At 37.6% G+C, this 138,094-nt stretch overlaps 7 protein-coding genes and 1 long non-coding RNA gene across 13 annotated transcripts; 1 reads left to right on the forward strand and 7 right to left on the reverse strand.

The window, feature by feature from the left end:
- Positions 1-11,481: 11,481 nt before the first annotated feature.
- LOC104440701 (2-succinylbenzoate--CoA ligase, chloroplastic/peroxisomal) lies at positions 11,482-16,027 on the reverse strand. Of its 4 annotated transcripts, XM_010053629.3 has the most exons (10): positions 15,755-16,027; positions 15,277-15,349; positions 14,514-14,682; positions 14,279-14,389; positions 13,477-13,574; positions 13,106-13,299; positions 12,841-12,968; positions 12,324-12,706; positions 11,887-12,101; positions 11,482-11,706 (listed from the first exon to the last, which is right to left on the reverse strand). In XM_010053629.3, exons 1-10 carry the CDS (start codon positions 15,952-15,954, stop codon positions 11,577-11,579), a joined length of 1,701 nt encoding a protein of 566 aa, XP_010051931.2. In that variant the 5' UTR covers positions 15,955-16,027; the 3' UTR covers positions 11,482-11,576. The 4 variants fall into 4 exon arrangements, with proteins under 4 accessions (XP_010051931.2, XP_010051934.2, XP_018728361.2 ...); XM_010053632.3 differs by lacking the exon at positions 15,277-15,349 and having other exon boundaries at positions 15,755-15,889; XM_018872816.2 differs by lacking the exons at positions 15,277-15,349; positions 15,755-16,027 and adding an exon at positions 14,777-15,261.
- A 2,936-nt stretch (positions 16,028-18,963) lies between these two features.
- LOC120292732 lies at positions 18,964-23,971 on the reverse strand. The gene is made up of 6 exons (XR_005550331.1): positions 23,918-23,971; positions 23,134-23,206; positions 22,799-22,872; positions 20,256-20,367; positions 20,104-20,156; positions 18,964-19,135 (listed from the first exon to the last, which is right to left on the reverse strand). It is a non-coding gene; the product is annotated as an uncharacterized LOC120292732 (long non-coding RNA).
- A 315-nt stretch (positions 23,972-24,286) lies between these two features.
- LOC120292727 (pentatricopeptide repeat-containing protein At5g64320, mitochondrial-like) lies at positions 24,287-27,812 on the reverse strand. Its single transcript, XM_039311084.1, is given in 3 exon segments — positions 24,287-24,344; positions 25,337-26,056; positions 26,059-27,812. Coding segments are annotated over 2 exon segments (2,148 nt in total). The 5' UTR covers positions 27,500-27,812; the 3' UTR covers positions 24,287-24,344; positions 25,337-25,349.
- Positions 27,813-34,384: 6,572 nt separating this feature from the next.
- On the reverse strand, positions 34,385-41,477 carry LOC120286361 (probable ADP-ribosylation factor GTPase-activating protein AGD13). Of its 2 annotated transcripts, none has more exons than XM_039311036.1 (8): positions 41,404-41,477; positions 39,320-39,401; positions 38,536-38,611; positions 36,696-36,859; positions 36,347-36,485; positions 35,917-36,033; positions 35,536-35,631; positions 34,385-34,937 (listed from the first exon to the last, which is right to left on the reverse strand). In XM_039311036.1, the coding sequence occupies exons 1-8, from the start codon at positions 41,441-41,443 to the stop codon at positions 34,656-34,658; spliced, it is 996 nt and encodes a 331-aa protein (XP_039166970.1). In that variant the 5' UTR covers positions 41,444-41,477; the 3' UTR covers positions 34,385-34,655. The 2 variants fall into 2 exon arrangements, with proteins under 2 accessions (XP_039166970.1, XP_039166969.1); XM_039311035.1 differs by having other exon boundaries at positions 41,395-41,475.
- A 10,222-nt stretch (positions 41,478-51,699) lies between these two features.
- Positions 51,700-56,806, reverse strand: LOC120286011 (ferredoxin--NADP reductase, root isozyme, chloroplastic). The gene is given in 6 exon segments (XM_039310607.1): positions 51,700-51,999; positions 52,001-52,431; positions 53,522-53,741; positions 53,907-54,239; positions 56,133-56,189; positions 56,575-56,806. Coding segments are annotated over 6 exon segments (1,134 nt in total). The 5' UTR covers positions 56,599-56,806; the 3' UTR covers positions 51,700-51,930.
- Positions 56,807-64,874: 8,068 nt separating this feature from the next.
- LOC120286023 lies at positions 64,875-70,119 on the forward strand. Of its 2 annotated transcripts, none has more exons than XM_039311258.1 (11): positions 64,875-65,016; positions 65,301-65,371; positions 66,177-66,282; positions 66,492-66,590; positions 66,699-66,764; positions 66,893-67,009; positions 67,664-67,738; positions 68,146-68,248; positions 68,580-68,627; positions 69,513-69,634; positions 69,746-70,119. In XM_039311258.1, the coding sequence occupies exons 1-11, from the start codon at positions 64,945-64,947 to the stop codon at positions 69,845-69,847; spliced, it is 981 nt and encodes a 326-aa protein (XP_039167192.1). In that variant the 5' UTR covers positions 64,875-64,944; the 3' UTR covers positions 69,848-70,119. The 2 variants fall into 2 exon arrangements, with proteins under 2 accessions (XP_039167192.1, XP_039167193.1); XM_039311259.1 differs by having other exon boundaries at positions 64,884-65,016; positions 66,197-66,282.
- Positions 70,120-76,420: 6,301 nt separating this feature from the next.
- On the reverse strand, positions 76,421-80,079 carry LOC104440707. Its single transcript, XM_010053654.3, has 2 exons — positions 79,532-80,079; positions 76,421-76,741 (listed from the first exon to the last, which is right to left on the reverse strand). The coding sequence occupies exons 1-2, from the start codon at positions 80,077-80,079 to the stop codon at positions 76,723-76,725; spliced, it is 567 nt and encodes a 188-aa protein (XP_010051956.2). The 3' UTR covers positions 76,421-76,722.
- Positions 80,080-117,406: 37,327 nt separating this feature from the next.
- Positions 117,407-118,804, reverse strand: LOC104442500 (pentatricopeptide repeat-containing protein At4g16835, mitochondrial). Its single transcript, XM_039311518.1, has 3 exons — positions 118,406-118,804; positions 118,230-118,308; positions 117,407-118,173 (listed from the first exon to the last, which is right to left on the reverse strand). Exons 1-3 carry the CDS (start codon positions 118,802-118,804, stop codon positions 117,407-117,409), a joined length of 1,245 nt encoding a protein of 414 aa, XP_039167452.1.
- Positions 118,805-138,094: the final 19,290 nt, after the last annotated feature.

Genomic DNA, 138,094 nt, shown 5'->3' on the forward strand with positions numbered 1-138,094 from the left:
TCTTAAAAGGGAAGGTCATCCTTTCATTGCCAAATCCCTGGCTTGTTTCTTGGGATTTTAGGGAGTCTCTTAAGATAAATCCATACCCAGTGGTTAACCCCGCATGGGCTTGGGGGAGCCTTTTAAGGTCTTGTTCAGAACAATTTTTTTTTTTTTTTTTAATATTGCAAAGGCCGGAGTGTTTCTAACAAAGATCAAAATAGTGCTAATAATTTTATGTCGTGGCTAAATTACCCCGATGAATTGTAACTTTCCTTTGGCCCATATAATCGTCCTCACGAGAGTAATTTACATTTTACATGTAAATCATATGTTCTTAGCTTTTCTTCAGAGGGTGTACTATTGTAAAATTCCTAGTTTCCATGGTTCGTAATATTTTGATAAAAATAGTAATATCATTGGTCCCGAGCAGGACCTTAAAAGGCTCCCCCAAGCCCATGCGGGGTTAACTATTGAGTATGGAGTTATCTTAGGAGACTCTCTAAAACTCTAAGGAACAAGCTAGGGATCTAGCAACTGGGATAACTCAATACCCAGTGGTTAACCTCGCATGGGCTTGGGGGAGCCTTTTAAGGTCCTGCTCAGGACCATCTTGGGCCAAGGATTCCAGCTCGGCTGATCTTCCCTACCTTAGGGAATGTCCCTTCATTGCCAGATCCCTGACTTGTTCCTTAGAATTTTAGGGAGTCCCATAGGATAACTACATACCTAATGGTTAACCCCGCATGGGCTTGGGGGAACCTTTTAAGGTCTTGTTCAGGACCACACTTGGGCCAGGGATTCCAGCTCAGCTAACCTTCCCCACTTTAGGGAAAGTCCCTTCATTGCCAGATCACTGGCTTGTTCCTTGGAGTTTTAAGGAGTCTCCTAGGATAACTCCATAACCAGTGGTTAACCCTGCATGGGCTTGGGAGAGCCTTTTAAGATCCTGCTTGGGACCAACTTGGACCAGGGATTCCAGCTCAGCTGACCTTCCCAACCTTAGGGAAAGTCCCTTCATTGCCAGATCATTGGTTTGTTCCTTGGAGTTTTAAGGAGTCTCCTAAGATAACTCAATACCCAGTGGTTAACCCCGCATGGGCTTGGGAGAGCCTTTTAAGGTCTTGCTTGGGACCAACTTGGGTCAAAAATTCCAGCTCGGCTGACCTTCCCCACCTTAGGAAAAATCCCTTCATTGCCAGATCCCTAGCTTGTTCCTTGGAGTTTTAAGGAGTCTCCTAGGATAACTCCATACCCAGTGATTAACCTCGTATGGGCTTGGGGGAGCCTTTTAAGGTCCCGCTCGGGACCAAGGAATATTACTATTTTTATCAAAATATTACGAACCATGGAAACTAGGAATTTTACAATAGTACGCCCTCTGAAGAAAAGCTAAGAACAGATGATTTACATGTAAAATGTAAATTACTCTCATGAGGACGATTATATGGGCCAAAGGAAAGTTACAATTCATCAGGGTAGTTTAGCCATGACATAAAAATAAATTTAGTGGAGGGTTTTGCGGGGACCCTCACCGACTAAAGAAAAAGGGAAAATAAAAACCAAAACAAAATACAAATTCAAAAAATCCAGGTCAAATGATTTGTCAAAAATGATATTCAAATGATTGATTTTACTCAAACGTAACACTTAAGTAAGCAAAAGAAGAGCTATGACAGTCAAGTGAACGTCATACGAAAGTTACGTCACTTATGTTGCTCCTCTCATTCTTGGTATCAATCCAAGCCTAGAAATTATATTTACTCATTGCAGAATTTATACTATTGGATAAATAAGTAAACAATAATGCTTCCCCCAACTCTCTCAAACATTAAATTCATTAGAATGTTTAAATAGTAAACCTAGCATTTATTCAAAGACTTAAATTTTCAAAATAATTAGTAGTGATCTCATAAAATTATACAATTCTTATTTCAATTGATACACTAGAGTTTGCTCTAAGTGAAAATCATATAAGAATCATCTAATAGCGCGGTTGATTGGATCATTAAGACCCAAATTCGAAATTCCCGTACAAACCCTTGGGGTCTTTTGTGTTTTGAAGTCCATCTCACGTACTCCTTCATTAGGTCTATAATGAGGGATATAATTGAGGGGTATCACCGTATTTGAGAAAGAGCGAGAGAGAGTTTTTTTTTTCTTTTTTTTAATTAAATGAGAAAAGAGCACATACTCACATAACATGTGTCCCATAAGCCATTGCATGCCTATCGATTTGTTTCCACTAGTTTATTGTATGTATTGTTCAAACTTAATTTAGGGATTGTTTTAACATTTATTATCCGCTCAATTACGCTTATCATTTACGTATTCTCTTATTGCACAGCATAAAAATACACATGAATGTGGTGCAACTCAATTTTTCGTACAGTGAAAAAACTCAATTTTTCGTACAGTGAAATTATAAAATGCTCACCTCACCACGTAATACCTTATAGCACCCTTTATATACTTTATCACTGAGAACTTAGATGTATGTCTAATTTTTTTCTTTCATGTATTTCATGTAATGTTGAAAAAGTTCATTGACACTATATGATTTTATTTTTTTTAGAAAAAGGAAAAATTTGTTAAAAATCCTAATTATGCCCACCGTGACACATTTACCTCAAACATTTTTTTATGATATCATAAAATCCAAATTTCACATGTGTGATACATTTACTTAAAAATATTTTATGACATAAAAAACTCCAAACTTATTTTTACGTCAAATTATTTTGGATACAAAAAACCATTAACTTATATTTGTGTAGTACATTTATCTTAAATTTTGGGGTAAATGTGTCATGTGAGTATAATTTTAGGATTTTTTTGTGTCATAAGAAGAAAGCTTAGGACAAACATATTATATGAGTTTGAGTTTTTTGTATCATCAAAAAATATTTGAAATAAATATATTTCAATAGGCAAAGTTTAAGGTTCTCAGTAGTTTTTTTTTCCAAATAAAAAATAAAAAAAGAAAACTAATCTACCTGGAAGGACATTTCGGTTAGCTTCTATACATAAAGAAACAAGTGGACTATGTCATATTACAACTTCCAATTCGCCTTGACAAAGCTAAAAACAAAAAACAAAAAAAACAAAAACAAAAAACAGCTAGGAAGGAAAACAATCCGACTCCACATAGGCTAGGGCACCCTTTTGAAATGAAGGTGAAAACATTTCTGCTGTAGAGAGCATTGTCTCACGGAGTTACTCTCTCTATGATCTAGGTGAGTGAAGTGATCAATCCTGAGAAAGGCTTAGCATAGGCACACTCCATCAATCTCGAGAAAGGCTTAGCTTAGGCACTCCATTGTAATTAAAAACAAATGCGGATTATGATTCTAACCCTTTCTCGTCCTATTGAAGGGGAAAACAATTTACCAAATACTTGAATCTATGTATATATTCAAAGAAGGAAAAACAATATGGCTACTCGTCTCTGCGAGTTTTCTCTCTACCTCATGGTAGCGCCTCCCCCCTTTTACAAACCCTAAATCACTGATGTTCTTCCGTAATCTCTCACCTTTCCCTCTTGTTTTTTCTTTCCAATTTCCAAAATCGAAAATTAAACAAAGAAATGTTACTTCTAAGTAATATGGCTTGTATACTCCTCAGCGACTCTCTGGGTGCTCTCAGGACTTCATCGGCTGTGATGATCTTGCAAGGAAGCATCGTACAGGTGGAGTTTTGATATGTCCTGTCGCCGATCTAGGTTCTGGATTTGAGTAGATTATTAGTCAAATCTTCGTTGTCTTTGTTCATCTTCATTTGAGTAGTTGGTCTATTAATGAGATTGGAGAGGCCGATGTCAGGATCTGGAAATAGATGAAGCTGGGTTTTCTCGAGGAAGGTCGGTTGGTAGTCATACTCTGATTTTGCCTAGAAAAGAGATAGACAGTTAGTAAAAATGGAAAGCAAAGAAGAAAATGAGATGAGAGTGGCTACCTTATGCAAAAGCCTTGGGCACCTTTGGTCTGAGGAAGATGTAGTTGAAGTGTCTGCTGAAATAACCCCACAAAAAAGGGAGGAATGTCGACGTACTCTCTATGGCAAACTGTACTCTACAATGAAGAAAGCATGGAAAACTGAAGCTGTTACATGTTCTCAAAAGGAACCAAGTCACTTCACATTTGTTTTTCAATCGGAGGAGGAAAAACAGCGAATCATGAAGACCTCACCTTGGTCATATTCCAACAATTTGCTCGTTCTGCAATAGTGTCAGCCTGAAGTTCCTGAGCACTACTATGAGTTCACTAGGGCAGCATTCTGGGTGCGCATTGGAGGAATTCCCCCTGGCTGGAGAGTAGAAAAAGTGTTAACTGATCTAGGCAAAAGGCATGGAAATGTTATAGAAGTTCAATTCGACTCAACTAGCAATGTTCATAATAGAGGAGGTAGAGTAAGAGTTGAAATTGATTTGACCTTACCTCTGAAATTGGGGGCTATTCTGGATATCAGTAACAAATTGCTATGGGTGGAATTTAAGTACGAGCGTCTCCTACATTATTGTTACTTTTGTGGCAGAATCGGACACTATGCAACTAACTGTACTAAAGTCCCATACGTAACATCACCCTGGGCAATGAACAAAATAGGGACATATGGATCCTGGTTGAAGGCAGAGACCAGTGACCATAGCCCTTACTGGGATGCTTTCTATGGGAAAATTGATGAAGAGTTTGTAGTGGAAGAGATGATACCTATATCACCCACTCAACCCGGTGGAATGGACCTCATAGCTTGAGAGGCAGCATTTGATATGCAAATTGTAGCTTGCAGCAAAAAAAGATCAAAAAGCAGTCCAGAACAGGAGGCAAGCCCAACAGAAGTACCCAGTGAAGTAGTAGGCCAAGACCATGGCAAATAGGTATTATGTCTTGAATCCCAAAAACCAATGTTATCAAAAGTTGGGAAATGCAGCAAAAAGAATATGAAAGTACAAAAGGCAAAAAACAGAAATGCATACCAGAAACATCTCGTCTCCTTATAGATGATGCAAACCTTCCGGAGACCCCGGTGAAGTTGATCAAAGATGGATACGAATGGGCTTTGATGGCTAGCCCTAATAAGCCACCACTGAAGCCATGCAAATCATTAGTTGGAATTGTCAGGGGCTTGGCAACCCCCCTAACATTCCAGGAACTGAGAGCTTTAATTGCTCTCGAAAGGCCCAGTTTACTTTTTCTCATGTAGACAAAAAATAAAGCAACTATGGTGGAAAATGTCTGCAAAAAGTTACAATTCCAGAAACTCTACTTAGTTAATCCAACAGGAATAGCGGGGGACTAGCTATAATGTGGCAAGAGGAAATTGCTTTAAAGGTGCAAGCAAGTTCAAAGCAGTTCATAGACGTGGTGTGTACTGATCCTACAAGCAGACAAATTATGCAGATTACCTTTGTCCATGCCTCAACTGACTTTGAGGAGCGTAAGACCTTATGGCAATTATTGGGGACTCTTAAACCTCCAACTCCTATCCCATGGATTTGTATGGGAGATTTTAACAAGATACTATATGTATGGGAGAAAGTGGGGAAAAAAGAAGCAGACAACAAAAGAATCGCAACATTTAGAAATATGCTTAATGATCTATCCCTAATAGATGTAGATAGCCATGGATGTGCATACACATGGGCTAATAATAGGGAAGGGGAAGATTTGGTCAAAAAGCGAGTTGATAGAGTGCTTTGTACTTTAAAGTGGAGAGTTACCTTTCATGAAGCAGAAGTCCAGGCTCTTCCAGCCATCGGCTCCAACCACAGTCCTCTAGTCCTTCGACTATACCCTGAAGCAAAGAAGAGGAAGAAACAGTACAAATTGGAAGCGATCTGGACAAAACATGCAGAATACCAGAAAAATTATCCAACAAATATGGGCAAACCAATCCAGATTTCCTCTTTCTCAAAGAAATTATGGGAGACATCACAAGTATTATCAAAGTGGAGTAAAGAGAAGTTTGCTAATGCTTCTTTGCAGATAAAAGAGTTTAATCAAGCCTTGACAAAAATTACGAATCAAACAGTTCAACATACAAGTAAGAAGCAAGTGCAGAACATCATCAATCAAATAGAAACACTGAGAAAACAGGAAGAACAGTTCTGAGGAATGAGATCACGTATCAAGTGATTACATTGGGGAGACAAAAACACCGGATTTTTCCATGTTACAACAATCCAAAGAAGGCAGAAAAATCGTATTACTATGCTGCAACTAGAAGATCATAGCTGGTGCCGAGATCCAATGATTCTACATAAACATATCCAATCTTTCTACGAGAATTTATATAGGACTGAGGGTCCAAGAAATTACCAACCTATCCTAAATCAATGCCCATCTCCAATATAGAGAATATAAACAAAGAACTGATGGCAGTACCTTTAGTGGAGGAAATTCATGCAGCTGTTTTTCTGTTGGGAGCTTTCAAAGCCCCTGGTCCTAACGGCTTCAAGTGTATCTTTTACCAACAATCACAGGAAACTATAAAAACTGACCTGATGCAGCTCTTCCAGGATTTCTTTCAGAAGAACCTTTCTTGATCCCCGACTCAACCAAACACACATAGCTTTGATTCCTAAAGTTAAAAGTCCTGAAAACATCAGCCAATACAGACCAATTAGTCTTTGCAACTTCAGTTATAAAGTAATATCAAAAATCTTGCAAACAAACTAAAGAAGTGGTTGCCACTTATCATTGAACCAGAGCAAAGTGCTTTTGTTCAGGGGAGGCAAATTCAGGATAGCATCTTCATAGTACAAGAAGTTCTGCACCAGCTGTGTATTACAGAAAAGAAGAAAAAACATAAGGCTATCTTGAAGCTTGATATGTAGAAAGCATATGACAGGATTGAATGGGACTTTGTGAGGGATAGTATGATGCACATGGGTTTTGTGCTAAATGAGCTTCATTAATTATGCAGTGTATATCTATTGTTACTTTCAGCATGAAATTCAATGGAGAACCTACCTATTTCTTCCAACCTTCGCGAGGACTCAGACAAGGTGATCCACTCTCACCCTATATATTCATCATGATTTCCAATGTATTGACCTGGCTGATGAAAAAAGCATTAGCAAATGGTAGTATCAAAGGCATACAGATAAATAGGTCTTGTCCTAAGCTATCACATCTTCTGTTTGCTGATGATGTCATATTTTTTATGGATGGAACTCTTACAGAATGCCAAAATCTAGCACTAATACTTAACCAATACTGCTATGCTATGGGTCAAGCAATTAATTTAAACAAATCGAGGATCTACTTTAGTGTTAATTGCCCTGAATTATTAAAAAGCAACATGGCCACGGAATTGAGAGTCCCTGTACTAGAGAAAACAGGAAAATATTTGGGCATACCTACAGAGTGGGGTCAATCCAAGAAAGATCTGTTTGCATGGATTCTGGCCAGAGTAAATTCAAAGTTAGAAGGCTAGAAAGAAACATTACTCACCAAGGTAAGAAAGGAAGTATTAATAAAAAGTGTAGTGCAATCCCTACCTACCTATGCAATGTCCATATTCAAGCTAGCCGGTGTCTATCTGCAGATCCATAGAAAAACGAATTGCGTCATTTTGGTGGTAGAAAGGTGATGCTAAACGCGAGATGCACTGGAAAAGTTGGGAAATATTGAAAACCCGAAAGGATACAGGTGGACTTGGTTTTAAAGATCTTATTACCTTTAGTCGAGCCATGCTCGGCAAGCAAAACTGGAGATTAGTTAATTCCCCTTTCGGCTTTATGGAGTAGAGTGCTGAGAGGGATCTACTTTCCCAATGGTGATGTCTGGACAGCTGCTAAGGGACACCGGCCATCATGAGGCTGGCAAAGTTTAATGCTTGGCAGAGACACAATAAAGAGCAACATTAAATGGTCAATAGGGGACGGGAATTCTATTCATATTCAAGAAGACAGATGGCTCTCACAAGGAATTATAGGCGGTCAAGCAAACCAAACAGAGCCTTTTTCTATTGTCTGAACTGATCAATGCATAAACTAGAGAATGGAAACAACAGACAATCCAACAGTTCTACGATGCAAATATTGCTAACGAAATATTAGCAATCCTCTAAGCCAACAATCCAAGCCGATTCGCTCATATGGACAGCAATGAACAAGGCGGTACTCTGTCAAAAGTGGATACAACAAAGCCATTTTAACAACAAGCAGCACATATCATAACCGACCCTCTTGTTCATTTCAGCCACCACGCACCTTATGGACTCAAATCTAGAGTCTTGATGCGCCACCAAAGGTTCGAACTTTTCTCTAGAGTCTCTGTCAAAACGCCCTCCCTACGAGAGAGAACCTACATAAAAGGAAAATTATTCAAGATCCATTATGCCCGTTCTTACACTCTAGTATCGAAACTACAGAGCACCTTTTTTCTTGTGTAAATGGACAAGGAAAATGTGGGATGACTCAAGATTTGATGGGATCAAACCCAGAAACAGCATAAAGCGAACAAATCAGTGGATCTTCGAAGCTTTTAGAGGAGATCAGCTCTTACCTGCACGAGAGCTCACTGGTATGCTTCTGTGGAATATCCGGAAGGCGAGAAATAGCTGGATTTTTCAAGCAAAATACCCTAGACCATCAGATCTACTGATTTCGGCACAAGAACAACAGATCTCTTTAAGTCGAGGAAAGTCGAAACAAAAATTATGACAACTCACACGAGACAAATCTAATCAGTGGAGACCTCCGGAAGGACAGGATCTGAAGCTAAACGTTGATGCGGCATGGTGTTCAGGCGAGTTTTTGTGTTCTGTGGCCGGAGTAGTGCATGATTCGTCTAGAAGAGCTGTCGAAGGCTTCGCTTCCACGGCTAGGGTTTCTTCGTCGCGTGAAGCGGAAGCTGAGGCGATTTTACACGAGATCTTATATACCTAGGAACTTCAGTTGCGACACGTGGGAGACTTCGGAAGTCGAAGAATTAAGTGGACAATTGAAAGCGATTGTTCAGCGGTGGTAGAATGGTAGTGGGCCGGGCCAACCCTTCGTGGAACCTAAATGTAATTTGTGCAGCGTTGCAGGAGTGCGCTAATTCAAAGCAACAACATCACGGTGATCCATTGCCCACGCAAAGCAACTGCAACAGCATATTGGCTTGCACGGAATCATCAAGTACATAATCTCCCTCTTACTTGGTTGAATTCACCCCCGCTTCCTCTATGGAATATTTTATGTGCAAATCTTTATCCATATGTGTTATGTAAGACTTTTCCTTAACCGTTAATAGCATGTACTATTTTGACCAAAAAAAAAAGAAGGAAAAAGAATTAAAGGGATCCCAATTGGATACTTGAAATCGCAAGGAAAGGAGGAATTTGGCAGGAAAAAAGTGCCGTTGGTCACATAATTAGGCACACGAGGTGTTCAAGTTTCCAACTGAGGCTCTACATCTTGCTATCAATCTTTTCTAAGCATATTTGCACGTTCATCTAGTGAAAAAGAAGAAAGCGAATTTGGTTGGAGTAACCACCCTACGATTGACTCTTAAGTATGTTGGAATAAGACGATCCATCCCTTGTGTCGATTTATTTTCCAACTTGGTGCTTACATCGTGCCTTATGGAGGAGATTTCGTGCTCTGTACAGGAGATTCTAGATATGATAGGCTTTGGAGAGAAGCAAACTACCCATTCGTCATTTTGCTTCTGTTTCTCTATTAACTTTTCTTTTCTTACATTACTCTCTGTCATTTGACATTATGCAGGAGGAATTGATCTTGAACACTATAGAATATGACTTGTCAATTGCGACTTTCGTCCACATTTATGTGGAAGTTCCTTAAGGGAACTAAATATGATGAGAAGGTATTTGGTTTATGTTAATGTCATTGTTATGAATTGTTTTTTTTTTTGTTAGAATGAATTGATCTTATGAAAATTTCCAAATAAGAGTATGAAATTGATATTATTTCAAATAAGGACTTAAAGTCTCATTTTTTTTCAAATATGGACATTGTTTCAAATAAAGACTCGAAGTAACCATATCGGTCTCAAATAAAGGCCTAAATTCACCAACTGTAAAAGGTAATTTCGTCTTTTTAATTTTTTTCCTTTTTCTTTTTTTTTTTTTGTAAAAAACAAACTAAATAAAACTAAAACTCAAAAAATAAAAAGGGAAAACACAGGTGGGAAGGCTCCTCTCACCTATGGCCGTTGCCCACTCACCCGTGGGGCTGCTACGATGGTCGGCAAGCCCCCGTGACCAAGGCGAGGCCTAATGGCCCTTGCCAAAGACGAGAGAGGCCCTCGGACCTTGCCACACAAGTCGATGGCGCTAGGTGAGGGCCGGCGACCTCACCTAATCTGGGAGAGGGTCACCACCCTCTCCATGTTGGTTGTCGCCTTTGGTCGGGCGGGGTTGTAGGCCCTTACCTAGGCATTAACAACCCCACCAATCATTGCTTTGCCGCCGATGCCCCATGGGCGATGGGTTGACAACCGTGTTTTTCCCTTTTTCTTTTTTTATTTTTTATTTTTTAAGTTTTAATATAATGTAATTTAAATTTAAGTTGTGTGGACAAAAATACCCCTAATAAGTGGATTTTTTACTAACCAGCAAGCCGGCAAAACTAGGCCCTTATTGGTTACTCGCAGATAATTTTACCAAAAAAAAAAAAAAAAAAATAGGCCCTTATTTGAAACAATTATAACCACTTCATGTCCTTATATGAAATAAAGTCCAATTAAGCTCTTTTATTTAGAATTTTTCTTTGATCTTATTTCATTAGTATAGAACACGATTTGATTTGGGTTTCTATTTGTACCTTCAACTAGATCAAGCACTTGTCCTTTTTCTTGATCGATCTTTGTCTAAGGACGCTCACATTTTGACCTTCAGTATAACCTGCCGCTGCAAGTTACACCGCCTATACCACTATTTAAGGGTGTAAACGCTGCAGTATAATTTATAGCAGTTAACCGATTGTAGTGCCTGACAGATCTTGTAAGTAGCGAGTGACTTCAATTTATTGTTTATTGCATCTTTCATCTCTCTGTTTATATCCTCTAGGGACTTAGGAATCTCATGGGTCATTTCCTTTTGGCTAATTTTCCTTTGTACAGGGAATGCTCGAGACTGATGGTGACTTTCCATCAAAAAGCAAGGAGTGTCAAGAGTGTGTATAATAAGTATTGCACGAGGAGATATGACTGCGTAGCTAAAGCTACAACGGCTCGTTTTCTCTTGAAGACCAAGTTTAGCATGTCCTGTGTCTTCAAGCTTACCTGTTTGTTGAAGCTTTTTTGTGTCTTGAGAGAACTAAGAAACCCTTAACAGATCTTGTTTTGGTGTCTGATGAGGTATTTGTGTTAAGCGGCTCTTTGGTTTTAGAGGGTTCTGGTAATAGTCGAGTCTTGTTACTGTACAGGTGATTTCGAGCTTATCGGCTCTTTCAAAGCCCTTGAACAGAAAGCCTAAATTCCCCACCATCTTTCTTCCTAAATATCACGGCTGATGCAAAATCCTATTCCAAAAAATTGATGCAGAATCTGTCTGGGAGGAAGTTTTGCATTCAGGGACAATAAGAAACAGACCGGTGTCATTTCATTTTTCATCATTCAATTGGGAAGTCACAATGTCAGCAGTCATAAATTGCTTTGGATAAACCGAACATGAGAAACAACTTCCTGGCGAACAGCATCCCTTCGTATCTTCCCTGTAGTAGTGGTCGGGAAAGGCTTCTTCCAAGGAATGAAAGTTTTTGGTATCTTAAACCTTCAAAGAAAGTAATGATATAATATTTTGGTCGAGAAGATCAATTATGATGAATAAACATTAAACAATCAACATATGCCTAGAAGTTCACGTGGCTGTGTGCATGGGTTGTGTGATTATGAGAGAGAGAGAGAGAGAGATTTTAGGATCAAAATAGCTGGAGATTTAAAGGAGCAATACCCTGTTAAGTTCCTGTCTCTGCAGTACTGTCGAAGAATTTCATCAGACAACAAACGTTCTTCTTTTTCAGCTCCAAGTTCATGGCTTTTATCAGACCAAAGCCAGTTGTCTTTCACACGAATACACCCAACAACCATCTCAGTCAGGCGAGCTTCAGGGATTCCTATAATGACGATACCAGCTACTCCTGGATGTTGGAGTAGTATTGCCTCTACCTATGTTGTGAAACAAGAACATGTCCCAGGAAAATGAGCCAAGAGTACATCTCTCCATGGTAGCTAACCATGATTTTGAGAAACTAAACATGTTCATCATTGAAAACATAGAAAAATAAAACAGGTTCAGTATTTGCCTCTACCTATCACAAATCTATGCTTAGTTGAAGAGAAAAAAAAAATTCATTTCTAAGCCAATTCGTACATGATAAATTGTATTACCTCTTCAGGGTAAACATTTTCTCCCCCGGTCTTGATCCGACCACTTTCTCGACCAATGAGCCACACCTGACCATGCTCATCAATGAAACCAACATCACCCGTGTCAAACCAGGAATGACTGCTAGAGACTGATGATCGAACTTGATCCCAGTATCCAATCATCAAATGTGGACCTCTGGTTAGAATTTTCCCACTGCCAATTGAATCATCACCATCCATCCTCAATTCAACATGTGGGGCAGGTTTGCCAACACAAATGCCTCGTGGTCTTTGAACTGAACTGAGATCTGCTCTGACATGAAATTGATGGGGCTGGTAGGAAAATGAGAAATGTGGATCATAGAGAGTCATGAACGTTAGTGAAGAACAAGTCTCTGTCATTCCTGCATATTGAGAAAACAAAGGAGAAAAAAATAGTATAATGAGGAGAGAAGTTCAATGCACTTTGCTAGCAGTTTCCACTCAATTAGCATCGAAGTAGTAAAATTAACAGCATTATGGTTTAGAGGTTGCATACCATAGGCTGAGAGAATCTTAGCTCTTGGGAAGAAGTTGACAGTTTCTTTGATAAGATCGATTGACAAACTTCCTCCACCATTTAATATCTTTTTCACAGAGTCTCTTCCTTTCCGCAGTCCCTTCTCCCTGAGGAAACTAGGAATTAAGCAAAAGTCCCCACAAAGAGCATTACTTGGAACTTAGATAATGTAAGTGGCCGATGCTCTCTACACTTTATGTTTAGTATTTACATTGCTTGTGAAATATCACTCCTTGTAGATAACCTGAGAAAGGATATTAGATCAGCAACCATGGCCGGAACAGTGATCAAAGCGGTGACATCCTGTTTCTCTATAACCTCAATGGCTGTTTTAGATTCGAACTTGGGCATTAAGACATGGCAAGCTCCAGCCATTAACATGGCCACGGCCGATGAGAGACCCCCAATGTGGCACAAAGGAGCAGTATGCAAATAAACCTGCAAAAATTGAATAAAAAGAAATTCACTTGTCATATTACTCTGACTCTAATTGCCTGTGGACCTTCCAAATATGGAACCAGTCAGTTGAGACTTATCTTGACAATGATTATAGAATGTCCGATTGCCAAACAGGCATGAAGACAATAAAAGAGAAGAAACTTGGAAAGGGCATACATCATTCTCACTGTAATCACATATGGCTATTTTTGCCATAGATTGTATGAACAAAGCTGAATGGCTTATGGCAACTCCTTTTGGCTTCCCAGTAGTCCCTGAAGCCAATAAGCCCAGTAAATCTAGACATCTAGAAATGAAAACTTGGCAAGTGCCACGCATAACTACAAACTACCAATGCTACATTTTTCCAAACTTAGGCATCAAAGTGGGCATATGATTGACATACTGACCGCACCTGTGAAAATCACAGAGAGGAAAGTAAATCTATAGCCAGAACCTACGCCCAAAGAAATCTATTAAGTAATGGAATGCAAGACAGCATCTGAACATAGAAAGCAATAACGTAATCCTTTAATTTGAAAAACCCTCAAAAAAATTGTGAAGAAATATGGACAAAGGAGCTTTATCTAGGGAGTCTTGTTCAGAAGTAAGGTCAGTAAAGTATCTTAAGCAACAGGTGATCAACCCAAAAGAAAGCCGTATATATTTACAATATCTGATATCATTTACTCTATGGCAAATCTGATATGGATAAAACATTTTGAGCAGGTAATCAAACCAAAAAAAAGCCATTTAGTATCATTTTGTATGACTGAAACTTTGAAGTAGGTAATAAGATGGACTAAAGCGCCATTTTTATATCTCTGTGGGTGTATGTGTGTGCCTGCACCTTCACACGTCTCTAAATAGGATCTATCACTTCATTAAAGAGTAAAAAACCTATCTTTCACACAAAATCACCCATTGAGAACTACAAAAAATACTTGTTATTGGCAGTAAGAGGAAGTAAAGACTATACCAGATGTGAAGCATATTATTACAGCACCATCACGAGCCCAGAGGTAGTCAGTAGTTGAAAAGGAACTTGGAGGAGTTATTTGATGCAGATCCAGCATGCCCATAGTTGATACTAGCACATGAAGGGAAAAGCCGGTTCAATGATGCTAAGAATATTGTCACTTTATACATTGAATGATGGGTAACATCAACATTTTCATCCAGCAACTACTTCAGATTTCAAGAAAGGAACTCACCATTCACATTGCTTGAAAATGGTGAAGAAAGGGAGCCCAAGGAAATATGCCATTTTAGAGAAGGTATACCATCCCTGTGGAGTTCAGAATACCAACTGATGCAACTCTCATCTGTCACCAACATCACAGGGCTTACAGCTAACATGGCCCATCTAGCTTCATTAGCACTCTACAATCAAGATTTTTAGAATGAATTAATACGGTCATATAGATGTACATATCATAAAACAATCACCATCGTGACCTGTAGTGGTTTGCCCTACTTCTTCAATTTTCTGGTTGACAAGAGAGAGAACTAAGTCACTGAGATCTGCTAATTTCGGCAACTAAGCTACTGAGATTGGCTAATTTCTCCTCCAGCATAAAAAGATGCAGAGACTTGATCATCTTTTCTGTTATTCCACCTCCACATAGTCATGACCCTCAGTTACAATTCACAAGCACACTTGCAAGAATTTTAGTGTGCCTTGCTTTTTGGTTCCAATGCACAACATTGCATTCACGCGCTGGTTAAATTAAAATTTCACCTGAGCATTCAAAAGGTAAAGCATATAAAAGATTAGCTGTTCATCATACTAAGTCAGCTCCTGATGGACTGATGTCTTGGCACAGGGAGCCCTGCTTATGTACCAAAAATTTGACAAGTTACTTTCCAATGTTGACTATGAATTTTCGTTCTATCCAATTTATGCATTCAAATGTATAATTGCCAATACAGAGGACTGAACCCCTTGATTCGTTAGTTCTGCAAAACTTCACTCACCCATCTGTAGTTTAGAGGAGCGACGATCCCTCCAACGAATGCAACAGCAAGTAACCACTCCAAGTAGCAGTCACTAACATTAGAAAACCAAAAAATTTGAGAAAAAAAAAACACGGAAAAAACAGCTCACACTAGTAAGAGAAGAAATGGATGTTCAATTCATCATAGCAAGAAGCGAAGCTGATGATTGGTTCTGCAACATCGATTCTAGTCATCTCATAACTCATCTCATTGGCCCTCTACCCCACTTCAACTTTAACCCAACTACATCGACTCATCGAAAAATAATGTCAGTCGCTCATTACACGTTATGCTTGATAACTCTTTCCTGGATAGAACACTGACATTCCGTGGTAGCAAGAGTCAACACTAAGAACCCAGAAGATAAGACATTCTGCTGAACTCTTTGCACCTCCTACGAATGAATGCTGAGCAAAAAGAATCACAACATCTACACAAGTGAAGAATAAAACCGGACCTATTATATGCAGAGACTGCGACGACGTCACCGGGCTTCAGGCCGAGCCGAAGCAGAGCATGAGCGAGCCTGGAAACGGCTTCCACGAACTGGGGTCCGGTCATCTGGCGGCCGCCGGCGACGGTGACCGGGGAGTTCCGCCTCGCGGCGGCTATGCGGCTCAAGCACTGGCATACATGTGGCTCTGAGAAACGGCCCATTTCTTGGTGCGCTCGGAGACGGAAGGCAAATTCGGGAGGCGGGGTCCGGCGGCGGCGTTGAAGAAATAAGGGTGGGGGGTGGGGTCCGTGGGGTGGGACCGGCGTCGCCAGTGGATGTGGGAAAAAGCAAAGCTTTAGGACAAAAAGTCAAAAGCAAAGATAAAGTCCTGTCCACAAAATCGTTATCACATCATGTGTAGAGCCGCATTTCCCCAATCCAAATTTCCCACGTGATACATGGAATTTCCACGCACTTGATGTCAAACGGAAAAATTTTAAATAAGTAAAGAGCGAAAAAAATGTGCTCTGCTGGATATGCTTTGCGGGTTTTTTTTTTTTCCATTGTAAATTAGTAAAGTTAAAGGGAAAAATTTTAAATATGGACATGAAATATCCTTATTTTCTCAAATAAAAATTTGAAGTGAATTTTATTTCAAATAAAAACCTAAAGACCAAAAATTTTCTCATTTTCTCACACAAAGAGACTGACGTAGCCATAGCTACTTCATATAAGTGCCTCACCTCGATGATTGGCAATTAAGAGCATTTTCGTCAAAAGGCAATCTTTAGCTAAATTTTAGTTAAATTTGATGAAAAATTAAAAAAGATAAAAGTTTTTTTCTTTAAAAAAGGGAAAAAATATAGGCGGGAGGGCTTGCTAGCCACCACCCCACCATTGGTGGCGTGATGACAATGATTGGCGGAGTCACCAATGCCTTACTCTAGTCTAGGTAAGGGTTGATGGCCCTTGCACGAGTCTAGCAGTCTTCTCCCAAATTAAGGCAAGAGCCAGCAGTCTTCACTTAGAATTGGGAGAGGGTCGTTACCCTCTCTCAAAATATGTTGATTACACGGATTATTTGTCAATATGAATGTTACCAAGAGAAAAAAAGAGCTATCTTCAATCCCCAATGTCTTAGTAGGAGATGATTGGTTTTATCAAAAGAGTTAGGCCGCCCATGTCGGGCCAAACTCAGCCCGTAACTCCAAAAGGACCAATAAGAAATGACAGTTATTTTTTATTTTAAATAAATTGTTGTATAAAAAAAGAACGTTAAAGGGTTAAAAAAAAAAAAAAAAGCACGAACATTCTTCAAGTTTTCGTTGTAGGTGAATTCTCTCTCAAGAAAGGAACTCAAAAGCTTCAATTGACAATCGAAGGATCGATCCTTCTCAAGACTACAACTACATTTAATCCGTGAAAATAAGGTATGTCCGTCTTGGTGATGTGTCTTACAATCGGTGTTACAAGTATCTTAAGGCCCATTTCCGCATTTGAGTATCCGTTTTTATCATAAATCTATTACCTTTAGTTTCTTTTGAGTGATCCATTTAGAATATAAGGTTTTCATTCCTGTAGTGTTAATCATCTTCAAATTTATACTACCCAATCCCTTTTTATCATATTTTATTCTCATTCAATTGTTTAAAGTCATTACATAATCATAAAGTGGGTAAAAGCAAGGAGCGTGACAAGAAGATCAAGCAATTTAAGTGCTCTACACCTACAGAACACGTTCTACTTGAAATTCTTGGTGATGAAACCGTTAAAGGAAACGAGCTTTCAAGTCAATTCAAAACCTTCTCACTTGCTAGAGTTGCAAGTACAATAAATGAGAGATTTGGCATCAATCGTGAGCTTAACCTATTGAATGAAGATATTTAAAAGCATAAGCAAGACCATTCAAATTGCATGTCGTAGGAGGGAATCCAATTAAGATGACAATTGTCATGGTAGGGTAAGACTGATTTAATCAATATGCACAATTTCTTCATCATTTTTCATGAGCCATTAAGGGCGCTTTGATAACATTTTTATTCTGAAGAAAGATTTTTTTTATAAAAAAAAAAAAATTAGTCTTTTTTAATTTCTATTTCCTAAAATAATTTTTAAATAAAAGAACACATTTAGTAATTACACAAAATTTATATTCTCAAAATAGAAAAAAGAAAAGAAATATATTTATTATGACCCACAATTTCTTTTATTTTCTAATATTTTTTTAAAATGTTTCATTTTTCTCTCTCTTCTTCTTCTTGCTCCTTTAGTGGGTGGTAGTGGCGATTGATAGCAAATAGCACAACTAGCAGTGACTAGCTAAGGGGGCCAATGACTGGCGGCGACCAACAGTCGATAGCAAGGGCCGACGACCGATAGCAGGCATGGAGGGGGACGACGACTAACAATAGAGGGGGCGAGCAACTAGCGACGGGCAATAGCAATGACAGGGCGACTTGCAACCACTGACTAGTGGCCATAGCGAGCAATTGGCAAAGGCAAGCGACAACAAGCGACAAGGGGTGACAGATGACGAACCGCAAGGAGGAAGAAGAAAAGAAAAGGAGAAAAAAAAATAACTTATTTTTAGAAATTGTTCTTTGAAACAAGAAACTACTTTTTTATATTTTTATTTCTATTCCAAATTTTTTTCCTAACCACTTTTCTATTTTGGGGAGTAAAAAATATTAGTTGTCGTTACCAAATGTAGAAATGTTATCACGTAAGCCCTAAGTGATCTGTCCATCTTTTTTCAACATCTACTGTTCAGGTTCTCTTTCATGACTTGGATGGATGGTGGCCTACATATGTCCTTGCAATCGATGGTATTGATAAACTTCGGACTCAAAAATTTAGCCTCAAGAAAGTTTTTTGATAATCCATCCACATTTGAAACGTGCACTCTCCATTTGATTAATTTGTAATCCTAATGAGTCTTCTTTTCTTCTTTTTTTAACCATTCAAGGTTATAGTTGGAATTGCTACTCTCATATATTGCCTGAGGTTTTTGTTGATTGCAATTCTTATATCTATGTATCAACAAATCTTTTAGTAGACACTATTGTGCTAGTGCGAGATTAAAAATCATTATTGAATTACATTAGCCGGAGTACTATGCATATTACAGACATCTAAACTATCTGGTCGGAATTCTCATGAAAGTATTTGCAATGATAAGTTCATTCCCACGAAAAGTCTTTGTACTACAAAATTAATATATATATATATATAATGAGTTGGCTCTAGTGATTAGAAAACATATCGCCACCAGGGACTGGATTAAGCAACTCGGAGATATTGATGTGCAACAAGTTACGGAGGTTGATTCCTCGCCTATTAATTTAGGCAACGACTTTGATGAGCTGATAAAGGGATCCAAAATATCTTCATCTACCATGCCTTCTAAAAAAGGAGTCACAAAAGAAGAAAACGTACCAACGATGATGATGATGAGTACAAAACACCTCCAAAACAAGAGATAGCATCAACAATTCAATCATTGGGTCAAGATAGGATTGCCACTCAAATCTCTACAACGAGGTGATCAAAGTTGATGTATTTGATAAAGTTATCCTTACGTCAATCTTTGACTATCTAGCGGAGAATGAATAATGAGTAATGCATTCATCATGAAGAATGCAAAGATCCAAAATGACGGGTTGAGAAATTCCTGAGCAAAGGAGAATATGATCTTCAATACATTTTATTTACCTATGTTGCCAAAGAACTAATGGGTGTTCTTTTTTTTCTCTGTTATTGTTGGAACTGTGAGACATTTTTCATAACATAATTACGTCAATTCTGACATATAACCTCTTCATACAAATCAAAAGTTATGAATTATATTCATCAACGGCAACTAATCTATGGACCACCTTTCCACGAATTTGAAACATCAAACAATGTTGTGCATGGTTAATATATGATACTCTCTGTTAGCATTATTTAACATTTTGGACTTACAATTACATGTTTTTTATTATTTTTCATAGCATGCAAAAGGAAACGGTTCCAATAACAACAAAAAGAAGAAAAGGAATAGGTCTACTTAAATAGTAAATATCTATCATATAGGGAAATAAAAAGACAAGCAAGTTAGCTTCTATCACCCGACATACTAAAAGTAAATTAATTTCTCTGTTCTATAAAGGTTGCCAAAATTTTCATGAAACAAACAAAGCATAGGTATGCATGCTGGCAGGGGCACAAAACAAAAATCAAGATCAGTGTGCTAAGTCTAAGACATTGCAAAAGCAGTTCATTCAAGATAGGTGTGACAATTACAGCATGGTATGAGATGCCACTAATCTTAAAGTGTGTGTTGCCATTATCGTAAGAACATATTGTTACAAAGAGCCAGAGAGATTTACCGTCTACGCACTAGCATGCAGAGGAAGTGAAACTTGATATTCTGGAAAGCATGCTGATGATCACATGACAGCACCTTAGACTTTCTTTTCCGGAAGTTTTTCCAATAAAATAAATGATGATTGAGCAGGAAAACTTTTGAAGACAAACTTACCAACTTAAGAGGAACCATAATGATGAGAAAGGGTGAAGTGATTCTCAATTGCAGATTAGATTCATGTCTGCCTGAACAGCCTCACAACAGTAAATTGTTCCTCACTGGGAGCCTGTTTAATTTCATCCAATCAGTTAGGCAAGAGAGTAAACAGGGTCGTTGATCATAATCGCACAATGAAATAACTTGCCAAAATGAATGAAATACCACAGGTATAGTACACACATCAGCAACAACACAGTACAAAGGCACACGGTACAGTTACATGACATGAAGCTTTACCATGCCTTTGACCCATCATCCAAACAACAGAAAAATTAAACCGTATTTGGCAGTATTGAACATGCAAAGAATTACATAGCAAAAGGTGCAGAAAAGACTCAAGAAAATTTAAGTCCAACGACTCCATGCTCAGTTTTTTTTCCCCTTGTTTTACACTAGACTAAGCTTCACTGAAACAATAGAACTTGTAAGAGGACTAGACCTTGCCACAAGCCCACCTAAAACTTCTCTACAAAATTGACATCTGAACAGATTACAGCAATATACCCCATTTCTTAGACAAAACTTTCTGAAAAATCATTGAACTTCAAACACGCTAACATTAATGTAAATCTAAAACAGACATAACAGCATTAAGCACCAAATCAACAAACACTCCAAACTCAACAAAGTTTAGCATTCCTAGCTTTCCAAATATGGTGGGAAGAATCACTCCAGGGAAGCTTCATATAGAAAACAGTGAAAAGCTATGGCTTTCACATATTTAGAAGAATGGCCAAACTCTTCAGACCAGATAACAGCAGATCTGGACATGCAGCATAGCCCAAGAACTCAAGTCCAAACAACTATCAAGAAGTTATAAGCAAACAGCAGATGATCACTACTTTTTTATCAAACTTCGCAAAGACAAAATTTCAGAAAGCTCTGCTATGCTATTAAAGTATTTCTTCACTTTAAAGCAACCCATTGTACCCACAAAGCCAGGAAATAAGAGAATATTTGGTATGTTTTAGTAAATCATAACCATATTACCTAGTGCCAAAGAAATTTTGTAGCTCTATTTTGTAGTTTATTTAAAGCACTTCCAACAGAAAACTAGTCATCAGCAGAAGCAAGCCATACAGCTTATTCTCAATCAAGCAACGCGTGTCAGAAACTTGACATAAAGAAGCTTGAATACTGACTAGCTTATTAGATCTGGCTTGTGGGAAAAATCAGTCGTCAACCCTTACGACATGATATACTTTCTGCTTGAAGTTGAATTTCAACAACATAGGCCATTCTGCTAAAAAGAAATCACTGTTTTGACTGGAGAATTTCATAGCAAATGAGACGTGATGCAAAAGGCACTTGTAGATTGTTCTGTACATTCTCTCAGCCTTAGTTACTCAGTGAAAGATGTCACCCAACAATCTATGCCCAGGTAATTATCTGGTACTGCTGGAGCACAATGTTGTCACTTCTCTTTGGCAGCACACTCAACTTTTGTCTCTGCCTCATTCCTTCTTACAAATTCTCTCTCAGCAGATCCCTCATATTCTCAAAGTTCACCTTCTCTTGCTGCTTTGTAGCTTCTCTGTTCATCTTGCTCACTTTTCCTCCCAAATACTCTTTAAGTTTCTTCTCTTCCAATCTCAACCCCTTGCGATACTTAAAATGATTAAACCCATATATGCATGCAATCAAAACTTCAAAGAAGCTCCATCATATTAATTTTCATAAATTTCAAAGGTGGTGACCATAAAATATTTCACATAAATGTCATAAGAAGCTCCATCACATCTTTAAAGTTATGCACTAGCTAATGTACTTGGTGTGCCTCACATTCAGACTATGATTCACATAACTGAAGTTCAACAATTACATGAGTAAACTTTTCACGAATCAATATGATATCTCTTTTCCTCATGAAAAATTAATATGGTGACTAAAAAACCAGAGAAAAAGATACAACCAGGAAAGGATGTGCTTCTTACAATTGAAGCACTGTGGACCCTTTTCAAAGTAAAATTTTGTGATGGTTTTCTTTGGAACTAGAAGAGACAAACAACAAGACAAAGATGAGGTACAAGAATAAAATAACAGAGGAATTACAATTCGGCAGCTTCAAAGGTTTGAGACTTTTAGAGTCAACAAATGAAACTGAAAACAGAAAAGACTGAAGTCCACCACCAGTCTTGTGTGAATGCTATTGAATATGAGGTTCTTTTGCCTTCTTCTGAATTTTGGGGGATTGTAATACAGGTAAAGGGAAAAAAAAACTTTACCAACTTAAAAACTTGAGGGCATTTTTTCCTATTAGTTATCTAGGGTGTGTACAGCCAAAAGAGGTATGGTATTGGCACGAGCCCTAGTGTCCATGAACCTACGTAAACAATCTGAGAATGAGCTGATGCATCCTTAACTAACAAGCTAACTTCTGCTCCATGTACACTAGAATCAGATGAACAGCTGATAGAGCTTGTGTGACTTTGTCAATCTTTAGTGCTTCCATTAGAGTGTATGCCCGATTGATGGTGGGCTGATAGATGCCAATTTACCTTCTGAGGGGGCACATATTGTACAAAAGCTCCGAATATTTGTTAGAGATTCCTGATGACAAAGCATCATTTTCCTGAAATCAGCAGCACCAAAGTTTCTGAATCACGTAAAGATACCAGGGGAAAAACAATATGTCCATTTTATGAGGACATCCCTTAACAGTTTCTTTAATAAACAGGATAACAAATGTGTATCTTTAACTGACAAGCTAAGTTATCCTCCATGTGTGCTAGAATCAGATGAACAGATGATAGAGCTCATGTGACTCTTGTCAATCTTTAGTACTTCCATTAGATTAGATGCCTGATTGATGGGCCGATAGATGCCAATTTACCTTTTGAGGTAGCACATATTGCAGAAAAGCTGGGAATGCATGTTGAGATTGCTGCTGAGAAAGTAATATTTTCCTGAAATCAGCAGCATCAATGTTTCTGAATCATGTAAAGACACCAAGGGAAAAACAATCTGTCCAATCTATGAGGACATATCCCTTAATAGTTCCTTTAACAATAATGAATGTGTATCTGTATCAAGGTAAAAACAAGTGATATTCTGAATAAACAGAATGATTGGTAACGTATACACAAAAAGCAGATATTCCTTTTCAGGAAGGAGTGAGGGAAAATGAAACAAATCACATCATAGATGCTAAATTCACTTTGATAAGAGTTGGAGCTAGTCTTCACTTATCTCCTCAACAATGCAAGTTTATCAAACAATCCTCCTCACAAGGTTTTATATAATTTAAAAAAGGAAAAGGCAGGGAGGGTATGCACCTAGGCATCCTTCGTTCCGTGTACCAAGGGCTCCACAAGTAACTTTTTAACATAATAACTACAAGTAGCAGTGACTATTAAATCAACAACTCAAGGGAAAGCAGCACATCTAATACTGAGAATGAGAAATCCTTGATTGAGGTGGACAACCATAAAGAAATGAAAAATTGTGTCTGGACCATGCCAACATGTTTGTCCACCAGAGACACCTTTAAAAAAATTCAAAAAAGCGGAATCGCCAATGGCTAATATGCCAATCCTCTTCGCAATGCACTCAATCATCAGATTCAAGCGTGACTACATAATCTAGCACCATTTGCATCCGGTGCCAAAGACTATTACCTATGCATGTGTGAATTTGAAACCTCTGAACTACTCAGAATTCTTCGAGGAACAGCACATAAAAAGTGCTATTTTCTGATGAACTGTAGCAGTACAAGGATTCTTCAAGCTCACAGAATGACCTAAATGAAAAAGGTGATATGTCGTCATTGCCATTGTTGAGAAGTGCTATGCATTGGCTGCATCTGCTTAATGGCATAAAAATGACACAGTGGAAGTGAGAAAAAATATATGTGCCAGTAGAAAGCCTTCCCATAATTACCCCTTGTACCTACATGATGATCAGCTAAAAGTCCAGAAACATGTTCACGTGTGAAGATATAGGCTTCAAAACAAAGAGTGCAGCCTAACCTGATGAATTTTGTGTAACTCTCATGATCAGAATTCCAATATTTGTCCAGATTTTAGAAATTGCTTAACAATCAATCTGCAAAACACGGATCACCAGAAGTTGGTTAAGTAAGGACAAATACAGGGCTTAAAGCCGTGATCAAAAGTATGAAGATCAAATTATTTAAAGGAAAAGAAGTTATCAAATTCAAGAAACATAGAAGTAAAACCAACAGTTCGTTAATTTTGGTCAAATAGTGTAGGCTTGGTAACATCTAGGTTTCTGCATAAAGTTCACATAAAATGGTTCAATAACCATGGCACAAGCAGGAGAAGGCTTCAAAACATTATGGCTTTCGGACTCCTCCAATTCAATTTACTTGCTGCTTTACTGTCTCAGTTACAATTAGCTCTTCTACAGTAAATGATAGACCAGAAGTGTCCTACTAAATATCTCATGAACTTGGCTGCTCTGGATACTTCTTAACAGGACCATCTTTGTCGACTAGACATTGTATGCTACTTAAACAGATTCCACTCTATTATTTTACATAGCTCTATTGATTGCAGTTAGGCCAAACTTCACTATCCATCAAAATCTCAAGCTTTGGAGTATATAATAAATAAAAGTTATTAACCCTACACATTTAAACTATACACCAAATGAATTCAGTTCTTGAAGAGCCCTAGTCACCTCACTCATTGTTCGCAAAATATGATAGAAAAAGGAGAAGCGAGGAAGATTCTGTCAATGACAATGAGCAATAAAGCATGCATCAACTGTTAAAACAGAGTATCAGAGAGAACTAACAGAATAATCTAGAAAGCTGTAGCTGGAACAGAGGTCCACTTCCTATGAAAGATCCTGCCAATGCGATGCCAAAAGTAAGAAAATCCTATCTTGAGGAAACAAGGCATAGACCTTCCAGTTTATATACTGCCAGTTGAAAGAACAAAGCATCTGATAACTTCTTGCATACTTCCACTAGATTCATTACCAAGAAGTCATTGAATCGATCATTCAATTCATTTCTAATGGGAAACGCATCACCAGAATCCCGAATCTGAAATAAACACTTCCATTTATACCTGCATCTAAGCTTCAGGGCAATACCTCGCTTATACAATTGCTTACTAAAATTTGCCAAGTACAATGATTGGGCAAAAATCCACTCCCTATTCCACCTTGTAGGAATAAACATGCATCCTCAAACAACCCCTCCTTGCACAGCCAACTGATCAAAGTGTTATATGTAATAACATCTGGGCAAATTCCTTCAAGTTTTAGCCTGTCAAACAGATTTAAAGCCTCACGCATGCGGCCTTCCCTGCATAGGCCATTCAGGAGGCTGTTATATGTTACAATGTCAGGTGTCAAGCCTTGGTGAATCATGTCCCTCAAGAACTCAAGTGCTTCTTGTACTCTTCCAGTTCGACCGAGGCCGTTAATCAAAATATTGCAAGAGATGTTATTGGGACGAAGTCCTTTTCTGGTCATTTCTTCAAATAATCCTAATGCTCTATCAACGGCACCAGCTCGACAGAGTGCCTTAATCAGGCCATTATAAGTGATATTATCCAGAGGACACCCTCTAAATATCATTTCATTTACAAGCTTAAGAGCTTCTTGAATCTCATTCCTCTTTAAGAAGGCATGCGTCAATATATTATAGGTAACCGTATTAGCAGCCACTCCTCCCAATAACATGTCATGGTACAATCCCAAGGCCTGTTCCAGCTTATCATCCCTGGTTAGTCCATGTATTAAAGAATTGAATGTATATATGTCAGGCTTACATCCTTTTCTGTCATTTCATTGTACATTTTCAGGGCTTCAGGAATTCTTCTTTCCTTACAAAGGGCGCATATGAGACAATTGTATCCCACTACATTCAGGTTGATTCCCTTCCCTGTCATCTCAGTCAAAAGACAATTAGCTTCATTTAGGTAACCCACTTTGCAGAGTGCATCAATCAAAATTGTGTATGTGATCACATTTGGCTTGCAACCATTATCTTCCATCTCATTTACCAAATCCCATGCAGAGTGCAAATGCCCCTTCTTACAAAGTCCATAGATTAGTATGTTGTATGAAAAGACATCAGGCTTGTAGGGACTATCCAAAAGGCAACGGAACAGAGACTTTGCTTCATCAAATCGTCCGTTCATCACATATCCACTCAGCATAGTATTAAAAAGCACAACATCTGAACTGGGCATTTTGTCCCATAAAGCCCTTGCTTCATCAACTTTCCCCACCTTGCAGAGAGCATGAATCAGAACCCCATAAGAAAAACCATCAGGGGTAAACCCACGAAGAAGCATGCGGTCAAACAGTTTAGCTGCCTCATGAATCCGGTTGAACTTACACAAACCACCTAAAATGTCATTAAAGGTCTGAACATCGGGTCTGCAACCCATAAGGAACATCTCATCCAGTAATTTCAATGCATCATCAACTCTTTTTCTCTTGGAAAGTGCATGAATAAGAATTTGGTACACTGCCGAATTAGGCACACAGCCATGTCTCGTCATGTCTCTCAATAAAGAACATGCCGAATCCACCTCATTGATAAGGCAAAGGGCCCTCATCACCACAAAAAAAGTATAAACAGTAGGAGAAACACCTTTACTCAACATGTCATAATATACATTGGGTGCAACATTTGGACAGTTCTCAGCTACTAGTATGTCCAAAACAACATTATATGACCTAAATGTTGGTTCACAAGAATATATACTCCTCATATCCAAGAGCAACCTAGTGGCTTGTCCAGGCAAACTAGCTCTTCCATAGTGTTTCATAATCATAAGAAAAAGGGACTCCCTAAAAGTAATCTGCTCTTCTTTCATTTGCAACAACAGTCTATCAATAATCTTAAACTCTTTTGCTGCACCCAACTTATCGATCAAAATACAGTATACATCGAACGTGTGGGAATAGTTCTTCTGTGCACCTGCCCGCTCAAATAACTCCATCGATATCGGCACATCGATCGGAAGCCCGAGCAATTTGCAAAGCTGATATGGCGAAATCCCCATGAGCGACTTTCGTAGTTCTTCCAGATCGAAAGGTTTAAGTAACCTCTCCCACTCCGTCTCCTTCTCTGAATCTGACTCATGTATGCCGGGAAGAGTCCCAACCGAATGTACTTTCTCAGATCCCGCCATACAATGTGAACAACAAGCAGGCTCAGATAGAGACCAAAGAAGTTTGCCCCCCGATGGGGTGAGTCTAAACCTCCTTAACATTACTTTTTTATATCAGACCCGACAATATATGGACTCAACTAAACCATATGCCAGCGGCTCATACTTTTTCCTCACAAATATGCACCCAAGCAAATGCTGTCCGAGTTATTGCTACAGGAAGCTGCCCCTCTGCCGGCCCATTGATATAATCACTAAAAAGTGCGGAAACCAGACCGTCACGCCTAGCATACTAGAATGAACATCTGCAATAGAAAGGACTTCAGCACATTCATTATCAGAGTCCATAGCCATCAAAATTGCACATCACGCGAGTCAAGTCACCCACAAAACCCATAAAAATCTGTCCTTTGAATCGAAGCAACGAGGAAAGTAAACAAAAAGAAGGAATTTTTTCCAGAGACAACAGTCGAGTCGTTTCTGAACCTCAATACCCCAGAAAAATTACATGCAACAGCAGTCGTCCTCGGCATTTTCGTCAGTTGATTAAGCGGAAGAATTGCAAAGAATCCGAAAGATTAGAGAGTTCACCGACGGAGACAGGAGACCAATGAGGAAGCAGAGGAGGTGCTCCTAGGCCGGCGAGACTCCGGCGAGGATCCGACGGCGAGATCGCCGCTATGAGACGACGAGCGCGGAGTTCGCACGACAGCAGAAGACGCGGCGCCGACGGCGGAACTCTACCGCCGGTGTCTTCATCGGCGAGACGACGACGACGACGACGACGACGACGTCTTTAAGAGGCTCGATGAATGGGCCACGGGTCCCTCGCTGAGACGGCGGTGGCCGTGGCGGTCGCGGCCGCCGTGGGTGGCGGAGGCGGCGGCGGCGGCGAGAATCGCGCGGGGGAGGGAGGGAGTGCAAGGCTAGAGTCGGCGTGCCGCCCGGTGCGGATTAGTGACTGGCGGAGAAGAGAGCAGTGCAATCAAATTCTAATTTTAATTATTTCAGAAAGAAAATATTCCACCAAAAACTCGAATAATCAAGTTCTAAAATGCTCGAAATGTACAATCAAGCTTTAAATTATTTTGAATTCTGTATAATTATTTTCTTTCCATGACCACTCAATCAATTTTGCTAACGTGGTATATCGAAATTTAATATGATATTTTTATCAATATCTTTAACATAATTGGATGACACAGCACCTAACTATATTAGAAAAGGTAAATTTTCTTATAAAGGAAAAAAAAAAATTCAAGGAAATAACATTGCCCAACTTTTAAGTCGTTTTTCGATTAAGAATTTTATTTATGAATTCTCATTTAAGTCGAGTGACATGTCATGTAATTTTTCTGAGGTAAATTAATTAATAGCAATGCTAGGATGACCACTCCATCATTCTTTTCCAAGTGATGGTCTTCTCTTGGTCATAAAATATTTCGTAGAACCAAGCTAGTTACTTAGCCGATTTTCAAGAAAAAAATGAGAAAAGTTTCACCTGTCATATATTGTTTGGATGCAACAATAAAGAAATGGAATTATAAATTAGGAAAATAAACGATGTAGATGCAACCAATAGTTTAATTCTTGTTATATTAACGATGTATTATTCAAGGTAGAAAGATTCATTCTTCTTACATTTAACTTTTCTTTCCACATTTAAAGATTTGTAAAAAATTAAGTTTTAAAAGAATTTTGAAATACTTTATTTGTATAAAAGATTAATTTATTAATTAGTACAAAATAATTGAACTATGATCGGCTGGATCTTGTGTTCAACATAACAAAACTCTAACTATACAAGTATAAATAAGATTTGCTTTTTTCCTTATAATTATTTGGATTAATACCAGAAAAACCCAAATCGATACACTTATAACAAACTTACCTAAAACTAATTTTTAATCACAAAAATTTCAAACCAAGTACACATGTAACAAATTACCCTAAATGATAAAAAAAAAACTCCAAACTAATATACTTATAATAAATTTATCACAAATTAATTTTTTTACCATAAAAATCCTCAAATCGATATTTTTGTGATAAATACCATCTATTAAATTGGATTAATACTAAAAAAATTCACAACCGATATAACTATAAATCCCAAAAGTACACTAGTCAACTATCATGTGTTATCAACTCAACAATTTGAAATTAAAAATTATATAAAAAAAAATGCTCCAGTTTGCGGTAAATTTGTTTAAGGCCATGGTTAAAAAATTAGTTTTTGATAAATTTATCACGAGTACTGTCGGTTTATGATTTTTCATTGTATTAACCCTGATTATTTAGATAGCAATTCTAAATTATGTAAATCTTCCACAATAAAACCCATGAAAAGCAAAGTTTATGTTGAAAGTAAGTTATTTATGCTATTATTATTGACGTACTTGATACATATGACAAACTAGATTTTCAGATTATCTCATGTTACTCGTTAACGGGTTGAAACAAACCGAGCACTCAACCACAAATTTGATTAAATGAGTCGAGTTTGCGTTGACCTATACACACCCTCGTCTATGAGATTGGGAAATGAACAAAGACAAAGAATGAATATTGATAAGAAGTGTCATTTAATAAAATGAAATCAATTTAGAGTGACTTTTACCTTTTTATAAAAAAAAATTATATGCCTTTCACAATTAGATTTTTATTCAGCAAAAAAAAAAAAAAAACATATGGAACTTTTCAAACTATACAAATATAGACATAACCACGGGATTCGCGCCGGTGGCGCCATCCTTCAATGGAAGGGGGAGGTGAGGGATTAAATCTCTATCTTCTCGGGGAGGATGGGGTGGGGACGCGTAAGTTTGAGTGGATTTAGACTCCCATGCCAGAGGTAGGGCAAAAATGAGAGTGAGTGTAGAGTAGGAATAGAGTAGGACTGAAATATATATATAGCTTTTCACAATTTTTTAAAACCTAATCTTTAAAAAGTCTTGAATTTCGATAGAGAAGTTAAATGTAAGAAAACTCTTTACGTATTTTCTTCTCCTCCTTCCTTGGTTTTTCACGTTCGTATCTGCAAAGCCGCACCTCCAATCTTCCACTGCTATTGCTGCTCAACTCGCAAGCCGTTGCCGTCACCAATGATCCGGCTCAGCCAGAGGCAGCAACTCCAAATTTGGAGGGCCGACCATGGCCGGCAAGCTCGAAGTGGCTGAACTTCAGTTGCTTCGAGGCAAACCAGGTCTCGTACCACGTCGAGCTCGACCGGATTTGGCATCGACAAGGCCGTTGAGCTCGACATTGTGGCCGAACCATCAAGCTTGAAGTGGTTGAAGCAGCCATAGTAGTGCTCAAGAGCGAGCTCTATCATGATGCTGTTGTTCAAGGGTGGTGGCGCAATGGCAATGTCTAGAATTTTTTTTTTTTTCAAATTGCGTATTGAAAATTTAAACAGCAACCTTTAATTAGATAAAGCACTGTTATTGACGTTAATTGGATTCGTCTTAGACATCTCTTCTTATATCGAGTTGTTTTTGTTATGGTGTTTTGGTGTATTTAGTTAGTTACTAGTGAACGAGTAAGCTCTTGGTCATTTGGAGAACAAGATGGGATCTGCGTAGGAAAAAAAAAATTCTTGATTAATAAAAGGATAATGACTCAAATTCCTTGAATTTTGACCAAATGAATAATGTAATCCCTGAACCTTAATCTTGTTCAATGTAGTCTTTAGACTTTTCCATTGTTCAATATGATCCCTATAATTTTTATATATGTTCTTAGTCCTTAAACTTTGTGACAATATTCAATATTGTCTTTTCATCTATTTAAGTTCGAGGACAGCATCGAATATTTTCACATAATTCGAAGAGTTAGTTGAACATGTATAAAAATTCTATGGATCATATTAAATAAATTAAAAGTTCAGAGATCACATTGTATATTGAGCTAAAATTCAGGGAGTACATTGAATAAATAAAAGTTCATGGACTACATTATATATTAGGTCAAAGTTAATGGATCATTTAAGTCATTTTCCCCTAATTAAAGGAAATAACAAGGTGGGCTTAGTTAGGTTTAAAGAACTTTAAATTAAAATGGGCTTAATGAATTTGGGCTCAACTAGAATTGGTAACTTTGGGCTAGCTTTGGCCTTAGAAGATTTGGGCTTGATTGGATTTGATGAGTCTTGGCCTTAGAAGATTTGGGCTAGTCTTGCTTTTAAAAGCTCGAAAATAGAGTCCGTTTGCGACTGTAGCCCTGGCCCTCAAAGCTCAATTTCGGTTAACCTGCAAGCCCAAGGTCCCCTTTTCGGGAAAATACAATTTAAAAAATTGGAAGAAAAATAATAAAGGAATTAAAAAAATTTCAATATTAGGTTGTTAGATTTCAACATTATATTTAGCTTAATTTTATCTAATTAACATAACATGTAGTTTAGAGGCTTTAGTGGTTACCTTGGATATAACCTAGGATTAGATAGATTGATATTTTTGGATAATGAGTTGGACTTGATTTGAATTTAGCTCATGGGATTGCTGTCTTGAGGCTTAATAACAAGGTCAAGTGTATTCTATACTTGGTGCTTTATTGAGTTTACTTTTCTACGCTGTATTTTTATCGCATTGATTGTGGCTGTCAACTTTTTCTTGATTGTGCACTTATGCATCGATATCATTTGGTGGCATAGGATAATAAAATGGTTAAAGGTTGCACGAATCATTTAGGTAACAAACCCATCAAGTTAAGGTACCGAAAAAATACTAGTTAGGTAATTAGTATAATTAAGTCACCAAATCTAAATTTTTTGATTACATAAAAAGTAAGGTCTACTCTTGCATCTCAATTGATCTCTAGCCAACCTTTATTAGGCTAATGACAGCTCATTGCTAAGCTTAATTTCATAGACAGATTTATTCTAATTGAATATTTTCCATTGTTGTGCGAGGTAAGAATTTGGGAAGAGCCTATGCTATTTGAGGACTAGGCATTACCTTTAAACATATAATTTCCCTTACATGCCTATTCGTATGATTAGGTCCTAATCTTGAAATCGAGATGTCCAATCGCTAGATTTGACAATTAAGCTTGAATATCAATAGTTGTTTAATGATCAATTAAGATTTTGATTATTTGTCATGGTTGAATTTATGATTTAACAGTTTAATACTAGGTTTCAATTTAAGCTTTGTTTCGCTAACTTAAAAAATAAGCGTAGTGGATGTGGATATCTCAATTAATGGTGTAATCAATCGATATACAATAATAAAACCGCATGCTTTATTATTCAATTGCGGTCATTTCCTACGTAATTATCAATAAAATCAAAATAGTCAGAAGTCCGAATACTAGACAGTAGACATCATAGCTAGCAAAGTAAGCACTCGATTGCTCGTGTCTTTAAAAATTTAGAACTTGATTGTAGATTTTAAAATGTTGAAAACTCAATTGCATTTTGCATGAAATGTTTAGGGCATTTGCTAATTTCACCGAAACAAGCAAGGTACTTTTCTCTTTAAACATTATGACGATGAATAAAATGCATTTTTAGAGAAAAGTGAGGTATTGATAAAACTTAAGCAGCAACATTTAATTAGATTAATCGTTGTTATTGAGAGTAACTAGATTTCACTTAAAAGAGCCAAGCAAGTAAAAAGTCCAATTTTTAGATGTTAACTAAGGAAGATATTACATGCTTGGTACAATGGCAAAATTAATTAAGAAATAAGTATTTTATCAGAACGAATACTTCTATTAGCTATTGAGTACCGATCGTTCAATATCTAACTATCAAACAAGACCATATTTAAGGAAGATCATCAAAAAAATCATAAGCCTATTACATTGATATAAATTCGGTCCTAAAACCTTTTAATAATTTGCTAATTTAGTCTTTTCAATTAATTCTAATGGAAAAATGCTGACGTGACGGTTTAGTCAACACTAACCATCCTATGTGACATATCAACACTAAAGTGCATAATTTTTTTAAAAATTTGCTTATTTTTTCTTATATTTAGTTTATCTACTTGTTCTTTTTTTTCTTTCCTTTTTTAAAGGGAAAAAATAAGAAAAAGGAAAAGAGATAGAAAAATACTCCCTCCATCAATGGAATCTAGATTCATCTGTTGAGCATGTATCCTTTGCGCGTGTGCATCTTAACATTTGATGACCTTAGTGGTGTGCACTGCTAGTAGATAATTACGATTATCGGTAATACCTAAATTAACAAGAAAATTAGAATCGATGGATCGATATCTTACCACAGCACTTTTTTCTCTGTGTATACTTTCTTCTCAAATAACAAAGCGTCTATAATTCTCTGAGCACTTGATCGATTGACATTCCATGTCTAAGAATCTCTGTATTCCTTAGGCATAAGGTAATTAGCCGAACGCACGCAAGTCCATGTTCTGGGATTGTATAGCCGTGATTCGAACTCATGCCTTGGGCGAAAGACTGAGTATTTTTCTAACTCTTATGGAAAGGAAAGGGCTGGAAATGGCTGGTGGTAATTTGTGCTGTTGGCATGATAGCTTTCATTTTTAAGCAGTACAGTGCAAAGTTAGGTGGACTAGTGACAAGAACTATATCATGAAAGAGATTCCTTCCATTGAGTTTTTACTGGACCGATAAAGTGCAAAACTGAGATGCAAGAGTTCATTTATTCCGTCGCTGGTTCAACCAGCGCAAAGTAAATTGACTTCTACATCATACAAACAACTTTTTTGTCCACAATCGTTTGCATTTGAAGTGAGCAACGCCTAATCGAAATCATTCATTTGGTTTTTTTTTTTTTTTTTTTTTTTTTGATTTTTGTCCTGACCAAGTTTCGAAAGAGGAAATGGATTCATCCATCACTCAGACATCATTTGATGCTCCTAGAAATCGTTTTTTCGATACCCACAAATAACACAGAACAAATCTCAGGACATCTCGGACGAATTTCATTTTCTTTTAGGACCTCGACCTCCCAGGTAAGGTATGAACAAACAGTTCATATGTTACATCAAGAAGACATGGAAGTTTCTGGTCTACAAATCCTTAAATTTCCTTACTTAAGAGTCTTCTTAATCCAAACTTCTGTTACAAAAGAATATTAGTCAGGCATCCCCCATTTGACCAACCTAAAATCTGAACAGGAAAAGCCAAACTCAAATTACAAAGGAGGACTTCAGAATTTAAATGAAGGAATCAAGCAAAAAATGTAACACGAACATGTAGAACCACTCAATACAATAAATTAGTACCGGAAACTGTTTATTTCGAATGATGAGTAAAAATCATTCAAGTATACCTATTGGTCCAGGGGCAACCATTCTAATTCTAGCTCTATCTCTCCAGATTCGACATTCTGAAGCTTAAGCAAGACCTCCTGCTTCACCTTCCCATCGACTATGTTGACCGTGCTGTCCATTAGGAGGGCATTGTCATGAGATTTAAGCCACTTTCCAATCTGCATGTCTCCAAACATTCCAGCATCTCCAAAAGCCATTGCAGATGTTATCATAGGTTGGAGATCTACCTCTGCCTCTCCCATGATGTCATCAGCTGAAAACGTGTCATGATCAAATACCCGCTGCAGAAGTATGGAGATAATTCTTAGTATGGCACAGCGCGTGAAAATTTTCTGTGGATATTCTAGCGAAAATGCTTGTGGAAAAATAGCAGAAATTAAAGTAATTTGTGTGATTCATGGAAAACCATTGTGTGAGACTTATCCAGAGCTGCAATTCCGAGAAATTTATAGCAACATGTATGGTGTTCAAATATAGGATTTAGCCCTTGGTGATCCAAAGATTTTCAAAATTGTATCAGATGATAAACAAGGTAAATAGAATGCATTCCCTAAAAAAGGCTTAAACGGCAGGGATCATATCTAAACCCACAATAGATGTAAATGTCATGACAAATAGAAGAACCAAACAGAAGGATAATTCTGAAAGAATTCAATATAACCATATTGTCAAATGCCATTCAGACACCAAATTAAAATGTCATAAAGATGACGAAGCAAAAAAAGAGATAGACCTGAAGTTTTAACAAGTCAGGTCTATAATGGAAGCAAAAGGAAATACTCTGAAGGTATTGGGATAACCAACTACACTCCCCTTCTCAAGGATTTGCTTCATGATTGTTTAACTACCAAAAGGGACTAAGGTTGACAGAAAACTTACCAATTTCAGAGGCCCAAAATCCTGAGGAACAGAGAGCATGAGCTCCTGATTCCAAACTGGATTCAAGTTGCTCTTGACTACATTAGTTTGAGCTGTCTGAAAACAGAATTCACACATTGTCAATAACTTCATTCCCTAAAAAAAACTTAACTCAAAAGCAGAACAGGATCACACAAAGAAGCACACACAAGACCAAAACCTGACAAGCAATAAAACAAAGGTATCTGCCACCACCACATGTGATTAAGATCTGGCACTTGCTTGAATCATCATTTAAAGAGATGATTAAGAAATGATTTATTGCAGTATGCAATTCACACAAGATAAAGATATTCAAGGCATGAACTATTGTGTCAAGTCAAAATAGAGACAACAACTAACCTGCTGCCCGAGATTCAAGACAACATAAGGATCACTTGATAGCATGTCTCTGATGGCTAAATTTGCACCCTTTATTACTTTCACCTTCACTAAACCAATAAACTCTACCATGCCTTCCTGTAAAACAATTTGCATCACAGCAAGAACCAGCTGCCATTACCAAATGAAGCACCAAATACCAATAAAAGAACCATTTGCTTGTAGACGATCTAGAATATCAATAAATAAACCAATAATCATGAAAAGTGGCACTATGTAGGAAAACTTTGTTAAGCCCCACATTAACAAATGCATCAAACAAATCAGAGCAACCAAAGTAGAATCCTATGTATGGTCTCCTTGCATATTTTCACTCCAGTTTCTACCTAAAGATGCAGGAGTTCAGAAAGCCTAAAAAAGCAGAAGGGTAATATACATTTTAACCACTTACGGAATTCTTTGATGAATGTGAACTTCTGAAGCTATCCATAATCTTCCGAGAAAAACTTGATTGAAGAGTGCTCCTTTCCGACGGCCTTGAAGCAATTCGTAAGCTAGGCTTCAAAAATTCTTGAAGCTCATATTTAGATCTACATCAAAAGGTAAAATCATACAAGTAATCTCAGGAAAAGTCAGAAGTAGTCCTAACCAGCTTCAACTTCCAAGTAGCTTGCAAGAAACATTTCTTACCATGAGAAGTGAAATAATGTGTACTTTGGTACGCAGATGGTCTTAGTATATAAAATAGGTCGGTTACAAACAGAGAGTGTAAAAGACTTGAACTTTGAGCATGTTATAACCTGATAAATCTCATGCGCTCCTCATGACTAGCATCAGCTCCAGGCTTTTTAACTCCTTCAGGGATAAATGCCTCATAGATTGCATTTGCTGAAGAATTCCCTCCGACTTCAATCATGGAATCAATCTCATCATCAGACCAGTCATCCAATGTTACAGACAAAACCTGAAACAAAACGAATAAAGTTGTAGATTATTGTGTCTAGTAACTTGGTGCTCCTGTAAAATGATACCAAATGAAGCGGAACACAAATTTTCAAAAAATTCCATGGTTACAAATGTAAAATATAACTTTTTTCACTTGGATTGTGAAAAATTTCTGTGAGATTACTTGCAAAAGATATTGCCTAATGGCTAATTGCCGAGCAACTTATAAGGTGGTCTGCTATTACTATTTGAAGACAAGAATGCAAACTAGCAAAAGTGAAGCCAACAAGCAAAAAATCAGAAAACCTTAGCCAATAGATGCAAACCTGCATCCATAGCATGACATCAAAAAATTTGGTGACTTCATCTGTGAAGCAAAAGAATTTCCTAATAGCATATAAGTGATTTCAGTGGGGAAATGAGATTAAATACAAGGAATTTTCCTAATCTTTCCTTGATTAAAGAAAATTACATGCATCCTACAGTACGATTATTTATAAGAATAATAATGCAGTGTCATAATAACTATAATGGGAAAAGCACAGTGAGATGTGAACCTTTCTAGATGAAAGGGTGATACTCCCTTTTTAGAAAACTCTGAAATCTTGAGTCAACTGTTTTATAAACTTCAACCAGATGCATACTGCTTCTAATCAGAATGCATTCTCAAGGCGATAATAAGCCTATAAATGTATAGTAGAACCAATCTTTTTCTCTCCTGAAATACGTTGTGACTTGCCAATAATCCACTATAATAAAAAGTGTACTGTTTTACAAATCTTTCGAACTTGAATATGATGATCTTGGGCAATTTGATCCACAGGCCCACAGACCACATCACATGCATAAGTAGCTAGATTAGTGTGCAACAAAGCCCAACCAGTTGACCACATTAATAAGGTTATAAACCTGCAAATCATGCTCTGTGTCCACTTTTTTACTGCCTTGTGCTGTTACAAAATAGTTAGCAAACCTCTCACACTGTTGGCTTTATTCGACATTGCTTGAACGTATGGCATAACCTATCTATGAAATCCTGGTTCAGTGATTTATGAAATTTCAAGGTATTGCATCCCATTGCATCCCATGTTATACTCGGTAACATTCTCTGCAGTGCCCCCTATCCTTTGACACACCTTTACCATTCCCCAGTAGGGACTCCGTCATATAAAATCTCTCTTTTTGTCATCTTGAAAAGATTATCAACTGAAGCATCTCTTTTTGTCAAATCACCAACTCTACATCATTCTGGCAAGGTAGAAAAGATAGAAACAATATTTTGCACACCAGTGTCATTGGTATGAAAAGAATAATTGAAGAAACTAAAGACAGCTTTTAACTTATCTAAAAGCTTCTAAATGCTTAACTCAATAGAAATAGACCTACAATGTATCCCGACATACTTATGAGCACTCCACCTGATGTGTAAGACAGGCCTCATACTTGAAATCCATATACAGACATGATCACATCAACTAGATAGAATGATACCAAAAGGGAGTGTAGGGATTCAAATTCTCAGCCTATGGTATGACACATCAACTAGATAGAACAACACCAAAAGGGCTTAACCAACCAGATTACAACATTGATTTTTTTTCTTTTTTTTTTACCATTAGATACAGCAACACAAGATGTCAAAACATGTAAAGCTGGTTATGTACCTTGAAGGAGCACAAAACTAGGACAATATACCTTTGAGATGTGAGTTCCCAAACTTCTGTGCACTCCACAACATTTTAAACATATGAAAACTCCAATATTTGCCGACCTGCAGATTCAGAGTCAAAGTTTTCTTAACAGTCCTAAGACAATGTATTGTGGCACATAGCATATTCTGTGTATCGAAAGTTTCTAACATGTCGTGGGCCAATTATCTCATACTATTCTTCTCTCTGGTTGTAAACTTACCTCCTCTTCTTAGCACAATTAAGTAACACTGAAGTGGTCCAGTCCACACTAAATGAATCTAATTTCAATTTGAATGTACACTGATTAAGCAGGAGTCCCAACTCCACCTCCTTTTCTATAATAATGTGATGCTTAAGGAGTATATTTGACTCTCAAACCCAAATCGCCATGGCCTCCAGAGACTGATTTACACTTTTCACATTACCAAACTATATTGCATGCTCATGAGGCACACTGGGGATAAACCTGTACGTGACTTTATTTGTCTCTCAAAACCTACATATGTGCTCACCACCTAGTTTCGGTCAAAAGGAAAAATGACATACAAATGTCAGTTACACAACATTAGCTTCAACTTCTGAAAGTAATCCAGCAACTAAATTAACAATACACACTCAGAAAAGATGACTTTCAAGAACAAGTAGATGATTGTCACAACTACAGATTCATCTATGGTATTTGCAGTAAGCTAACTAATTAAGAAGCGTACCAAAGTTCATTACTGGGTCTTGGTCAAATCACGTATATTAAAACATAAGCATAGAAAATATGAAGTCTGGAAACTTACGCCCATTTAGGATCAGGAGCACCACAATCGGCACAAAAGCGGTTATCACTCTGATTTAATAGATCCTTTATTATTCTCTTGCCTGAATGAGAGCAAAAATATCATCCAATAAATTTCGCCAGGTCAACATGTGATATCAAAAGCTACTAGTTTCCAGAAAGAGAGATATAGAAAAGAGAAAATCATGACATTTGTGTAAAAGTTGCTATTCTATTTTGTTTTTTTTTTCCTTCTCAATAATTAGAAAACTGAAATAGCAAAGAAAAGTAAGACTATGATGATAGAAATAACATGTAAAGTGACTGTAGAAACTTTTTGCATAAGGACAGTTAGTTTGACTTTTATAGTATCATCCCTCATGAACATCTAACCAAATTATCAAAGGTTCCTCTAATTCCTTCCTTCCCTGGCTCAGGAAATGGAGACAGAGAAAGAGCTTGGGGCATGAAAGACTGGCAACAATGAGTTTCTTCCATAAATAAAAGTGAAAAACAGTAAATGACACCGAGAGGTGCCAACCAATTACAAAAAAGATCCCAAGAATAATATTTACCCACATGAAAGGTATCTACTCAAGGCGTTTCTATAAATCAAAATGTTTTCCTAGCACCAAAAGAATAAACTTTCAAACCGTGTAGCTCCCACTGCAATGATCAAAGATTTCTTTCGACCACAAGCTTTTTATTCCTCCCTATCATTACTAACCAAAAATCCAAAGATGGTCAAACAAGCTCTCTCTTACTCAAAAGAACTTTCCTGCCTTGCTCCCACATCTCCCACTACTGACCATACCGTAACCCAACTTAGCCCACGCTCAAATAGTTGTTTGATCCTTTTTATTCCAAAAGCCAGGGTAAGTAGAAATCATACTTCACTCAGATGTCAAATTGGAAAGATTGGGCTTTATCATTACTCTGCAAAAGAACTTGAACTCCTCATGTTGGACTTGGCTGAGAATCTAATAATGCGTAGTATTCCAACGGTACAGTTGGTACCACAATGCTTTTGTCTTTAGCAATTCAGGGATCTAACTTTTGAAAGGTTTGGTTGCACTGTACTTGTGAAACCAAAGGTACATTATTCTAACCTCTCACCATGACAAGCGATTGATCCCAAAATTTCTTCCATCTTTATCAAATCATTGTCAAATGCTTGTTCCATAAAGTGACCATCAATTCTACTCAGAACACTGTCTCAACTGTCTTATCTGCCATACCCCTCCAAACAATGACAGAGTTACCCTTCAAATTGTCAACCCATCACTTTTGACCCAAAAATAAAATAAAATTTGTCAACCTATCACGAAAATAAATATGCTGCAAGTGCATGATTGACAATTCTAGTTCATTTAAAATTGCCTATTGAACAAAGTCACAGCTCCGAAAAGTTAATGAAGGACACTCTCTAGAAAGAAGCCAATTTGTGGGAGGAAACTGATAATGAAGGGAGAAAAAGGAAAAAACTAGCTCTATGATCTGACCCAATTAAAAAGAAAATCAAAAGAAAAAAAGTACAGATTCTTTATACACAAAGACCAGATCCTTTTGCAAACACTGAAAGTCCATCTTTTGCCACCAAATAATTCGCATTTATGATGTTCTGCTGTACCCTGAAGGCTCTGTGCTAGACTATTCGTCATAACCATAACGAGAGAACCTGTAGATGAGTTTCCCAAGCTGGACAAGCTAAGGCCAGAAAAACATGAACGAATGTTATTAGCATCAGAAGTAGCTCCAACATAGGCTCTTCAACCACCACAGAATTTTTTATGTGCTTACAACAAAAACAACCTCAGTATCTTCTGTTCATCAGATGGATTTTGAAGTCTATCTTAATAGCCAAAATTTCTGTTCTGAATTCATTGCCATATCATGATCCGAACACAATATCATTATACATGGTATTATCCATGAGCAATTTAGAGTATCCTTGAACATCTTCCCCATATGGTACATGACAAATCCTATGACAAATTTACTATTTATGAAATACCCACAATCTCTGATCATGTTGGGAAGTACGCTCATCTAGAAATCAAGCTAGAAGCCATATACAAAAGAGACGCTGTGATGTACCGTGAGTACCTGAGGCGGGTCTGCCAAGTTCGTACGCACGATTACTCATTCTTCAAGGAGGGACCGGTAACCATCCAACAAATTCTGTCTTCATCACATATTGCAAGAAAACAACGAAAACAACGGCACGGTTCAGCACAACAAACTTTCAGTTCGCATTTGAACAGCACGGAAAGGGGACTAACTGTTAAAAATAAACTGACAAGCTCAAAATCCAAACACCAAACAAAAGTCAAGAACCGCAGAGAAAGATGGGAGCAATTCAAGAGACGGAATCCCAGAGAGGAACGAGCGGTCATCCGAACAACACAGGCACGCAACGGAGCATTCGGAAATGACCCAAGTAAATATCAAGAAATGGGTTCCGCAAATCATCTCCTTTCACACAAGCCCATCATTCGCAGGCGAACGGAGAACGACGAGGGCGGGGAGGAACGGGAAAATGGGAACACGCTGCCGCGATCACAAAGCATGCAGCAATCGGGTCAAAACCACGCGAAGGGAACGAAGGAAAAATCCGCTTCTCGGAAACATCGATTCACATTGTAAAAAACGACAGAACCATTTAATCACGGACGAAGCGAGGGAACGAGGAGATGGTCGAAACAGCGAACCCACCTGCGAATCGAAACGAATGTACAAGCTTTTCAAACCTCCGAATCCTCGAAGAAGAAGAAGGAGAATCGCGGAAGGATTATGTACAAAGAATTTGACAGGATTATGAACAGATACGAGGATCGGAGAGAGGAGGAGAGAGAGAGAGAGAGGGATGAGAGAATGAGAACAGCGCAGCATGAAAGAATTTGAAGGATGGGGTGGGACAAACAAAGCCGGCGTTGAATTGAAATATTATAATATTGTACATATATATATATATATATATATGTATATATATATATGTATGTATAATACACAGATATAAATTTATAGATAATGAAATAGTTTTTCTTTTAACGGTTTTGTGTGATGGAGAACACTTGCTCAAATGAACTTATAAATGTAAATTTTGGAGCGATGATTTTCATACGACGAATACATCACGAGACAGCGATACATTAATTAACCCGGTCCATGCATAAGCATCTCACATTCAATTTTGTCGTGGGCTAGAAACTAAGTGGTAGACTAAATGTATGAAGGAACACGTTAATTATGAGTGCTTTAAAAAAAAGTCAAAGTATTTGGATAAGATTAAATTCAAATTTTCATAAGAAAGAGATTCAAATTTCCTCGCAAATAAGAAAATTCTAAAGAAAAAGAAGAAAGGAAACAGATATATTATCTATAGATAAAAAAGGGCATTTTGCTAAAAGGTGTCTTCGAGATAGCTAAGAAAGATAAGCATATCAAAATGATTCGAAGCTTAAGAAGATGACATATATCGAATGCAAAAAAAAATAAAAATAAAAATATATATATCCTAAAGGTGGGTCCTATCAATAAGGTCGGTAAAAGGCAAGTCAGCATTTTTCTTTATTATATATAGTGGAATATCCTTTGAGCATGTACTTGGCACTTTCGTTCCATTCCGCAGCCCCCACGAAGCAACTCGAGATTCGCAAGGCACGTGCGTGTTCACATTTGCTGACAAGGACAAGGCCCGGAGTCGCTTAACCAAAACCAACCGTTTTCTCGCAGGAATAATTTCATCTTTGACCAATCTAACATATGACACTTGGGACCGGTTGGAATCACTTTCTTTTTTTTTTTTTGTAATATCACAATAAATCCCAAACCGTTACATATACAACAAATTCATCCAAAATAAAATTTTCGATTACAAATAATTTAGAATCGATACACCTATGATAAATCATAAATTGTTACATTTTGTGACAAACATGCCATCGGTTAATTTTTGTTAAATTGGTGAACCTGTGAAAAACAAAAGATAGAATTCTAAATTGATAAATCTGTTTATCATCAAACTCAACAATTTGACATTAAAATTTAACGTAAACTAACGCAAGGTAAATTTATCACAAATATATCAATTTGGGATTTTTGGTGATCAAAAATTAATTTGAGATAAATTTATTAAAGATTTAGTAATTTAAGGTTTTTCATAATATTGGTTTTTTTTTTCTAAAGTTGTCGAGGTGGTATTCAAATGGGCTTTCAATTCAGAATCAATCTTCAACGAGTTGGTCTTCAATCAGTCATAGTAGTTAAGATTTACAGCTTGACGAATTAAGTTCTTGATATTTTGTCATCAATCAATCAATTCCATTAAAGTTTTGATTTGGTCAACCCAAGAAGAAGAAGAAGAAGGTACATCATGTAGGTTTCCATCTTATCTCACGTGATTCGTCTCGATCTCTCTCCATTTCTTGTGGGCTAACGCAACGATAGATCACTTTCTCGATAAAAAGACAGGGTCCCTTTAATTATTGCACCTTGATATTTTGTTTTGTGGTGATTTTAATATGCTCGATTGGGAAGTTTAAGACCGATTTGGTAATTTTGGAGAGAGAGAATGTTTGAATTAGGGCTTTTCTAGATATATAAAATTGTGCCAATTCTGCATGACGACAGATGAAAATTATAGTGTTTTGTTCAAGCTTTTTGTATTTCTATATGTCGCTTTTATAAGATGAAATGCCTAATTTTATCGAAATAAAGAAGTAAGAAAAAGAAAAGGGAAACAGAGTATATTCGACTGTACGTTTAATCCGAAATCCCTTTCCATCTCACTTTTAAACTTTCCAAAATATCCTTGCGTTGTCTATGCTTTCTGTTAAAGAGGAATGATCACCTTTTTATTCTCCACTTTAATTTATTTCTCATAAAAAAAACTTCTTCAAAGCTAAAATTATAAAACGTCAAAAAAACACAGAAAACTTCACATTGCTTTATAAAAATTACTATGCAACAACTAATAAAGGACAACCCATTCAAACTTAGGGTTCGTTTGTTTCGCGAAACATGATTGGTTTTAGAAAACGTTACTTTGAAAATGATTACTTGTATCTCTTAAAAAAATGAATAATATCTTCATTGTTCACGAATATGTTTATACATAAATTGATGTCAATAATAAAAAGGAAAAAGTCACCAAAAAAAAACTCTGAATCATGCCCATGGTAACACATTTACTCCAATCTTTTTTTTGAGACACTGAAAATCTCACGTTTATACCCATGTCACACATTTACCCCAAATTATTTTTTTGTGACATAGAAAACCTAAACTTGTATTTTTATGATATATTTATCCTAAATTTTGAGGTAAATATGTCGCAATGATACAAATTTTCATATTTTTAGTGTCACAAAAAAATTGGGGTAAATATGTCACATTGGACATAGTTTAGAGTTTTTTTATAGCTTTTTCTCATAATAAAAATATATTTTATTGATTAATTATTTCAAATGATGCAAATAATTATTTTTAGGAAAAATATTCAAATCATTTTTCCGTGAAACAAACGCGCCCTCGTTCATAAAAAGAACTAGCTCGCCCCACATGTTGATTTGGTTAACACATTCGAAAATAGCATACCTAGCTAATGTAATCCCCGAGGGCCAAGGCATGCTTGTTAATCCTTTGTTCAATAATCATGTCACTGATGTGCAAAAGATCACTTTTCGTTAGTAGTTTTATGAAAATGATTTAGCATAGCACTCAATAACATGTCTTTCCAACGGTGAAATTATAAGCAACAAGACCAGATTAGATGTCCACCCTCCACAAATGAGCGATGGGAAATGCATATATTTTCGAATCTTTTATGCTTATTAAAGATTAGCTTCGAGTGGTTTCTAAAGGGAGGTTTTATGGACCCACGGTTTTGCCTCCCACACATGTTGGACTCCACGTCTCAAACCCACCAGCTAATTCGGGAGAGACACATCGGAAGTCCTAAACCTCCTTTATAAAATGCAATTAAGAGCTTAATCTTTGAATTGCTTCAATCAAAATCATATCAAAATCATTTTCAAAAAGTACCATCAAATACTTTCCATGAATAGTACTTAAATTGCATACCCAACACCCAAAGATCGCCTAAATTTAGAACTTAATTGCATATTTTTAGGAATGAAAACTTAATTAAATCAATCAAAAAATTCATTACTTGTGATGTGATCTTTTCTAATAATTTTCTAATAGTTCCTCATTTTTGCATTGCTTAAATCAAATTGTAATCCTTTTCAAAAACTACAATCAAGTTCTTAAAGTGTACATTTCAATATAAGTTTGCATTTTAAAAAATAAAAATTAAGGACTTAATTAAATTAATTTAAAAGATTCATTACTTGTGGTGTGATCTTTTCTTAATTAAATTAATTTAAAAGATTCATTACTTGTGGTGTAATCTTTTCTAATATTTTTCTAATAGTTTTAAATTTTTGAATTGCTTTAATCAAGTAGTGATCCTTTTCAAAAGTACAATCAATTCCTTTTTAGGGTAAAAGTCATAAAGAAAAACCCCAATTTTTTCCAATTAAGACACATTTACCCAAATTTATACAATGTATATTTACCTCAAACTTCTTCTTCGACACTAAAAACTCTAAACTTGCATCTAGGTGACACATTTACTCCAAAATTTTGGTGTCATAGAAAAAGTTTTGGCTTTTTGGTGTCACCGAAATTTTTTTTGAAATAAATATATCACATAAAAAAATTTGAGATTTTTGTGTCACAAAAAAAATTAAAGTAAATATGTTATACATGTATAAGTTTGGGGTTTTCGGTGTCACAAAAAAAATTGAGACAAATGTGTCATAGTGAGTAAAGTTTGAGATTTTTGGTTGCTTTTCCCCTCATTTTCATGAACATTCTATGAAATTGCATATCCGACACTCAAAATAATTGCATTTTCATCACAAATTTAGGACTTAATTGCATTTTTTTAAAAGGACTCAATTAAATACTTTAAAAGATTCATGACTTGTGGTGCGATTAGTCCCTCAACTTATGATGTTTTTCTAACGTGGTCCATACATTTAGGAGTTGCCATGTCCCTCCCTTCACCGATTCCGACCAATTGAAATTGAGGCTTCCAATGATGCTATTGAAATAAACCTTCACACTAATGCACCACTATAAAGTAGTGGTCCACTATGTGATCAACAAGATCAGACATTTCAAATGCAAAACCAAAAGACTAAAGGAAGAAACAAGAGGAGGGCATCTATCCCAACCATAATGTCAACTTTCATGAAATCTGAAACGCCTTCAACTAGGGTCATTAAGAAGCATTTGATGATTCCCATTTCAAGAGCCATATTAAGCAAAAATCTAAAAAGGCATCCAGGTTTATTGGCCTCTGGGCCAATAGTCAAATTGAATGGATTTGAATAACCAATAAGCTCCTAAGTGGAACTGAGGCATCCCAATGCAGAGTGATATTCCAAGCAAAGAGAGGCTCCATCGGTGAAACTTCCACCGTCGACGCCACTTGGGTGCATCTAGAAGATCGAGGAGAAAGCAAGATAACTTCACTCCCGCATAGCATAGTAGGAAAAACATGGTTATCTTTGGTGTGATTGGATCCAGATTCCCAAATATGACACAACCTATACAGAGGAATGCAGTAAAAAGTGTAGCAATGTGGGGTTCACTCCCATCTGCAACCTTAAAGTAATTGAGAATGGGAAGCATATCATCATTTACTATTGCTGCGAGAAGGCAAGGTGGCGCTTGTGAGGTTCTGGAGAGCTGCACCTAAAGTTGAAAGGATAATTCCAATGTACAAGAGTGCAGGAAGAGGCCAAGCAATTATAACAAGTTATGGCTGCCGAAAAAAGAATTCTACAAAGTACTCCTTGGAAAAAGAGAGAATCAGAAATTCAAGATGGTTCAAAAGCTTAGGCATTAGCATGAAAAAAAAACTAGCAATTCACTCTCCAATCTAATCTAAACTATCTATGACCAAATTTAAAAAGAAAAAAAAAAAAGAAGATCAAAAGCTAGCTGCCAGTCAATAACTTTTCTCCAATTGCTAGAGTACCAAAAGTGAAAACAGTTTGAATATTTATTCTTACCATTTACCACCAAAAAAAAAAAAAAGTGAAAACAAAAATTAGACATAGAGTGTGTTTGGTTTAGCATTTTGAAAACTTATTGGGGGTAATGTAAGGCAGTTTACTCTAAGGCTACGTTTGGTCGTCCGGATTTCTAATCAGGATATGATAGGATATGAAATCCTGGGATTTTTTTATATACCGTCTAGTGTTTGGTGAATCGCAGTATTAAAGTCGGATATGTTCACATTATGTACATTTTTTTTTTATATAAACGACATATTATTATAAATGAACCTAAATGTTCATAAATAAAGACGGTGAAAATATCTTATAACATTATTCCTTAATTTATTTATTATTATTTTTCTCTTTTTTTATATAATTTTCATTATTATTTCTTTTCCCCTTTCATCATTCTTTAATAAAAATTTATCAAATAGTAAACTTGTACTAACATACCTAAAATACAAAAATACCTAAATATATATAATAAATATAAATATTTAATTTATAGGTTGAATGTTTATTATAAAATATAATTAAAATTGAATATAGAAATTAAAATAAGATTAATTAAAAATAAATTTTTATTTTCTTAAATTAAAATTCAAATATTATTTATATTGAAATAAATTTCAATTTTTTTAATTTAATAAGTTTGTATTCAAGAAAATAACTTTCCTTTTATGGACATTAGAAATCCTATCCACCTTTATCCCACCTCCCCCATGGGATAATTTTATCCTGTCTATATCCCCCTTATATCCGACTTTATCCTATCCCGAGTGAGCACCAAACGTAGGATAGGATAAATTATATCCTATCCCGAATTTTATCCCGACTGCCAAACGCAGCCTAAAGGATTTTGAGCAATTGCAAATGCCATTTGATAAATTACGCTTTGAGACAAAATAAAAAATTTGAAGAATTAATGGGAGCAGTTTTGGAAGGAAAAAAAATGATTTTAAGCATTTGGCGGCCAATGTTGAAAGCCCAATGCTAGTCCTCACTAGCATCGAGCTTTCGGCCTTTCTAATAATAGCTTTTCATTTGAAGGCTCATTCAAAATAGTTATCAAACAGTCCAGTATTTCTTAATGCCTTTGGAGGCCGAAAGTCCTTTGGAAATACTGAGCAAAAAGCACCAATAGGGTAAGAGTTGCAGCAAGTGTACCAATGGGTATTGACCATTGTGTATCTGCGGATTTCAAAGAAGAAACATGGTTTCTTCGGTCTCTTACTGCTTGTCATACTTACAGAGGACATGTCACATAACAGGGCCTACAACAGCAAGAAAATAGAAGCAGAAATAGGAACAGCTTTCCTACTTCCTAATTCCAGTGATTTCCATCCTAATTCTGAGGATTCAGAATAAAAGGAAATAAATTAAATGGAAACAAATTAATTTCCTATCCCAAGATTTTTTTCCTAATTCTTCGACAACCCCCTCAAGGAGGTTGATCGATATGAACCAGCCATAATTCCAGCAACAGCAGGATAGAAAAAGACCAACCAGTCCACTGTAAAAAATAGTGAAAATGCCGATAGTTAGAAAAATCAGCAGGCATTCCTCCTCCACATCAGAAAACACCTAGCATGCCCGAGAATGAACATATATGGGATGACAAAACTGAAATTGTGAGATCCACCGCAATAGTATGGAAAAAGAAAACCTTCATGTCAGTGAAGACATTATTTTCTCTTTTTCATAAGCTCATAGAAAGCAGTATGCTTTCTTGCAGGAGCTTCTAATCAGATATCGGTTCAACAAAGGACAGCTTTCAGTTGATTGGACAACAGTCAATGGTTAATGCAGAAGGAGGGTGGGAGTAGATAGAGCATTGCACTACCACAGACCATCCAAATCATGTTCTAATATCATAGCTGAAACAAACAGATGACTCTAAAGAAGTTATATAAATCGAGACCTCGAAATAAGATGAGCATTCTAAAAGCTCCAGAAAATTTCGCTCAATTGATTGTTCATGGTAGATGCGAGGTAATGAATATGTTTACAGGATATATTCAATTTGACATTCCTTAATGTCGTGAAGCAGCTTTGGACTTCAGGCGAAAGCTGCTGGACACCTATTTTTGGACTTTTGAGCTTTAAAAAGCCAGGATTGAAGCTCAAAGAGCTTTAGAATAATTTAGGAAACGCTAAAACTTTCTATCTAAAGACTTTCAAATTCTAAAACTACTTTTCGATGTTTTACCAAACTCATCCCTAGTGTTGGTAGAAGAAATTAAAACCCAAGTAGCAATCAGAAATTCAAACTTTAGAGAGTATGACGTGTGAGTCCATATCACACTAATGGCTATGGAGTTGTCCTCGGTTTTAATCTCGTCTGCTAGAGTTCAAATGCCAAGAGTGGCTGTGAAAGATGGTTTTACACTCCTCTGACCTCCGATCTCAGAAGAACCGACTCGTTTAGGTTAAGTGCTAATATTCATAGCAGAAGCTATTGCAACATAGGCTCTTCAACCACTGTAGAATTTCAATGTGCTTACAACAAAACAACTTCAGTAACTTCTGTGCACCCAATGGATTTTCAAATATATCTTAATAGCCAAAGTTTCCATTCTAAACTCATTTCCTCATCGTGATCTGAACGCGATGTCGCTATATATGGTATTATCCATCCCCACACTGTACATAATATATTAATTGCAAAATTACAAACATTTGAAATTTCCACAATCTCTGATCATGTTCAAAGGTATGCTCATCTAGAAATCGTGCTAGAAGCCATAAAGAAAGACACTATAATGTACTACGAGGACCTGAGGCAGGTCGGCCAAGTTCATATGCACAGTTACTCATTGCTCAATGAGGGACCGGCAACCATTTGGCAAATTCTATCTTCACCTCATGTTGCGAGAAAACAACCAAAACAAAGGCGTGGTTTAGCACAACTTTCAGTTCATATTTGAACAGCACCCAAAAGGCACAAACTGGAAAAATCCCCCATAGTTGAGCAGGCTACTATTCAACTATAAGAACACTACAAACTACCAAATTAACTTATCAGCCCAAAATCCAAACCCAAAATTAGAAAAGTTAAGAATCACAAAGAAAGATGGGAGCAATTCAAGAGAAAATCCCATAGAGTAATGAGTGATCATCCTAATATAGGAAAATTATCTTCTTCCCTACAGCCAGTCTTTCACAGCAAATTCTTATTTGGAAAATAATTATTATCATTCAACATCTTGAAATTGCATTCAGGCTTGGAAGATATCATCAATCACCATATTCCCCTAAGAGAGAGTTCATTGTCAAAATGAACTTAACTCGTGGAAAGGGTTTGTTGAATATGCCAGAAGAGAACTCGCTATTTGGAAAAGGGCTTCTCACATACTCTTAAGAAAAAAACCATTTTATCCCATCCGTTAATGTGGGAAATGAATCTAATCACACGGTATAACTCATACTATCAATGTGGAAGGTTTTGAAAATCATTCGGAATAAGTACACATTGACCAATCCAAGAAATCTTTTAAAGGATCGAAATGTGGGCTAGGTCACGGTTTCAACAATGAATAAGTCTCATAGCGTAAGAAACAAATAATCATCGATTACCTCTACCGGGTTTACAAGTCAAGAAATCTTAAAATGAGATACGATAACCTTGCTCCCACTTCTCTGCGCGTTAGCTTTGAATGTGAAACCCATATGTCAGCCCAAACAATCCCTATCTGAAGAGACTTAATTTAGGGATGTAATGTAGGCTTGGTGTCGTGGTTAACAAATAAAAGGCTTAATAGGCTAAAAACTACATCCAGGAGGGTTTTGGAGTCGGCCATCATCCGAGCATCTTTACCAACTTCCTTCAAAGATCCTTCCATGGTCCCAAGAATCCTCATGTCTTGCTCTGCTTGCTTTTATTTTTACTACTATTTTGAACAACTCCATGATGGTGTCAGTTAAAAACTTCCTAACACTAACAATGTTTGTCAAAGGCAAATGCCGAGAGAAAGCCTTGCCTAATAATCTCTTTCCGCTCAAATTAGGTTCTGTGTCATGTGGTCAGATATCGTTCGGACCAGCTTCGTACATCTTGACTAGTCTAACTTTCGGTTCAATCTTACGAGTGCACTCTTCTACATCGACCGGTGCTGAAGTACTCCCTCAGAAGAAAAACCTTTCTAGGCGATGAATCAAGCGAAGCTGGATAAATATAACTCAACCATCATTTTCTTCCTCCTAGTTCACACCAAATAAATAAATAAATAAATAAATAAATAAATAAATAAATAAAATAAAATAAAAATCACAGCACCATCATGTAGACATGAACTTTAGAAACTTTGGAAAAAAGAAGAAGAGAGAATTAACCTACCAGACGGCAAATAAGGCCTTTTTAACTTTTGGCCATAATGAAAATAACAATGATGATTTGGGTTTATTATTCGATGATACAGATCTGTCTCTAAATACTCGGTGTTCTTGGTCAAATCCTAATCAATCGGGTAACAGATGGTAGATGACACCACTAACCAGTAATCAACAGAACCAACGCAGCTGAATTAATCCGTCATGCGAGGGCGGAGAGACTCCAGCTCTAGTAGACTTCGACATGCCACTGCTTGTTCTTCTTAAGCTGCGACAGCTTCTCTTCCCAGCTCTCGCCCCCTCTCCACCGCGACTCTCTTCAGGGTGTCCTGGATACCCGGCATCATTCCTTTCAGCCCACAGAAGTAAATATGAGCCCCTTCGTCCAGCAGCTTGAAGATCTCATCACTGTACTCCTCGATCTTGTCCTGGACGTACATCTTGCCCCCCTTCTTGTTATTCTGCTCCCTGCTGAGTGCTGTGTCATACCGGAAGTTGTCTGGATAATCTCGGAGGTACTTGGAGAACTCGTCGTCATAGAGCAGGCTGTCTGAGTTGGCAACACCAAGGAAGAGCCAGGCAAGGCCCCCAAACTTGTACGTGGGGACAGATTCCATGAACATGCGCCGAAGGTAGCCTCGGAATGGGGCAATGCCAGTACCGGTCGCGATCATTATGTGAGTGGCGTTTGGGTTGTCTTCAGGCAAAAGCATGATCTTCCCAGAAGGGCCTGCAAAAGATACAATTATCATATTCAAGCTCTCTTTCAGTATCAGACATGCATGATGGTTGAGCTCCTAGTAGGCCTGGCATTATAAATGAGATATACCAAAAGTAACCCAGGAAATTAACTTAACAAATGCAAGGTAGGCATAATTTGGACCATAAAAATTTGTTCGAACTGTCTTTGACTATCAAATTGGGCAAACAAAAAGTATAGTCTCTATTTGAGTAAATCTCAAACTATCTTCGAGGAGGGAATTGAAGCTATTTCAAAAGGTCTGGGCAAGATACTTTCCATAGTATATTACTAGTACAATACTTCACGTAAAAAGAAAGTAAAGGGAAAGGTTTGAGAGTGATGAACTATATTGAGCTTCTGAAAATGCAAAACATCAATATCTGTCCTCTGTCTCATACTTGCAGTCTTCCAGAGTGCATTATCGAGGATTTCCACAGACAAGTGTTACTCGGTGGCGGATGGTGCCACATTTGGTCTCCCATTCTCGCGAACTAGAGTCCAAGACCAACAGCTCTCATACTAAAGAAATACTTTTAATTGAGCTCATATTTGCTAATACTTTCACAAACCAGTCACAAGTCTAATTGAATCATTCTACAAGTATCCATAAGAATTTTTTTTTTTTTTTGGAATACCATCCAAGCTCAAGCAGAAATGGTAGATTGATTCTAGCACCAATCTGAAGGAGCCCTTCGTCAATCTGAAAGACCCAATACAATTAACAGTTAAAACACAACTCTTAGAGGGAATTCTGCGTGAACTTTGGCTCTTGACCTTAGTCAGTAGTGAAGCATTCTTTAAGCACTTCCATGTTATTGATGAAGAACTGCACATATAGCCAAACAGGTGGAAGGCCAGCATCCCGGGCTTCATTAAAGACAGATGATTGTTATCCTATTTGGGCATACACATATATGTACAAACTGCAAGACATCAGGATAATTTCTTGCAACTACCAATTCTTGGCCGATTAACTGGAAAAAGAATTTGTATTCAACCCTTCATTTAGTGATCATTAGACATTTAATCCAACGAGGGCACTCCAGATGAACAAACCAGGAAAAATAGTCAGCAATACCTGTGATTTTAACTTTATCTCCAGGCTTTGCATTGCAAAGGAAGTTGCTGCACACTCCGCTTTTAGAAGGATCCTCCTTTCCTGTCTCAGGATCATAATAGAGAGCTCGGCGGACACACAAGCTGGCCGTTCTACCATCAAAAGAATCTCCATACCTGGTAGATGCAATCGAGTAAAGACGAACGTTGTGAGGGTTCCCTGGTTTCTTTGGATTTTCACCCTGCAAAGCCACATGAAGACAATGATTATGGAAAGGAAAGTCTTCTTGCTTTTGCTCAAATCATCAGTTACTCAAACCGCTCTTACACATTCGACTAATTGCAACACAAACTAGAAAGCCAAAGTGGAAAAGATAAGGATTACGGCTTCATGACTAGCAACTTACAGGAGGAATTACACCATAGCTCTGTCCTTCCCAATAGGGGACATTACCGCCGTGATCAATAACAACATGACAAACCTCACCAGGCGCTTTTGGGCCTACAAGCCTCTCAACAGACGCAATGGTTGCTGTATAAGGCTCCTTTGGCTTGAATGTATTTAATGGGGGCTCTTTGGCATCCTCAAGTTGCAATGGAGAGACAGCAACTTTTGGTGAATTTGCTTGCTGTACTGACATGCATATTGTATACCCTTTTTTGGATCTTGCATTCTTGGTACTCAAGTCCAATGTCAATACAGGTGCCCGTAATGTACCACAGAAACTGAGAGTATGTGCCTGCAATCCATTAAAAACTGGTTAGCTTAACGGAGTAACTAAATTTACACAATGGGCAGAACAGAATGCTGCTACAAACTTTAGTATAGAAATAAGAATTTCATAAGAAAATTTTCGAATTGTTCAGTAACCAGTGGGATATAAACCAAGAAAGGAAAAAGAGAACTCAGCCAAAAATTTGAAGTGACTCTTATATGCTTCATCATATTTAGGTGTACGTCACTATTCTTAGAAGCAAAAAAGCAACTGAATGCATGCCCTATGCTTCACCTTACTCGTAAATAAACCAAAGAGAATGCCATATGGCCATCTGGTAACCTCTGTATTAAAACTCCTTATTGGCTGCTGCTCAGTTTGCATTTGGATCAAATCCAGCACTGTAGACTCCATTTTTCAGTTTGACGTGTATAGCAATTCAACTAGATCCAAAATACTACTCTGTACAAGCTCAGAAAAAAAATTTCACTCGTGTTCACAACGAGATTGCTTTGAACACAACAGATAAGAGTTGTGGTAGGTGTCCTCTATGTACAATTAGACAAAAGAGGATGGATACGTCATAAAATATTATTAACGTGACTTGAAGTATGTTTGCTTTTTCCAGTTTTCCATTTTCAATTCTCAGTGAAACAAAGCGTGGGAATATTTTCTCCAATTACAATGACAAGAAGAGAGAAATTTCATGAAAATTTTTCAGATATTCTTATTTTGAACCATAAGTGGTGCAAAACAAGTATGAAATTACACAATATGCCTACTTAAGACATTCACCATAGACATTTCCAGAAGAGTTTTCATGAAAACTCCTACGACAAAACAGAAGGCAGGAGAACAACTCCCCCACCATACACTACCTTCATTATCTAAAACTTTCCTTTTCTAATTTTCCTTGTACCATCCTTTTATTTTTATTTATAAAGTTAATAGAACTGACATAGTACTCCAGCTATAAATAATATTTGTAAACTGTTCATATTTCATGACCTCTACTTGGGTATATTTTCTAATTTATACTCTGCAAATATTCTCTTTCTACCCATTAACTCTGTCATCTTCTAGACACTGGATAGAAAGGTTGTATTATAAGATGACCACTCCTCTGCCACTATTTCATTTCTTACTTTTTGACAACTGGATATTCTTCTGACATTATCACTCAAATTTTACAGAGAAGAGTCGAAAGTTTACCAGTAAAGATGATCATCTGATAAGTTCATTACTTTAGGACAAACATCAGTGACTAACTCTCGACAGATTGACACTAGACTATAGACAAGAAAATAACTGAGCATTCTTTCAAGAGATTCAATTGAAAGTAGCTTCAATCCAATCCATGACAAAATCCAGTACTTCGAAATAAATGATTTTCATATTTGTAAGATGGAGACAGCTACATGGTTAAGATCTTATCGTGCATTGCCTTCACAATGGAAACATACAGATGGCAAAGGTATGTAATGCATCCATAGCGTGTAAGTAAAAAATAATGCTCGCCAAAAAAAGAGAAACAAATGCCAATACCGATCTCAGACAATTATATGCCTATAAGAAATATCCTTCAAATAGAATCTCAACATGAAACTTACAGAAGCGACCACTTAGCAGAATCGCCATATATTGAATTTCTCCATTTTGGCAGCAACTTTATAATATATATTCTCAAGTTTAAAACTTTTCCAGGGTGACGCAACTGAGGAGTGCAACACCAAGAAGAATTTCTAGCCTCCTTGGGGACAATAGTTTCAAAAGAAGTCTGACTTTTGCCCTGATCTCGCATTATTGACAATCTAACCAAAAGCATAATGCATGGAATGCATTCATTTTACCGGCGGATGCAATTGAAACAGAGAGACCACAGACTCTTGAAAAAGAAAAGAACAAAAGAACAGCTACCTTAAACACCGATCTTCTAATGGATGAATCGCTACCAACAGGAACAGCAACAGAAACCTGCAAGAACCACTCCACCGATCAGTTTCCCACAAACCCAAAAGCACAACAAAGAGTAAAAGAATCGAACAACGGAAAAGGGTAATCAATAAAGCAAGAAAACGTTAAAGAAGCGAGAAGAATTTGTGCTAATCAGATAGAATCCGCCATCTGGGTCATTCCCAAGTCCATCCCCACTTCCGTTTTCAAGAACCTCCCCTCACTTTTCTGTCGACCCCCCAACGGAAAAACCAAGACCGATCAACATCGAATGTAATCACATAGAACCCGCCATCCGGGTCATTCCCAAGTCCATCCCCACTTCCGTTTCAAGAACCTCTCCTCACTTTTCTCTCGACCCCACAACGGAAAAGCCGAAAGACCGATCAAGATCGAATGTACCCACCTGAGATACAGCCGAGTGCGCCATTGGGTGGATCGAGCGCGGCGGAATCGACTACGGTGGGGTATGCAAGAAACTACGAGCTGACAAAGAACATGCGATCTTGTTTAAGTAGGGACCGGACAGTGATCCCTTGGAGAGCGGCAAGAGACAAGTTGGGGTTTTGGATTTTGGCTCCTCAAGAACACCGCCGGTCTCAATTGGCTCTCCAATCTCTGTTGCTGAGTCTCTGCCTTTTCCTTCAGATGGCCCCTAAAATAAATGCATGTACCTTAATTAATTTACTATTATAATAAAAAAAAATATAATAAGATTGCTTATATTTTTTTTTTATCTAAAACTATTATAATAAGCTTGCTTTATATTTTTATCTTCGGTTACTATAAGGAAAACCGACTGGTATATTATTGATGAATTCATCAGAGAGACTGATAGTTTCTGTTAAATTTCTAAATTTGATGACATGTGATAGTTGATTAGTGTGCTAATTTAGGATTTTACTTTTTATATATTACAATTGTACAATTTTGTGATTTTTTGTGATAATAATCAAATTTTATCGAAAAATATATTTATCACAAATGTATCATTTTAGAGTTATTGATAAATTTGTTAGGGATATAATAGTTTAGGTTTTTTTATAGCCATTTGCGATTTATTTATCATATATATATATTAGTTTGAGTTTTCATGATAAAAAATTAGTTTGGGGTAAATCTATCACACGTGTACCAATTTAAAGTTTTGAGGGTATTAATTATTTTATCTTTTGCTTCTATTTATTATAATTATAAGCACAAAGAGTTTGGCTAGTGATACCTTGATATTTCTCACAAATCAAATAAAAAAAAGAATTTTGTAATTTTCGATATGCAATTTCTTCATGATACGCATACTCGATAGTTTTCACATGATGTTTTCCAACGACACAAATGGATTTGGCAAAAATATCGAAAACTCATGAGTTTCTACTCCATGACCAATTACATACCTCTTTGAATTAAAGTTTGCATCCTCACTTTGAACGAAAATATACATCTATTTACAATTTTCACGTTCCTTTTTGAAAGTACCCCACTCATTTCTTGTATCTATCGAAACACAACAGTAAACAATAAAATCTCGCCGCTTCCTCAACCACCACAAATAGTCGCCTCCAGCATTAACACCAAATGACTTGCCATTGCCTTCACTTCGATAGCTAAAGAGCCTGTTTGGTAATATTTGTGCGAACAACCGATTTTTTTTTTTTTTTCAGAAACAAAAAAAGAACAGAAGTTCGTTTGATAAAGTTTTATTTCTAGAAACAAAATCCATTTTTTTATTCCGGAAAATAGATTTGGAACATAATCAATAACTAAAAAAAGTTACTTTTTGTTCTAAAAAATTAATTTCTAGAATAAGTCTATTTTTTTTTCTTTTCTCTTCGCTTTTCTTCCTTTTGGCCAGTCACCGACCTCGATCATGGTTCACAATCGACCAAATGAAGGCTAGTGACCTTCCTTGAGTGTCGCTGACCCTTAATGATGCCAAGCCTCGGTATGGCCGGGTGAGGCTATTTGGCAAGGCCGAGCCTCGCCAGTAGATGAGTGAGCTCGACCTCACCAGATCTACCCAAGGCTCAACCTCACCAACCGATGCAAGGCTAGGCCTCGTCAGGCCACCGTGAGGCTTAGCCTTGTAGGTGGCCAGTGAGCCTTCGGTGAGCTCGCCCACCTTGCCCGGTTAGTTGCTAATCACTCTTGTGACCAAAGAATTGGCGACAAAAGAAGGAGGAAGAAGAAGAGAAAATAAAAAAGAGAAAAATAAGCAAAACATGATAAAAGTATTAAAAAATTAATAGAAATTTTTTTTTAAAGAATTCTACCAAACATATTTCTATTTCAGGAATAGAAATTTTGAATAGTTATTAAATGTTTTCAAAATTCAAATTTTGTCCCAGAACAAAAAAAAAAAATATTTATGAGCAAAAATTGTTCCAAAGTAGATTTTGGTAAGATTGCGAATGGTTACCAAACATGCCTAAGCTGTCGATTGAGGAAACTTTACAACTTGTAATGCACTAATTTCTTGTGTTTTGAATAACTTATCCTTTTTAAGAATTATTTCGTATGAGATGTGTTTAGCCAATGTTCTTAAGTACTTACTAGCATGTGAATTCATAATAAGAACTGCTTTCCTGATAAAATAAAGTGACAAAAGCCAACATACATCAATTTTTCTTAATTACATCGTCCCTATAATCTGCATAGCGAGGCGGCTTATCATCCCTCCAGACGAATCTAGCCAGTTTACAGAGCTACATAAGATAAAGTTAGTTAGGCCATTTGCATTATCGAGTCGCGGCGTGTGTTGGTAAGTTAGGGTCAAGACAAATTGGAGATTGTTAGTTCCCGTAAAACATGGTTATAGGCAGTGTTTGGAGGCGATTTTGCTACTTGGGAGCGGGGACTAGAAGGGTCTACACGAGTTATCTTGTACGCTTTTGAAAGATTCTTCGAGAAAAAACATTGACCCAAGAAAAGTAACGGAATCTAAGGAGATGTGGTGCTTGGTGGGGACTTAGGGTGAATAGCAATTGTTATTTCAAAAGCTGAAAATCCATGTGATGAACGCATGAGGTTGGCACAGTTGATTTTTAGAAGTTGTATGTTTAAATCTTATCCATTGTGTGCAAATTGCTCACAACTATTTGTATAGGTCAAAAGTTTCAATTTAAGGGCTGGTGCCTCCATCTAATAAAGAAATATAGAAAAAGGAAATCCCCATTATATGTTGTTGTTAAATTACATATAATAATCGCAGAGCACTGCGACCCATTGATGAGGGCCGGCTAATTTGCCATATAATCACAAATTCAAGCATATCATGAACAAATATTGTATCTGCTTATATCTTGGGCGTTTGTTGTCTTGTATGAAAAAACTTCGTGACTTTTAGCACGTGTAGTGAAGTTGAAATAACGGGTTCATTAATTTCAAATTTTAGGATTACTTGTAGTATGCGTAATTATGCTCAAATTGATTGTTCGACAGAGACTAAAGAGCATGAGACTCTCGTGTGATGACATCAAGAAAGGGTTAGCTGCGCCAATCGATCATTTCTGTCCTTTTACTTAGAGAAAAACGACTACAGATAAAGATTTGCATGATGAAAATCAAAATCAATTGTAAAAGATATAGGAACTCCCATAACACAAGGAACACGACACACATTTGTAATTAGTCTTTACGACCCACCAACCTTTCAACGCTTGGCAGATAGGCCTCCAACAAGTGGGAGCATCAATTTGACCTAATTCACATAAAATAATGTCGGGTCATGTGCAATCCTCTGACGTTAGCCTTTGGCACGATAATCTCCATTTGTCCCGACTTCTAATTATGCAGCGGACCGAATATTCGTTTTTTTGCTTTAGTCTAGAGGTTGTTCTTTTCGATCTACTAGCTCAATCTTAATTTTAATCTTAATCATAAAATTCGAATTGATTTTTGACCCAAAATAAATGTGGAAAATCGAGTCCAAGTGGCTGCACGAAAAGTGCTAATGAGTTCTTTCTTTGCAATAAGAAAGGTGGTTGGGTATCAAATTGGTATCAAAACCTTATTCTGCATGCGTCCTATTGCTACAAGACGGGTTTGGATCAAGGCCACAAGTTTCAATATTCTAAAGTCTCAAGACCCTCGCGATATCTCCCAAGTACACCCGGTAAGCATTCTGTTCCTTGAATATTTATGAAATCTGGTATGTCAAGATCAAATCAAATGGGGGCGGTAGAGATATAGATTAATAACTTGGTTATCACCATGCTTAAGGATTCTTGACATTCTCTAATTATCAAGATTTCTATTCTTATAATTCTAATTATTAAGAGATCTCACATTAATTCCACATCCCAAATAGTTTTAAACACGCCTAAGATTTAAATACTCCAAAATAACCCTCATTAGGACCTCATTAATGGTAAGATTGATGGAAAGAGCAAAAACATACCTTAAATATAGATCAATCGATCTAATGATTTTCATCGACCTTTCCTAAATTGTCGTTTCTTCTTTTGTCGTGTACAAGTTACCCTTATATGAGAATCATCTAAGATTCGGGTATTTTATAAGTTTAGTCGTCAGGATTCTAATTTAAAAGAATATAACTAAAGTACATTTAGTTTTTAATGTCTCTCTAAGGTTCAATGTCTAACAACTCTATGTAATTATAATTATTTAGTTTAATTTTTCTAGAGGAATTCTTTGGTTAAAGTTGTGAACTCTTTATTATAAATTTGTACATAAGATACCTCAATTGACAAAGATTACCAACAAGGTCAAACCCTTCACAAAATCCATTATAGAAATATGCTTTAGCACCGTAACTGTAAGTAAAGTGGAAGAGAGGAATGAAGTTTGTATGAAAACAATGGAAAATAACATGAGGTGGTGGAATAAAAGGTTTGTTTTGATTGGTATGGACATTTTTGTATTTTTATGACAATACATGGCTTCTGCGTCTGCATCTGCGTCTTCAATGAATAGCAACTTTTACTCTTTCCATTTGTGATTTTGATTAAATGGTTCTCTTAATATTATTTTCGTCAACTCAATACATTAGTGAATGTTACAGCCATTTAGAGTGTGAAAATAGCGTGAACCTTATTACAGTTATCATGGTTAATTATCATGAAATTTATATCATCATGAAAAAGAAATTATTATTTTGACAATTACAGTTATCGTAAATATCTTGATAATTTTTCCTATCATGACTATCAAAATAATAAAACTAGTGCAATGTGAGATCTCTGCTCTAAAACTCATGATCTGAGTCATATAATCTGATTTGATTTAACAAATTTCAGAAGGAAAATATAAGAATCTATATACGAAAATCAAATATGATATATAAAACACAAATGATTTGAAAGCGTTAAAAAAGGAGTGAAAATATTTCATATAAAGTTTTTAAAAAAAAAAATATTCCATGAGAATAGTAAAGTGATCGAGGTAATTCAACCAACTAGTTGAGGTGAATCTCTTGACTCTCTTCTAATCGAATAATATATTGGCTAGCCTCTTAATTTAGTCAAAGTCTATTCAATCTCTAAATAAGGAAAAATCATTTGACATCCAATTTCTCCTAAGAGAATAGTTGGTATGCGTTTAGAATTCCTTAGGGCAATTATGTGTCCCTCTTGGCCAGGACCTTTCGGAAGCGAAGTCCTAATCGGCCAGGCTGTTGAGCTCCGACAGCAGCAGCCTGCCTGGCCAAATAAGTCTCGGAGTGTGCTTCCGAGCAGCGGCATCGAGCAGAGGACGGGCCGACACAACTCCGGCCGGCACAACGAAAGTAGGAGCTGAAGCAGGGGACGATGAACAAGGGATTGAAGGAAAAAGGGAGCGACATCAGGAGGCTAAGGACATTCAGAGACGAGATGACAAGCGCCTAAGGAAGAAATCTTTATCGCCGGGTCTCTTTGAGCTCACTCGAGCTCGATGAATAAAGGTTTACTCGAATCTTTTAATAAAAAAGGTTGGAATGAGTTTATCACAGTAGAGTCCATCTGAAAAATGGTCCATGGTGAACTCATCTTTAACCCATTAGTAAATCAATTCAAAACCCCAAAAAAGAAAAAGAAAAAGAAAAAAAAGAGAAACGGAGAATTAGAAGTTTCCGCTTTCCACCGCCCCTTGCCATATGTCTCCACCACTGACACCATCGCCGGTGATTTTTTTCTGGGTCGGCCGTGGCTCGTCCTCGCTATCATCGAGCCTAAGCTCAGCCGGTGCGCTCGAGTGCTAGATCCCAGATCTGAGCCCGAGCAACCCCTAGATCCAACATAGATGGCTCTACTTGACCTCGAATGTTGGCCGATTTGTGTCAAGAGAGCTAGACAATGGTTGGGTCTGTCATGCAAGATGGTTGGTAATGATTATATTGCAGCATTAGCGATTTTCAGTGGAAATTTACCATACTGAAATTTCATACAAAAGTTTAAAATTAAATGGATAAAATTTTTAAAAAAAATTATGACTAAACTGATATTCATATAATATTTTTAAGACTAATTGTTTTGTGGAAAATGCGAAATTTCTAAAAACTATATTCTAGAAGTTATTTTCCAAGAAAATGATAATATTTTTTGATGTTTGCCGAAATCTAAAAAAAAATTAGAAATTATTTTCAAAATAACAATATTTGTTGACGTTTGGCTAAAATTTGAAATGAATTAGAAATTATTTTTAGTTATTTGGTATGAAAACTTTAATTTGATTTTTCTAGGGAAAATTACCAAAAAATTATGTTTACTTATTTATTTATTCTTTTTTCCTTCTTTTCTATTTATTATTATGATTTCTTTTATATTCCCTTTTTTTCCTTATTTCTCAAAAGGTCACCTACAAAGGCAATTAATCGTAGGTAAGGGACAAGCTCGCCCAAGGCCAGCAATGCTTAGGCGAGACCTCATCTTGCCAAATTTATGAGCTTGAGGCCTTGCCAAAGTAGTGAGGTTGAAGGTCGAAGCTCAAGCATTGAAGCTTGAAGCTTGAGGCCTTGTTAGATCGACGAGCTTTTGAGCTCGCCTATCTAGTGAGGTTGAGCCTTGTTGGCCTCAGGCAAGGTTAGGGTGAGACTCATCAGCCTTGGGCACGCTTGTCCCTCGCTATAGTTGTTGCCATGGTTAGTGACTGGTTGAGGAAGGAAAAAAAAGGAAAAAAGAAAAGAAAATTATATAAAGAGAAGAGGAAGGCGAAGAAGTGCACGGAGGAGAATCTGGGTCTAGGCAAAAAAAGAAGAAGAGGGAAAATAATTTAATCTTTTTGAAAAGATGAAATTATCTCCCCAATTTTTAAGGTAATTTTTCCCATTGTCCAAGAACATTTTCCTTGATTATTTTATTTATTGTGAACCAAATGCCAAAATCCGATTTTTTTTTTTTTTGAGAATTATTTTCTTGGAACAAGTGGAGCTTTGAATAATTTTTTTTCCAAGATGTAACGGGGAGAAGCACCGAGACTGGATAGATTCACTTTGCCTTTTCTCAAGACAAATTGGGATGTCATATGAGGAGAGTTGTTGAAGATCGTTCACAATTTTCCATGCAAATGCGACGACGGCCTCCCATTTACATGCAAAAGATAAGCCTACTCGAGAGAATACTATTGATAAATTTGGGAATGGTTTGTCTGATTGAAAAAGATCTATTGGACGCCACCGGCATCGATCTCAAGATGATGAAACGTGACATTGGAAGTTCTTCCTCGTGGATCTGCCGTTTCTCATTTGCTTATGAGTTTTTCTAGTGGGTTAGGCACATCATTCGGTGAAGCGTCTTGTCAAAGGGGCTACGCTGGCATGTAAACACGTTGTTTCAGCGGAACCCGCCGAACGCGTCACATCAATTGCTTTGGACTTAAATTGGGATAGTTAGACACGATTATTTTGTTGCGATATTTAACAGTGTATTTAATAACCTTTCTATTTTCAGAAATAATTTTATTTAGATTTTTTTATCATTTGAAATAATTTTTGAGTAAAAGAAGGTGTTTGGTAACTATACAAAATTTTAATTTTCGAAATAGAAAAAGAATGGAAATGCGTTTTATATGACTTATAATTTTTTTGTATTGTATAATTTCTTTTAATTTTTTACTAATTTTTTTCTTTTTCTTTTTTCTCTCCTTTTCTTCCTCCTCTAATTGGTCACCGAGTGGCAATGACCAGTTGTGGGCAGCAGTCGACGATCAGTAGCGGACCAATTAGAATAGGAAGAGGAAGAACAAAAAGAAAAAGACAAAAAAGAAAATGACTTATTTCACAAATTATTCCCAAAAAAAAAAAAACAAATCTTTTTATTCTTGATTTTATTCCAAATCCATTCTTCGGTTATTTTTCTATTCCAGAAAATAGAAAAATGAATTGATATTATCATATAGATTTCTATTTTTCTTTTTGTATTCTAAGAAACAAAAGAACAGAAAAATATAGAGATACAAACGTTAACAAACGGACTAAAATGCAGCTAAATCGTTACAAGGAGAGAGTAAATAAATGCGGAGCCGTTGGGTTTGGGCATGAGCTCGGTCCATTAAGGACCACGGGCCTGGTACGGGCCCAAGAGTGCCGGGCTTTGGTCCAATCAAAAGCCCAAAAGATAGTACCGATAGGGGAGATCCATCGGCCATCCTCCGCCCTTGATCGCAAAGAAACCCACGAGATCCGAAGGCCGAGATGCCGCTGCTGCACGCGCGCGCGCGCTCCACACGATCTTGCCCTCCCAAAGCGAGAGGTCATACCGTCGCCTCATTTTATCAGGACTCGGTGGTTTCAATTTGCAACGGTCGCTACGTGGTGGTGGTGCTCTTCCGCCACCGTACGGACATGGCCTCGCTCTCTCTCTCCGGCGCGCCGCCGTGCCTCCGCTTCGGTCCGCCGCCGTCATCTCTTCGTCAGGTACTCCTCCCTTGTTCTTCATCCCCTCCTATGTTGACCTGCGCATGTCGTGGTTCAGTGTTTTTTAGCCGTTTTTTGTGGGGGATGATTTGATGCGATGGAGGAAATGGAGCGGAGGGGAGGAGGTTCTGATCGTTTCGGGTTGGAGGATTAGGGCTTTTGACGCGTAGTGTGATTAGTTTCCACTTCGGTTCTCGATCGAACTGTGCGATGAGGAGAAGCTACTTCTCAGCTGGAGGACTCTTTTGTTTGATTTCTGGTCAATGTGCTTTGACGTCTTACAGGCTCGACCGCCTAGAAATGCACGCGGCTGGTGTTTGGATATGGGGAAATTCAGGCCGTGCTCCAGAAGGAGGTATTAATCTGTCTGTTTCGGGGGTTGCTGGCAGTCGTGTTTTCTGTTGTTTCGGCGATGCTGTGGCATGACAATGATCGAGCTTGTGCATGCGATGCGATGCAGGCTCTTTTCTCTGTCTCTGTCTCTGTCTCTGTCTCTATCTCTCTCTGGTTTGCGCAATTCTGTAAGACTTTAGGATCCTGTAATTAGTCCTGATTTCTAATTTGCTCATTTTTAGTTTCTCTATAAATGAGTCATAACTGAATTTTGAAAGACATTCGTATTAGAGCCTGCCCTGTTTGTTATCTTTGTTGGTCATCTGACCTGTTCTCTTTATTCTTAAATTCAATGTAAGGCTTCTGACCCTGAGCAAAGAACATGCGGATGTATTATTCAATTGGGCCCCTTTGTTTGTGCTTCTGTATAGATCCTCCCAAAGTTGTCACGTGGTGGTTTTAACAGAATTGTGCCAAAGATGTATTGATGATAATTGGATGAAATGGTTTCTTTGACCTTAATCTTCTCCCTGTCCAACTTGAACTCATAATTCTAAATTTTTGTTTAGGATTTTCCTTTAAGGGATTGCTCATATACTTTATAAGACTGCTCAATGTTGGACAAGCAGTATTCCACCGTCTTTTTTTAGTATTTGCTAAATGCCTTTTATAGTTTTCGTAATGCATAGTTCCCAACTCATAGTTTTGGTCTTTAGGCCTGCATGTGTTTAAATGCGGTGGGCATCTATGCATTATGCGGTTCTCATCATCTTTTTATATCTGAGAAGAATAATAATAGAGTGGCACATTTGGGTCTAATAATACAGGAGAACTTTGATATGTGCAGTCAGTAACGATGCAGAAGAAGCTTTCAAAAAGACAGTAGAAATTGACAGGTTGATAGATCTGCTGAGGCATGCAAACCCACAGGAGGTGAGTGGATGATGCCTTGCTTTTCTCTCCTAATTAGTAATTGGATTGGGTAAAAACTTTTCATTTAGGTAAGAAGTCATTGTATTCACATTGAGAGAGAGAGAGAGAGAGAGAGAGAGAGATGATGATGATGATATTGATACGACTGGTCAATAACTTTGAATGTAAATATACTTTCCTCCTGACTTTGCTTTTCAATCTTCATGCAGGTTCAGCAAATTGTTGGGGAGAACATCCTGGCCTTTAATGAGGGATTCTGGATTAGACTTGCTGCAAGAACCGATACCTGCAAGTCAGATGATGATAAAGCATGGTTCTTGGACTTGTTTGATTCTACTGTCTTAATTTTTCCTTTGTTAAATCAGTCCTTAGTATTTGTTGAGAAATGGTTTTGACATCATTTCATATCTATGCAGAAAGATTATGAGGAATTGGCTCTATCTGTGATGAGCATAGTGGACCGCCTTGTCCATAAAACTAATGTATCTTCCTCCCCTTCATTTACATGCACAAGCACATGGAAGATTCACCTTTAACACCCTTGGCTTGTCTATTGAGGGTCTTTGTTTTGTTTGTTATTGCACCTTATCTTTTATGCTTGCTTCTGCAGGAAAAGATAGAATCTTCGACTGATGTTCTCAAGGGAATTTTAAAGCCTGTTGTTGATGAAAAGGAAGAGATTTCCTGGCCTCCTAGAGACCCTGAGGTTCTTAAAGCAATGGAGGAAGTATGTGTTTATAATATTTTCTGAGTTGTTGCTTTGCTGTGGCAGTTTTAGTGCACATAAATGATCTAGACTACATTTGTAACTCATCGTTCCATGCATACAACAAAAGCTGAGCCTCATCCCAGTGAATGGAGTCAGCTCATTTTCTATACACAATGAGGATAAATTTGATTTTGTCTATTGTTCATCAGCCAGTCGCATGATTTATTTAGGATCTGTCAGGGGCTTCTACTTTTAAGTTGGTGATTAATTTGCGGAACTCGCACTTTAACTATAATTAAGCTTCAAATATTGAAGAACATTCAATTTGTAAATATTATAGTATAGAATTGTATATAATCTTCATAATATCACCACACATGGGAGGAAATTCGCTGGGAAAAGTTAGAAGTAGCTGAAAATGGCCAGTAAACATGGCCTTTACCTTGCCTTCCGTTTTTCATCAATCTCTTGACCTCCTTATAGAGTAAGAGAATTGAATTCTGGTCATGATTCATTGCTTCTCTGTGCATGAAGATATTTTTTTTCTTCTGAAGGTGAATTGTTTCTCCGGGAGCTTCATTATCATGTCATCCTATCTCATCATTGCACTCATAAGACACTTCGTGGTTTATGTTGTGATTATATGTATTGAGTAGAGTAGATTTTTCCTAGGAAGTAATGCAAATGGAGCAAGAAGGTCAACTAGATGAGGGATTCCTCTCTGAAGTTAATGCACAGTTAAGACAAGTAAGTCTCTTTGCTACTTCTATGACATCTGCTTGAAGATATTTTGGTTATAGTTGCTGTTCCTGATTATGATCTTTCGTTTATCCATTTACTCAACTATTGCTAGTTCTTCTCCTGATCATCGTCTGTCTTTTGTGGTTGATATTGATTTCTTCATTCCATGATGGCAACTCAACTCAAATGTGAGGTAGAGTGAGAAAATACGCTTGTATATATTTTCGAGGGTTGACATTTCAATTTCATCATTTATTGTTTGTGCTGATAAAATTTCATACAATGAAGATATATTTGATAATACCATCTCTGTTTTGTTTCCTTTGCAAGCAAAACTGCATGTTAATGCCAATTTCTCTTCCATGAATTTTTTTATGCATATTATTAGGTTTTTATATCTACACCATGTGCAGGCAAAAGAAGATGTAGACAAGCCCGGGCTTGTGGCTATGCTACAGAAAGTCTTGCAACTTTATGCTTCCAGAGTTCTCTCTAAGCGCAGTTATGCCAAGAGAGGTGAGTAATAGTGATCAAGTTGATAATTATTATGTTAACCTTGAAGGAGGTAGGCTATCTGAAAGGTTATAACATCAACTTCTTTTGGTGTTGACTCTCGATTAGATCTATATTTACATTCAAAGTCCAAAATCATAGAGGTAGATGTTTTGAGGAAATATTGATGTTTCAATTAGTGAGGCAATTAGTTGGGGAGACTGGGAATTTTAGACATACAATATTTGTCTCTTTTTCTGGTTCTCCATGCTCCTTCAGGATCTTTTCATATTTCTCTGACATGCCTCTAATGGGACTGATATGAAGTTGACTTTGTGATATGAACGAATTGCAGGAAATGAAGTGTTGAAGGCAGAGGAGTTCCTGGAGGTCCTTATAAAAGGTGGTTTTCACATGAATTTACTTATGTTCAGTGCTTTATTTCTGTAAATTTGCCGACTTGACTGTAATGTGTCTTCATAAAGGCGTAAGCTTACTCAATTTTTCAGTTCTTACTTGGTTACGTTTTTTCTGTGGCCGAATTATATGATATGTTTAAAGTCATGCACAATGAGATCAATCTAGGCGCAGAAAAGGTCATATAAGTTATGGTCAGAAACCTGAGCTTACCTCATACAGGCTGCAAGCCTGGTTTGAGTTTGAGGATCCTCCTTCATCTCTTTTGTCTACAAAAAAAGGTCATGCCATGTTGGGGATACGTTGTAAGCTAGCTACCTAACTGTTCAAGTTGAGTGTACCTTCTAGAATTTGTTGCAACTCCACGGACACCAGGTCCGTCTTACAAAATGTCTGATTTGAAGATGAAAACGTTGTTTCTTTTATCTTGGTAATAGTAGCTATTAAATGCAATAGTTTCATTATCTGGAGTGCATGTGATTTTCTTATTTTTTCTATGGACAGACTGGCTATACTGGGCCAAGTTTGATTGGTTAATGAGATTTAAGGGTGATTGTTGGTAAATTGATTTTTCTACGTTCAAAGCCAAGTAACAACCTATGTAAGTTGACTGTTAAGTCCTAATTTGCCTCTAGATTATTTAAAATGTGGGTTGGATGATGATGAATTTTTTGCCTTTTGGCTTTGTAAGAATTTTATGGCTGACCTCTGGTACAAGCAGTTCTGAATTTAGAGAAAGCTTGTGAAGTACACTGTTGCGGTATTGCTGTCTGGTGTTCTTCAACTATATACGTTTTGGGTCAATGAGCTGATGATTTTTTTTGTACATTCTTGCTTTGGTGCCTCAAAAATGGATGGCTCATTGAAACAGCTCCAGAGGAAGAATGGAATAAGCTATTGCTTGATGGCATGACAGTTGGTAAAGGTGATGTTTCACCAGAAGATTTATATGCAGTCATAAAGAAGCGGATAGAGCGGACTTTGATCCGAACAGTAAGTCCATTTCTTGACGTTGCCTGCCACGTATTGATGAGTCATATTTTTGTGTCACTTCTCTAGCTAGCTCTTTGATATCGCTGACATTCCATTTTCCTCTCTTACCAGGAAGGAGGTTCTTACCAGCAGAGGGTCCTCACGGAGTATCTAAAAGGCATCCAATCAAGAGCAGAGGAGATCGTACAAGTATTACAAGGAAGAATTAAATAGTTCATGTGCAGTATATATAGGTTTCTTGGGCGGTGCATCATCCGCACATGAGCATAGCTAGTCCTTGGTTCCACACAAGAAAGAAGAGTACAGCAATTCAGAGCACTCTTATTTCCTACGACGTTTCATTCACGCTCGAAAATCTGTGTGGAGCAGCCCGATTCATTTCAGATGAGAAAGTTGTGCCCTGCAGTTGCTCTTAATGGAGATTTAACTTCATTGTTTATTCACATCCATTAACTTGTAAAATATATGGAGCAGTCTCATGAAAAGCTTCGCCGAGTGAAAACTAACGATGCAGATATGTCATGGGTTCTGTGAAACTTTTCGATGAGGCAGAGCCATCACAAACTGCACAGCAAAGTTGTTTCAAATGGAAAATTTGTTTGATGCAGGTCTTATGATTGAGAAGAGAGGGAGTGGATAGAGAGCTTGTTTAGCCAAATGGTGTCCTTACACCTTGCTTACGAGAACCGCAGTTCCGGATTATAATTTCAAAGACCTGAGCGTAAATTCCGCTAAAGCTCGGTTAATCATGAGTCAAAATTTACCCTTCGAACTCCATAAGCAGCAGAGCCATGGAGACTCGAGTACGAGTACAAAAATCAACAAAAAGTTCCAACAAACTGTTACTCAACTCAGTTAATCCATCTGGCAGTAAGCACCGAGATCTCCTATGAGATTATTAACGAGATTTTGTTCCTCAACATAACTGAACACTCAAATCTAACTTTCACAAAAGAACAGTTACCTTAATAACACTATCAGTAGAAAGAGAACCTTTGAGAAATCTTTCGGAAATAGTTTAGGGTAATGTCGAGTCATGAACTGCCATCGTGGGATGGTTCTCAAGCAAAAACTTCTTGTGGGTGCCAATGATCGAACCACAAAAGATGTCATACGGCCATTGCCACTCTAGAATCCTCCTTACCTTTTAAAAATTCTCTTCAAACATAAGTGCCATTGCTTCAACCTTCAAACAGAGCCCAAATGCTCCGCATCGCCTCTCTCTCTCTCTCCCACTCTCTATCTCTAGAAGCCACCCTTTCTAGATATTTCCAGAAGATAAAGCTACCAACTTGAGCAAGGTGGCAAGTTGACAACTAAGATCCCTGTGGAGATTTCCTCCACCGACCTAGTATTAGTATAAATAGGCAGACCCTCTTACCATTTGTTTCAAGTAGAGCGAAGGGAACATCTGGTGGGAGCATCGAAAGAGTAGGTCTCCTCGTGTGAGGAGTGTGAAAGTGAGGTGTGTGGGAGTGACGTGAGAAACTTACGAGTAGGTGAGTGTATAATAAGTGTGTATATTCGCAATAGAGATTTTATAGACATAGTGAAGGTATTTTTCAATTGCTATTTGAGGTAGAGCAAGTATAAGGTTCATTCAATAGTTGTATCAGAGCAAGCGATCTCAGACCATGAACCTAGCGATAAGGAGTCATGGTACGTGACGGTAGTGGTCCAAATCATTGTACTAAGCAAGCATTCATGAACCAAAGTATGTTGGAATCCTATCTGTGCATAGTCAGATATTGTGATCGGTTGGTCAGGGATAGTGCTGGACATTCTAAGCAAGCCAGGATGACGGATGTTTAGAGGTTGATTAGTGGCGTTGAGAAGCACAACGGCTCTAATCATAATCGTTAGAGAATCCACATGCAATTTTACCTACAAGATTTATGGGATATCATTGGCGACATAGATCTTAACCCAACATGGTGAAATTGCCTGTAGATTCTCCAATAATAATGATTAGAGTCATTGTGCTTCTTGATGCTATTAACCAAGCTCAAAACATCCGTCATCCTAGCTTGCTCATAATGCCCAGCACTCTACCAAGTAAGCTTGGTCCCCGACCAACCAATCATAGTCTTTGATTGTGCATTGACACCCGAACCATTGTTATCGTATACAACGACTCTTGATTATTGGGTTCCCAGTTCTTGATGACCTACTCTCATACCACTTGTTAAGTGAGTCCTCTACTTGCCATTCATCAAAATAGCAATTGAAAAATACCTTCAATACTTTTGTAACATATTAATTGTAAAATACATGGTTATTTACAGTCACTCAGTCACTGACAAGTTTCACATTCCACAGTTATCACTCGTACACACCTCACTTTGATATACATGGACTCTCTTACATTGCTCACACCATATATATGTGACACTCTACTTATTATTAATGGGAAGACGATCTGCCTATTTACACTAATGCTAGGTCGGTAAGGGCCTGCATGGTTGCACCCTATTTATGTTCCCGGAACAGAAATTTCTGTTTTTCTGTTCACAGGGAACAAAAAGGAACAAACGCGTTTGTGTGCGTTTCTGTTTCTTTTTTTGTTCTTTTCTTTTTTTCTTATTTTTGTTCTTCTTTCTTTTGGCCGGTCGCCGGCCTCGGCCATGGCCGGCGACCGGCCGACGAGGGCCGGCGGCCTCGCCCGGCCACGGCGAGGCTCGCCGGCCCCGTCGAGGCCGACGCTCGCCGTCCCCGGCGAGGCCGAGGCTCGCCGTAGCCGGGCGAGGGTCGGCCTTGCGCCGGCCCGGGCGAGCTCGATCTCGCCCAGTTCGGCGAGGCCGAGCTCGCCCGGCGGCCGGCGAGCCTCGGCCTCGCCGCCGCGGTGGCCCGGCGAGGCCGCGCCTCGCCCGCCGCTAGGCGAGCTCGGCCCTCGCCGGCCGGTCGCCGGCCAAGGCACTCGGCCGGCGACCGGCCAAAAGAAGAAAAAAATGAAAAAGAAAAAAGAAAAAAAGAAAAAAAGAAAAAAATAGAAAAAATAAAAGAAATAAAAAAATTATCCAAATTTACCAAACATGTTTCTGTTTATTTTTTATTCCCGGAACAAGTTTACCAAACGCGTATTTTTGTTCAAAAATTGTTCCCCGGAACAGAAATATTTTTTTCTATTTCTGTTCCCTGGAACAATTTTTAAATAGAAACACAACCAAACGCGCCCTAAGTCTCCACACCTCTCATCAAGTTCTCAACTTGCCAGCTTGATTAACCTAGAGAAGGTGGCTTCTCGAGAGAGAGTCTCCGGAGAAAGGGAGAAAAACCTGGAGAGAGGAGAGGAGAGAACAATCTGGAGAAAAGGAGAGAGAAAAGCAATGTGACCTCTTCAATACTCTCCCTCACTTCGGTTAAAAGTTCAAGTTTACTGTTTTCTCAAGTAGGAAACCGGGACTGGCACGACGAACCGTCATCCCAGCCACGGTCTTTTTCCTCACGGCTTTAAAACGCGTTACACAAGTTAGAGAGACCAAGCCTTATAAACTAACCAAGACCTCCCTCTCTAGGCGATGTGGGACAAGAGATGAGGCTGTTACAAAACCCTTCTTTCCTCTTAATGTTCAGGCTCCATGACAACAGCTTCCGCAAGACACTTCCCAAATCAGCCGGTTGTTTAGAATTCAATCTTTTGGGGAGCGAATGATAATAATTCTTGTCAGAAATTGATTTTTGGTTTATATTTCTCTTATTAAATAAGTTTTTAAGCAGAAATACGCATTTGATAACGATGTAAAATGTATATTCTTGAAATAGAAATTCGTTTAATAACGATACAATTTAGCTAGATGAACAATTCTTTCATAGGATAACCATCCTAAAGTCTCTTTGTGTAGATCTTTTAATCATAAATCTAAGTGGCAATAACTTTAGCAGAACGATTTCTAATGCGCTTATCTATCTTCTAGAACTAATCAAAAGAGGACCTATCTACAAATTAACTGGCAGGGAAAAATCCAGCCTCCGCCTGGGAATCTCTCGTCTCTTTATGGTCTTCATATCGTGGATAATCTTTTAGAAGGAAGCATGCTCCCAAGAACTTGGCCAGCTCTCCAACTTGACGTTCCTTCGTCTTCGAATCAATAATCTCTCGGGCCCAGCTGCCCCTTATCAACCTATTGTTTTCAGTGGGTTCAACAACCTAAGCGGGGTTCCTCTTCAGATTTATCTCACTCTTCCAGAACTCCAAATCTTGGTGGTAATCAGCTATCCGGGCCGGTCCCCAGCTCTATGACAGACGCTGCCAAACTCATGGAAATAAACGGTGTCCTCAAAACTAATTCATGGTCAATACCACCAAAATTGGGAAGCCCTACAGAGCTTGCAGCTTCTAAGTTTCCGTTAAACCTTCTAGGAATAGAAATAGGTGATGATCCGATCTTCCTCGTGTTGGGAAATATGGCTTTGAATTGGGTAGAACAATGAAGTCGGATCTTTAAAGTAATCAAATCGGACTTTGAGGCATGATATCATTTTCTTTAATGATTTATTTATCTCACAAGGTTGCTAATGGTTACTAGCAAATATCCTCAATGATACAACAAAGTCTCAAAAATAAGAATATTAGATAACAATTCTAGTATTTCTTCAAGTTCTCTCTAGGAAGCCTTTCTAGTATTTCTCAAGGTTTTTTCTAGGAAGATGGCTGTAGTTTTTTTTAGAAAGAAGGCTCGTAAAGATAAAAATGATCACACACATGTTCTTCCAAAAACTGATATATATATATAATAGTCTTAAAATATAAACAAACGTGTCATTTTGAAAATTGCCCAGATGAATAAAGACGTTCATTCGAAAGAAGTTGAAAAAACGAAAAAGATAACCCTTCGGGAAAAGTTGCAAACTGAATGAATATTTTTTTCCAAAAGTTGTCCTGAAAAGACACAAACAAAAATTTGGAATAATTAAATAATTATTTTAAAATAAAAACATTTAAAAAATAATAATTTCCTAAAATTCTAAAAGACAAAAAAACCTTTGAATTAATAAGATAACCATAAGAAAAATAAATAAATAACAAAGGGATTAATGCTAATTAAAATGCGATCTAGCCCACACACAATCATTCATTTAGCTATACAAAAGAGCCTCTCAAATGGGTAGATGTCAATATCGATGTGGCTGCAGCGTTGAACTAATCTCCACCGCCAGTGCCACGTGACAAGAGCATACTGAGACTCGAGGATACTGGTAAATCTCTCCTGTCAAGAGCCTCTCAAATGCAGACCAGCTTAGTTACGTTGCTCCAGGTAATATTAACAGCTTTCTCTGCTTTTATTGTCGAAATATGAACATCATCCTCCTATTCCAGTATTTGGTACACTCTGTTTGCTTCCCATAATCGTATAATGCATGTACTGTTTAACAAATGGAAAATGTACCCAAGAAAAAGGAGGAAAAAAGAAATACAAAACACAAGTAGATTTGCTCAATAGATCTGGTGAAAAAGAAAGATGGAAATCTCTACTTTACAGAAGAGGAATTGACTAGTTTTAGGACTAACGTATATTGCAGAATATGGTCTATCTGAAGAAGCATCAACCGGAGGCGATATCTATAGCTACAGGATTCTCTTGCTTGTTTTGTTCGCAGGAAAGAGACCCACGGGGAGCATGTTTGTGGAAAACTTTGACCTCCGCAATTTTGTCCAAACGGCAATTCCTGATATGCTCATGCAGGTCATAGTCATAGATCCCTCGCTAAAGTTGGCAGAAGAGGGAGTTATATGACAACGGGCAACATACAGACAGAGACAACATAAGCACGTGCTTGGCTATGGTCATTCGGATCGCACCGTCCGTTCAGCTGCATCACCAGGTGAACGGATAGACATCAGTGATGTTGTCACTGAACTGGATAAGGCCAAAAACCTTTTTCCTTGGAAAGGGGGTAGTCCCTAGTAACAGAGGTAGTGACACAGAAAGCATGATAGTCTTGGAGATCCTTCTTTGTCGCAACATATCTAGAGGCCAAGAAAATGGATTTGGATAGATGCGATTATAGAGGGATCGGTGTAAAATTTTTACAGGCTTGTATGTCAATTTGGAATGATGTCAATGAAGTGCAAACATGAGGAAGTTTTCAGTGGTCTGGTTATCAATCACAGCTCACGTAACTTGATCTTTAACCCCCAAATCAAATCAAATAAAAATAAAAAGATAGAAAGAAAGACCGAACTAAATTCAGATACTGTCGCACTGCATATGTACAATTTTTACTTTCGGACCAGGAATTGAGCTGGAAATGTCAGTAGTATGATAGGTTATGACTTCAAGCTTTCGGAATCGCAGATAACACAATGATACCGACCGACATTGTTTACCTTGGTAGCTTCATAGCGAATGCAGCAAGGTTTATATAGTCAACAACAAAGTTTTAAGAAATGATTGTTGTTGGATTTTGTCTAAATATTATTATCTTATTGGTTTCAGGTTTGTGAGCAGTGAGCTCAATGGGTTGAAAAGAAAAGAAAACAAACCATTTCAGCTCTTCCAAGCTAAACAAAGCAGCCTTAAAACCAGGCACAATTGCATTCCTTCAATTGTCTAGTCACGGTTACAAAAGCATAATGCAACTCTTTCTCCCAATAAAGTTTACAGAATCAGTGCTCAGGTGGCCAAGCATCATAAGATCACGTGCATGTATTCATCGGTGTCTGGCAAAGTGGGAGAGGAAACATGGTGTACAAAAATTTATGGACAAATAATGTCAAATGAGAAAAAATCCACAGATGCCAAAGTTCATTCAATAGGAACCAGACAAGAGAGAACATAACTCCAAACAATTTACAGTTAGCAGCTGTAAACCAGGCAGTTTCAGAGTCGCATAAAAATTACAACATAGAGGATGAATGCAAAAGTTTTCTGTTGGTAATGCTTGATAGAAATGAAGAATCAAAACAAGAGTATAGCGAATGCGGTATTTCTATTTTGTGAACTTGTCCTTTGAAATTCGAAACATTGAGGGGAGAACTCCAATTGTATGTCCAATAGGTGAATCTCGCTGAAAGGAAAGAATGGTCGCCAATTCTGGATTGTAGTATTACAACTTGTGGATTAGTTTTACAGCTCTGAACTAACTTGTCAGTCGAACCTCTTCAACCTGTCAAATTCAATTCAACAAAGGAAAGGAAGTGCACAATCAAAATAAAAAAGCCAGTCTTACAATATAAAGAATTGTGACTTATCAAACATACGAAGCATGAAGATGCTTAAATAGGAGTCACAAAAATTTGCCAAAGATGCTGATGTGCAATGCAACAAATACAACATCAGGATAATACAACGCCACTTTATAACAATGATAGGTCACAGTATCCACAAAACTATCTATATGGACCAAAAAAAACCTACAAAAGTTTACAATTAACAAGCGTACAGAAGGATACAAATACAATAATCATAAGCACTTGCATCTCAATAATGAAAATTGAACGTGAAATACCCTCCGATAAACAAACATATCTTTCATTCATTTGGCTCACAACCTAACTTGCACATGCATTAGCCTCTCTTCTAGCTAAGATCCTTTCTACTGATGATTAAAAACCTCTTCAAGAAAAACATCCTGTAATATCTACTCAGTTTTCCGGTTCTCCTCACTTCTTCTCCAATTAATACATCTCCACAATTACTCTGCCAATTTACTTTTATAGCTTAGATCTATTTCACTGCTAATGACTAGTATATTTGCTATTCTTTTAGCTTAGATCAATCAGTTCTGATCTCAAGTCACCATACCAATGCCAGCATTCACATTAACAGCATCCTGCTGGTGCTCACACTTCATCTTGGCACTCCATTGCACATCCTTCTTCCTATTTTTATCCTTTTGTGATAAGGAAGCAATTATATCTGCACAGATTTTCAAAACAGGTAGGTAAACTCCAGCTATCAGCCCTCTAAACAATTCAGGGCATGCAATAAGTGCAGCTATGAATTCGCATCAATTCCCCACCTCCAACAGCATGACCAAAGCAAACACCTGGCAAGAAACTTTACAACATGTGGTCTGATTAAGACTTCTAAGATCCCCAGATAAAACTGCTTGATTTCTTGATTTCCAAATCAAGTACACACCCATTCTAGACCAAACTCCAGTTACAAATCTTCCAAAATCTCAATTACTAATCCACTTTAGCTCATGTTATACATTTATGAATACCACCTAGTGCTAAAAGCACAAACTACCAAAGCCAACTCCCTTTACCAAATATCTCTACAAGGATGGTTGCACAGGAAAAGAAGATGCACTTGACACATGGAGAATAGCACTTAAATGTCGCACAGCATTATATATAATGACATACACTAGATGAGAAATCTTTACATACATCCGATGTATGGGACCCACTACCGAGAGGGAGTACACAGCAGAATACAGAAACTTTTCACACTTAATTGGCTTAATTGGAACATTTAGCTCGAGTCATTGTCTAGCATAACATGTAGTCAGGAACTTATGCCTAGGTTCTGTAAAGTTCGACGTCATAATTAGGCAACGCATCAAATGCCAAAGCAGATAAGATCCTAACTATATATATTCATTATGCACTCGCACGACATTGGGAAAAAAAAATAAAATGAACAAGGATGACCAAAGAAACCTAAATAGCTAAGTTTTAAAAATCGGAAGGTATTGATTCTTCATGAATCTAGTTTGCAAGAAACAATCAAATATAGACCAGACAGCATATGCCTAAATAACACCTTTCCCCTGTCTTTTACAAAAGCATGCACACTCACACAACACATACAAGCACAAACACAATGGAATGGTTCTGAAAAGAGATGAGAGATTTCAGGAACGACAACCATATTTGCCAAGATCAAGTTTCCAACTCTCTTATACTATGTATAGGAGAATGAACTAATTTTAATAGCAAGTGCGGTCGCAGATTCATTAAAATTCGGTGATTTTGGAAATGAAAGCACGACCCTTTCAAGCTTTATGAGTCTGAAATTTGTAAGACTTTAATCCACAGGATTGGTGAGCTATCACAAGTAATTCTTTGATTAGGATTAATGTTGGTCCCAGTGAATAACTACCCCGATAACGTACCGATCAAATCTTTATTACTTTCCTTATTGCAATAACAACGAGACATAGTATATATGGAGAGTATTCATCAATGCAAAGACAAATTCAGGTAGAAACTTATTATGGGTTGGACTTACGATCATCCAGCTCGACTAAAAAGTACAATAGGATTGTTTCATAAAATCATCACTAGATTAATCAAGCCTCATCCCACGCGTGATTAGAAAACACAACCATAAGCTCCCCCACCGTCACGAATAAGCTTTGCACACATCATGTCATTAGTCATGCTAAACTGAATACAAAGCTAGCTCTTTTGAAACATATGCTATTTAACACTACTCCAAAAGGTGAGAAAAAGCATCACATCTTTTGCATACCCCCATAAGATCATCGAAATCTCTATGCCATAGGCTTCCAGTTCTCCCCTAGGGAAGAAGCATTCTAAACAGGACTGAGAAACGTTTAAAAGCTCTCAAGTCCTCAATGGTGTCCGATGCAGGGTAGCAGGTCATATTACTGAAGTCAACAGATTTCATATCAGAACAGTACATGAACAGAAGTCAGAAACTTCGGCATGGGCTTGGAGTATTCCGACGACAAAAGAACCCAAGAATCCACACAGACAAATCAACAAACAACACACCAACGACCAAGCGACTAAAACGATGGCAGAAAGAAAGGCATAACTCTAAAAGGGAAACCAAACAGAGGGATGCATTCAGCAATAGAAAAAAAATTCAAAACACTCCGACACAAAAGGACATGGGAGAACAAACGGAAACGGCAAATTGCACAAGCCAAAAAGATTTCACTTTTACACGCGAAACGGGTAGGTCTAGCTACACAAACCTCAAGTTCACGTTCCCAATGACAATGGGAAAGGTAGAATCCTCAGCTCTCTCTTCGTCTTCCTCCTCGTCGCACCAACTTTCCTCGGTCAACCTCTCGAGGTAACTCCCGTAGATGCGCTCGGGCACGAACCCATTGTCCTCGCCAGTCATGACGTGCCCGTGCCACTCCCACGTCCGGTAGTTCGGGTCGGACCCGTCGTAGGAGCGGACGCAGACGTAGTGCTCCCCGACGGTGATGGCCGTGCCGGAATTCGGCTTGAGCGAGTCGCCGCGGCCGGAGCAGATGGTCCTGATGATCTCCATCTCCATCCTGCGCTCCTGCTCTGCAACCCAGGCTCTGGTGCTGCTCTCCCTCCTGCGGCGATCCTCCACGGATGATGGGTCCGAGAGGGAGGACCCAGCAGAGGACTGTGCAGGAGGGTGGGTAGCTGATGCTGATGATGGGTTGCTCGGGGCTTGGGTTGGGGAAGGAGGAGGAGGGAGGGCGTCCAGGTTGAGGGCAGAGGAGGAGGAGGAGGAGGAGGAGGGAGTGTTGGTGATGGTCATGGTGAGTTTCGACCGATCAAGAAGGCTCTCTGTCACGTACCCAAAGGTTTTTGCACTTTGCAGGTTGACGCAGGACAACTTAGCGTTGCTTTTATAGCGCCAAAAAAAGGAAATCTCGGCACGAGGAGGAAACTCGTTAAGGACGACAGCTTTTGTCCTTTTGTAGTCGGATAACTCGGTTTTTCCTTTCCCGACCAGAAAAAAAAAAAAATTGGTTTTTGTCTTTCTTTATTTTTTATTATTTTTCTTCAACGTGAAAAATCAAGATTTAAGAATTCATTTGTTTCACGAAAAAAGAATAATTTAGAATGCATTTTTAAGAAATGAAACCTAATTATTTTTCTGACCTCTTACATCTAATTTTGAACCTGGTTTTGGAGATGCCAAATTATAGATGTGTCGTTCTCAATTTACTAATTTACTTACTTAAATTCAAGGAGCTTGGAAGCGAAATGAAATCAAGTTTGGGGCATTATACATGCCCTGCTCGGAAGATGGAAAGACTTTGCTCTTCAAGTATAGGAAGGGCTTCGATTATAAGCTATTTACACCAACAAATAACCTACCACTTTTAAATGGATAAACAATGGGTTTAGTCAGTTAAATGAGTTTGGTTGATTGCAATCAGCATAGTTTTCGATTTTTGGACTAGTTCATCGATGACCATAGTGTCACAGGCCGAGAGTTTCCTTGACCTCGGAACGACCCGCGGGCGCCTAGCGAGTGAAATTCACCAGGCCAGCCCTTTTTTTAGCTGTTCCACGAACGATATAGTGAATGATTCTTCATGCGAGATCCTACCACGCCTAACTTCGCTCGGGCGTCTAATCCATCGAGTAAGGCAATAGTTCTCTTTAGGCACAACAACTGGTTTCGGCTTGCTATGGCCTTGTCAGGAGAGTGGCATCAGCTCCCGATCGGTTTGTGCACGGGAGGCCTACCCCGTCTTCAGAGCTCCTAAGTAATATAATCCTTCTACCCTAGAACTCCTAGCATCAACCGTCCTGACGCCACTCCCACTGACCAGTTGTGTTCTACCCACCCCACACTCTTCACTAGATAACCCCAAGCACCACAAGTGTCACGAGTACGGGAGGATTCACGGACCGTGACAATAGCGTGTAGCTTTTCAATAGAGGTGTTAAAATAGGTCATTGACCCATTTATGGACCCATATATGTTTACATGGCTCGTTAATTGATCAAAATTATTTGCCAATGCACCTATAATGAGTTTTTTAAAAAAAAGACTGAGATATATGAGTCTTAAATGGGTCTAAGAGCACCCATTTATTAACCCATTAAAAATGAACTCATTTACAATTTCCCAATGCATCCATATTCTTTTTTTTTTCTTTTTTCTTTCTTCTTTTTTTTTCTTTATTCTTCCTTCGGTCGCCAGCACGGCGATGGCCAGCGACTGGCTAGGTGAGCCTCAAGCTCGCCGGCGTCGGGTGAGTTGAGCTCGCCGGATCTAGCGAGACTCGAACTCGCCACGATCGGCCAAAGAAGAAGAAGAAAAATAAAAATAAAAGGAAAAAGAAAAAGAAAATTGTATTTAAAAAATAAAATAAAAATAATTTTAAAAAATAAAAAAATAATTAAAATTCGATTTTTTAAAATTATTATTTTAAAAATTTTAAAAATTATTATTTTAAAATTTTTTAAAATTATCCATTAAATTTGTGTTGTATAAAACTATTTTAGCAATACTATTTTATATATATATATTTTAGTAATATAATCTTTAAAAAAAACATAGGAACAAGTTTTTTTTTTTAAATTTGGTTAAATATCAAAATATTTTATTAATATGGGTCGGGTCGGGTATGAGTTTGGTATGAATCAGGTCGGATATGGGTCGAAAAATTTATTTTAAGCATAAATGGGTCAATTTGGGTCGGACCATTAATGATCCGACCCAAATCTGACCCGACTCACTCGTTTAACAGCTCTACTTTTCGGAAACTATACCAGCTATTGATGAGCAACGAATTGTAGTTAATCAAGGAAGATTGGTGGCACTTCATGCTATCAAACAAATCGACAATTGTAAGGCACGAATATCAACATCTACGAAGAAGAATCATCAACGTTATGTGTTGACAACATGGACGAGCAGTAAAGGGGTGTGCGACGAAATTCATCGATGGAACAAATAATGACTTCGCCATTCTAAAATTATTAAGTGTTGGGAGCAAAGAGAGAACATGAGGATAAGGATATCGATTGTAGGTAAGGATACCGAATGATGGTTGAGTAACCTAATGGCCTTGGAAGTTGCAATTGTTTATAGATGGGATCGGCATGTAGATAGAGGGACTGGAATCTCGGGAGGGTGCAATTATAATTGTACATACAATAAAAACTTATAGTATGCAGTTGTAATTAGTGGATTACTTATATGGCGGTATGTAATTATGTAGGGATTCATCATCCCAGAAACATATTCCAAATGTACTTTTATCAGTTTACAGATGTTAGTCTTTTTTGTTGCCATCACTTATGATCTTTTTTGCCTTTAAATTTTCTGTTCATCATCGTTGCAACGCTGATTGAATTCCTATTTGAAATCACCACCGAACCCAACTCACAGAAAACTTAAAAATCAACTTTTGATGAAAGATTTTGCACTTGGATCCTAGAACTTTCATTTCATGCATTTAAACCCTAGAAACTTGTAATTTCAGTACCCATTCACCTAGTCCATTGTCATTAGATGGGAAAAGCTATGTGGCTTTTTTGTTATTCAATCCTACACGTCTGTAGTAGGAAAAAACCTCATAGATTTTTCCTATTCAATAAAGTCTGACATAATGATTGGAAGAACCAAAGTGGACGAGTGTGATAAGTTTTATGACTCATGTTGTAATTTTTCCAATAATTTCTAATCAATTTTTCATTGCAAGATGTTGATATGAGCACATAAGCTTGTAAAAAGCGATATTGTTCCTCCTACAAGTTGTAGAGTTCAAATGTAAAATTTGGGATGAACTATTAATATATTCGAGGCTTTGGCATGCTGAGCTGAGAACAATAACATACAAATATTTCAATCGATTTTTTTGAAGTTTAAAATATGCATCAATGGACAGTCTTTTGATAAGGATTTGGGAAGGAGAAAATAGATATTTGAAGAATTCACATTACATTTGGTATGTCATGGTAACTTATTATTAGGACATTTTTCTCGTCTCTACCAGTAAAATGATGTATAAGCATTGAGGATAGTCTTTTGAACGAAAATTTTCTAATATGGGAGCATCGTTGAAATAGGGTTTGAGAAAAAAATTATTTAAATTGACATTATACATAATTGGTGTAGCTAGTTAACAACCTACTTTTCATTAAAAAAAAACAAAATTCATTTGTCTTCTCAAATGATAAGTTTGGAAGTACATAAACAACTTGAGAGACGCCGACCTAAAATGAGATCAAAAGATACGATTTTTATTCCATTACATTCATATTTTGTTAATTTCTCTTAAGAACCGATAATGAATATAAAAAGGTTAAAGGCGACGTCTCTATATATTTCCCTTGAATACAATAGATGTAAATTCAGATATATGCTTATTTTCATGTCAAGATCAAGTTGTGTTGTCATATGGTGTTTTGGAAAGTACCATATTTTATTATGGCAAATTATTTTCAAATACATACGGATTAAATATTAAGATAATTTAAATAAAAGTAATGATAAATTACATGTGAAAGTTTTTAAAAATACAAGCTTGAAAGAAATAATTAAAGTTGAGAGCACGTGAGAGTCGGCACCCTCCTTTTTATTTGGTCCACAAACTGTTGACCCACCAATACCGTGAAATTGTTTTTCTTGCTTCAGCTCATGAGTTGCGCTCTCCTACTCTAATTCTCACAATCAAACTTTTACCTTGCCTCTTTATAAGATGTGGCAGTCGGAATCCACACTTGAAACTAAATTGTCCTCAACCCAACTTCTCATAGAATGTGGGGATTCGAATCTCCCAATTCCCCCTTCCCATAAGAGAAGGGTATGGTTGAGTTGCTCACTAGTTGCTACTAAATTTGGCCAAGTCCTAAACATTTTTAATGTCCTTAAGGTTAAATCTTGATCGGAAATCGCTGATAGGGGTAATCTAGTTAGTGCCGAAAAAATAATGTTGAAAAATTGTTAAAAGGTTTATGATTAAATTGGCCAAACTCAAATATTTCAAACTGAATTGGCTACCGCATGCTAAGACTAAGATTTTTAACAATTATCCCAAAAAGCTAAGCATTTGTATGTCGGAAAGGAGTTGATGATGTAAATAAAAAGGCAGAACAATTTAGAGGATAAAAATACAATTTAGCTTTTTCTCCCATTATTTTTTCTCTTCAAATAATTTGTTCTCAACTTTTTGTATAAACTAATTATTATAAAAAAGAATTACCGTTTTTAGAGTCCCTATTAACTATATTTCTTTGTTAGTTATATTACATTGGTAATTTTTACAATGCTTTCTGGGGATAGTCGCATTAATCGAGAGGTTAGAAAGTTAAACTTACTAACTAATAGTAGCTGACTAAGCAAGCCCCAAACTGATAGGAAAAATTACCCAAAAAATCCTAAATATATTACATTCATGCCAATTTAGTTTTAAATCTTTTAATAGTGTCAGTCGAGTCCTAAATTTTTTGACGATTTACTAATATAGTCCATTCGACCTATTTTGACCGAAAATAGCTTATACGGACACTAGTCATTTTACTTGAAACGGTACGTTGTTGGCTTGGAAAATTTAAAAAAATTCATAAAAAAATTTCTAATTTTTTATTTTTTCTTTGTTCTTCTTTTTTTCTTTTCTTTTTCCCTAACGTGTATCGGCAAGGGCATCGAGTCCACACCCAAATCCAAAAGAGGGTCACGACCCTTGTGTCACAAATCGTGAATTCTCTCGTACTCGTGACACTTGTGAGTGGGGCTTGGGGTTATATGGTGAAGAGTGTGAGGCAGAATGGTAGAACACAACTAGTCCATGGGAGTGGCGTCAGAACGGTTGGTGCTAGGAGTTCTAGGATAGAATGATTATATCACTTAGGAGCTCTGAAGACGGGGTAAGCCTCCCGTGCACAACCGGCGGGAGCCGATGCCGCTCTCCCGACAAAGCCATGGCGAGCCGAAACCAGTTGTTGTGCCTAAAGAGAACTACCGCCTTACTCAATGAACTAGACGCTCGAGCGAAGCTGGGCGTGGAAGGATCTCGTATGAAGAATCATTCATCATATCGTTCGTGGAACAACTAAAGAAGGAAGGCTGGCCTGGCGAATTTCGCTCGCTAGGTGCAAATATCAAAGCTTTCCTTTCCTTTCAGAACTCCTCTCTCTAACTTTCTCTCTCAACGATCCAGGTAAGCGAGCGGGTAGGCGTTTGATCGAGCAAGGCTTGACTTGGGTGATCTAAAGTTGCTCAAGTTGCCGCGCAGTCACGATCCCAATCGATCGGCTCGTGACAAGTGGTATCAGAGCAGAAATCCCTCTAGTAAGCGAGTGAGCAAGTCGGAGAATCGGACTCCTCGCTCAAGTGCAGGTCAAGCAGATAAGTCCTAATGGATGGGTGCTAGGACGAGTCGGCTTCTCGCCAAGCGGAATGCGAGTTAAAGAAGAATCGAACCCTTGCTGAATGGGGAAAACGTTCTTGGATCGATTGGTGAATACGAAGAAGAGGTCTACTGCCGCATTTTCAACAAGAGAAGAACGTCCATTGGTTTGCTGGGGTCAAGATGCTGGTTAGACTGAAATGGTGCTGCTAAAAGATGCGGTTGGCGAAAAATGCCACATTTGCCAAAAAGCGTAGGTGACTAAAGGGCCGAGCGGCTGAGATCAAAAGAGGCAACTAATGAAGCAAAACCTGTTTTGTTGGGTGAGCGTGACCATTCGATGTGAATTCCCAAAAGTGGCACATCAATGGTTAATTTACGCAAGGAAGCGACAGAACAGATCGCAATGAGGGCTTTGCGAATTGAGTGGGGGAGAATGTCACGGTCCGTGAATCATCCTATACTCGTGACACTTGTGAGTGGGGCTTAGGGTTATCTAGTGAAGAGTGTGAGGCGGAAGGGTAGAACACAACTAATCAGTGGGAGTGGCATCAGGACGGTTGGTGCTAGGAGTTATAGGATAGAATGATTATATCACTTGGGAGCTCTAAAGACGGGGTAGGCCTCCCGTGCACAAATTGGTCGGGAGTTGATGCCGCTCTCCTGACGAGGCCATGGCAGCCGAAACCAGTTGTTGTGCCTAAAGAGAACCTGCCGTTTACTCGATGGACTAGACGCCCGAGCAAAGCTGGGCGTGATAGGATCTCGTACGAAGAATCATTCACCGTATCGTTCGTGGAACAGCTAAAAAAGGAAGGTTGACTTGGTAAATTCCGCTCGCCAGGCGCACGCGGGTCGTTCCGAGGCCAAGGAAACTCTCGGCCCGTGACACTTGCCTGTTGCTTGACCGGGGCTGCAATACTCTTGTCAACAACATATAAAACAAGAGATTCATAAAACATATATTATTGGTTCTAAACCATTTCCTCATTGTACATAAAATAATGTGAAATAGCGAAGATCCCATGTTCCAATCCCCTCACCAAAGTTTCAACTTCTAAGTGTGCCCCCACCCCCAAAAAAAGGAAAGGAAAGGCTACAACAGTAAGGCACTGCCGATACAGGAAAATGCATAAAAAAAGATAAGACACTACAAGAAACAAAAACTAGCATCCATCTCGCAACCTAATTGCAGCACTCAAGTTAAAATAGTTCCCAATTTCAGTCTATGACATAATCACGGTATTTTTGGGTAACTGCAAGGATGATTGTTTCTTATGATGATAAAAGAAAAACCTTGTCCCCAAATCCATCAAGAGAAACTAATAATCATAAGAAAGGCAGTGCAGGTGAGATAACTGTTGAGCTATAAATATATATTATATTGCTATAAATACATAGGATTTTTAGGAGGTTTTTATTCTGATTTGATTCTCGATCAAATCCCACACATCATGGGATTATAGGTGTTAACCCACAAATCATGTGATTTTAGTTTTTCTCCTTTTTTAAATTTCTTTAATTTATTTTTGTTTGTTAGGATTTATCTGTGTATTAGCCTATAAATACAGCATTGTAAAGCACCAGAAGATATGAATGAGAATAACAATTTATCTCCATCTAAAATTTCACATGGTATCAGAGCTCTAGGCTAGATTCATGAATTTAAAATTGCAGTCTTCATTGCCGCACTATTGCCCTTGTTCTATTCTTAACATTCACTCTCCAAAATGGCCACATCCAAAGCCACAAATCCTACCATGAACCAATCTGAGGAGGTCGCCTCAACACACATGACAGGTGATCTTCAAAATATCAGGCCAACCTATAGATTAAATGAGAAGAACTACCTCAAGTGGTCACAATTTGTCAAGACATATTTGAAAGGGAAAGGAAAACTCAGCCATTTACTTGGGACAGGACCCAAGAAAGGAGATCCTGATTTTGATGCGTGGGATGAAGCTGATTCCATGATCATGTCATGGTTATGGAATTCCATGGAACCAGCCATAAAGCGACACTTGTATGTTTCTACCAATCGCAAAGGAGATCTAGGATTCCGTTTGACGGACGTACTCAAAAGCTCGTGATGCAGCTCGGGTGTATGAAATTAAGGTGAAAACCAGTGGGACAAAGCAAGGAAGTAAGACTGTTACCAAGTATGCTAATTCTCTGCAGAACCTATGGCAAGAACTCGATCATTATCGAGTATTTCAGATGCGGTGTCCAGATGATGCGGCCATTCTAAAGAGTTTTATTGAAAAGGATCGGGTCTACGATTTCTTAGCCGGGCTTAATTCTGAATTTGACCAAGTCGAATTCAATTACTTGGCAAGGAGGAAGTGCCATCATTGGAGGAAACGATTTCCTTGATTCGGGCGGAAGAAAGCCGTCGATCCGTCATGCTAGAACCACAAGCTGTAGAAGGGTCGGCCTTTACAACTAGAAAGGTTGATGAAAAGGGTGACTTGCCAAGGAAAGACAATCGGGACAGCTTGTGGTGTGCCTACTGCAAGAAGCCCAGACATACAAAAGAACAATGCTGGAAATTGAATGGCAGACCAACTACTTCAAGCCGAGAGTGGGTGAATCGGGCAACACAACCAAGACCTCGGGTCCATCTAATTGAGAAAGCTGGTCAAGAAGAAGTTCAGGAGAAAGCAAACCTTCAGCAATGAAGAAATTGAGAAATTAAGAGGTTTGTTAGGGTCTTTTAATAAACCTTATGGTGCATGCTCACTAGCACTCTCAGGTAATTCATGGGTTATTGATTCAGGGTCTACCGACCACATGACTCACACCTCATCCCATTTCAGCACTTATACACCTTGTCCTAGCAATAAGAAGATTATTGTGGCAAATGGGTCTCTTGCTACTGTTGTAGGGGTTGGAAATGTTCCTATCACACCTGATCTTGTCCTTAAAGATGTTCTTCATGTCCCTAAACTATCTGCCAGTCTTATCTCAATACAGAAACTCACAAAAGATCTTCATTGTCAAGTTGTTTTTTACCAATCTTACTGTGTTTTTCAGGATCGGGACTCGGAGAGAAGGATTGGACACCTCTCACTACAAGAAGAATCGTGAATAATCTGTCTATGTCATTTCTTAGTACTTCAAATAAAAAAGCAATTTGGCTTCATCATTTTCGTTTTGGTCATCCGTCCTTTCAAGTCTTGAGCATTATGTTCCATCCTTATTTAAAGATCTGAATATTAAAGACTTCCATTGTGATGTTTGTGAATTAGCCAAACATAATCGTGTACCATTTCCTATTAGCAATCACCGTAGTTCTAATCCTTTTGACTTAATCCACAGTGACATTTGGGGACCTTCCACGATTTCAAACATCTCTGGAGCTCGCTGATTTGTCACTTTAATTAATGATTGCTCTAGGATCACGTGGACTTTCTTACTCAAACATAAATCTAATGTGAGTAACATTATTCCTTCGTTTCATTCCATGATTCAAACTCAATTTGGGGTCAAGATCAAGGTCTTTCGGTCGAATAATGATAGAGAATACTTTAATCAAGTGTTGTCCCCTTATTTTCAAAAGGAAGACATTATCCATGAGTCATCTTGTGTGAATACACCACAACAAAACGGGGTTGCTGAAAGGAAAAATGACCATCTCCTTAACACAACTCGTGCCTTATTGTTTCACGGACAAGTTCCTAAAACATATTGGGGAGAAGCTATTCTTACAGCTACACACATGATCAATAGACTACCCTCACGTACATTAGACCACAAGACCCCTATGGAAGTTTTTTCTCAGTTCTATCCTCACCTTCGTACATCTAATGGTCTTACACCTCGAGTCTTTGGTTGCACTTCCTATGTCCACATTCATCATCATCAACGAGGAAAGTTAGATCCTCATGCAATCAAATGTGTATTTCTTGGTTACTCACAAACACAAAAAGGCTATAAATGTTACCATCCTCCTTCTAAAAAATTCTATCTCTCTGCAAATGTCACTTTTGTTGAAAATAAACCATGTTTCTCGCAATCTTATCTTCAAGGGGATTTTTCAATCATGGAAGATAAGGACCTTGGTGTCATTGATAACTTAGATTTATCGTCTAATGTCCCTATCAACCAAAACTCGTCAACTAGTCCCACACACCAACCTGTCTCTGTTCCTATTCCCACTAGTCCAACTCATATTTATGATTCTAAGAGATTTTCTCAGGTGTATTCAAGGAGGACAGCCATTCCACCACAATAGCAGGTCCAAAATACCACTCCGGGTACTGTCAATGAAAACACAGTAAGTTCTGAATCTCCTTTGGATGAACAGCTTAGTAATACACCTGAGAGTGATCTTGATTTACCTATTGCTGTAAGAAAATGGACTAGAGAGTGTACCAAGAAACCGGTATATCCACTATCAAATTATGTGTCCCTTAATAGGTTATCCTCATCATACATAAATTTTATTGTGAGTTTAAACACAATTGCTATTCCTAACACCTTGTTTGAAGTGCTGTCAAAAGAGGAATGGAGGAATGCCATGAAAGAAGAGATGGAAGCACTCGAAAAAAATGAAACGTGGGAAATTATTGACAGGCTAAGGGGGAAAAATCTAGTTGGTTGCAAGTGGGTATTCACTGTAAATTACAAGGCAGATGGCTCTCTGGAGAGGAACAAGGCAAGATTGGTTGCGAAGGGTTACACTCAAACATATGGAGTGGATTACTAGGAGACATTTGCACTGGTGGCTAAAATGAATACTGTAAGAATTTTATTGTCTTTAGCTACTCATTTTGATTGGGAACTTCAACAGTATGATGTAAAGATGCGTTTTTACACAGAGATTTGGAAGAGGAAATCTACATGAGCATCCCACCTGGTTTTGAAGGAAAGGAAACAGCAAAAAAGGTTTGTAGACTTAAGAAAGCATTATATGGGCTCAAACAATCACCTAGAGCCTGGTTTGGACGGTTTGCTAGAGTCATGAAGGCATCCGGGTATAAACAAAGCCAGGGAGATCATACAATGTTCATAAAACACTCGGACTTGGGGGGAGTTACAGCATTGTTGGTATATGTTGATAACATAATAGTCACATGCAATGATGAAAGGGAGAAACAACGGCTGAAACAGTGCTTGATTAAGGAATTTGAAATAAAGGAGTTAGGGAAGCTACGGTATTTTCTGGGAATTGAGGTTTCGTACTCCAGGCAAGGGGTCCTTATTTCACAACGAAAGTATGTGATGGATCTTTTGGAAGAAATTGGGAAGCTTGGCTATAAACCAGTAGCTACTCCAATTGAGTCGAACCACAGGCTAACAGAAGTAAAAGAGGAGGCAGCAGTGGATTGAGAAATGTATCAACGATTAGTGGGAAAGTTAATTTATCTTACTCATACTCGACCAGATATCTCCTATGCTGTTAGCTTGATTAGTCAATTCATGCATAATCCAAAGGAATCACATCTACAGGCTGTTCATTGAGTCATACACTACTTAAAAGGTAATCCAGGAAAGGGAATACTTTTCAAGAGAAGCCCAAATCTCAAGCTCGAGGCTTATACAGATGCGGATTATGCAGGCTCAATGGTTGACAGGAGGTCTACAACTGGTTATTGTATCTTCCTTGGAGGTAATTTGGTAACTTGGAGGAGCACAAAACAAAATGTGGTGGCAAGATCAAATGCATAATCTGAGTTTAGGGCAGCGGCTCAAGGAATATGTGAGTTATTATGGATCAAGATCATTCTTGATGACTTGAAGATTGAGTGGCAGAGTCCTATGAAGTTATTCTGTGACAATAAGTCTGCAATTAATATTGCTCATAATCCTGTGCAGCACGACAGGACAAAACATATTGAGATTGATAGGCACTTCATCAAGGAGAAACTTGAAGAAGGGTTGATTTGTTTGTCTTATGTTCCTTCAGGACAGCAAAGTGGCTGATGTCTTGACCAAAGGGCTTAATGGTGGAAGTTTTCATGAGCTAATTTCCAAGCTGGGAATGGAAGATATCTATTCACCAGCTTGAAGGGGAGTGTTGAGCTGTAAATAGATATTATATTGCTATAAATACGTAGGATTTTTTATGAGGTTTTTATTCTGATTTGATTCTGATCAAATCCCACACATCATGGGATTATAGTTGTTAACCCACAAATCGTGGGATTTTAGTTTTTCTCCTTTTTTAAATTTCTTTCCTTTATTTTTGTTTGTTAGGATTTATCTTTGTATTAGCCTATAAATACAGCATTGTAAAGCACCAGAAGATATGAATGAGAATAACAATTTCTCTCCATCTAAAACTTCACAATAACAAATATTGTAAGATGAAATTAGTAGGGAAGGAGTCCCTTGAGCAATTTTCTGGACAGCAGCAGACCACTATGCGTTGCGCATGTACGGTCCGCCCACAACTTATAGAGAAATTGCACTTATGCTTCCCATAATAGACCAAAAAGAGTTATATAGAACCATAAGTCCCGAAATAACTTCAAAAGAGATGGCACCGGATCTATCAAAGGGATTGAAGTCAGTATATATCTCAGCAACAGCAGGAAGTAGAGGGCCGAAAGATCTACTCCACTCCTGCAATAGCTAAAGTCCTTCCACATCTGTGGACTTCTTTTCTATCTACACAGAACGCTCTATCTCAAATTCACAACTTAACTTCCCTTTTTATTCTTCTTATTCTTGGCCAAATCTTTATCTGCCTCTGTAATCTAAAATTCGAGTGACGAACATACAAAGCCAATTATCTAGAATCTATCAAACCGTTTGAAACAGAAATTCTCGCGACAACAAAACATCTTCTTTGAAAACCGCTAAAGCTAAACATTTCCACCAAAAAAAAAAAATATCAAGTTAAGATAGAACAAATAGCATATAAGCATTTAGAACTTGCCCTAGATCAACACACACAAACTATGTAAAGATACACCATGATGCAGAAAACCACCTACACAAACCTTAAACGAACTGTGCTAGCTCTAAGTTGGCAATGCTAACCTACATCTATGCCAATTCAGTCTCATACTTGTAATTCTTGGCCATATCCTGAAATAATTAAAATGTGTCTGCAATGACAGTGACTGACGAAGATTAACTTGGATTGAAACTACCATGTATTCAAACACATCCTCCCTTACAGCTACTTAAAATTATTCAATCAAATGCAAGACTGGTACAATCAATGAGGATATTAAGCCAATGAGAAATAGAGCAATAATCAGACATAAATGCTATGAACAACAATTGATAACTAAGCACTCTACTGAGTCAAGAATTTCGTTGAACAAGTTATAGATACTAAAATCTCTCTCGGCTAATTACGTTTACAATTATCAAATCAACCAAATTACTAATCCCACGATCAATACCAGCCATTAACATTATTCGCTGTTGACTTGCACCTGACAAAAGGGAATCAACAAATCTAAAGACAAGCAACATTCGGTAATATATGAATCTGCGGAAAACATGTATGAAACACCATGAGGGACTCGTACGCCCAACAAGAGACAGCCAAACAATCATCGAAATACTAACAAACCGGGCTACTACGGTTCAGGAATTTAATCGAGCAGCTGGTAGGCGTCTCAGTCGTGAGTCCATATCCGACAATGAAGCAGCCATTTGCATCCAAACATATGACAACATCACTAAAAAGGCTCACCTCACTCACAGGCGTATCCCCGATTGGAGACTATGTTCAGACAAACCACAACCAAATTTCTTGGCCCCAGTCCCACCAAGACAGAGTACCGAGGCAAATTGCCTTGGAAGTGCAAACAGAGACTGCGAAAGATGATCCGACAAGAGCGTGGAGGTCCCCAAAGCGTCTACATCGAAGGTCGGAGCCGGGCATCGAATGAGTCCAGAGAACTTCGAGTAAAAATAGAATGTGCGGGATCCCCTGAAGAATTCTGTCGCTCAGTTTCTCTTTTGCGTGTTGGTGGTGGTTAGATGAGAGAGAAGGGGAACCTGTTGCAGTACGCCCCTCGGAAGCAACGGATTCCCATCCCATCTCTCTCGCACCTTCGCTCGCTCAATTTTACTTCGCGTGCGTGGATTTTCTGCTTTCAAGAAGAAGAAGAAGAAGAAGAAGAGCCAGAGAGGGAAAGCAAGAAGACAGAGAGCAGATGGGCCCGCTAGGCTTTTATAAAAGAGTCAAGTCGGACCTGAGTGTGGGCTCCCAAGTGGGCTTCATGAGATGGGCTTGGGAAGGCAAGGCTTCTTCTGTTGGATCAGTTTTGAACCGAACAAATTGGGCCAGGCCCTTTCATATAGGATTGAATTGGACCCCCCTAATTATTCTGTCTCTCTCTCTCTCTCATTATGCTTGATTTATCGACTAAAATTCAAGTGTCAACCAATCCGATATAAAAATATGATTCACTATACTGTTGTAAGGAACTTTTCTATTGGAGGAAGATTGGCCTAGTGTTCTTGACTCACTAGCCGTCACATGGGCAATTCCATAGTCAAGAAAAAGTCGTCTTATGCCTTGTGACAAATGGTATTAAAATAAGAATCCCTCTGGTGAGTAAGTGGTTTGGGGAAAGCTTGTGGTCCACATGATCCTATGAGGATGGGCATTGATCATTGAGGTCAAGGGGGTTCAAACAAAATACAACTCTTGACAAGTTTAAGGGTGCGAATGGTAACGTTTTACGTTGTTTTTTTATTCTCGAACGTAAACAAAAAATGTTTCTTCTAATAATTTTTGAACAAAAGAACGTGTTTGGTAACGTTTGGTCCGGAAATAAAAAATGAATAGAAACATGTTTGGTAAATTTTATTCTTTTTTGTTTTTTTTTTAATTTTTTAAACATTTTTATTTTATTTTTCATTTTTCCTTTCTTTTTTATTTTTCATTTTTCGGCGGTCACCGGCCTCCGCGATCGGCCGACGACAGGCCGGCAGCCTCGCCCAACCACAGCGAGGCTCGCCGGCCCTCGCGACGCCGGCCTCACCGGATGGGCGAGGCCGAGCCTCAACGGCCGGTCGCCGGCCATGGCCGAGGCCGGCGATCGGCGAAAGAGAAAAGAAGAAAAAAAGAAGAAAAGAAGAAGAGAAGAAGAAGAGAGAGAAGAAGCTTGCCGGAAATGTTTCTTCATTTTTGTTTTCTGGGAACAAGAAACAACAAATTGTTGTTTCTTTTTTGTTCTTATTTCGTTCCATAAACAAAAAAACAAAAAAATGAAACGCAACCAAACGCGTTTCTGTTCCTTTTTGTTCCCGGAACACTTTCATGACAGAAGTGTGCCGGAAACACTTTTTGAGTGTTTCCATGCACACCCTAAGATGGCAATGAGGGAGACAAGAATGACCGAATTGCTCATTGAATAGGGAAAACATTCATGGATCAAGGGCAAATCTCAAGAGGAATTTTATTATCACATTTCAAATAATGGGAGAAACATCAATTGGTCTGTTGAGATCAAGAAAGTTAGTATGCAAAGGAAGGTGCTTCCAAGTGCACGCAATTGCCTTAGGATGCCACATTTGTCAAGAAGAGCACAAGTAACTAGGAATTCTTGAATAGCTTTTATCAAGGGAAGTAATTGATAGGGTGGAGTGGCTTGTTTTGTTGCGCAAGTGTTTGCCATTCATGTAAGTCATGTGGGAGTGGGGTTGCTGAATAAAGAATGCAAAAAAGCGATAGAGCTAGCAAAGGTTTTGCAAATTTGAGTGAGGGAGAATGCTATGAACTGAACTCTTCCGTACCCTTGTATTGACATATAAATTTTGGCATCCCACTTAACAATTTATTGCATAGAATATTAGGGATCAACTATGACCCATAGCAAAAATATTAAGTTAAAATTGCATAAAGATATTAAGAGCATTGTATTAATAGTTGCACCTGCATTAGATCGATAACGGATGGATTCAATTGAAAGGTTTTGAACTTAATTGTGGATTGAGCCCATGAACTAAAAGAATTTGGCCAAGCCCATTCATATTATGGGTAAACTTTTTGCTGGTTGGTGTCATACTTGGAAAGGTTACATTACTTGGTTGAATTCGTGAGGATTTTCGGTATAAACACATGGAGGTGCACGGTCTAGGGAAATGCGATCAAGAGCGACGTATAAAATGTGCAGAATTTTCACAGCAAAAAGGAAAATTGTGACAGGCTTAATGGGAAAGAGAAATCTTGTAATAAAGCCCATTGGGTGCATATAATACTCTGCCATATACTAGGTGCACAAATCTATATCCCAGAGCACTAATGAAAGGAAATAAAAATCCTTCCTCGACGACATTAATTGTCCCCCTATAAAACGGAGAAGACCCAATACTCTTTAGAGGAGGCCACACAATGGAATACAAGGCCACAAAAGAGTGAGAGAGAGAGAGAGAGAGAGAAGGCTGCTTTCCTCGGTCAAAGACTTGGTTGGATCCAATTTGAATTATTTACAGGTCTGTTTGGGTCTTGCCGGAAGTGCAACAGACTCTCTTGCGACACCGTGAGCAATGCCCTCCACGGTTTCTCCCGACTTATCATTGAGGAGCAGTCCCCACCGAGCTGCTTTTCCTTGGCCAAGACACCATCGGGCCGGCCCCCGTCACCACGAGCACCGCGTTGTCAAGCCACCGCCGGCCACGTTAGCAAGGAGCCTGGCCGAATCCCTTGTGTGCCGGTTACCAGAGTCTGGTCCCCCGAATCACATTCTGTTGGGAATGACTGATCCCCATAATACGGATTCGACACCGAATCGAACCCCTAAATCAATGCGGAAGACGAAGCCCGGGAAAAACAACACGCATCACCGATCCTAAAGCACACCACGGATTCGAGCGTACCTATTAGCCACAGATTAAACACCAACGTTGATGGAGGAAGAGAAACTGAGCAATTCGATCCGATGAAGCCTTGAAGGGAGGAAGAACAAGCCGTATGCGTTCTTCGTTCTTGAGAATACGCGCGGGAGAGAGAAGACGTGAATTCTGATTTCAACCAACGTCTTCTCTCTCTCTCTCTCCTCCCTTTTATACCTCCCTCTTTCCACGGGCCTTATTCCCGTGGGCCGGGCTTTCTGGGCCCAACTTTGGCGGATGGGCCTTAAGCCCAAATCAAATAAAGCCTTCATCTCCCACTCGCACATGGTGGTCCAAAACCAACATGGGCGGACAGGCCCTACTCAGGCCCATAAGAGAATAATCCATCATAGACTCTCTCTTAACATGGTGGGCCGAACAATATTCTCCTTACCACTCTTCAACATTCATACCGGTGAATAATCCGTGCGACCAGCATACTTTGAGAGCTCGTTGCTATACATCTGTTAGGAATATATAGCAGCTCATTAATTGGCGTCATACTCCGAGTAGATTTAGTATGCAGTACCCTAGATCGATCGATCACATTTATATCTCTCTCGATCTCTTTTAAACAATGATATATATTGTATTCACAATTATAATTATCACAAAGACAGTTATAATTGGTCGACCGGTGAATACAAAACTATAATGTGATTCTCCAAAATCGATCTTCCTCTTTCCTTCAAACTCTCAATTTCAGTTCAGCTTGCTTTTCTAGAAATGTCCCATTAGATCGAATCAAACACATGACCATTGGCAACATCCTAAGATAGCAAACACTAAATAGAAATCTTGAGAATAAGTAAGAGTCATGAGGGGACAAATATTGAGGAACTCTTTTCCTCAAGAGTCTTACACGTCATAAAAGTTGAGATCAAACTTTTTTGCCACTCTTATTGGTCGTCTTATGCATACGTAGTATGAAATACGTATTACGGTATTAACTCATTTCCCATGGAGCGTATGTCTACACTTTTCAATACCGTACAGATGATAGTTCGGACATACCTAATGTCTAACTTGAGTTCACGTATCTACTCAATCACAAAATTCATCGTAACTCACATCCGGCATCATAGACGAGATAAAGTAAAATATGTGGGGTATTTTACTCTCGGACATAGTAAGTATTATGTCCTCATCTTAACACCTAGTTAAGGCGACATACGTATTTTAAGCTTGAGCTCTCGATTATCACCTAGATAATAAGCTTAAAATCAGTCTCATCTCTATTTATCACACAAGAAATGCAGGCGATTACCCGTGTGAGTGGGCTAATCTTTTATCTGTCCGACATACTTCTCAACTTAAAATAATGCACTGAGCATTAAGATGCATAAAAATCATACAAAGATTCATAGGCATTAATCAATGAAAAAACAAAATTTCATAAATGTGAACAACTCAGGGAAATTACAATTCAATACATTAGACTCTACGCAATCCTAGAGATTTTACATGACCACAAAACACATCTCTAGGTATTGGCTTTGTCATAGGATCTGCTACCATTCTATGCGTAGATATGTACTGTAAGTTCACATCCTTTCGTGCAATCATATCTTTTACAAAGTTATACTTGGTATCTATATGTTTGGTCTTGCCATGATACTTTGGATCTTTGGTGTACGCTATAGCTGCTTGGCTATCACGGTTAACCAACAATGGATTTGCAACTTTCTCAATAACACCTAAATGATCCAAGAATCTCTTAAGCCAAACTGCTTCTTGTACCTTGTCTGCGATAATGCCACGAACTCAGCTTCCATCGTGGATAAGGCTATGCAGGTTTGCTTCTTACTACTCCATGATATTGCGCCATTGCTCGGTAAGAAAGCAAATCCCGAGGTAGATTTCCTTTCATCTAAATCTCCTCCCAATCAGCATCTCGAATAGCCTTCAAGTCGCGAGATCCTTTCCTTGGTAATTCAACTTGTAATCGCGGTTCCCTTCGATACCTCAGTATTCTTTTGACAGCTTTCCAATGTGCTGGACCTGGATTGGATTGGTATCTACTCACCATTCCAACTGCAAAACATATGTCGGGTCTTGTACACATCATAGCGTACATCAAGCTCCCAACAGCACTTGCATAAGGAACATGTTTCATTTGTTCCTTCTCTTGTGGAGTCCTTGGACACGGGCTATGGCTCAATCCTTCACCTTTTGCAATAGGAGTGTCTATGGGTTTACAATCTTGCATACGAAACCGTTCTAGAACTTTGTTTATATAAGTTTCTTGCGAAAGAGACAACGATCTCTTCAAACGATCTCTTGAAATCTTAACTCCAAGAATGTATGCAGCCTCACCCATATCCTTCATCTCAAAGTTGGAAGACAACCAACTCTTGACAGTCTTAACAAACTCCATATTGCTTCCAAAGAATTAGTATATCATCAACATATAATGATATGATCACAAATTGATCCTTGGATCTTTTGATATATACACAATGATCCTCTTCAATCATCGTAAAATCATATGCCATTATGGCATTATGAAAACGTACATACCATTGTCTTGATGACTCGCTTAAGACCATATATCGACCTCAAAAGTCGACATACTTTTTCTTCTTGGCCTTTCACTATGAAACCAACAAAGTTGTTCCATATATATTTCTTCCTCTAATTGTCCATTGAGGAAAGCAGTCTTTACATCCATTTGATGTAACTCAAGATCCAGACTAGCCACTATTGCCGAATAATGCGAATCGAGGTAAATCTCACTACAGAGAAAATGTATCTTCATAATCAATTCCTTCCCGTTGATTATACCCCTTCGCCACAAGGCGAGCTTTATGCCTTTCAATCGAGCCATCAGCCTTTCGCTTTATTTTGAGAATCCATTTGTTCCCAATAGCTCTGCGTCATTTTGGCCGATCAACCAGTTCCCAGACTTGGTTTGATTTCATTGACTCCATTTCCTCTTCCATTGCATTGATCCATTTTTCCTTACTAGGGCAATTAAGAGCCTCATTAATATTTCTTGGCTCATCCTTATCTTGTGGAGCAACCATAAAAGTTTCCCCTTCAATGCCAAAACGTCGACGGGGAATACTTTGGCGACTTGTTCGCCTAATGGGAGATTGTACACTTTGCACATCATTTCCCATTATGCTCCCACTTGGATTAGGTAATGATGTCGTCTCATCAAGTGGTTGCAATTGAGAATGAGTTGAATTCAATTCATCACTTCTCATATTACTCCCACTTGGACGAAGTCCACTAAGGTCATTATCCTGATCCAAGGTTTCAAATAGAGAACAATCTTCCCCTATTTCGCCCTTATTAGGAAATTCATCCTCTAAGAATGTGACATCTCGTGATTCAAACTCAGTTATACTTCCACTTTCTTGCTCACCTATGAACACATACCATTTTGAGTATTCTGAGTATCTTATGAAAATACTCTTCTTTCCTCTAGGACCTAATTTCCCAAATTTGTGAGAGGACTCATGTGTGTAGGCAGCACAACCCCATGGCTTAAGAAAACTTAAGTCCGGTTTTCTACCTGTCCATAACTCATATGGAGTGGAAGTAACTGATTTGGAAGGCACCCGGTTAAGTATATAGGCAGCAGTTAACAATGCATCACTCCAAAAGGTGATAGGTAAGTTGGCATGCGCCATCATAGACCTAACCATTTCCAGTAGGGTTCTGTTTCTTCTCTCTGCAACACCATTTTGTTGAGGAGTATACGGAATAGACAACTGTCTTTCTATTCCTTTTTCATCACATAATTTTCTGAACTCATCGTATAAATATTCTCGACCTCGATCGGATCTCAATGTTTTTATTTTCTTGTCTAATTGATTTTCTACCAGGTTCATAAACCTTTTGAAACAACTTATTGCTTCAGACTTATGTGAAATCAAATAGACATATCCGAATCGAGTATAATCATCAATAAAGGTGATGAAATAAACAGCTCCATGCCTTCCTCTCACATTCATTGGACCACAGACATCAGAATGGATTAAATGCAAAGGAAATTCAGCTCTTTTCCCTTTCCCAAATGGTTTCCTTGTCGTTTTCCCTTCTAGGCAATGCTTACATATGCACAAATAGACTTTTTCAATATTGCCCAACAAGCCCTTTTTGGCTAGTCTTTTCATATGTTGTTGGCCCATATGACCAAGTCTAGCATGCCACCGTATTCACATCATTATCATATAAAGTAGAAGACGTGAAACAAGGGAATAACATATTGACATCACAACAGTCAACATTTAGTACAATAAAACCATCCAGAAAGTGACCAAAATCATAGTAGTTTGTATCCAAATACAAATCTACACATCTATTATGGAAGTTCATACTAAAACCAAGCTTAACCAACACCAAAACAGACATTAAATTTCGACGAATCTCTGGAGCTTATGGAACGTCATGTAGGAACAAGATGCGTCCACCACGCATGTTCAATTGGCAAGTGCCAATCCCTTTAACTTCATTTCTGGAGTTATATCCCACATAGATCCACTTAGTTCCAGTCGGTATCGTCGGAATTCCACGAAGGATTCTCTATCCTTCGCTACATGGTCTGTCTTTCATGAATCTACAGTCACAAAGGATTGAATTCAGCCAATAATTCAAAACTTGACACATAATCAAAGTTCTCAAATGTGCAAGAGGTGTTTAGCTACTTTGGCTCACGACAGTCGCGAGCATAGTGACCCTTCTTGTCACAGTTGTAACATCTCACCTTGGACATTTTCTTCACTTGAGGACGTTTTCTTCTCTTGTGTTGGTTAACTCTTGATTTCTTGCAATAAGGACTTGATCCTTTGCATTCCCACATATTGAACGAATCAATACGCTTGCGCTTAGAGCTCAAAACCCTTTATGAGCTAGAACCAGCATTGCAAATATCTATTCTCGCTCACATGCCGTTAAGCGGTCCTCTACCAGCTCAAGGTGGCGCACAAAGATTCTCAAGATCTTCCATAATATGGTCAAGAGCTTCTAGTGCTTCTAGCTTTTCCAGCACATATTGAATCTTCATATTCAATATTTCACAATTGTTGCCGTTCATATCAACAATAACGTTCTTAGTTGCTGAAAATATCGATCTGAACACATCAGACATACATGCACGAATTATTAATGCCTATCATTTATGCATCCCTATTTGCACGAGACCCCATCATATTAATGAATAATTTCAAGTAAGGCTTCGAATCAAAAGGTCACTGTGTTTCCAATCATCCTCCAAAGTCCTAACTCAAAATTATTATTAATATAATTGTCTTATGCAAATACATTCTATGAAGTTACAAAAACTTCTATTACTACCCACACTAATTACCCACAACAACCAGCAAGAATGTAAAGCAATATATAATAGAACATACAATAAAAACAATAATGCTTTCAATTAACACAATTAGGTAGTAATCATTACATAATATGTCCACAAATCACACTTAACACATATCAGCCAATACAACTAACACCAAGTCAAAGACACGAACCGGGAAAGATCCTCTTTTGTTCAATTTCTTGATCTTTTCCCTTGAAACAATACAATAATATTCATTTACAAAATCCATCACAATTTTCTTATAGGAAGCAGCTCCGTTGACATCCCATATGCGATTCAACACATCTTGCCATTCGGGTGGAAGAGTGTTTATGAAAAATCGCACCATCTCTCGACTTGTAACATAGACGACCATTCCATATGACCTGTTGAATTTTCCCGTTGACTTCAAGGACGTGATCAATTAAGTCACCACTCTCCCATCAATGATCGCCGCCTCGGCTATCAACTTAGACAGCCTTTCCTTTTGTTCATCGGTCACTGCGCGAATAGGTGTGCGCAACCTCAAGGGAGGCATTGTTCCTGCAACAAATGTAGAACAAATAAGGGATCACATTATAATCCATATAGACATAATTGAAAAAGAAACACATTCTTTTTTTTTTTTTTTTTTTTTTTCAACGGTCCAACGGTCAACGGTCAAAGTCAATGGTCGTCGGTCAACCGAGGTCAACGGTCAACGGTCGTCAACGGTCGTCGGCGGTCAACGGAGGTCAACGGTCAATGGTCTTCGGACCGGTCGCACCGGTCGGGCCGGACATACCGGTCCGACGGCCGGGGCTGGGGACCGGCCGCACGAACCGACGGCACGTGCCGTGAGCGTGCGCAGGATGACGTCACGCAGACGTCATCCAACACGTGCCGCACACGTGTCGGGTCTCGCACGGGTCGGGTCGCCGTCCGGCCAACCGACGTCATCGATGACGTCAGCCCAGCGGTTACTGACCGTTGGGTGACGTCATGCTGACGTCAGCACCCGTCGGTCCGTGGATCGGCGCGTGCCGGTTCGCCGGCCGGCGGCGCGCACGCGCCGATTCGCCGACCGGCGCGTGTACCGCACGCGCCTGGCGATCGAGCGCTTCCGGGCGCGTCGCGCCCACGCGCAGCGCCTTCCGGCCGCGCGTGTGGGCGCGTGCGGCGTCTCCCGGCCGCGCTCAAGACATCTCCAGACTCGTCTTGACGTCGCCTTTCTCCCAGTGCTTTCAGAATTTGTTTTTGACATTAGAAAACTCATGAAAATGGCCGAAGAAGTCTCGGGTGTCGGGATTTTCGCCCGGTTCCGTACGGCCGAAAGTTTCTTCGCGAAAACTCAATCAAAGAACATGAAATTGATCGGGAAAACGTGAAAGCGGGCTCTGATACCAATGTTGGGAATGACTGATCCCCATAATACGGATTCGACACCGAATCGAACCCCTAAATCAATGCGGAAGACGAAGCCCGGGAAAAACAACACGCATCACCGATCCTAAAGCACACCACGGATTCGAGCGTACCTATTAGCCACAGATTAAACACCAACGTTGATGGAGGAAGAGAAACGAGCAATTCGATCCGATGAAGCCTTGAAGGGAGGAAGAACAAGCCGTATGCGTTCTTGTTCTTGAGAATACGCGGGGAGAGAGAAGACGTGAATTCTGATTTCAACCAACGTCTTCTCTCTCTCTCTCTCCTCCCTTTTATACCTCCCTCTTTCCACGGGCCTTATTCCCGTGGGCCGGGCTTTCTGGGCCCAACTTTGGCGGATGGGCCTTAAGCCCAAATCAAATAAAGCCTTCATTTTCCAAATAAAAATCTAACAAAAAGATTGGATAGGATTATGGTAGATATTAAATAATATTTGGGTAGATTTTAGTAGGTAATATTCCAATTCTACAGGATTAGATTGGATAGGATTATGGTAGATATTAAAGATTGGAAGGACAATAGTGAACATTTTTGTATAATTTAAGTATTAGATTGAACCACATTGAATAATTTTAAAATTTTAGAGATCGAAGTTCAGGGACAACACTGAACAAATTAAATATCTAGAAACTAAATTACGCATTTAGTCAAAGTTTAATAATCATTTATGTCATCATCCCATTGTGAAACTTTAGTCTAGAATTGTTAATCATTCTTTTCTTTCTGGGAGATTTGTGTGATGGAAACATTGGAGTTCTCCTGCCTATGCTGAGAAGTGATGGAACCATTGGAGTTCTCCTGCCTATGTTTCGAGCTTCTCAGCATAGGTACTCAGTATAGAGGAAAATAAAAAGAGATATTGCTTTATCATTGTTTTGATGTGGTTTCTATTGGACCTTACCAATAGACAAAATTCATAAAAATCCATAGATACCGAAGTTCATTCAATAGGAACCAGGCAAGAGAAAACATAACTCCAAACAAATCACAGTTAGCAGTTATAAACCGGGTAATTTCAAGTTACATAAAAGTTACATCATAGAGGATGAATGCCAAAGTTTTAGTTTGTTGGTAATGCCGATAGAAATGAAGAATCAAAACAAAATTATAGCAAATGCGGTATATCTATTTAGTTTCCTCTATATTGTGAACTTGTGCTTTGAAATTCGAAACATTGGCGGGGAGAACTCCAAATGTATTTCCAATACGTGAATCTCGCAAAAAGGAAAGAATGACCATCAATTCTGGATTGTAGTCTTACAAATCGAAGATTAATTTTACAGCTCTGAACAAACTTCTCAGTTGAATTCGACAAAGGGAAAGTAGTGCACAATCAATAAAAGAGAAAGAAAAAAAAAGCAGTCTTACTATATATAGAATTGTGACTTATCAAACATATGGAGCATAAAGATGCATAAATAGGAGTCACAAAAATTTGCCAAAGATGCTGATGTGCAATGCAACAAATACAACATTAGAAAAATACAACGCCGCTTTTTAAGAAAGGTCACAATATTCACAAAACTATCTATACCGATGGAAAAAAACCTACAAAAGTTGTCTATCAACTAGCGTACAGAAGGATACAACTATAATTACCCTAAGCTCTTGCATCTCAATAATGAAAATTGAACACGAGACGCCCTCCAATAAGCAATCATACCTTTCATTTCATTTGGCTCGCAACCCAACTTGCCCATGCCTCTCTTCTAGCTAAAACACTTTCTAATGATGATCAAAAACCTCTTCAAGAAAAACATCCAGTAATATCTACTCAATTTTCCTGTTCCCCTCACTTCTTATCCACTTAATACATCTCCACAATCACTCCGCTAATTTACTTTTATAGATTAGATCAATCAGTTCTAATCTCAAGTCACCATACCAATGCCAGCATTCACATTGACAGCATCCTGCTGAGGCTCACACTTCATCTTGGCACTCCATTGCACATCCTTCTTCTTATTCTTATCTTTTTTGTGATAAGGAAGCAATTGTATCTGCACGAATTTTCAACTCCGATTTTTTGGTGAAACAGAAAGTCTTTTAGGATATTTTTTTCTCTCTTGGACTTTCAAGTATAGTGGATGGAAGAATGTAAGGGATGGTTGCGCCTAATTTCAGTGGTTGGTGTTGAGAAAACTTGCAGAGAAAATGTCTTGCAGTTGGACTCTCGCCTTTCGTGCCAAAGTATCTTTGGACTTCGATTACGTCAAAAGTGAAAAAGCAACGCGTATTCACTTTTTCACGGTCGGCTTGAAGTTTCCCTGCACGTAGCGAACACTCAGTTTCGTGGAAGGGCACGGCGAAGGAGGGTGAATTCGCCGTCTAATGGAAGTCTTTGTCTTTCTTCAGCTGAACTCAAAAGCCAAGAGCGTTTATTCTTGGGATCCTTGTCTGCTTCTGAGCGTTTAATCCGGACTCTTCATCCTCGCCCCTCCATCTCCGGTAATTTCCTCTCGTTTATTGCCTTATTTTAATGAATTGGGTCTGCTCCGTGATGCAACTAAATGCAGAATTTGATGGAAACAAGAGAGGGACTCTCAGATCAGCATCAAATTCTTTCCTCAGTTGACTCCATGATTGATCACGGCCAGTTGCGTCTAACGCTAATAGCTTTAGCCTCTAACTCGAGTCACATGCTAAAACCCTGCTCATCCACTTCCATCTATGCAATTGTCAGGCCTCAGATCCTGAAACGCAATACCACCACCAAGATCGACGCCTAAACCCTTGAACAGTCAACCTCGTACCGTGTCAAAAAATCGAAACTTTCTGATATCAGAGAGCGGGAGTGGTGAAGAAGAAGAGACGGTACGAAGCTGAAGCGGAGGCGAGCAGGGTCGAGCCTCGGAGTGAGCTCCTCAACGGAGGAGGTGGTGGCGGTGGCCGCCCTCGCGACGACGAGCCAAAGAAGGAGAGCGGTGAGAAGAAGAGGAGGGAGGGTGGCGGCGGCAGCGAAGGCGGAGGCGAGTCCGGTTCCATCATCGACAACGCTCAGTCTTACGAGCTCGCCAACCGCGTACTCTCTATCTCTCTCTCTCTCTCTCAGTTTTCGCGTGGATTGCTGGCGCTAAAAGCTAAATTAGTTTTGAGTGGATCTGTTGATTTCATTTGTTTAATGGGATCTTTTTCTCTTTTTTTTGTGCGAGCAGTGATAGTGGTATCTTTAAGAGACTTCAATATGACAAATTCGTACATTATTGTCTGGTGATTAGCAGCAAGAACACTCCTAGGCAGAAAATTGATACCCTCAACTCTGTATTTAACAGTAGAGACGGATTGAAAACATTATACCATTGCACTCTGTGGTGAACCGGAACTCTCTGCTTTCATAAATTGCGGCTCTCATCCCTACACTCCTATGTGTTCAACTTATTTTCTGGAAAAAAAAAAACAGTAATATAGCATTCATGCTTTTATTTTCTGTTGAAATCTTATTAACCCCATAATTGATTAGTGAGTGAATCCCCTTATTTTGATATACTGGTACTTTCTAGCAAATGTGGATAATAGCTTCAACCCTATCTGATGCTCGCCCATGACTATATATTTGTTTTTAGATAACCTATGAGATGGCTGTAATTAGGGATCGGTTTATGATCGTAATAAACTAGTCCAATATGGTGAGGGTTGCATTTGCCTTAGCATAATTTCATGATTTCATTATTCCAATGAGATCGTCATAGGGGAATGAGTTCTTCACCAGCATCTGTTAAGGTTGAGGGAGCAACTAATATAGTGTTGTGGAATGTCTTTGCCAAATCTATTCTGGTTAAATGAAATTAGGAAGGTTCGATCATAATTTTTTATCAGATAATAAGATAAGTAGTCAACCAACAAGCAACATTCGGTGCTTATGTGCAGAGGACATTTGACGTCACCTTTCATGAGAAATTTTATCACCTAAAGAAAGAGTTTAAGACAAATATAGGTTGACAGTGATTTATCTTTGCACGAAATATTCTTCCTCTTTTTTTCCAATCAATCTAGAGTGTGAATTGTAGAAAACTTATTCACATAAATAACTAATCAATCAAGAAGAATCAGATCCATATATGACTGTAAAACACCAAGATCGATAAGCATAGCGGAATTAAAGCGTACTTTTGTTTGAGCCATTACTTCACTTGAAGAAAATAGATCAATTTGATAACCAGTGATCTATCGGAATGAACACAATTGCCTACACTTTGCTACTCAACTAGGTCCGTTATCAATAGATGCCAATACCCAATTCAATCGATCACTTTATGATTCAACAAATATTGGAATATCCATTAACCCGATTATTTAAAATAGAAAATCAATTAATTAATGTAAGCCCATATTATAGGAAATTTCCAACATTCTCCCACTTTGACTACATTAATTAACTTATTTTATTTTGAAAAAGATTTTATATTGAAAACGACACTATCGGGTTAATAACTAAAAATTTTGTTTTATGTGGCCATAACTTTAAAAAATAATATTCCAATAACGGCATCTCAAACCAATCCAATCCTACATAACCTTAGTATAGGACTATGGAAATCAATGTGATAAGAAAATACCACAACACAAGACTTTCCATAATCACATATCATAAGTATTATATTTTCATGCATCATGGGCCTAATAGTGTAGTAAGAAATAGTGCTAACATGTAATCAAAATATACACTATTTCTTATTGGTCCTCAACGCAATTTCTCAACGACATGAAACTACATTAACGCAATTTCTAAACAATATGAAATTGCAAAACTATGTCACAATCTAACATGAGATCTTATAATCAGTGATATCCAGTCATCTTTAAACTAAAATTTGTTTAAAGTTACTGTTTTATACTTCAATTTCTCAGTCAACAGGAGAAATGATAACAATAGAATCAATAACAGCAATCATTGAAAATAAACACTTTAATAAACATCATAAAAACATTATCAGTCTGCATATGACTATAATATCCAGAAATACAAATTATATAACTCCCACTAACAAAAGAAATCAAAAGAATCTAAGACACCCATATTTTTTACATGTTCTTTAAACAAAATGAGTCGTAAGCCTGGATCAACCAATATGGACTCAGTTATGACATTCTCGATCACACTATCTCCATTTTTGACAAAGTCCTTAACAGTATAATATTTGATCAAATTAATATTTCAACTGTGGCATTATTGTTATTTACAACAAATGTAACAGTTTGTCACACATAATGTAATAAGATCAATTATGGGCAATAAGTAATTCAACAAAAATAATTAATACACTATGAACTCCCCTTTGGGCAGAGTGTATAATGCACCATTATTTTTCACAGCATGGAGTTTATAAAGCAACAACAAGGAGAATTACATATAATTGTTAATGATCCATCCCCTTTGGGCAGACAAATCATTTAAATTATATATCTCCATTATCTCAACATAGAGGGGAATTACACATAACTCTAAAAAATTTATCCCCTTTAGGTAGATAAACCTTTTGAGTCACACATCCCCATCATCCATCTCTAATATATCAATATAGAGGGGAATTACATATAACTTTTTTAAAAAAAAAATTATCCCCTTTGGGCATATAAATCTTTTTGAGTCATACATCCCCATCTTTTAATTTTGGAATTTATCTTCATGCAATTTTCAAATTAATATACACAATAACCCCCTTTGGACATGTAATTGTATATACTAATTTTTATCAATAAGGAACTTCAACAATTTACAAACTTTAACAATTTGTAAATAATGTTCCATTTAATCAATGCCCAAAATTCATCAAACAATATGAAGCACTTTATGACATGTGCTTCCTAAGATCATATTAAATTTATCAAGCAACAATTTTCGCCATATTTTTTTTATTTCTAAATTCAATCTATGATTATGAGGTACAATATCTTCTGTCACAATGTCAATTTATGCGAGAGAGCGTGAATAAAGTAAGATCCCGCGCATGGCACAAGCAACACTATTTGTTACTAGCAAAAAAAAACAAGATTGATATAGAAGAAAATCTCTAATCCAATTGCCCTCTTAAGCTTACTTTCCCTTTTCTTCTACGTAGTGGTTGTTCACATAAAACACTATCACTGACCATTGCTTATAGAGACATAATCGAATGAGAAGTTCACCATCCATCAAAGAAAGCCAAGTTCATCAATCCATAAGCAGTACCCACAATTACCATCAATGGAATTCGTCTAAATTTCATTATAAAAAAAACTAATCTTGAATCCACCACAAACTAGGATATGAAAGCACACATCAATCAGTACACTAGCCACCAGATTCCAACATATGTGAATCATTAAACGCGAACCTACAAGAGAAACCGAAGACATTCAAGCCACTCAGCCCTCAAACCCGAATTGTTCACGAGCCCTCCAGTAAAAGCAAAAGCTACTGCACAATGAGGCTCAATCCCATGAATCTAGCCCAAATCACACCAACACCATCTATGTTTTGCATATCTCGTCTAGCATTAGCAGAAGAATCTAAACAAGTACCAAACAAAGTAGATGTGGACACCTGACAATAAGATAAAAGTGCGGATGCCATGGAATATTAGGATTCAAAGCCTTTTAAGTCTCCTTCAAAGAGCATTGGCCAAAGAGAGTGTACACGTAAAAGACTTTTGCACATCAACTGCGATATTATTATTATTATTATTATTATTATTATTAATGATAAAACCTAATGCGAACGCACAGGAACCCCGTACACACAATCGCACCGAAGCACAAGGCGGGAGGAAGAGAAGGCAGAAAACCCTAACCACTAATCCAAAAGGGAACAAACAATATAATAACAATAGCACGAGCAAATAACACGAAAAATCGCTTGATAATTTCAAGCCAAAAAGTTTGTGAAACGGATACTTGCATATGACATCAATATAATTGACTAGAATGATTAAACAAAGAAAAACCAAGTAAATCTACCACATACAAACTTCAAAGTTTCGGATCTAAATCTCCCATGGCCGAATTTCGAATTTCTTAAATTTAAGCCCTAAAAATTTACTTTAATACAACAAAAGATGCTAAAACATATATATTTCAATACCCATGCACCAGTTTACAATGAACATCAATCAATTGTAAGTAATTTGAAAATTCTAGAACTTTTTTATGCATTAACCTTAGAATTTCAAATTCAAAATTCTCTCTCAATTCTCAATGAAATTATGCAAATTATATATGGTTGGAAAGATCTCAACATGTAGAAAAAAAGCCCTATGGTTTCAGGATCAATCAAGAAAAAAATCTACACGTAAAAATAATGCCTATATTCAGCTCAGAGAGGAGGATTTCGAATTTGTCCATAAAAAAAAAAAAAAAAAAATTGGGTTCTACAATCATATATGATCGGCTCTAATACTACATGTAGAATCGAATCCATATATGACCGTAAAACACCAAGATCGATAAACACAGGAGAATTAAAGCGTACATGTTTGAGTCGTTACTTCACTTGATGAAAATAGATCAATCTAATAAACAATGATCTATCGGAATGCCAGATCTTCCTCTCTATGAACTATTTCAGTATAGTAGCTTTCAATGGGATTAAAGCAACTGATATGTATAACCTACCATTTTATAGGCTAGAGAGGGGACCTAACAAACCCTAATCAACAGCGTGTCAACTGGGCCATTCCCATTACAGGTTTCAATTAAACACAATTGCCTACACTTTGCTGCTCAACTAGGCCCGTTATCAATAGATGCCAATACCCAATTCAATCAGATCACTTTAGGGTTCAACAAATATTGGAATATCCATTAACCCGATTATTTAAAATAGAAAATCAATTAATTAATGTAAGCCAATATTATAGGAAATTTCCAACATGAATAACAACCCATAATTCTACAATAATTTGGAGATTTCTTCCTTTAGAATTGAGATGATTTGACTTCTCTACTAATTTTTTTTTTTTTATAAAGTAAGCAACCATATTTTGTTGTCTAGTGCAAGGCCGCAGATGGAGCTCGTGCATTTGTAATCGAGGTTTCTTTCTATAGTGACTTAAAAAAAAGAGTTTATGAGAGAAATCATGATCATCATCACTCCACTTTCATAATAAAGGATTTTCAGGTGGGATATCAAGTCCTTGCAAGTCCTCTGAAAATTCAAGAAATGGAGAAGCCAAAGGAACCTTGTTATGATGTATTCTTGAGCTTTGGAGGATCAGATACTCGCAACGACATCACTGATTACCTTTACCACAGCCTCACCGATGCCGAATACAAACATTTAGAGATAATGAAGAGCTTCATGTTGGGGAAGAGATTGGCTTGGAGCTTCTCCATGCGATTAAGCAATCAAAAATCTTGATTCCTATATTTTCTAAAGGATATGTTGCCAATAAATGGTGCCTCATTGAATTGGTCCAGATGGTGGAGTGCAAGGAAAAGTGGGGGCAAAAGATCATACCAATTTTCTATGACGTTGAACCACGGATGACTCGTAAGTAGACTGGATCCTACGGTGATGCCATTCGGTCACACATAAATGAGAACACTGATAAGACTATTTGAAACTGGAAGGCAGCTCTCAACAAGGTTGGAAAATTAAAGGGATGCGAACTTAATAAGTGGTACTTGAATTTATTATTGTGCACAATTTGTTCGTACCTTAGATATTATTTCTTTCATCTTGACTTAACAGTTTGATTCTTTTGCCTTCAAAACTATCAGAGGCAAAGGCGAGTTCACGAAAGAAGTTGTTTATAAGGTTTTGTTCGAGTTGAAAAAGAGCTACTTGGGAGCACTTGATTGCTTGGTTGAAATAGATGATCAAGTGGACAAGATCATGGAAGTTATAGGTGAAGACACCTTTGAAACAAAGATTATTGGTATACATGGTATGGGTGGTGTCGGAAAGACAACTCTTGCAAGAATTGTCTACATTAAATTGTCGGTTAATTTTGATTGTTGTTGCTTCCTATCTGACGTTCGACATACAAGGATTTTGAGTTTGCAGAATCAGCTCATCTCTGAACTCCAAAATGGGAAATGTTTGCCAGTCCATAACACTGTAGAAGGGATAACTGAGATCAAGAAGAGTTTATCCTCTAAAAAGGTCTTACTTGTACTTGATGATGTCGACCGAAAGACTGAGTTGGATGCTCTTGTGGGGATGGATAAATGCTGGTTTTGCAGAGGAAGTAAGGTTATTATCACCACAAGAAATGAGAAAGTTCTCAAACATGTTGATATGAAGCATGAACTTACTTAAATGAATTTTGATTGTTCCCTTATACTGTTTAGCAAACACGACTTTAAAAGTGATCATCCTTCGGCTGAATACTTCAACCTCTCGAAAAAAGCGGTAAAAATTTGCGGAGGTCTTCCTTTGGTTCTTGAGATCATAGGTTCTTTTTTAGCTAAGGAAGACAAAAAAATCTTGGAAGACCACATTAAAGAAGCTGGAAACTATTCCCGATGAACAAGTCGAAAAAAAAATTGAACATTAGTATTGAGGCATTACACCCACTGGCGGGGAAAATATTTCTTGATGTTTGTTGCTTCTTCATTGGGTTTGATGTGAGAATTGTGAGTCACATGTGGGAAAGTTGTAGGTTTCAACCTTATTTTTATCTTCGTGTCCTCCAAAAGATGTCATTAATAAAGATGACAAGACAAAACCGACTATGGATGCATGATATTGTAAGAGACCTTGGGCGAGATTTCGTTCGTAAGAATGGTGATTATAAACCAGAGGAGCAAAGTCGGGTGTGGGATCATGAGCAAGCAATTAATGTTCTTGGAATAAAGAAAGTAAAGTTTTTGCAAAGTTATTCCTATTCAAAGAAACGAGTTATACATGTTGACTTTGCTTATTTGCTTTTATCTAAACCGAGTCCTTAGTATGATCACATTCTCATTTGTAAATTATGTTGTAAATTAATTTTACATTATAAATAAGATGTAAATTCCTCAAGTATGCTCAACTCGAATGCCTTCAACAGGCAATTATATGATCATTGGCTTTTGTTTAACTTTTTTGCTTTGGCAGGGAAGAGAAAATGTTGAAGCAATAAGTCTCAAATTTGATCATCAGTTTCAAGACTTCATTGAGAAGGAAGAATCTCTAAGCCTATCAAATTTAAGATTTATTCAAGTGGATTGTGTAGAATTGGATGAGAACAACATTAAGCATTTTCCTTCTACCAACTTGTGCATCATGCTTCCAAATTTGAGATGGCTCTCATGGCATAACTTTCCTATCTTTTTCTAATTCACCGCATTTTCCTCTATGAAGCTAGTGATTCTTGATCTTTCAAGGAGTAAAATTACAGATAAATGGGAGGGTTGAAACCACCTCAAGGTACGGTATTATTTGAACATGAATTTGCTATATTGACTTTGATGTCCTGTATCTCAAAATGATTAAGAATTAACCTCTTCTCTTCATTACATATGGCAAAGAATTTGAAGGTTCTAAATTTGACTAGATGCAAAAACTTGCATAGAACTCCTGACTTTTCTACTCATGAAAATTTAGAACGATTGATTCTTCAATGGTGCACAAAACTGGTTCAAGTTGATAGGTCTATTGGTAAGTTAAAGCATATAGTATCATTAGACTTGATAGGTTGTCAAAAACTTAAAATATTGCTAGACGAGATGAAGGGACTGGAAGCCTTGACAAAACTTCTTGTTGATCACACATCTATTACCAACATTCTTGAATGGAAAGGAATGGAGAAATTGGAAACTCTCAGTGCAAATCATTGTAGATTACTGAGTGAATGAATGCAATTTAGCTGGTTGCTCAACATCACTATCATATCTTAACTTGTCAAGTATTGGAATTAGTGAACTTCCATTTGGAAATTTTGGATCTCTTGTTGAGTTGGATCTTTTTAATTCGGACATACAAGAGTTACCCAATTCAATAGAGACGATGAAGAATTTGAGAATACTAAGGATCTCTTTCTCCATCTTAGTAAATCTCCCTAGCGCCCTCGGGATGTTGGAGAAGCTCAAAGAGATCCATGCTTTCAGGTGTAGATATTTGAGTGGGGAAATTCCAAGTGAGATTGGAGAACTATCATTTCTAAGAATCTTGAGGTTATCGGGCATGAGAATTTCCAATATACCTAAGCTTCCTAAAAGTATGACCAAACTATACCTGACCGGTAATGAACATATGAGATTCCTAGATCTTTCAAACCTATTAAATTTGAGAGTTTTGACGTTGGGATTGGAGTATCAAAGGCCTTCCCATCCAGCTCCAAGCCTCAGTTGGATCGGAAGGTTAAGAAAGCTAGAGTCCTTGTCGTTGTGTTGTCATAGTTTGGTCACCCTACCTTCATATTTTAATCTCCTTTTGAAGCTCAGGAAGCTTAAACTCTTTGTAAATAACCTAGAATGCCTACCTAAGCTTCCTCAGAATTTGTCATACTTCCATTTTGTTGGGCGCGGATTAACGGAAAAGTTGATAAATCTTTCATATTTTGAGAAGTTATCAGAATTAAAAGTCTGTTATTATGAACAATTAATAGAGATTCAAGGCCTCGAACCTTTGAAAAAACTTGCAGACCTTTGATCTTGAGAATCTTTCGTCCTGGTGTTGCTTCTTATTGATGGCTGCAGGTCTCTGAAAGTTTTCTGATCCTTCAAGCTTCAAGAAGCTAGAGGATTTGGAAATAAAAGACTCTGAGAGATTGGAAGAGATCATGGAATCCGATGAGTACCGAGATTTGAAAAAAGTGCGAAGACCCTTCCGAGGAAGAAGGATGAGACAACTGAATTCACGGAGAGAAGATTCCGTATCAGATTTTCTTTTTCTTTTTGTCGGTCTTACTTACCCCTGAGAATGTGGGGATTTGAACTCCTCACCTCCCCCTTTCATGTTGGAAGGGTGGCCACTGGGGCGAATCCAGTGGTTCCGTAAATGCGAGGTATATTTTCTCGATATTATGCGTAAATGCGGGATCCACTCTCAAGAAATTTCCACTTTTTCTCTCTGGTTTTTTTTTTTTTTTTCGTTTCGTTTTTTCTCCCGTTGCCCCCTCTCTCTCATCTCACATTCTTTCCTTCTGCTTCCTTCGTCATCCTCCCTCATCAGCGACGACCTGAGCGAGGAGCGAGCCCAGAGCCAGCAGCAACGGCGACCCGAGCGGAAGAACGAGACGCGATTCGACCAGGCGGAGATCCCGTCTTCCTGCCCGCCGATCTTTTCCCCACGAGGGTTAATGGATTGTGGTTTGGTTGCAGCTGACTGAGGTCAACATGGGTTCTTCCTTCTCTGCATCTTCATTTGGTTTCCTTCATCTTCACCAATAATTTTCTCTTCGCATTTGCATGAATTGGGTCTGCGTGCGAATCTTCGATGCAATCAGTGATAGATTAGGAAAATATTTGGAACGGATTGAGTTGGTTTTTATTATATCAGTCATGACTTATCATACATACGCAATGAAAACAGCCTTTCGATGAACTCACTCGGCAGCTCACTCGATTGATTTTGTTTCATCTGCATCTAATCTTTAATTGCTTTAGCCTTAACCAAGTCACATTCTATTGAAACACATTGCAACTCCTGTGCGTCAGTTCACTTCTGCACCAATTAGGGGATTGATTTTCGCTCCTTAGGAACTAGTTCAAAACATACATGGGGAATCAGTTGTTCTTCTGAGCTTGTCAAGGTCTAGCTAAAACCGAAATATTGTCCTGGAAGGCATGAAAACTTACTATAATCGATTGGTTCTGCAATTTCTTTCTTCTTTGTTTGGTCTGCTGTGGTCCTACTTACCTCTAAAAATTTTAGCAGGTGTAATAATAAATTAATCTCGTCATGGGGGAAATTTATCGAGGATTCAAGATGACTTGCTCCATAATTCATTCGCGGAGATTAATGTGCAATGTGTTGCATTCAGTGTTGCAAATTCAATTAGACATCAGCAGCAGTATTTGCAGAATTGTTGCTGATTTCCCCTGAAGATTTCCACATTAAAGAAATGAAGAAGTAGGACAAAACATCTTGTCTAGCATGAACATAACCCTCACTAGTTAATGATCATGTGCAATGGTCACAAAGGTCCTTTAGTTTTGATAACTTAAAACAGATTTCTACAGGGGCTTCTGAATGATTAATGACCACATTTCAAGTTTCAACAATTGGAAATTATAAGTTGGGATTTAAGTTCTTGTCATAGAGGTAGAGACTTAAGAAGCTTTGCAAAATTTTACGGTCCCATGCAGTGGAAAATCAAAAAAATTCTGTGTTGGTAGAATTCCAATCTTACCAGTAATTTTCCAATCTTACTAGTAATTTTCTAATAACAAAGTAAATTACCAACTCCACGGAAATTCTGCAAGTGTTGTTAGTAATATACCAATACTGCAATTAATTTCATGAAACTTGAAATGCGGTCATTGTTGAAACTCCATCCCAGATTTGTAGTAGTTAGACCTTTCATCAACACTTCATGGAAAATTGTCAGCTGTAAACTGGTTGTTGCGGAAGCATAAGCCTGACAAGAAATCACGGGACAATGACTAGTATGGAGCTTCAAGCTGTATATAGTTCTGAGAGATGTTCCAGGTCACGCCATGGTCAGGGACATCATGTTTAACCTGAGAGAAAACTTTTGCAGTACTGTCTATTCCCTCAAAGGGATATGGACATAACCCAAGAGAAAAATTTGATCCGGTCAGGCAGCATCCAAAAGAACCAATAATGGCAAGGTAGACGCTTTCCATTGTTCCAGACACAATGAGGTCAGAATCCGAAAATATGTACACAGTATGCAATTACCAGATAGCATCTAAGCAATCTCCAACTACCTCACGCAAAACCTCCAGGTACGACGAGAGGCTTTCATGATGCCTGATTTTCGGTGGACCATGAGTCCTTCCTGAAACTTTATGGTATCTTTAACTTGAGGTTCTCTAGGAAGATATGAATTGTTCATTAGTAGAAGAGCTATCACCTTGCAGCCGTAGCCTTCTATTTTTTCTCCAGTATCTTACATCTAAACACTTTTCATTCATTACCCACCATCACCATCATCATCATCTAAGATGAGTCTTAACTTGGGCTCAGGAACATATCCAGCTTCCTTCTTATGATATGCTAGTTTTCTGAGCACTTCGTATGTGTCTCCTATCTGATAGTGGAATTGGTCCTTTTCTGGAAATTTGTGCATTATTCTTTATCTCAATCCAACTGTTTGCCACATCTTTTGTCAAATCTCTCTCCTCCATTTGCTTCCTTACTCCGCAGGAATCATCCCATCTGTTAGTTTGGCATTTATGCTTGATAACATAACATACCTCGCAGCATTTTGCAGTTCCAAATTCAATAGAGCATCCACAGCTTTTCGGGCAATAACTAGATTACCATGGACTTTGCATGCACCCAAAAGTGCACCCCACATTCCAACATGCTTTGATTTGTTTGAGACACTCTCTATTAACTCCATGGCTTCCTCAAGTCTGTTTTTCCTCCCGAGCAGATCGACCAAAATAGTGTAGTGATCGAATCTGGGTTGGAGGCTGTAATCCTTTTCCATTGCATTGAAAATCTGAAGCGCTTCAACATCTAGACCTGTGTGGCTGCAAGCAGATAGAGCGCCAAGAAACGAGATAAGGTTGGGTCTTACATTCATCTCTAGCATTGTCTTGAGAAAAACAAGTGACTCATGGCCTAGACCATTTTGCGCAAACCCAGTTATCATCGAATTCCATGATACAATATCCCTTTTCAGCATCCTCAAGAATAAGATCGCAGCTGATCTCATGTCACCACACTTGCAATAAATGTCAATTAGAGCATTCCATATGAATATGTTCTCCAAAGCTTTATTAAAGCAGGTCCTCGCGATGTAACCATGGATCTGTTTGCCTCTTTCACCAAGTGCTTGATCAGCACAAGCACATAGATCACTGACAAAAGTATGAGGACTTGGTTGTATTCCTTCCTCATGCATTTGAAGAAAAAGGTCCAAAGCTTCATCACCATGGCCATTCTGCACAAAGCCTGAGATCAATGCAGTCCAAGAGACCGTGGTCTTCACATATTGTTGAATATTGCACAAGCGTCATCTAAGTTCTGAGCTTGCGTATAAGCAACATCCATGGAAGTCCAAGACACAATATCCTTCTCAGGCATAACCTCGAATAACGCACGACATTTACCATAAGCATCAATCAGGGAATTGTAGGTGATCTCAGTAAATTCCAAGGCATTATATGATGGCAACTCCATGAACCTGGCGCAAGAACTTAAATGCACCCAAGCGAGCACAAGCACCCACAACACCCACAAAAGTAAACTCATCCATGAACAGACAATCATATTCTTTTTGCATATGCATGAAGACGCTCAGAGACTCCACATAAAACCCATGACGGGACAACCCAGAAATCAAGGAATTATAAGAGACAAGAGCCCTCTGCGGCATTTCATCGAACAAGACGAGGGCCTTCTTGAAATCGCCTATCCGAGCATATGCAGATATGATGGTGTTCCAAGAGTAACTGTTCATTGTATCAAGATCATCAAAAGCCTTGTGGACGGTCATGCCGAGCTTCAGGTGTTTCTCGGCGACGCATCTTGCGATGAGAGAGACATAGTGATCGATGGTTGGGACGATATCGCTGAAGAACATGGCAATGCACCAGCCGTCTCTTCCATGAAAATGGTGTGCTTTGCATCTTATTACTTTAACATCCGGCACGCGAAGTGATATTGGAAAGAAATGGCGAAAAGTAATTGATTTAATGCTTGTTTGGAGTTAAAAAAGTCAATAGTAGTTTTTTTTTTTCTAATTACTTTTTTGTTAAAATTTATATTATTGTTCAACTCTCAGAAAATTATCAAAAACTTATATGTGAATCTACCAGTAAATTTTAAAAAATGGAAACAAATGATATAAACAGTCCCCAAATTTTTAATTTGTTTAATGTGATATTCGAACTTTGATTAAATGTGTTATATCGTTTTAAACTTTAATTTGTATAATGATGTTATGAACTATTAATAAATGTTCAATCTTGTGCTTAAACTATATAGAAATGATGAATTTAGTCAAAAGACTAAATTAAACATTTATAAATAATTTAGAGATCACATCAAATAAATTAAAAATTTAGAGATAATATTATACATTAAGCCCAAGTTCAATGACCATTTGTGTTATTATCCCTTCGAGGGGATAAATGTACCATAAGTCTTAAAATATGTCGCAAAGGTGCAATCATATTCAAAATTTTCAAAAAGTACAATTAAATCTTAAAATTTATAAACGGATGCAATTGAATCCCACTATTAACTCCTTCAAATTCAGTTAATGGGAAAAAAATAACATGACTTTTTTTCCCCTGAAGATAGAGGCATTGAAATGATTGCCATATCAGCAAAATTTAAGAAAATGTAAAAAAAAGAAAAAGAAGGGAAAAAATTGATTCCAAGATTTCTAAAAATAAAAACCTGAAAAAGTAAAAAATTGGAAAAAGAGGAAAAGTCAAATGGTGGAGAACCAAGAAGGACAGTGCTTGGCCGGTGTTCCTCGCCGGACTTAGAAGAAGCCAGCTCGGCCCTCACTACCACCTTCCCATCTTGAGAAAGGAACGAAGTGAGTGAGTGTGCATGCCCGCAAGCAATGAGCGAACCAAGCAAGGTGGCAGCCCCTGGCCACTTGCCGGTGAGGCCAGCTGCGACCTTGCCGCTAGCTGCCCTTGCCCGTTCGGCAACGATGGCCGTGACCCTTGCTCAGATTTGCAAAGATTATCGAAAGGGTGCCGGTGCTCGACTGCGAGGTGGCGGACGCCAAGAAGCTCGGGGACTTAGAGAGGTGCATGTTCGCGGTAACATGTTGAAGAAGATCAAAGAATATAATCTTTGGCTTCTCCAAGAGCTCCCAGAACGAGGTAGGCAAAGAAATTTCACACAAAACTAAAAGTAGAATAAATTTCATGAATTAAGTTTGATTATGGGAGGATGAATTCGTGCAACAACGAATGCAATTTCCACTGTCCAGAACACTGTTCGGAGCATCTTTCTTTTTCTTTTTTTTTTCTTTCTAAATGAATGATGTTCAAAACTACTTGATGGAGACGAATTCACTGCTCTAGAATGATTTCTTGTCTGATTTTTCTATCCTTTTTTAGATCTTTATTTCTCCAAAATTTTCAAAAAAAAATTTCATATCATCATTACAAAATAGAACATTTGGCATTAGCAACCATATCAACGCCTCTCTTAAAATGAACACACCACGTCAAAACCAAATTGAGAATAAAATGCAATAAAAATACCAATATTTAACATAAATTTTACACTATGATTGCATTTACTTTAGATTTAGATATCTACGTATAATATCATGATAGTAATTCAAATTAATTTCACCCCATGTATTATAAGTAAATAAGGTCGGATGGCTACCCAACCTGCTAAATGCTGAGAAGACACAGTACTATCGTTGCACATATTGATGTCTCCGGTCTTGGAAGTTCTATTCAAACCACCTATAATTGGTAAGCTTTCGCTACTATTGCAAATATTTTTGGAGCTTTACTCCTTTCCGGCTGAATGCAACTTTTGACAAATAAAATATATATGACATAACTTTCGTATGACATTTATTTGATTGCCATAATTAATTTTTTCCCATTATTGAAGTGTTATAATTTTTTTTAAAAAAATTTCACTTGAATGTCACAACTTTACTTAACTGTCATAACTTTTAAAAACGTTGATCACAGATATTATACCATGTCGAATTTTTGACACTTGAGTGAATGATTTTAAAAAGTTATGGCACAATCAAAAAAAAAAAAAGGTTATGGCATTTAAGTGAGAACCGAAAGAAAGTTATATCACTTGAGTGATCCTAAAAAAGTTATAAAACTCAAGTGAGTGTTGCATGGAAGTTATACCATTTGTAGTGTTACTTTTCCTAGCTTTTTTTTTGTCTTACTTGGACATAATTCATCTCAATTAATTAAAATATATGAATTCCACATTAATATATGTAAAATTTGAATGGGCTTGGGTTTCACCTAAAAAGAAGGGTTTTATCATCATTAAAAGAGTATCAATAAGCATAAATTGAATGATTTCTAAACTAATAAAATGCATGAAAATATCTTGTACATTCATCTTTCGTGCCAAAGAATCTTTGCATGGAAGTCATATCACTCAATCAATCATAAAAGTACCGACCAAAAAAAAAATCAATCATAAAAAGGTTATAACACTTGACTGAGTGTTGTATGAAAGTTATGACATTTGTGATGTTATTTTCCCTAACTTTTTTTTTTTTCTTACAAACTCATTGTGTATAACTCCGACATACTTAAAATACATGAATTCCACATTTTTTGATTTAATATATGTAAAATAAGAATGGGCCTGGAATTCACTTCATCATCATTGAAAGAACATCAATTAACGTAAATTGTATGATTTCTAAATTAATAACATGTAATGAAAATCCTCTTGTACCCTCACCTTTCGTGCCAAAAAGTTTTCTGACTTCCAGAAATTTCCCTGAAACTGAAGTCGTTTACTCAAAAGTCAAAAGCAAAGCGTATTCACTTTTCCCGGTCTGCTTGTAGTTTCCCTGCAACTGGCAAGCCCTCACTTTCCCGGAAGGGCACGGCGAAGGAGGGTGAATTCACCGTCTTGTAGAAGCTTGCCTCTCTTCAGCTGAACTCGAAAGCCAAGAGCGTTTATTCTTGGGATCTTCATATGCTTCTCAACATTTGATCCGGACTCTTCATCTTCACCCCCTCCATCTCCGGTAGTTTCCTCTCGTTTATTTGCCTTCTTTTTAATGAATTGGACCTGTTCCGTGATGCAACGAGATGCGGAATTTGATGGAAACAAGAGAGGGACTCTCAGATCAGCATCAAATTCTTTCCTCAATTGACTCCGTGATTGATCACTGCCAGTTGCGTCTAACACTTATAGCTTTAGCCTCTAACTCGAGTCACATGCTCAAACCCTGCTCATCCACTTCCATCTATGCAACTGTCAGGCCTCAGATCCTGAAACGCAATACTACCACCAAGATCGACGCCTAAACCCTTGACTAGTCGACTTTGTACCGTGTTGAAAAATCGGAACTTTTTGATATTGGAGAGCAGGAATGGCAAAGAAGAAGAGACCCCACGAAGCTGAAGCGGAGGCAAGTGGTGTCGGCGGCATCAGCCCTCGCGATGATGAGCCGAAGAAGAGGAGCGGCAAGCAGAGGAGGAGGGAGGGCGGCAGTGGCGAAGGCGGAGGCAAGAAATATCTTCATGCATAAGATTAGGGAATTCCTAAATCTAATAAAGGTAAAAACACTTTATGGAATTGCTCCTCTTTAAATTTTTTAATATTGTATTTAAAATCGACTTTTTAAATATTTTTCATTTTTTTTCTTTTCCTTCTTCCTCCTCTGCCAATCTCTGACACGTGGGTCCATGAGGGCCAGCCTTGTCCAAGGCTTGCCAAGTCAATCATTGTCGAGCCTCGACAATGGTGCTAGTGGCTTGTCGTGACCATCGCCAATGCCTAGTGACCATGACCAGAAAAGAAGAAAGAAGGAAAAAAAGAGAAAATAAAATAAAACACATGAAAATAGAAAAGAATGAAAAGAAAAAAACTAAATTAAATTATATTAAAAATTATTTTCAAAATGGTTTGTTTTTTTTTTTTTTTACCTGAGATAAAGTTATGATATTGAAATCATTTTCAAATAAGATCTAAACATCATAACATATTTTCTATCACATATTATCAATTAAAGGAAAACTAACCATTTTCCTGAAAAATAATTTCCCGAAGAACATTTTCCTTTTTCAGGAAGTTTTTCCCCAAATAAACTCATTGTAAGTGTTTTTATATCCACTTAGACCTAATTTTGAACCTTGTTTTGGAGATGCCAAATTTTAGATGTGTCCTTCTCCTCGTACTAATTTACTTAAATTCAAGGAACTCTAAAGCGAGATGAAATCAAGTTTGGGACTATACGTGCCCTGCCCAGAAGATGGAAGGCTTTGCTTTTCCAGTATAGGAAGGGCTTAAATTATAACCGAAACTATTTACACCAAAAAATAACCTAATTCCTTCAAAATGGATAAATAGTGGGCTTAGTCAGTTAAGTAAGTCCGGTTGACTGCTATTGATCAGTCCATCGATGACCATAGCGTGTAGTTTTCGGCAAACTGTACAGCTATTGATGAGCAACGAATTGCGGTTAATTAAGGAAGATTGGTCAACTAGGGCACTTCAAACTATTAAACAAATTGACAATTCCAAGGCTTGAGTGTCAACATCTATGAAGAAGAATCGTCAAAAGTTATGTGTTGACAAAGTGGACGAGTAGTAAAGTGGCGTACAACGAAGTTCGTGAACAAAGAAAGACTTGACCAATCTATGATTGGTCAAGTGTTAGCAGCAAAGGGAGACTTGATGATAAGGATATCGATTGTGGGAAAAAATACCGAATGACCGTTGACTAGCCTATCTATAAGAATACCGAACTTGGCCTTGGAAGTTGCCACTGTTTATGTACGGTATTGGCATGCAGATAAAGGGACTAAAGTCTCGGGAGTGCAATTATAACCATACATATGGCAGCATCTAATTATGTAGGGATCCATCATCCAAAATATATAATTCTGAATGTACTTTTATCAATCTATTAATGTTATTTGCTATCATTTATCATATTTTGCCTGTAAATTTGTTGTTTATCTCCGTCGCAACACTTCTTGAATTCTAAATTCTAAATTACCACTAAACCTACTCACAAAAAACTGAAAATCGAGTTTTTGATGAAAGATTTTTCAAAGCCAATTGACTTTTTCTGTCCGGAAAAATGAAACGTCATATGCACTACGTTTGTTAATCACATTTAGACATATCAGTTATAAAGGGCTTTTTCATATCATTTGCACTTGAAGCAAATATATGTTTATCAATCGACATTAGAGTGATTCACAATTTAATATTTGAGAAAGTGGGAAAGCCCCATTGCTCATTTATCTTTCCTAGAGTGCAAATTCTGCCTTGAGTGCCGTTTGTTCTAAGCCAGAGAGGACGGATTTCTTCATTTGGTTACGAATTTGCAGCGGACGTGCTTCTTTTTTATGTTACAAAACCTTCTAATTTTTTTGAGATGATAATTTGTCTAACTTCAATTCATAACGTTCTTTTGTCCAAACGCAGTTTTTTTTTTTATCGATTTCATATTAAAGGTGTGTTTATTCCGTGAAAATGAATAATTTAAAATATATTTTCTTAAAAATGATCATTTGAATCGTTTAAAATAATTAGTCAATGAAATTTTTTCGTATTATTGACAACAATTTGTGTCTATATTTTTTCATAAAAGATAAAACTGTTATACCCTGATTATTTTTGTAAGTGATATAAGATAATATTTTTTAGAAGATATTTTAAAAGCCATTTATTTTTCTCAAAACTAAGGCACTCTAAAAGAGCCTAAAAAGCAATCACGCACGTGCTGTGCAAATTGGATCACGCTTGTAGTGAGAGCTAGGTAACTATCGTATCAAATTAAATTCAAAGTAATAAGCTATTCTAAGACACATTAATGCTAGATAAGTGGCTCTTTGTCTAATTAAGTTAGAGAGAGGGTGCTTTTGGGAAGGCTTTTGGAGAAAGTTTTTGAGAAAATGCAAATGGTGTTGAGTTAAATGAATTTTTCAAAATGTAAATTGTGTTTGGTAAATTGTATTGTAAAAGTCTATTATGAAATACTTTTGAGCAAAGTAGTATTTGGAGAAATTATATTTGTAAAAGACTTTGTCATTATAAAAAATAAAAATAAAAACAAAAAAGAGTTAGCCAAATAAGGGCGCATGTACGCCGATGAAGGGCAGGCGGTTCAACGAGGGTCAACATGACATAGATCCTACGACCAAAGCATGATCTGGATTGCTGTGATCGTCATCGAAGGGACGCGTGACCCAAATCTCGTAGGCCTGGTGACCTTCGCCACCAGGAGCCATTCCTACGATGGACCCAAACGATGGATCCCACTACCAATCCAACTCTGCAATCGCTTGATCCCCCCAAACTCTCCTTTGTCCATGATGGGGAGATCATAAAAGCACCAAGGAGCAAAGTAAAGCCAAACGGCAATACCTGCGACACCACTTGAACCACACACACCACTATTGGTCTCTTCAATGTCACAGGGAAGCAGATGATAGATCTAGGGATGGGGATGGATTCGAGGACGGGGGCTCAACCGCCGGAGGAGGAGAAAAGGATAGATTAGCACGATCAAAAATTTTATGCATTCTCAATGCACTCTTCAACATTAATTAGTACACATATGACTCTCAACCAATTTTGAGTACAAGTCAAAGTTTCCACTACTTTCATTACTTTGTGAGTTAAAGAATTTCGAAAGCCATCAAGTACACAACCCGATATATTGAAAGTTGAGTTTTAAGCAACAATAGTCATGAGAATAAATAAAATATCCCAAGCCATCAAAGAAATGATCTTATATTTTGAGTCAACAGTCTTTCACCACATCAAAAGGTCAAGATCAATAACTTTTTCATTTTTTTTCTTGAAGATGCTCATCAAGCTCATATTTGTTGTCATCACACCTTATTCATTCGAGTGCAAAAACATTTTCTTCTAAACTTAGGCGTTATACTTTTTATACATTCATTACCACCCACGTTAGTATTGGAACCACTACTACTTGCATTCAAACTGTGGCTATTAAAATTTCGATTACTTGAAATAAGAGAAGATTTATTCGACCAAAAAATAAGAGAAGATTTCTCATAAGATTCGTACAAATACTCCAATGCGTTCTTCACCTTGTAGTGCATCCATTTAATTTTCGATTTATTATCATAAATTTGTCCACACGAGAAACTCACATAATTCAACTTGGCTCTAGGATTTAACACAACTACAATCAACACCATCATTTTCACTTTATCCAAGCTTCCATAATATTTGTCAATTTTTTTTCATTGTCATACCCATAACTTGAATCTTATGATTCAAGCATCCACCGCATCTTTTAAATATCTATACAAAAGAACTATCTATTCAAAATAATCATTTGAAGTAACATATGAACTCTTCGACATCCGATTGGTGACATCATAGAATACCTTTAGAAATTTCGAAAGGATAATAGCATCTTCCCAATCACCATTTTTAGGAATTTTATGGTGTTAAGCTCTCTTGCAAAAAATAGATTATCTTCTTCCAGTCTTTCAAAAAAAAATTCTGAACTTTATAGCGGTGTTTAACATGAGATAAATGGAGTTTCATCTAGTGGCAACGTTAAGAATAACTGAACCCTTATAAGTGATCCGTTCATTCTCAATGCAAAATTGAAATGCTTTGTCTCTTGTATGAGAATTCCTCACATACCTAACAGCATTTTGGATACGTGCAATAGAGTCACACACCGTAGTCAAGTCATCTCTTACAATTAAATTTAATATATTAGCCATGCACCTCATCATCTAATATCAACAATTTTTCTCTTGAAAGTTTTCTCCTTTAAGTAACCAATTTCAACGTCATTCGAACTAGCATTATCTACGGTGATTGTGGACATTTTTTTTCTATTCCCCACTCTTGGATGCATTTCTCCACCATTTTCCTAATCTCCCTACCCCTAGGACTATGCATCACCACAAAATTAAGATTTTGAATGAAACTCTATGTATTAGTCGTGAGTACGATCCTAGAATTAATATTTCCAAAATAAATCTTCAAACAAGTTTTTTCATAAAAATATAGCTTCATACAATCTTTTGCCACTGTAAAATGTGATAAATGTTCGAAGATAGGTTATAACTTACTGATAAATTCACGAAATCCAACACATTCAATCAAGGAAAAATGTTGTTTATCAATTGTGATAAACCGAGCAAGTATTTGCCTACAACGTTCTTAATTAAATGATCATGTTGATAAGACGCTACTAGTACTAGAATCTCTCCATACTTTACTAGCCAAGTCTACATTACATGATACGAAGAATCTCTGCCTCTTATCTACATTGCGAGGAAACTTCTTGCACGTGATCAAATACTTCTTCATTACAAAAGTATCGTTAGCAATACGGTATTTAAATATAGATCGACAATGAATGCACTTTACTTGATATGTTCTTCCATCCTTATCATTGATTCTTGCATAATGATTCCAGCATCCATATGTATATTTCTTATCACGAGAGGGAAGACAAGAACCAAATGTCTTGTTTGTGGCACTCATGATAGAAGATAGCTCTTTTGTGATCAGAGTTATCTCCTCATATCTCTCTACCTCCATTGACGTGTTATCTTGATACATTAACTTTGCACATACATAACAATATGAGAATATTGTTAGAAATTTCACAATAAATATCAAACATTTATAAACTAGCAAAACAAACTACTACTCGTGTATTTCAATTTGGAATGATATGTACCTATATTTATTCATCATAATTTAGATTGTTGTTGTTTTTACCTCATCTAAAAGCAAAAGCAATGTTTTTACAAACTTTTATAGACATCGAGTGGCATATCCTAAAGGAAACAAACTCTATCAATTAAGCAACATAATTCTATACAATAATATTTTTGTGCTTGATTTCCTCATATAAAAAGTACAAAAAATATTTCAAACAAATGAAAAAGGGAAGTTGAAAAAGGGAAGACGACTTCACAAAGATTCCTAAGATGACTTATGAGACCATTTTGACCAATCATTTTGGTCCAATTCCCAATACTTGGGTACGATTGGATTGGACTAAAAACCAATCATCCTAAATTATGGCAGTGACATAAGATGACAAGAACATGACATAAAACCGCCTAATGAACAAGGTGATTGTGTGAGGGCAATCATAATCCCTCAAAGTACATAGAATGAAATCGGTAGGTATCTCTAAAGTCCCAACCATAGTACAAATACATGCAGATATGGATGTTATCATAAGTGAATGGACAATAGTATAGACATTTAAATCTACATATACATAGCTTTTGTTTCAACTTTGAGTGCTATTTGATCACCTTCTTGCATTCGACAATTTAACTCAGTGCCAAAGCATAGGCAAACAAAGACAAGAGGAACTAGAGACAGTCGCAAAACGTGGTGGAAGAAATCTAAAGAGATAATGCAATGTTATAAACTAGCAAGTAATAATCAATCTTCAAAGAATCTATCGTGGTAATCTTAATATACTTAGCATTTTTCGAAAACCAAGATGGTGGCAATTTCTAGTCCATCGACGGTAGATCGAGTTTGGTGGCAATTTCTAGTCCATCGAGGGTAGATTGAGTTATCTAATCTAGCATTCTGCTTCTGAGGTGCCACATACAAAATTTCGAGAACTCGATCTTCTCTAACATATGCCTCAAAAAGAGATTAAGACAATGCACTCCGCGAATTTAACTCTCTTATATATTTGTGATAGAAATCGATCAACCCCCTCAGAAGCATACAGATCAATCTCTATTTCAAAACAAATTCAAAAAGAAAACCAACCAACCCATTTCATAATCGACACGATTCATGTTCGAAATAACTCAAGAATACAAGTATTTCCTCCATTAGAACCAAGTCGATCGGAAATTGAAGAAACTCGAATCCTAAATAAACCTAGACATAACGTAGTGCAAACCATGCAATTGTAAGTAAGATATAGCATCAATATACACAAAACTAGTTTAAAAGTATTGACCGTTGATTCAAATTCAATGTATCCACTTCGAAACCATTGAAAGCAAACCAAAACTAAAATAAAAACTGAAATAGACCTATGTCTGAATCGAACCGTACAAACATTCTAGAGAACTTGAAATGAGTAAACACATGAAACAATCCCAAGTGGCATTTAAAAAATAAAGAACTTGACATGAACAATTGTTGAGGTGATCTGATTTTGGCTTGCCGCAGTTCCATAAACCCGAAACAAACTCCTTGGTGTATTGGATGGAGAAGACCCCCACACCAAGAATGAGAGAGAGAGAATATTGGGAGCTCGAGAAGATGGAGGACGAAGGGTGACGAAGGCTGAGGGAAGTGAGGAGGGAGAGTGGCATTGAGTTGTCATTGAGAGCGTCACCAAGCAAAAAAGGGGCAAGCGGCATCAAGTCGTTGTTGAGGACGTTGCCAAGGAGAGGGGGACGAGCGGTGACGAGTCGTCGTGGAGGGCATCATCAAGCGGAGGGGGGCGAGTAGCGTCGTCAAGCAAAGAAAGCAAAGGAGAGAGTCAAGAGTTGGGAGTTGGGGTTAGAGCGAGAGAGAGAGAGAGAGAGAGAGAGAGAGAAGAAGAAAGGAATTGGAATAAAATTAGGGTTTACTCGGAACCAAGAACCGGAACCTTTCTCCTTGGAATTGGGAACTGCGCTCACCCCTACTATTCAACATAGAAGAAGAAGATGAACAATCATTGAGTGCAAAACCGGAAAAACAAAAATTTAGCAAGGAAAATTAAAGAATTTTTTTACTAACCTTGGGCTTGAGATGCCAAGAAAGCTCAAGATTACCCCTAAGCTGCCTTGAGCTTTCAGCCTTCAAAAGGCTAGCCTTTGCACAATGGGACTTCAAAAAAATTTGCCAAACACCACAAATTTGCCAAACACCACAAACACCACAAACTTGCACAAGGTATAGACAATCAAAGTAGCTCATGTAACTAAAGGCAAATATCATTAAAAAAAAAAACTCCAAATTATACTCACCATGACACAAATGCCTCAAATTTTTTTATGTCACTAAAAGCCTCATACTTTCCTATTACGACAAAAATACCTTCAACTTTTTTTTTTTTTTTGGTAAAAGGTAAGAACCTTTAACTTTTTTTGTATCACTAAAAACACAAACTTATACATGTGTGATATTTATACCCACTATTTCAGTTCCATCCAAGGTATGTTTATCACACTAGCACAAGTTCGGGGTTTTTTATGATAAAAAAAAATGGAGTATTTATGTTACCAAAATAAGTTTAGTTTAGGGTTTTCAGCGACACAAAAAATAGTTCAAGGTATTTGTGTCATAGTGGACATAATTTAGGGTTTTTTTTTTGTGATTTTAAACCTATAACTAAAATACTCATTGTTTTCATAATCTATTGAATGATAGCGCTGATTATTGTTCGTATTCGTTACAAATAAGTAAAACCATTTCTGTGGCATGTTCATACAATCATAATTAGACTAATCATATAGCTTTACCTAGCCATCTTTATTGTAACATAATCCGATGCCAAAAGTAGATTCGTCCATCGAATCAATCCCTCTGTTTCCATACTTGATAATGATCTATGTCAAGATTGAATCTCAAAGGCTTTGGTGGATTCGATTTCGAACTCATCACTTCTTGTCTTCCTCCCCTTCATTGAAACTTAAGCTTCGTGCTCATTTCGGAAGGGTCAAAACTAAAACCAATCAGAAGTAGCAATGGGCTTTGCGATCCGGGTTTACTTGAAAAGTTAATTATCACATCGCACTTGAGTCGGATTTGATGGTATAAGCTTTTATCGATCGTCAGAGGTCGTTAGTAGTCTTCCTAAGCTGAATTAGAGTGCAACATACGTTTGTGGTCACAGCCTATCCTGAAGTCCAGAGTTATCTCTCCCTATCTCCCTCCCTCCCACTCTTTGTGATTATATCCATCTCTTAATGGCTAATCAATTCAATTTAGTTTTTCGAGCCAAATGATCTTGAAATTAAGCATGCATGTCACCCATCCGAAGATATACAAAGTAGCGCTATGCAACTGGCCTAGACTACCTTGAAAAATCGATTTTATTCTAGATTTTGATTATGAGTGAAGAACCTCTTGAAAATTGGACCGATTTTGAAATTAGGTTTATAAAGTCTAACAATCTTAAATATTATCTTGACATATTTTTCTTTGTCTCCCTATTCTCTTGCTCGTGACTCACCTTCCTCTTCGCTCGCCCGTGTTTTTTCGAGCCATGTAGCCCTAATTTGCCTTTGCTTGCTTGGCCTCATTTGTTTTTCACCTCAAATTGTTTATTACTTATATTATTTTGCTATAGAAAATATGAAACCAAAACAAGGAACTAAAAAAAAAAAAAATCGGATACGACTCCCAAAAGCTTGAGAGCCTACTCATTTTGAAATCAAATACCCTTCGCCTTAATACAAAGGGTAGTAACGTAATTGACGCCCAGCCATGTCTTTCGGATGGAGAAAGTCAACTTACTTTGGATGCATTTGATTCGCCTTTCCCATGGGCTTTCAACCTCCAAAGCCCCTTAAGGAAATGTTAATTGTTCCGATGGGCTTTCAATCAAATGCTAGATTTGGGAAAGCTAAAGGTTCAATATTAATAAGAACTAGCTTTGAGCTTTTAGGGTGTGTTTGGTTCAGCATTTTGAAAGTTTATTGGGGAAATGCAATGCAATTTGACCTAAAGGGTTTTGGGGAAAATGCAAAGACCGTTTGATAAATTCTGCTTTCAAAAGCAACTTTGAGAGAAATGTTGTTTGATAAAAAAACACATTTGAAAAGCCCATTTTGTAACTTTTAAATTTTTGTTTGTTTAAAATTATAAAAATAATGTTTGCAATTATTTATACAATAATATTAAACATGTTGTGTAGACAATTTTATTACAATTAAAATTTCTTCTTTTTTGGTTAAAAAATATCAAATGGAAAAATTTTATGTGCTCTTTTTCTCAATTACAAGAATAATACTTTCATTACAATAAACATGATAATGTATGCTTGGAAGAAAAAAAATTCATTATGCTTAAAAATTACAAACATCATTAACTATTTCTTAAATTCATAGCTATTTAATCACGTAAATGTACCATATCAGATGCTACATCATCATTTGAGACATTATCCTCCTCATTCACATCATCAAAATCTATTGTATATAAATTGGGATTCAAATCCACTCTAGCAAAATATGCATCATTCACGACATTTCTTCGTATATAATTGTACAAAGTCATTATTGCTATCATAATTTTCACTTGTTTTGTATATTGATAACTTGACGTACTCTTTAGAATTTTCAACTTCTTCTTCAGTACGCCAAAAGCTCGCTCAATTTTTTATCGTAGTGAAGAGTGGGCATGATTGAACACTTTTTTATAACCTGTTGGTTAAGGACCTCGTTGAAATGCAGGCAAATGATATCTAACTTCTTTGTATGGCCCTTGATAACCCGTGAGATTTGGATATCCACCATCTACCGAATAATATTTACCTACACAAAAATGTTGTAAATTTAATCAACATATTAAACATACATAAATTAATGAGTAAAAAAACCACTAATAATGAATCTTTCAGAGGATGAGAAAATTGTAAATCATGTCTCCTAATGGATTCATAAAATATATGAGTATCATGAGCCGTTCCCTCCCAATCAGCCCAAACATAAGTAAATTTCATGTTAAAATTACATACAACCATTACATTTTGCGTCAGTGTTCCTTTTTGACCGATAAAACAAAATTGTTCACTCGTAGGTACCACCGCTGGAATATGAGTACCATTTATAACTCCAATACAACCCTAAAACAAAATAAAAATATTATTTGATTTATATTTAGTTTATATTTTTCATTGTATAATCATAACTTCCTTAAAAAATGTGAAATATATATTGTATTATTCTTGATCTTCTTTAGAACTTCCTTAAATTATTGATCGGATGGTTGGATCAAATCTGCTTCCATTTCACATACTTTATCCAAAACTAAACTAAATAGCCTGCATATGGTTTCTCCAGAATGTTGAAAGCACTCTTGTGCTAACCTATTTTACTTATATTATGTCCTAAAATATGATGAAACAATCATAGCATTTCTACAACATCAATATTCCTAGATTCTTGCAAACCATATCGTGTCACTAAATTATGCATTAAATTTTTAAACACAATTCTATCCATTCTAAACATTCAATAAAACCTTTGAGAATTAGCATTCATGCCTATCAACTCTCTTAACCATGTATTTTCTATATATTATGAGGTTATACATGGTATTTTTTTACTATATGTTGCTTGAAAAAAAAAACCGTAGGTATGCGTAGCTGTACAAAGCTACTAATATTCATCTTCCTCTTTTTCATAATTTTCCCTTTCAACGGAATCATCCATAACTAGTTAAAGTAACAAAATAAAATTAGAATAAGAAATATAACAAATTATTCAAATCATCCATCAATTAAAAAAAAAACACTTATCAACATCATATATATATACAAACTCCACTTAATAAAAAGAACACAAATGCGAAACAAGTCTCACAATATAACATAAATATGTCTCGACAACTAGTATAAATAAGTAATGCAAATTGGTCTCATATTACAACATTACATATGAAAAAATTCAAAGAAGTAGCAAACATTCTAGTGACAATTACGTTGTGTGAATTTATATTTGAGCTATATGATTTTCTTGATCACCATCCAAATTCATGAAGATTTGTCTATCATCTTTCTTTTCTAAAAAATAATCTAGTGCAAAAAAATATAACTCTTGATCTTACTTAATCTCAAATATAGCTTTTAACGTTTTTATAAGTTCCTTGTAAGGATCAAATTATATCTTTTATTTTCAATAACTGAACAAATTCTCTCCATTTGCATTGCTAGCTTATCAATTGTACTCAATTTCTTTTGTTTCTTTCCTTGATATTACCTCACCAAACTCTTCGACGTTCTTTTATCACTTCGAGGTTGTTCACTAGTCTTTTCACCCACATCGCACTCTATATCATCATCGGTAAATCCTGCACAATCACCAATATCAAATTGTGTGATCACAAGATCCTCATCAACACATAAGCCTTGTGCAAGATTCCATGTGATGCTTATGATGGCAACGGTATCTCTAAACATTCTATCCAACAAAACTTGAAGATCCGAATGTATGCATTTCATTCTAAAAGCTCTAATATTAGAATTTTCCTGTTATAATAAATATTTTCATGAGTTTTATAAAAAAAAAAATGAACTTAAAAAATTAATAAAAGAAGGGAAAAAATCTAAATTTTCATATCCCACCATTCATCACTTGCATCAATGATATTCTTTTTTTTAATCCCATCCTAATCTAGTTCCTTTAGGATCAATGTTCTTCATCTTTTCCAATCTTCCTTAAGATTATCTCAATTACTCTTCATTTGACATTTATCATACTTTTTGCCCCTTAGGTCTTAAAATTTCTTAATTATAACCGTCCATCCATCACTTTTGTTGTTTGCAGGACGATTGCCATTGTCAATTTGTTCAACGTATAATTTACTAAAGGTTTCAATATCTTCAGGGCTCCAAAATGCATTTTCCTTTGATAAACTTACCATCTACTAATAAATACAACATAAATAAATAAAAATGCAGTTTGAGTTTAAAGACAATAAACAACAGATGCAATCCACATTGAACTGCTTTTTTCAATTTTAGATATCCGTAACCTCGTGCTAAATTCAAGAGTGAGCAATCAAGAGATAATAACATTAAAAGATGTCAATTTGAACTCAATCTTCATACATTTAAAGATGAGATGAGACAGATTCAGTCCTGCATTAATTTAGTACTCATAGCCTTAAGTCAGTTACTACATTATGCTGGTGGTAGGTGAATGAGCATTCCAATAATGACCAAATTGTGCCTTTTCCGAGAGCAGGCTCCATTTTTATGTACTTTTTCTTAGTGGGAACAATGCAAAGGAGATCAAATCGATTGGGAGCTAAACAAAATTTAACTCAGTGATCATTTTGAAGCATAGAGCTAAAGAATAAGAATCTCTAAAAGACCAAAATCAAATCCCGCCAAGCGAAACAAAAGAAATTGGTGGGTGAGGAAAAGGTTAAAAAGCCAAAAAGAATTTGAACAAAAGAGGCAAGAAATGCTAAAGTGAATCAGTTTGTAAAAAGGAAGAAAAAAGAAACAAGACTAGATTCTTTTTACAAGCAATTAATAAATGGACATAAAAGGAGGAAACCAACGCTGCTTCCTCTACCTACTCATTGCTCTTTCACTGCCACCACCAATACAACCTATAATCTATGCCTATCACTACCTTCAACCTTAGTGAAGCTAGAACATTTATAAGCCAAAGAAAACCACAAGCACATAACAACCAAAAAAAAAACTGCAAATACCCAGAGAAAAATCATGAACAGAGAACTCAAAGCCAAACAATTTGGGTAAAAAATTACGAGTGGAAAAAAAAAACTCTTAAGAAAAATACAATCCATAACAACCACGAATGTAAGTCACTATCGCCATCACCGAAAACTCAATCATTGCAACAAAAACGACAAGCATGATGAAAAAGGAGGGAGGGCTCGGGTTCTTTCTTAGATCTAAGCTATCGAAAGTGGATCCACCAAAGAGAGGGGGGAGTGGGAGAAAAGAGTTGAACCTTCACAGGATGAGCACTTGAGCGAGCGAAGGAAGAGCGCAATTAAGCAACCAAAAGCACAGTCAAGCAGCAAAGAGTGCAATCGAGCTCGCAATTGTCATGAGGGAGAGAGCGATGGGGAAGGGTGCATAGTGATGGAATGGTGCAGAGAGAACTAGGGGTGTGCAAAAGAACTGGGACTCGCCCAGAATTGGTGGTTCTTAAGAAAATAGGTTTGGTTCCCATTTCCAACTTTTGGGAACTAGTGGATATCGGTCTGGTTCCCAATTCCATAGGCAAGTCCATCCACCCGCCCACCTGGACCGGACCGATTATATTATTTAAAAAAATTCAAAATTAGCAAATTTAAAATTTAGGATTCCAATCACTATCTTGTCTCAATTAACTACTCTCCTACTCCATCTCATCTCTCTTAGTTCAAAATATGCTCCCTCTTCTCTCCAATTTACCTCTTGATTTACTCATCTCCCTTCGAGTCCTAGTCCAAACTTGGTGAAATAGTGAGTTAATTCTATTCCCCCGCCCCTTGAACTTGAACTATTTCCCCACGTCGTCGCAATCCTCGTCACCACCTCCGCATTCACTGTCACTATCGTTCTTTTCATTATTAGGCTCATCCACTTCTACCTCCCCTCTTTCTTCTCCCCCCTCCTCAGGCGTCCCCCCATCATCCTCATTTTCGAGGACAAGGGCGAACTCCAGGTCTAAGAATGGCTCATCGTCCCCACTATCATCCTCATTGTCGATGTCGAGGGAGGAGCGGGAGAGATGGAGGCGGTGGCGAAGATGGTGGTGGTGGTTGCTACGACGCTAGTAATTGAGGAGAATAAAGCTACCATGGTCAGGAGAGTCAGAATAAGTAAATGTGAGGAGGGTAAAAAAGGGAAGGTGCGGAGGTTAAACCAGTTCTATGGATCCACCGAAATGGACCGATTGGCGGTTCGATTCCCGAGTGGGTCCATGCAACTAACGGGCGGTTCCTAGTTCCAATTTTTCGGAATCGGTTCTTAGCATGTGGTTCTCAGTTCTAGGTCGGGAATTACCCACTCAGACCATGCACACTCCTAAAGAGAATGCCATCTAGGGTTTTAGTTTTCAAAATGGGTCAAATTGGTTTTTTAATAAAGTTTTGAGGGTAAAATAGACAACTTACTAATTTTCATTAAATGAACCCTTTAGCATTCCCATGACGTTTGGTAACGCTTCCGTTCTTGAAAACAATTTCTAAACAAAAATTATTATTTTTTATTCTATTCCTAGGAATGATTTCTAAACATTTTAAGATGTTTGATATCTATTTAAAATTTCAATTCTCGAAATAGAATTGTGTTTAGTACCATCCTCAAAATTTATACTTCAAATTATTTTATTATTTTTTTCCTTTTTTTTTCTTTTTACTTCTTTTCTTTTTTTTTCCTTTCTTTCCCTCCTCCTTCTTCTTCAAGATGGTTGATCGCCGCCTTAGGATGATTGGTGACCGAGCAGACGAGGGCCGATAATCTCACTGGAGCGTCGCTAGTAGCTGGGCCAAGCCTCATTCGGCCAAGCAAGCCTCATCAATGGCCGAGGGAGGCCTCAGCGAGGCCCGCTTGGCCACTGGTGAGCTTGCCAAACCTCGCCCTAGCTTGGTGAGCCTCCAACAAGCTCGCCGAACAGGGCAATGGGCGACAAACGATAGATGGTAGTGGGCGGCAGCAGGAGTTGAAGAAGAAGAAAGAGGGAAGAAGAACAAGAAAAAAGAAAATAAAAGAGAAAAAATATGTGCTTGATTATAGAATTGTTTCCGAGAACAATGAATCAAATTCTTTTACTTCTTGATTATGTTCCAAATTTACTTCCGGTAACAAAAAAATAGAAATTTATTCCTAAAAACAAAATTTTTACCAATCGCATTTCGTTTAAAATCTACTCCCAAGAATAAAATAATAGAAATTTTCACTACTTGACAAGTTAACAAACAGCCCCTAATGATTAGCTTTCACTTGAAAGCCTCTTGGGATGATTGCCAAACATCCCAAATTTTCTCCAATGGGTTTTGGGGCTTCAGGGGCTTTCAAAATGCCGAACAAAACACACCCTTAATATTTGGCCAAATGCTAAAATTACTTCCCTTTTTTTTTTCAAAACTACTATCATAATGTTTTTTTAGTTTTTCGATTGTGCCTCATTGTTTTAAAACTACCCTTACCTTTATTGTTTTAAAATTTATAGACTACCCTTACCTTTAATAGAGTAGACAAAGAGCTTAATATTTTTAATTTAAAAAATGAAATCCAAAAATCTTTTTATAAAAGAACATTGGCAAACACTCTTTACGTCAATATAGTTTTGCAATGGATTTTACATCAAATGCAATTTATATTTTTAAAAATCAAAATAAAAATTATTTAAAAATTATTTTTAAAAAATAAAAAATTAATTTTTTTTAAAAAAACTAAATAATTAAAATTCGATTTTTTAAAATAATTATTTTAAAAATTATAAAAATTATCTATTAAATTTATGTTGTATAAAACCATCAAAGTTATTTA

The sequence above is a fragment of the Eucalyptus grandis genome, chromosome 4 (genome assembly GCF_016545825.1).
Source record: "Eucalyptus grandis isolate ANBG69807.140 chromosome 4, ASM1654582v1, whole genome shotgun sequence".
NCBI lineage: Eukaryota > Viridiplantae > Streptophyta > Magnoliopsida > Myrtales > Myrtaceae > Eucalyptus > Eucalyptus grandis.

Coding starts and splice junctions, on each gene's coding strand:
- LOC104440701 (XM_010053629.3), bottom strand. CDS start 15,954: ATGGGCCGTTTCTCAGAGCCACATGTATGCCAGTGCTTGAGCCGCATA. Junction 13,300..13,476: donor GTGATTACAGTGAGAATGAT/GTATGCCCTTTC, acceptor CAATTTTTGCAG/GTTTATTTGCATACTGCTCC. Junction 12,102..12,323: donor AAAATGTTTACCCTGAAGAG/GTAATACAATTT, acceptor TTCACAACATAG/GTAGAGGCAATACTACTCCA.
- LOC120286361 (XM_039311035.1), bottom strand. CDS start 41,443: ATGAGTAATCGTGCGTACGAACTTGGCAGACCCGCCTCAGGTACTCAC. Junction 36,486..36,695: donor GAGCGCATGAGATTTATCAG/GTTATAACATGC, acceptor CTTTTGATGTAG/ATCTAAATATGAGCTTCAAG. Junction 36,034..36,346: donor CACATTCATCAAAGAATTCC/GTAAGTGGTTAA, acceptor ATTGTTTTACAG/GAAGGCATGGTAGAGTTTAT.
- LOC120286023 (XM_039311258.1), top strand. CDS start 64,945: ATGGCCTCGCTCTCTCTCTCCGGCGCGCCGCCGTGCCTCCGCTTCGGT. Junction 65,017..65,300: donor CGCCGTCATCTCTTCGTCAG/GTACTCCTCCCT, acceptor GACGTCTTACAG/GCTCGACCGCCTAGAAATGC. Junction 65,372..66,176: donor AGGCCGTGCTCCAGAAGGAG/GTATTAATCTGT, acceptor CTAATAATACAG/GAGAACTTTGATATGTGCAG.
- LOC104440707 (XM_010053654.3), bottom strand. CDS start 80,079: ATGACCATCACCAACACTCCCTCCTCCTCCTCCTCCTCCTCCTCTGCC.
- LOC104442500 (XM_039311518.1), bottom strand. CDS start 118,804: ATGTTCTTCAGCGATATCGTCCCAACCATCGATCACTATGTCTCTCTC. Junction 118,309..118,405: donor CATTTAAGTTCTTGCGCCAG/GTTCATGGAGTT, acceptor GCGTTATTCGAG/GTTATGCCTGAGAAGGATAT. Junction 118,174..118,229: donor TCAGAACTTAGATGACGCTT/GTGCAATATTCA, acceptor CATTGATCTCAG/GCTTTGTGCAGAATGGCCAT.